At 35.1% G+C, this 144,179-nt stretch overlaps 1 protein-coding gene and 1 pseudogene across 1 annotated transcript; both read left to right on the top strand.

Moving 5' to 3' along the window:
• Nucleotides 1-572: 572 nt before the first annotated feature.
• Nucleotides 573-1,793, top strand: LOC149531515 (uncharacterized; annotated as a pseudogene).
• A 72,230-nt stretch (nt 1,794-74,023) lies between these two features.
• HINT4 (histidine triad nucleotide-binding 4) lies at nt 74,024-116,658 on the top strand. The gene is made up of 6 exons (XM_089810370.1): nt 74,024-74,351; nt 74,454-74,500; nt 88,189-88,265; nt 88,402-88,468; nt 116,099-116,176; nt 116,356-116,658. Exons 1-6 carry the CDS (start codon nt 74,292-74,294, stop codon nt 116,453-116,455), a joined length of 429 nt encoding a protein of 142 aa, XP_089666496.1. The 5' UTR covers nt 74,024-74,291; the 3' UTR covers nt 116,456-116,658.
• The last annotated feature ends 27,521 nt before the right edge of the window (nt 116,659-144,179 follow it).

Below are 144,179 nucleotides of genomic sequence, written 5' to 3'. Positions count from 1 at the left end.
AAACAAATTGGATGAGAATGGTGAAGTAACAAGGAATAAGGAAAGATTAGTCTGCAAAGGATATGCACAAGAAGAGGGAATTAACTATGGAGAAACATTTTCCCCAGTTGCAAGATTGGAAGGAGTAAGAACTCTGGTTTCTTATTCTGCCTATAAAGGATTCAAATTTTATCAAATGGACGTTAAGTCAACATTTCTTAATGGTATACTAGAAGAGGAGGTTTACATTAAACAACCTGAAGGATTTGTTGATCCAAACAATAAGAATGTGGTGTGTAGATTGCACAAAGCTTTATATGGTTTAAAGCAAGCTCCCAAAGCATGGTATGAAAGATTACATAACTATCTTGTGAAGATTGGTTTTAAGAAGATCGATGACAACAATAATTTGTACTTGAAGATAGAAGGAGGTAAAGGAATTTTACTATCTAAAATATTTGTTGATGATATCATAGTTGGAGGAAAAAATGCATTGTGTAACACATTTGCAAATGAAATGATGAAAGAATTTGAGTTGTTAATGTTTGGAGAAATAAAGTTCTTTGTTGGATTACAAGTTTATTAGATGAAATATGGTATTTACATCACACGATCCAAGTATGTAAAGTAAATCTTGAAAACTTTTGGTATGGAAGATTCAAGACCAGTTAGTACTCCTATGGTGATAGGATATAAACTATCCAAAACTAATGATTTTGTTGAAGTAAATCAAACATTGTACAAGTCTATGATTGGCAAATTGAAATATGTCACTACTACATTTAACCTCATTTTTCTACCAAAATTTTTGACCATCGACTAAATAAGTTTAGATTGGTTGGAAATGTTAAGGAAAAAATTTATTTATTTTACATGTAAGCCCCGCATTGGTCAAAATTTCGACCAACATGGGGCTTATACATCAAAAAAAGAAGAAAAAATAGTTCACTTTATGTTTCACGTGCACAGGTTTCCTTGTGGAGACTAAATTAGTTGTTGAAGGGTTCTACAATATCACCATAATAGATTGGGTGATGCCACTTATCAAGTAGAATAATATTCTTGCACTCTATGATCCAAGGCTGAGTCCACCCAAAAATCTAGAATCAGTAAAACAAATGGCTTTCATTATAGCATGATGTATCCGATCCACCAAGGAGAGGAGACCTTCCATGAAAGAGGTAATGGAGGGGCTGAAAGTAGTGAGTAAGAGTATCCCCCTTCATATTTGGGATGGTCTCTTGAGGTGAAAGAGGAAGCCAAGTGTTAGACAAGAAAAGCGTCATTTAACACAAGGTAATGATAAGCCCCACATGATAATAGAAATGAAACCCTCTATGAGTTAGATGCCCAAGCCTGTGAAATCACTTGTGAGAGCATCATCAAGGAGCAGAGTTCCAGATGAGGAAGCCAATCTCAATGTTAGCAAAGAATTTCAAAAATCTAGCAATATTTTGAGGCGAGGAAGTGGAAGAAATCTGGTAGATTTTTTTAGTAAAATAGTAGAAACTTTAGAATCTAAACTAGTAGATTGGAAGGCTCTTGCAAAGGTGAGGAACCCATCAATGAGGGTGCCTAATGGTGGAGTCTTATTGAGGGAGGTGATTCTTATTAGTAGATCGCCTGCCTCGCCAGTCATCAGGTCAGGTCCTTCACCAATTTTTGGTGATATCCATAAGAATGCTTTGAGCCAAGCTGTAAGAATTCCTTCTGTTGGATGTGTAAGGAAAACACCTATTTGCATAGATCCTACTTTGCATTACAAGCAGATACCTCAAGTTTCAAAATTCAAGGTTGTGGAGCGAATCGGCTAAGTAGGCTTAAAACTATATGGGCCTTCGAGAAGATGCTTCAATTGAGGTTTAGGTTTGGTAAGGTGTAACAAAATTTATCATGCTTGCAAATTTTTCCTTTTACTCAGTTAATCTGCATTGCAATGATCCTACACATTCATTTTTTTGACAAAAGCTTATAAAAATATTAAGCTTAGATCTTCTTCTATCATTTTGTATGTTCTTTGTTTTAATTATCTGACTTGTTGGTTGCTACATTACCAGTCATTTCTCATGATTGGATGTTGCATGTTTTTTCCCATCATGACTATGAGTGCAATAAAGCTTGTATATTACAATGAAATTAGCTTACTCAAGTTTTTATAGTCATTAGTATTTTAATATTTATATTATTTGATCGAGGAATAGTAAATTTTCCTCAGTTTGGAGAAAAAGTTAAGAATTGGGTTACTCTGCCTCTATTAATGATGTAATCTTTCTAGAGTGACATAGCAAATTGTAGCCCCATTTCCCTTACTTTATTTTATTTTATTATTTTTATTGAGTATTTTTTAAGGTACATGCAAAGGAGGTCCCTTCTCTACATAAGCATTTTACTTTTTAATTGAAGTATTTTGACTATCTCTTTTTGGAGGGAGAGGAGTCTTCGTTGTAAGTTTATGTGTTATGTTGCATGAAGAGTGGAAGCAAATTTACCAAGACTTTAATTTAAATTTCTCTTCCTCTTCATTGGCTACCTCAACTTGATTTGAGGGCAATGTCTAGTTAATAGTATTGACATTGGAGGCCCTATAATTTTTGAGGAAACCTAAACACCAATGGGCCTTGTTAGGCTGGCTGCCCACATTCCCACCCACTGCTTCAATTAGGAACAATGTTAATGTATCATTATAGATGGGGTGGAAAGCATACCAAGCCCTATATTTACTTTAAAAACCAAGCCACACAGTTGAAGCTTCAGAACAAATTTTTAGTTTCACATCCCATTTGAGTTTGATAAGGGCTTCGATAACTCTCTTCACAGTGTCATTAGTTTCTCCTAAATTCAGCATGACTATCACAAACTAAGTGGCAAATATAGAATTAACTCAAAGTTGTTCTACTTTCATAAATGCTTTTCCTAGCACAATCTTTTCATTTCTAGAATCCCTGAGGAGTTAATTTAAGTATTTTCTCTTACACAGCTCTGAGATTGTTCAAGGCAACCTGCCACACTTCGGGTAAGTTCACTGTTGGATTTGTGAATGCAGCATGAAAAATCTTTATATTTTTGCATAGGACTCTAGTAGTGTTTAGCGCATTTCACAACACCCATTGAGTTTTTGAGTGATTCAAAATTACCATTGTTGGCAAACAAGCTTAACTTTTCTTGTAGATTCCATTTGGAAAATACATTTATGCTTTCAAAGACTTGATTAAAAAACACACATCTTGCCTCATATTTTGGTTAGTACATTGATTTTGTTGATAATTTGTTGCCCTTGAACATTCTTAATGAGGGCTTATAGAGGTAATTGAGTACTCTAGCTTGATTCTTTTGGCTTTCAAAGAAAGTCGCTGATAATAGACAAAGTTAATGATCTTAATCTTCAATAACTCTTCTCAAATACCCTTTTCCTAACAAAGGTGACCCTACAATAATTCCAGTATGATTACTTTCAAGAGTGTAATGAACATATTCTCTTGTGTGTTTCAACAAGGTAAATATCAATGGTGATTTTCTATTCTCTAGAGTGTTGTGCTACCTAGGTAAGAGTGGTTGCAATTATAGATTAAAATGTTGTTTCTTTGTGGTTTTATGTTTGTTTCTTCCATGTATTTTTGTGTCATATGAGCTTTATTAATTGATGAGGTTTTCTTTGTCATTAAGGATTGAGCCATCTCCCAAAGTAGTTTGTACAATTTTATTTACGTTCCAACAGATAATTGAAATCCTCAATAGATTTTTGTGACAAATGTTATCCACTGTATCCATGAAAAGATGGATGAGATTATTGTGAATTTAGTAATGTTTTTACATATAATTTTTTTTTGTAATGCAAACCTTTATTGTAGAACAAAATAAAAATGGAAAACATACAAAAGAAAATATATACATTAAAAACTTGTATGTGCATGTGCTAACAAAACAGTATGCAATTTTTGAGTCTAATATAGTAGATATGAATCTATGGGTTTCTATATAGATGTTTTTACCAAGTTTCACATTATTCAAAGGTTTTAAAAAGGTCTAGCTCATTTGAGATCAGGTTCATGCTCCCATCCAATAATTCTAAAGCTAGTATTAAGGAGAACAAGTAACAAAAGAGAAGATTATATTGTTGGGAGACAATATGAGGTCAGAAAATAGCAGTTCAGGAATGCAATTCTTGTCATCAACCTATTGGAAAGTACTAAAAAGTATGCAACAAGTCTTCTTAAACAAGGGCCATGAAGCATCCTTGATATGAATTCAATTCACAAGTCACCATTAGAGAATACAACAGTCTTGCATGTTAGCAGTCATGATCCATCAAGGCACATGACAATGAAAGCAACTAATATACCACGAGTCACATGACATGAAAGCACTAGCATCCACACATCATACATTATTAGGGGTAATGGTACTCCAGAAGGAAGATAAAAATGAAAGCACTAGCCATATGTTACCTAGATTTTTCACTCGTATGTCCTCATTCCTCATTAAGGCATAGAAAGACTAAGGTCATCGACATAATCAAGTTGTAACACTAATATATTCAACTAGTTCCAACAATGTACCCATAAGAGGCATTAACTCTTAACCACAAAAACCTTTGGGAAAGTAGAACCCCCAGTTTAAATTTTCCTCCACTGTGCTTTGAGAGCTCACCATTTTATTATCCCACCACCAATTCTGTGATTGCTTAAATAGGTTGAAAGCTAAAACTTGAACTTAGTTGTTGTCCCATGGATAATTCTATGATTTCTTTAAAAGGCTTGAAAGCTTAAAGTTGAACTTATCAAAGTAGATCTTAGCGAAATGATTATGGGAGTGATCTGGATAAGTGGTTGGAGAATGATATGTCAACAATGACTGGTTAGTTTTTAACAAATATACTCAAGATGTTTGTAGTTCTCCAGTGAATACAATACTTATAAAAGGTGGTTGATACAATCCACTTGCATGGGAATTCTATGTATATCTAAAAAACATGATGAGTCAAGCCCAACAGGTTTTTGATAATTGATTAGTGTAATTATTTTTACTTGCAAAAAAGAAATGTGTGCAGGCCAAAACCCTTCATTAAATCTGCAACCATCTAAATTATACCCTTCAATTAATCTACAGCCATCTAAATTGCATGATGCAATTAATCAGGGCTAGCCATGAAACTAGATTCCTTGTAATCTAAAGTTCATTTCAATGATCTTCAATATCAAACCAATTTTTCGGATGAACTTTGGCTAAAATTTTTAGATTAGTTATTAGTCCTTTCTCTTTTAGCTGTCTTTTTTTTGTGATAAAACCATTCTATCATATTTGAGGTACAAATATCCATGAATGGACTTTACAAAGACAATGTTCATTTACTATTTGAAGGGTTAAAGGTCTTGATTATTTGGGAAAAGATTTTGGAGATATGTGTTTATCTTGTAAACTTATTTTATAATATACAACACACTAGTGTCAAGAATAGGTGATGTGGTTACTTGCTTATTTTATTCATTTTCCCTGATTGTAAATAATTATGTCTGCAATCAAGCTACACTTTTGTTTTCATGGCAATCATTTTGGCTTCAATGTTTGACTATGAATGCCTTTTTTTGAAATCTTTCAGGGCTTTGTTGAAGATCAATTTGGCCTTGGTCTTATTGCAAGGGTTGCTAAAGAAGGAATAACATCTATAAGGCCAATGGGTAGAATGATATTTAACATTGGAGGTCATCCAAGGCAAGCTGTTTGTGAGCATTTTTTTGAAAGAAGAGGCTATTTCAAGGAAATTACTAGTTCGAAGGAAATCTTAAAATGATTAGGAATCCTACCAATCAATTCAGGCTATTTATAGAATGCAAGTCTTTGTAGTTTGTAATGAAGTCCTAAAAAAGGACTAATAAACACGAGTGGATGTAATTGTCTAGTGGGGTTGTCACTTGGAAAAGGGAAATAAAGGTGAAAAGCATGTTCAAAATCCTTTGGACACAACATAATATTAATAGAAATTAGTTCTTAAGTGCCTATATATGAAGGATAATAAATCTCCACAATTTAAAAAAATGTTATCTGTTAAAATATTTTTATTAATAGTTCCTTCTATAGATTCTTTCCACTGATGTGTTGTTCTCCATTGGAATCTTAAAACTAAATTTTTCATAAAGTTGTTGTTTAGTTGGAAACTTAGTAGATATTCATTGTCTTTTTTGTGCTGACTAGCTGCATTGGTGTCTTTGTCAGGCTGCTGATACAAACATTTCTGCACTTGTTGAAATTGAAAAAAGTAGTCGTCATTGATTTGAGTTCTTCATGGGTCTTGTAAGTGATGAGCCTATTTGCACTCAGATAGCTTGGGCTTATGCAAAATCTGGAGGGCAAATTTCACATGCTTTATCAATTTACAACTGCGAGCTATGATAGCCAAATCATGTATGCCAATTTTATTTTTTCATATCCTGTCAAGGAAATAGTTGTTTTGTGTAGTGATTTTTTCCCCAGATTTTGACTCTCTATAGTTGCAAACAATAGGTCAAAACCATTTTCAACTTCTTAAAAAAGGGTTTCCATGAAGCTAGCAGTGCTTTGGATTTTTCTTTCAAAGATGATTCAGTAGCAGATGAGAAGATTCCATTTTAAAGTTACCTTGCAAAAGTCTTGGAAGAGCATTCATTTTTTCCCTATGAACCGCCAACAAGCAGTACGAGATTCTATAATCTAATTGTGCATTTCATGCGTATCTATCATCATCTTCCTTTAATGCCAGATGTGAGTTATTTCTTCTTTCCATTTGTACATATTTGTTATTTTATATTTCCAATCAACCTGTTATGTTTTATCCTTAATCACATAGACATGCACATTTTCTTAAAAAAATTTAATTAGTTTTAATCACGTGAGTATGGAATTCTTGGCTATTGTATTGTAAATGTAGTATGCAATGGGTTCTTGATGGTTTTTAGTTTGCAATATATGAAAATGAAGAGGATATATTTCACTAAAGAAAATATGCCGCAGCAAAAGGTGTTTTTGCATGAATGAGAACGTACTTGTCATTTTACCAAAAGGGGAATGGAAAATTATTTAAAAATAAAAGAATCGTAATACTTGTCTACCTGAATACATAAGGAGAATGTATGTCATATGAATGTCTCATTACAAGAACTTTGTGAAAAAGAGAAGAAAATAGTACAGATTAAGTTATTGATTCTTGTGGGAGGTAGAGAAATGGGAAATAGCTCTTATTGATGGTCCTCATTATGCACATTTAGAAAATATTACCTTACATCAACTTAGAATATATGAAAAATAATTCTTAAAAGAATTCAAGATTAAACATTGTTTGTAATACCTGTAACTTGCATTTTTTCCAAACTATTCAATTTTCTCCACAGTTAAAGCTATAGTTATGATAGGTATGCCACTACAATATTCATGTATAATATCTACAAACTAGTGATGATAGGTATGTCATTACATATATATTTTCTATTTTCTAGTGATTGAACTTTTATAGGATCAGAATTGTAACAAGGAACTATATGTAGACTGGATTTGTGGTCAATGTGAAGCATAGTGCCAATGAATACCATTCTTAAAATTCTTAATTATATATGTGATATGCTTGTTGATGGGTATTAATTTGTGTGCCTGGGTACATAGCAAATGTACACTCTATATATTGTGTGGTCATAGGGTCTTCCATATGTTCTAATTACAATGGGTGAGTTAAGAAGTTTGTAGATCATGAATCATGTTCAACCTTTGAAGTATGCCTCTGTTGACTACAATCAAGGATATGATTTCAATCATTATATGATGGAAAAGCCTGTAGATGTGAATGTTGTGTCTTTCTTGAGTTATGATAGCCGCTGAAGATAGAGTTGACAATTGATTGTAGAGTGCACAATATGACATGATAGTTGTCTTCACAAATACAAGGACTAGAAAGGATCTCTCTTGATTGATCAGCACACAATTTTTCATGAATGAAAAATAATTCCCCTATTGTCTTCGTCAATTATATACTACTCCATTTCATACAATGATCCTTGTTCGTTGACTATAGGGAAATTTATATGCTGATGGGATGAGCCATTGATTGGATTATCATTTCTTATTGTATTCATAGCTCTATTGGCTATAATGTATTCCTCTAACCTATCTGTTGTCAGATTCCTCAGTAAATTATCATTGTTTCTTCTTTTTAAATTTTTACCTTCCCCCCCCACCACCCCTCCTATTTGATGACTTCTTCTGTATATGTGTGCGAAGGGATAAGGAAGTCGAGCCTTTCTTATTTGTTATTTAGTGATTCAGTATAATAAATATTTAATATTGATATTTTGTAATGACCAACACATGCACCTATAAGGTGCAACAATGATGTCGATAGTTAGATATGTTGTGTGGTATATATTGATCAAGTTAGATATCTTTATATCTCTCTTACATTAATCTTATTGTCTATAGATTTTTGAGGATACATAGGATCAAGGAGTAAGTTCAACTTTTTATTTCTTCTATTGATACCTATAATCATATTGGATTTAAATTGTGGTAGGGTAGGAATGATAACTTTGTATCTCTCTTCCATCAATCTTATTGTCTATAGATTTTTGATGATACATAGGATTAAGGAGTAAGTTCAACTTTTTATTTCTTATATTATACCTATAATCATATTGGATTTAATTTGTGGTTTTAAATTAATATGATATATCTATATTAGTTATTATGTTGTGAATGTCCCAATATGCTTCTGTGCAAAAAAAAAATTCTTTGTATTTCAAAGTTATGATAGCCTATAATTAGCTTCAGAGAAGAATTTCATGAGTGTTCTAGAATGTGACATTAGAAAAAAATCAATACCAATGATTGATAGAAGTGAGGAGGTCATAGATTCTTGATGTTAAATGTTTACTTGAAAAACATCAACTTGATTTTTGGATTATGATCTGAACATCAGAGAAACAATTTTGTTTCATTTATAACTGATTTGAAATTCTCAATCATTGATGTCAAGTATTTAAGATAAAGTTTGCTGAGTCTTGATGAACTTTTTTTATATTGATCAAATTTGATAACAAGGTGATAACATTAGGCAATTAAACTGTTTTATTGTGTGTCCTCCAAGGCACCATCCTCAGCTCACCCAATATGTTTCATGGTTTCCAGGGCTTAATCTCTACCATTCTTATATCTGTACTATCCATTTTAAGCACCCAAAAACAAACTAAGAGTTGGGTAAAGAAGTTTAACAACACATAAAAACTAGCAGTGTTATACCATGACCACACTTTGTTTTTGAATTCTGTCAAAAAATTCACATGCCTTGTCTATGCTTCCATTTTTCAAACATGTCTACCATGGAAATTCTGACTATACATCTGACAAAAATTCTTTATGCTTTGATGCATGTTCATAGCTTATTCCAAAGCTCTTGTTTTGGTACAGGCATCAATAATGCTAGCAAAGGTTGTGTGATTTAGTTTTATACCTGCCAATTGGATTTGCTTGAATATAAACACACATGTTATATATGTGTTTAAACATATATAAACACACATGTTATATATGTGTTTAAACATATATAAACACACATTTTTCTTGGCAAATTGAAAAGCTTTCGTTCTTATTTTTAATGGTGTGAGCTCTTTCTTTGCCTCTTGGTCTATGGACTGTAGAACTTTGAGCTCAATGGGAAGCTCATGACAATCCCAACCAGGCACATAGTGCACCTTATACCCTTCCAGTAGCATATATATGTTGATAAAATCTTTCAATATCTTGTTCAAGGCATGCCCAATATGCAAATCTCCTGGCATAGATCCTACTCATGATTATGAAGGCACATATCCTACACATGACGAAGGCCCTGATGTGCATCACAGTGATAGAGGTACATATTCAAATTTTATTGAAAATTAATTATGTAATTAGTAATAAAATTTGGCATCTTCAATTGCAATTGGTGTAACCTTTATGTGATAATTTTTGAGTATGGAGAATGTCATAGTAATGGAGTCAAGCATGATGTTAGTATTGAGCATGTTGAAGTTGGGGCTGAACAAAATGTGAAGCAACATCATTTTTGTTGGATGTTTTGAAGCCTAATTTTCCAGAACATGCACATCTTCAAACTAAGGCAAGTTGTTAATATGATCATGAATCAACTAGCTTTTAAACCTAGTTTAAAAGTACACTAATGTGCAAAGTCTGGAAAGAGTGAAAATGTAACTATTTATACATTGTTGATTGTAGAAATTACTGTGGTTTTGTCTTTTCTAATTTTATTTTCCTTGCAGGTTGTAGAGATTAATTTGGTCACTTTCCCTAATGTTGTTGATGCTATCTTGGCAAATGAAATTTTTTGTCACTATGACCATCCTTGTATAGCACAGTTGTGTGAGAAAGTCGGTTTATATATGTGTGCACTTCAGGTAGGTGATTCATTGGGAGTACACTTGAGCTTTAATATAGATTGAATATATTATATGAAATATTGTCTATATGAATTTTTGTGGAAATCTTTTTTAGGTTTACTCCATTTTTCCTTATGTCAAATGGTTTCTTAGGAAATATTTATGCATCACTAATATTGTAAGTTTGGTTACAACACTATACAGAGTTGCTTGATATCAAACGTGATATCAAAAGTTTGTTTATTAACTATTGTAAAGTGCATCTGAAGCTGATGAGGAGTTAAGAGAATATAGCTTGCACGTGTTAAAAGAGTTTGGTTATAGAGAAATTATGTATTTTCATCTCACACTATTTGTTAACATTAGTGGTTCCATTTTAGAAGTTCATATAATCTATATTGAAAGTATATGTATGTTTTGGTGAAATGCATCTTCAGATTTCATTCTTCAAATAGAAAATCCTAATTATTCAAAAATCTGTAAATAATCACCTTGAAGATGCAATTTGCATGCATTGGAGAGTTTTTTCCTATGTTGTACCAAATATGTGGCTATTTATTGTGATACAATTTTGGAACTTTATCTAGAGTACATAAGCTATGATCCAAACTACACTAATAATATGGAAGAAGATACAACAGAGAGTAATGGAGAGGAGGAGGATGAGTATGTTAAAATTGCTTAAGAGAATTATTTTCTTGAGAAAATTTATTTTTTGCACAATGGTGTCTTTTATTTTCATGTAATTATGAATTTTATTACCAACATGTGAATACTATTCTGTTGATGTAGAGAGAGTGCTAATGAATATAGTGATGATGAGGATATTAGCTAGAAGGTTCAAAGAGTAGCAGCTAAGTGTTTATCTGCTATGATAACATCTTGTCCAGAAATGCTATTAAAGCTGTATGAGGAGGCATGTGCTTTGAACCTTTCTCAATTGTTGCTGGGAGATATTTATCATTTTCATAAAAGTTGACTCTATTTGTCCTATACATTTGCCATGTTTTTTGACCTTTGTGTGCCCAATAATTTTGGCTTACTGTCTCTTTAGAGTTTATGGTTTACCTCCAAAGAGTGACAAGAATGGCCCTTTGTCTTTCTTAGAGTCAAGAGGATACATAAATTCAATTCTCTTGGATTAACACTAACCTACTAATGTTATGCACAAATAGGAATAAATTGAGTTTGAAATGATATATATTAGTTGTTATCTCATTTCAAAATGTGGTTAGCTTTAAGAATTCTTTTATAAGATGTTATATGAAATGATTGCTACCTAACACCTGCCAAGGAAACATAACTTGCTTCTTCCCACACTGAATTCTGCTCAAGGTTTTGGCATTGTGAAGTGTAGCCTAGTTCTTTATGTGCCATTGGCAATACTAAGAATGCTAAGAGATGGCATGGTTACTCTCATTGATGTTATTTCTTTGTTGATAAATATATCTATTGCATTTTCCTTGGTTTTTTAAATGGGAAGTAATCTAAGGGGAGAACACTTTGTTATTTTTCCCAATAAGTGTTTTTATAAATATAAAATGATAGCATTATTTAGACTTGCACAATACACCAAATTTTTCTTTGCTTCAATTATTGAACACAACAATTTTGTGATATCCCTATGAATATGTTAACAGTATTGAGATGAATCTTTTTCCTTCATTAATTTCTCAGAGAGATTAATAGTCTCATTTGGCATTCGAATGAGTTCTAAGGTTGCATGGAATCTATTTTGCAAGCTTGCCCAAGGCTGATACAGAGGTTCAAAGAGAGAGAAGAAAATGTTAAAGTATTAACATTTTTCTTTCATTTTATTTCAGGTGAATGATACCATTATTTTGCACTTTATGATTTCAACCTCTTGTTAATATTGCTACAGATGGATGTGTTCAATTCCTTCATCGAGTTGCTACGCTAGACTGGGAATGTGACTAAAGGATCAGGGGATGCCCGACATTCAAGGCAAGTAGTTAATGAAATATGTAGCTAGGATGTTTTGTAATGCTGCAGATTTTTTTGAGATGGTATCCTATTAAATGTTTGTTGGCTGCCTTGTGCATGGTAGTTTGACTTCCAACTATGTTATTTTAAAGACAAACGTACTGTTTACTGAGAAATGTCTGTTGACGCTATCTCTAATTTTATGTTGTTAGTTATCCAGGCCTTTGTAAGTTGTGGAGAACATTAGATGAAATGACCAAGAATTAATGACATTATTAATCTTTGTATAATCTTGATAAAGTTGATACTTTGGTTACCTTTTCGAAAGCTCTAACAAGAAATAATGACATCAGCTCATTGGGATTATATACAAAAGGGAATGAAAGGAGGAAACCCCTATCTTTCTATATTAACATCAAAATAACCATTTGCATTAACTTACATGTTATAGAAAGTTCATAGCCATCTCAATACAAGAGGAATAATACAAAATCAAGACAATCCTTAAAATCTCTAGAAGAATAAGGTGAATACAATTTATAAAGCTCTAATAAGATCTATAAATTGGTAATATAGATTTCTCTGTAGCTTAGTTAGTTCCCTCTTTCTTAAAAAATGGGATAATTATTAATATGTAACTAATGGGAGAAAACCCTAAACTAACTTAGATAAATTTTCAATTTATGATTTGATATCATCCACAAAGAACTTTTAGCTTCTTGATATGGGAGCAAGAGCCCTTTAGGCTGAAACCTCTCTGGCTAAGAGCAAAGGGTTGATGGCTATCCAGTCCATTAAAGTTGTTAGAGGTGTGAGCCCAGTCTCATCCATTGTGATGTTCGGGATTTGTACTTAGTGAGACTTGATCCCTGGCAGGCTCATTTAGAACAATTTAGACTTAAAAAATATTATTGAAACCTTGAAAGAATGAAAATTTACTTGCTTGCGATGGCTAATTTATCCTTCTACAATGATTCATAACTATAAGCCTTTGGTGTGTGTCTTACTCTTCTGTAGCCTTCACCTTTAAGAAAAATGCAGCAACTTTCAAAATTGGTTTGGAGAAAAAAAATGGTGGTATGCAAGTTTTTTATGGAGAAATGAGGTGAAATGACCACAATAAGGAAGGCAGGTTGAAATCAGGGTTGGGGAGGGCCTTTAGAAGTTATATATTGTTTTTTTTTCCTTGTAGTGTGGGGCCATTTTTTGAATGCCTACGACATTGGGTAAGCCTGCATTTGCCAGGGTCTAGCATAACACCTCAGTCACCTGAATATATTTGTGACTTACATGCATTTCACTCTACCAGATATATTCTCTCATGTCGTATCTTCAATTTATCTCACAATCTCTTTTTGAGAATTCTATGTCAATTGGGATTTAATTTATAGCTATTTTCATGGGCATTTGTGGTGATTCTGATAGGAGTAAGATATAGAAGATATTCATTTGAAATTGTATTCTTTTATCTTAATTTACTAGATGATATTATCATTATTAAGTATAGGATATGAGCTTGAGGGAATTGGGCCTAATTTACATCTCTTTTTTAGTCTCAACTGATCTATTTTCTTTTTGCAGTCATTTCAACTGCCCTTGAAAGCATGAATAGAAGAAATAAAATCAAGAAAGTGTGGAATGCAGGCAAGTTTATGTACAATGCAACATGGGGAATCATAGCTATTTGGTTAGTTCTTAAATTATCTCTCAGAAATTAGTCAAATATCAATATACATTTTTTTACCGATTTTGTTAAGTCAACATCTTTATTTGTATAGTATAGCTAACCTTGATTTATTTATGATGTGTGTTGCATTTTGAATTTTGATTATGCTTATTTTTGCAATTGTTTTTATTCCTTTTATTTTCAATTCCTAGTTATGTTCTTGTCTACATAGGTGAATTCTGTCTAAAGAATTAAAGGAGCGCTCAAATACAAATTGGGTCAGTGTCTTTAATCATATATACCACAACTTCATAAATACTGAATAGCTATTTTCATCCTTAGATATGAAAATGATCTAAATAACATAATTATGTTAGTTAAATGCTAGAAGCGACATCATTGTACGTACTTAAAAGTAAGTAATACTATCTGTAAATATGAGATTCATTGTTACTTGACTCCTCTACAGTTTTCAATAACCACTGGGATACTAAGAGCATATCTTCTTGGAATGTTGGTACCATGACGCGAACTTGCTATTATAGGTAATGTGCTTTACATGTTTTCATCAAATAAAATATCACAATAAACAGTAAATGGTCTCCATCCAAGTTGACATCTAGTAAAAATTATCGCATTGAGATTGTTATTTTGCATTTGAGGAAACTCAACATTGGTCCACTTATATGTGTCATGAATGATATTTGCAGGAAGTTCTCTTCTTTATTCTAGAGTCCCCCAAGTGGTTATTGAATAGCCTTTTTTCCTAATAATTTCCTCATGGTCAGTGATTTATGTGAGTTGTTAGTACTTTTAGAATCAAAATTTTAATTTATATAGCTTATGCCTAGTGCAAGAAACCAGATTTTGGATATGTTACATGCTTATTAGCTGGCAACACCATACTAGATTTATGTAGGTACTTAATAGAGTGAGTGAAGCTATGAGAAACTCAATCCATGATTCCAAAGCACAATTCTACTTAGTGGTTTTAGTTTAGATAATCCATTTTACAATCCCAATTGATTATATAATTCACTTGCAGGCAAAGGTTGGACAAGAGAAAGAGTTTAGAGCAGCTTTGCAAACCCTTTGAGGAAAAGATTTTGATGTTTCTGCTGAGGCAGCTGAAATCAAGGTCTTTGTTAATTTTTTTGTAATATATATGTAATTATAAGTTAGTTATGCTATAGAGATAGTTTAAATTTTAAGTTTTGTGTTAATTATCTCATCTATTAGAAAATAGAGATAAGCTTTGTCAATAAAAAGCCTATCCACTATTTTAAATTGAATGGTTTGTAAAAAGAAGTTGTTTGAATTGGCTACCTGTTGAAGGTCCCTGATCTGAGACCACTTCATCTATAGATGTTGAATTAGAGCATATTGTTGAAGATGCTCTTGATAAAGTTTCTCAAGACATATCTATTTTTGTTGCATATCATCTTTGTATAATGAAAGTTGTAGACGATTGGCTAAGCTCCACCTCCCAGTAGTTGCACAGGTATTAAGATTCATATTTCATTATAGTTGCGAGGATTTTTATTCTCAGAAATAAATAAATTTTTTTATGTCAATATAGATAAAAAATAACACAATAATTGATTTAAGCTTTCTTCTTTTCATTTTCATTTCTAGATTTTTTAGGGAGTCTTTTAGATCATTGTGAATGTATCTATTATAGAAAAGAAGACATAATAAGGCAATTAGTTTTATATGATAGAAGATAGATAGATGTATTATGATCATAAAGTAAAATAATAGTCTCTATCTTGTTATAGAGGGCCAAAATAAGAGTTCTAACCAAACACAAGTTTTCTTTTATGGGGTGTATAATATGTGCTACAGCTTATGTTCATTGCCCAGTTTGTGTATATCCAACAACCATGGCTTTTGATGACCACATTACATTCAGGCATCCTGTCAAATAGTTCACATGACTTATCTATGCTTCCATTTTGCAAGCATGTCTCCCAAGGAAAATGCTAGTACTTCATCTACATCGTCTAACAAAATCCTTTATGCTTTGATGAATGCCTATAGCTTATCCCAAAGCTCTCATTCAGTACTAGCATTTTCCTTGGGATACATGCTTGCAAAATGGAAGCATAGATAAGTCAAGTGAACTGTTTGACAGGATGCATGAACGTAATGTGGTCATCAAAAGCCATGGTTTCTAGATATGCACAAATTGGACAATGAACATAAGCTATAGCCTCAAAAACAAATTGACCAAGCATTGGTTGAAATTTTGACCAATGCTTGGCAGTTTTCTACCAAGAATTGGTCAAAATTTTGACCAATGCCTGGCAAAAAATGTCACAAATTTTGATGACGGTTGGTCTTTTTCCATTGAAGTTTTGGCTTCATCATCAAAAAATTCAAGGGGTGTTGATTGAAATTTTGACCAACAATGGATGCAAATGAGGAAATAAGAGTTTAGGCTAGACTAAGAAAATCGACGAAGCTCTCGTCGGCAAGTCGACCTTTTTAAAGTCAAAATTTCAATGAATAATGACTGTGACAAAAAATCGACGAAAATAGATCGACGACAATTTTAGTCATCTATTCGACCAACTATGGTCAAAATATTGACCTTTTCTCGTCAAAATTTAGGGCTAAATTTACTAGTGTGTAGTTCATAGTAGACCTAACATTGCATTAGCTATTGGGATTGTTGCAAGATTTTTTGCAAATCCTAAGGAGAATCACTTAATGGTTGTTAAAAGGATTATGAGATACCTAAAAGGTACATAAGACTATGGCCTATACTATTAAAAAAAATGACAAGTTTGAATTGAAAGCCTATATATATGTTGATTGTGATGGAAACATTGATGATAGAAAAAGAAAAAGTGAAGGAACATTTTTTTTAGGAAAAAGATTGATTACTTGGACTAGCAAGAAACAAAATTGTATTTCACAATCTACTGCTAAAGCTGAATATGTGGTTGTTGTAGTGAATTGCACAAATGTAGTGTGGATCAAATGGTTACTCAAAGGAATGAATGAAGAAATTATGAACCTGTGGTCATTTACTGTGACAATACAAGTGATATAAATGTTGTAAGCATGAATGTTGATGATATTCCTATAGGGGAGTATTACAAAAACATGATTAGTTCATTATCATGATGATATGTTACATTCATGACTATGTTTTTTGTTGAATTCAACATAGCATTTTTATGTGGTATCTGATAGAAGAACAACGGAAAGATCAAGTTAGTACAGACAGATCATTGAGTACTTTTAGTAGCGAGGTTAAAGGGAGATTATACTATGTTTCTAGTACACGTAGCTAACCTCAGAAGCATAAGATATTAGGTCTAGAAGAAGTTATGCAAGTTTTGGTGAAGACTGTTCTATTGTAGAGTTTACAGAGGCATGTTTTGGTAAACTTTTTATATCTCTTAGCAGAGTTGTTATTTTGAGAAGTCAAATTTAAATATGTGAAGAAGACATGTTGGTGATGATGTGTCCAAGCTTTCTCACCATAATGATACATGTATGGAAATTTATTTAAGTTGCAAGGTGAAAGATTAATGTTATCACTAAGTGTAACGTGTTCTTAATGTGGTCCTATAATAATTAATTGAGAAGGTGTAATAGCCAACTTAGGGAATTGTTTTATGGTTTTGGTATAAAGGAAGGACATTTTCCTTTATCATGTTTAATGGATGTATGAGATGTATGAATGATTATAAGCAACATGAAGAGTGGAATGTGAAGTTAAGCAGAACAGATCAAAGGTGAAGGAAACTTCGTTGCTGAGGTTTTATTTTGTGATCCGAATTTGAATACTTGGATTCAAGGTTTGTGACTAGTCTATAGAGTAAAGAAGTTAAAGTATAGTACATACAATTATTTTGCAAGGAATAGTTGAGAGATCAATTGGAGAGTGAGTTCAGTGGTCTTGCCCTAGAAGTTGTTTTGATAGTGGGTCCTTCTGTCTTCTACAACTCCTAATAGGTTTGGAATCTTGTAACAAGGATTCAAAGTCTCCTAAAAAGGACTCATATGTACTAAATGTTTATAGACTCCTAACAGGTTCCATCCTCTAACAAGGAATATTTATATTAGTACATCATCTTGTGGGCATCATCCTCACCAGGGTTTTCCCTCTGATCAAGGCTTTCCCTAGTTAATATATCTTGTGTAATTGTCTATGTGCATCTTGTTATGGTTGTTGTTTACTTTGGTTGAATGGATAAGATTGTTTTACGATGATAAATGTTTCAATTATTGGATAACTTATTTACACACCCACCCCCCCCCCCCGCGTGTTATCTTGGTGGACTATTATTTCTAACAATAAACATATCAAAGAACCTTGTGATGCACACAAAGACAAATCACATTGCAATCAAGTATCATTACTTGACAGAGTTGATTCAAGACAAAGAAGTGAGAGTGGAATATGTGAACACAAAGGAACATATAGTTGATATATTTACAAAGGCTTTATGTAAGGATGCACATAAATATCTTAGAGGTAAACTAGAGGTGATAACCCTATCCAAAGCTACTTAAGAAGCAAGAGTAGTGTCGTACATCAACTGAGTTGAATGACATATTTTAAAACTTGATGCATTGGATCTTACTTTAGGACCCACTTGAAGTAAGGAAAGAGCTAAAACAAAAGATTTATAGGCACATGCAAGGTGACATAGGAAGAACCTGAATTACTAATATTTGCATGAGAAGATGACAAGTCTTTGAAATTGTTGTCAAAGAGGGAGAGTTTGCTACAAGTTACTACAAGTATGAGGGAGTTAGTACCAAAAAAGAGAGAAATTAGAAAGAGGGAGAATGAGATCAGAAAGAAGAAGAGTTATACTGAATATCTAAAAAAGAAGAAGAAAGATTATAGCCTATACAGAAGAAGGATAGATATTGATAGAGGGAGAGATTTCAATATAAAGTATTAAGTATCTTTTTGGTATCGTTGTTGGTATTGGGTTGCCATTAATGCCAAAGAGGGAGCTTGTTGAAGAAGATTGTTGAAGTATAGAAATGAGGAAGATTGATGAAACCTATCATGGAACAATCATTATTTTGTCACTGATGTCAAACATACTACTTGTTGGTGATACAACTGCTAATTTGGTGTAAATGCTATCATTTGATTGATTGATGAAGAGGATTTGAAAAGAAAGGATAACAAGAGTACCTAGAGAAAGTTTGAGTTATATGGTGTATAAAAGAACACTAAGACCAAATAAGACTTTGATGATTGTAGGTGCACTTTCAATACACCATTTAAAAACTTTTAAAGTTGCCTCATGTAAAGAATTTCCCAAAATTGTTCCCAGTATGCTTAACAAAGTTTCTATGAAGGATTGAATTGTTTCTAAGTCCAAATATACAAATGTGAAAGCAAATGGAAGTCAAAGTTCTTTTTTTCGCCATGGAGAAGCACTTCTTGAATTTTTTGCAATGGAGTAGTCAACTTGGAATTTTCCACCAAAAAAAAATGTAGTGGAAAACTCATTTTCCACTGTGCCTTTCGTAGTCATTTTCAGATTTTCCATGGGAGAAGAAAATATTTCATTTTCCACCAAAAGGAAAAATGCGTAGTGGAAAATTCATTTTTCACTATGAATTTCACAGTCATTTTCAATTTTTTCATGGGAGAAGCAAATATTTCATTTTCCACCAAAAGGAAAAATGCTTAGCAGAAAATTCATTTTTCGCTACGACATTCGCAGGCAAAGTCCAATTTTCCACATGATGAGAGAAAAGGAAAATCTCAATCCATAATAAAGGTATATGGGGTCTAGCATCAAGATCATTCCAGAAAAATAATTTATGAATCAATCTACATCAAAATTGTGTCCACTAATGGAAATGAAAAATTGAAGATTGAGTGAGCTTTTCGCACTCAAAAATGGAATTTCCACCAAGCATCAAATCCACAATAGAGAGATGGAAAATAGATTTTAATTGATTAAACAAGTAATGATAATCTCACAATGATTTATTGCTTGAAGATTTGAACATCAACGTGGCATTAAATGTGAAATAGAAAATTCATTTTCCATTGCACCTTTTGCAGTCAAAGTTCAATTTTCCACAAAAGGAAGAAGGCAAAAATCAAATTTCCACTATAAGCATTCCAGAGAATTTCTCCCAAATTTCAGCAGAGAATTAACATCATAAGCATGGAAGATAACATTCTTTCAAATTGAAGACATATGGATTATAGAGCATTGAAAGAAGAGTGGCCAAAATTTTTACTTTATCAATTCTGATTTTGCAATAGTCATATAGACCAGCATTCAATAGCTCATATATTTTGACTCATTGATTTTTTTTTTGATCGCTTTGGTCAAAATTCAGAAAACTAAGTTTGGAAGAACATATCCAAAAATGAGCTCAATCCAACGGTGGAATAAAAATATATGCCCCATGAAAAATGACCATTTTTACTTGGCAGGAGTATTTATTTTGTTGTCCGCTCAACGAAGGAAAGATTTTGGATATTGATTTAACATATTTAAATGTCAATTGTTAAATTATAAATTTTAATATGTTAATGTATATCATTATTAACTTTAAACATTAATAAGCATATCAATTTTCAAAAGGAAAGAATGAGAAGTCAAAGAGACAAGATCAATTACAGAACTGAAAAGTCACCAAAAGAAACCAAATGATTGCTGGAGAATGTATTTATTGTAAAACCTTTTCATTTGCAAAGGGTTCTTCTTTTCTACAAGAGACAAAGAGCTGGAGTAGGGGGAAGGAACTTAGTTTAGTATTTTGCATTTTCATTATGCATGTTAAGAGTTCGAGTTTTTGTAATAGATTTACCATAAGTTGTGAGCAAATAAAATTTGAGTATTCTTATTTGTGATGTTCAAGGCAACAGTGGTTTTATTCTGAACTAGAGCATTTAGTTATTTTTCCTTTGATTATAATCAATCAGAGTATTGTTATTTTCAGTTTTGGGCATCATCTTGCATCTTGTGTTGAATAATGAATGGGTTGTAGATAAGAGTATTTGCAGACGTTCCTATTACAAGAATTGGGATTATTTAACACTCTTTCATTTCATTTTCCACCACATTTCCATACATAGCATTCACATTGCATTACCAATGTCAGGGAGTCATAGGAGGTGTAGAACTGAATTCTCTGCCTGAGTTAGTTCTGTCTAGGGCTGGCTTGGTTTTCCTCTTCCGTTCTCAAGTTAAGAATGTACCCAATTAATTTAGGAACAAACAAATTCATTGAATATCATTGATAAGGGAGTTGTACCTTTCAATTCAAAGGAAATATATCAACCTCATGATAGATTATCCAACTATTGGTATCAAATTGTTTCTCACAGGTTCGGGCATGTAAGAGTTACATTGGAAAGGACAATCTGTTTACCAACAAATTTTTGGTGACTCTATTGGGGAAGCAAAAAAGAAGATTAGTGTTTACTTCCTCAGTTTATTATTATCTCTGCTGCTTGGAGATTGGTGACTCTGTTTTAAATTCTCAAAATTTGTGGTCAAGCAATTCATTACTTTCATTTTCAGAATTTGAGGTACCTCCCCCAGGATGGAGGTTGGCAGCACTGTTGAAGAATATTTCTTGAAATATTTAGAAATTTTAAAAGATTGGATGCCAGCGAGAGATGAAGATGTTTCAGACATCTTTATTTTTATCCTAGGATTCAAAAACCCAATTGAAGAAGTTACTTAAGATACGACGAGAAGTGTGAATTGGTTGAAGGCTACATATGGCTCTTTTCTCATCAAGAAGAAACCTCTTGTGCAGGAACCCAAAGAACAAGAGCATGCATGTGAAAATCTTTAGCAAGCTAAAAATGAGGAGGTTGACATCATTGCATTGCATATGTTGCATGAACAGGAAGAAGAACAACATGTACATGATGACCTTCAAGTAAGTGATGATGGGTATTCTCATAATTTACATTTTCAACCTAATTTTTCAAATAACGAAAAGGTCAATTATTTTGATAATAAATGAAGTTTCAGTTTGACATTTGATCCTATGTTAATAGAAAGCAATATTCAAGATGTATTGGTTCCAGCAGTATGCTATGATAAAATTCCATCATGTCAAATGGTTGAAGGATCATTGTTTTTTGATTCTTCCTTTGAGTTTCAAGATGAAAGTATGGTTGAAGTTGAAGAAGTTAAAAAGTTACCGTAGCTGATAGCATCCATGATTTCAACAAACACATTATCTTGCAAGGAAGAGGTTATCTCTCAACCCTTACCAATTGTTGAAGAATGGGATGCTCCTCCAATAGTTTCAGGTATCGATTCATCATCCTATGCCACTATTTTGGATAGAAGATTTTCAAATTTAATTTGTGAAGAGGATAAGGAAATTATTTCAGTCAAGGTTTATCCTAAAATTGGAGAGGCATGTTCAAAATTTGAAGCTGTTAAGTATGCTAAAAGTCCTCTGAATTATGATAGCCCAAGAGTTTAAATGATAAAGATAACGAAATGTTTTCTTTGGAGATATTTGAGAAATGTTCTTTTCAATTTGAGTTTGGGAATGGTTTTGAATCTTCCATGCAAAAGGTTAGAGAAATGCTAGAATTCTATTATGAAGCATGGCTCTTTGGATATAATACTTTGCCTACAAGATTTCTTCATTATATTGGGTTGATTTTCAGTATTGAGGAGATCATTAAATTATAGCTGAGACAGATTACTCCATTGGGACACCATGCATTGTTCCAAAATGGCTCCTTCTTTTCTCAGCCGATTAATGGCCATGTATGAGTTTCATTATACTCCTCCTCCTTTTAGTGAGGTTTCCTCACCTACTTGTAAATATGTTTTTCTTTCCAAATTTTGTCTTGCCTAGTTTAGTTTTTTCCTTGCATTGTTGTGTTTATGTCCACTTTCCTAGTTTTGGTTTTGCCTTGCTCCCCTCCACCCTTCCAGCAAGTAGCTCTATATTTTCCCTCTTTTTGGCCCAACTCTATAGCCCAATGGATAAGACCTACTCTGCGAAACCTAAGATTCTGGATTCTTTATGTACTTTGCAGCACATAATCCCCATTTAGAGCTAGCTATAGGTGGACTTTCAGTAAACCATTTTAAAAAATTTTAAAGTTGCCTCATGTAAATAATTTCCTAAAATTGTTCCCAGTATGCTTAACAAAGTTTCTATGAAGGATTGAAGTGTTTTTGAGTCCAAATATACAAATGTGAGAGCAAATGGAAGTCAAACTTCCTTTTTTCGCCCTGCAGAAGCACTTGTTGAATTTTTTGCAATGGAGTAGTCAACTTGGGATTTTCCACCAAAAGAAAAAAAAAGTAGTGGAAAACTCATTTTCCACTGCGCCTTTCGCAGTCATTTTTAAATTTTCCATGGGGGAAGCAAATATTTCATTTTCCATCAAAAGGAAAAATTCATTTTTCGCTACGACTTTCGCAGTCATTTGCAAATTTTTCATGGGAGAAGAAAATATTTCATTTTCCACCAAAAGGAAAAATGTGTAGCGAAAAATTCATTTTTTGCTACGACTTTCGCAGGCAAAGTCCAATTTTCCACATGAGGAGAGAAAAGAAAAATCTCAATCCACAATGAAGGTATGTGGGGTCTAGCATCAAGATCAAGATCACTTCAGAAAAATAATTTGTGAATCAATCTACATCAAAATTGTGCCCACTACATGGAAATGGAAAATTGAAGATTGGGTGCACTTTTCACACTCAAAAATGGAATTTCCACCAAGCATCAAATCCACAATAGAGAGATGGAAAAGAGCTTTTAATTGATTAAAAAAGTAATGATAATCTCACAATGATTTATTGCTGAAGATTTGAACATCAACGTGGCATTAAATGTGAAATGGAAAATTTATTTTCCACTGCGCCTTTCACAGTCAAAGTTCAATTTTCCACAAAAGGGATAAGACAAAAATCAGATTTTCGCTATAAGCATTCCAGAGAATTTCTCCCAAATTTCAACAGAGAATTAGCATCATAAGCATGGAAGATAACATTCTTGCAGATTGAAGACATATGAATTATGGAGCATTGAAAGAAGAGTGGCTAGAAATTTTATTTTATCAATTTTGATTTTGTAATCGTCATATAAACCAGCATTCAGTAGCTCTTATCTTTTGACTCAGTGATTATTTTTTCGATCGCTTTGGTCAAAATGAAAAAAACTAAGTTTGGAAGAACATATCTAGAAATGAGCTCGATCCAAAAATGGAATAAAAAGATACGAAAAATAACCATTTTTACCTGGCAGGAGTATCTATTTTGTTGTCCACTCAACGAAGGAAAGATTTTAAATATTGATTTAACATATTTAAATGCCAATTGTTAAAATATAATTTAAATATGTTAATGTATATCATTATTAACTTTAAAAGTTAATAAGAATGTCAATTTTCAAATGGAAAGAATGAGAAGTCAAAGAGACAAGACTAGTTACAGAACTGAAAAGTCACCAGAAGAAACCAAACGATTGCTGGAGAATGTATTTATTATAAAACCTTTTCATTTGCAAAGGGTTCTTCTTTTTTGCAAGAGACAGAGAGTTGGAGTAGGGGGAAGGAACTTAGTTTAGTTTTTTGCATTTTCATTATGCATGTTCAAAATTTGAGTTTTTGTAATAGATTTACCATAAGTTGTGAGCAAATAAAATCTGAGTATTCTTATTTGTGATGTTCAAGGCAACAGGGGTTTTATTCTGAATCAGAGCATTTAGTTATTTTTCCTTTGATTATAATCAATCAAAGTATTGTTATTTTTAGTTTTGGGCATCATCTTGCATCTTGTGTTGATTAATGAATGGGTTGTAGATCAGAGTATTTGTAGATGTTCCTATTATAAGAATTGGGATTATTTAACACTCTCTTTCATTTCATTTTCCACTACATTTGCATACATAGCATTCACATTGCATTACCAATGTTAGGGAGTCATGGGAAGTGTGAATTCCTAGGGTTAGATAGGTGTACAATTGAATTCTCTACCTGAGTTAGTTATGTCTAGGGTTGGTGTGGTTTTCCTCTTTCGTTCTTAGGTTAAGAACGCACCCAATTAGTTTAGGAACAAACAAATTCATTGAATATCATTGATAAGGGAGCTATACCTTTCAATTCAAAGGAAATCTATCAACCTCATGATAGATCATCCAATTGTTGGTATCAAATTGTTTCTCATAGGTTTGGGCATGTATTGGAAAGAACAATCTATTTACCAACAATGATATAGTGTATTGTTTATCTAATTAAGGCTATAATGAAAGGATACTTGAGTGAAGACTTGAAGAAGACTAAGCAAGGAAATTAGTGTCTGCCAAGATTGACCAAGCAAATATTGGAAGCTAACCAAGTCAGTGCAAGCCGAGTAGAAAGTTAGTTGAAGCCGAGCAAAGTAATTTTAGTCTGTGTCAAGCAAAGAGAAATCTGGTAGGAGTCAAGTGAAGGAAATTTAGTGTATGTAGAGCACCAGTAAAGACTTAGTGTATTCCAAGAAACCTAGTTTTGACTAAGCATCAGAAGACAATGATTTTTGAGAAAACATGTTATTGTTGAGGGCCAGTAAAATGAGTTTGACCAAAGATTTGAGGAATTTGAGCCAAAAAAGTTAATTTCTTGAATTGTGTGAAGCGTGTGGAAGATAAGTATGATCAAATGGTGAAACAAAATTTAAGATAAATCTTTTGAAGATGAATTCTAAGAGGATTGTAAGAGAAGTTTCTAGAAGGGAATAAAATGGAAAAGAGGGTAGATTCAATGAATCTAACCTAACCCTAAGATGGATAATTGTGGTTAAGCAAAAAAAGATCTAAATTATTCACTTAAGGAGATAGAAGGCTAGAAGAAAAGTGTCATAGTGCGAACTAGAGAGAGACAAGGAGTCTTGTGGTGTTACTTCATTTGGTGGCCAATGGGATGAATCTACAGTTGGCATACTAAGCAAGAAGGTTTAAGGAGATGAAGGCTTGAAGGGTGAACAAGATGTCAGAGTGAAGGAGATTGAATGCCAAGAAAAATGGAGGACTGAATAAGTGATCTGTAATTTGCAAGTGAGTTGTTTTGTTATTAGATCAAGTCCTATTGTTACTCTCTAACAACTATATCAGTCTGGAGAAATTCTTTGGATTAAGGTTGACCTAATAGTCATGAGTAAATCCTTTAACAGAGTGACAATCTAATGGAATGTTCTAAAATCCTCTAACAAGGCTCACTCCAAACAAGGTGATTGAAATCCTTTAGTCAAGGTCACATTTAACAATGTGCATTGTAACCTTTAACAGGGTTGGCTCCTTATAGAGCTCACTTCAGAAGAGTGAAAATTGGTAGCATGTTACTGGTGGTTTTTCCCAAATTGGGTTTCCACGTAAAATCCTTGTGCCAAAATGTGTGAATGATTTTGTGGTATTTCATGTTGACATTTTTGCAAAGTTCATTTGACCTCAGACACTAATATACTATACTTTGAGATATTAAATGATCAATGCATGCACAAGTATTTGTTAAGTATTGAAAAGTTCTATATGTAAATTTGGACCTTGGATAACTGATTCACCCCCCTCTTAGTTATTCTAAAGCATTACAATAGATTCTTTAGTCACAGATCTGATGGAAAAGAGTGGAGTTCTGGAAGAAAACCTAAGTGAAGCTCGAAAGGAACTTGAAAGTCAAGTCCTAAGGATGACTGAAATACTTGGAAAAATGACAACTACGAAGGAAGCAAATGAAAGCCTTAAAGTCAATAAAAGAAATCTAGGAAAAATGACCAAAGACAAAGATGATATCATTCTTTGGAAACAATAAGAAAACAACACATTAAATAGAAATGTGAATGAGATAAATGAGGAAAATAGGAAGATACTCACCAAAAATGAATATCTAAGAAAGGAAGTTAAGAACTTGAAGAACAATCTAAAAATTGAAAAGGAAGTATATGAAAGACTCATTTAGGATGACCTTAGTATGCAGAAGATTGATGAATAATTGAAAATCCAACAAAGATTAAGAGACACAATTGGTCTTTGATACACTAGTATCATCCAACTTAAAATTAGTGAACCATCAAAATTAGTAGCAGAAGATCAAATGAAGAAATCGAAGGAATTAGACATCATGCAACATAAGAAATCTATGAAATCCACTTGTTATAAATGTGGAAAGCTTGGTCATACATCAAATATTTATGAAAGTAGATTGATGAATATCCCAAGGAACACACCTTTTAATGGTTATTGTTACAATTGTAATAAGTATGGTCATAAGGCAAAAGAGTGCAGATCATGAACAAATAATATTTTACCAAAGGGAATTTTTGCATAATATTGTTATAAATGCAATCAATTGGGTCACAAAGTTGAATATTGTAAATCAAGAGCCCCACTGACAAGAACTCAAAGTAAATTGATAAGAACCATGTGCAAAAATTGTGGACACTTTGGACATACAATGATGAGTTATAGATTCAAAAATTCAAGAGGATGCATGACGATGAAAATCAATAGGAATTGTATGCTTTATTTTTCATAAGTATGGACATACAACACATAATTGTGGGTATCAAAAAGTTAACAATGAGGATAGTAAAGGAAAATAAATAGTGAATAAAGAACAAATAAGAAATGATATGAAGAAGATTTGGGTCAAGAAGGAAGAGAAGAAAACATCTATGAACAACCCTTCAAACTCAAGTCAAAATGATGTTGAATTCATAGGTGGGAAGATTTACTTCTGAGAGGGGGGGGGGGGAGGTTCCTGTGGTGGGGTGAATTAGAAGTAACTAACTTTAACCTTTTCAAAACTTTTTAACTGAAAACATTCACATGCATTTAATTTATCCAATAAACATGAAAGTAAAGACATGCATGAAAAAAGATTACACAAGATTTGGTAACCCAAAAACCCTCCAAAATGAGAAGGTAAACCTAGGGTGGGGATGACACCCACAAAATATCACTACAGAAATGTGTAACTATTCAAGGTTACAATGTTTGACCAATTCCAATGGTCTGCCCTGTGAAAGGCCTATCCTGTTATTACACCCTGTTAAAAGTGACCTGGTTAAAGGATTTAACTACCTTGCTAAAAGTAGGCCTAGTTGAAGAACTTTAGTACATTCACTTGGAATGCCACCCTATTAAAGGATTTACAAATGGCTTATAAGCCAACCTAAGTCCATAGGATTTTCATTCGTAATACAATTCTTAGAAAGTATTGGAAAGTCTTGACTTGATGACTTGCAATCCTCAATTCCTGATTCCAAATCCTTGTTTAGCTCTTTCTGCTCTGATCCTTACTCGATCTAATGTCTCTTCTTAAAATTTTGATACTCTATTATGATCAACTGAATGTTGCAATTTTGCTCTTCCTTCTAAGTCTTTAAACACCCCTACGAATTTTTCTATAGTTTACCCATACACTTCTCACTCGCACACATACAATGGGATTTCATCCTCTTTTTAAAGATTTCAAAGACTTAGGATTAGGTATGAATCTACGATCAATATTTACTCTTCATTTCCCACTCAATTCATGCACTTTTCCTATTGGTTGCATGCTGATTACATATGTAAATTATCTTCAAGATCCTTTGAGATTCATCCTATGTCAGCTCCAAAAATGGTTTACATCTGAGTTTGTGAAGATACAAACTCATATGTTGATTCTATGTTACTCGGCACTTACTAGTTACTGATGCTCGACACATATAGGAAAGCTAGCTCACTCGGCTCCTATAGTAATTATGTTTCACTCGACATCTATAGTGACTCGACATCTATACTTTGCTTGACACTTGAACTTCACTTGGCACCAAAAGATCACTCGGCACCTGAAGTTCACTTGACACCTATTGAATTCTCTAGCTCAGCACTCACTGTAACTTGGTTTCTATACTATACTCATCATCATCTTGAGAATTGGTTAAGTGTATTGGCACTCAAATGTCAAAACCAATCCGAGACTAACAATCTCCCCCATTGACATGAGTGGAAAAAACACTTAACTAAACATTATGCATTTGATCTCAATGAGTACAGTACATATTATGTTTGACATATGTACAAGACTTCAAAAATTTGTTCAAAATTTTGTATACCTCAAAATCTTGTAACTCCATCTGAGTTGATATGCCATTTCCATTCATGTAACCAAAACTCTTGTGCTGAATGTGTCTCATGCTAATGTATCTAATACTCTTTGCCTTGTCTACCTTTGTTTCTATATCTATACATCTTGTTTCTGCTTCTTGTACTCTATATCTATGAATGTGAATATCTCCCCCTTTGAATATTCATTACTTCCATCAAAGAATGTATTATTTCCCATTCTTATTCACATCTCCCCCAAAACATTATATCTCCACCTTTTTGACACTTATGTCAAAGGCTTCTAAGGATGAATAGAATAATTAGCCAAAAAGGTTTTATTTACTTCCATAATCATCTTGAGAGAAGCTTTCCAATTATCTAAAGCAATTTCCAATGACTTGTGCTGGATGGTTGTCTCTGCTACAAGATGAACAAGGGCTTCTAGTGTAGAAAGATTAGGGTCTTTCTTTAGAACATTTTCTGCACAGGCTTGTTCCTTATGGAGTACTTCCAAATGTGGGGTAATGGAAGATTGAATTTGCATCAATTTGGCCTTGATATTGGCCTCTTCTTCTATCAATATAGCTAACTCTTTTTGTGTGTGAAGTGTAGCTGCAAAATGCTTATCACTTTGAGTTAGATCTTTAGGTAGTTGAGTGCTAGAAATCTTGAGATTTCATTCCAAGCTCATTATCCTTTGGCTAGTTTCTTCTGTGAAGTAAGATGAATCACATAACTTGGTGTACAATGAGAATACATTCTCAAGTACTTTCTACACTTTTTCAATCTTCTTAGCCAATTCTACTTGGGAAAGTGCTATTTCACTTGATATTTTCTCATTCACTTTCATCTGAAACTTATTTTTTGACCATTCTAATAATTTAACATTAGTGTCAAGGTCCTCATTCTGTACCTAGTCCACTATGTTGGACAATTGCTCTATGATGGGTTGGGTTTCATCAGGTATTTGCACGCTGAAAGCATCAAGAAATATTTCTTTAATTTCCACCACTGTTTGCTTTTGCCTATACTCATTTATGATTATCTCTTGTCTCTTCCTTCTCTCAAGTGCCTCTTGCACTTTATTTATTTGTGCTAAATTCATAGTCCTTGAGTCATAACTAAGTATGACTATTTCTTCATCAAGTGCAAGGTCTCCATAGTGAAGTACCCTTGCAACCTTGGTCAAGCTTGAGCCTGGTGCTGAAATCTGTAATGATACTACATTAGTGCTCAACTTCTTAGTAGGTGTCCCCGAGGTAGGCAAGTTTACCAATGTTTGTATTACCTCCTGCTCCTTAGGGTTTTTCTCATCTTCTTTCTTTGAGCTTCTCTACTACCTTGGTAAATAATGACAATTTCAGGAGGTGCACCTTGACTTTGTGTAGTAGGAACATCTTGCCCTATTTGTTCCTTTGCTGACTCCTCGACAATTGTTATGATTGTAACTATATTATCAACCTTAGCAATTTTGTCCTATTCTTCTTGCTCTTTGAGTTGACCTATTGTAGCTATGGGAGGTTGTGTAGGTGGTACTTGAGTGTTTTCCATCTCCCTTTTTATCTCTGCTATAGCCTTCTACAATTCATCCACACTCACCAAAACTAGATTTATACAAAGCTGTGATTGTAGTGTAGTTTGGTGAAGGATCTTTTTGAGATCCTTTGCAGTGAGTGGATTGATGTTCTGACCCAAGGTGTTAGGAACATCTTTAAAAATTATTTTTTCTATAGTTGTTGTATGTGGAGGTATTGGTGGTGACAGTTGGGTGTCTTGGTCATTCTGTTCAGTCTGCTACTCTTTAGTTGTTGCCTCTTCACCATGTGTCTTCTCCACTGTCTCTTTTTCTCTATCTTTCTCTTCTTCATCTTTTTCTTTCTCTCTTTCTTCCTCTTTCTCATTCTCTTCTTCTTCTCCATCATTTCTGCCCTCAATTGGGTCTTCCTGTCCTTCCTTCATAGTTGTCAAACCATATATTAATTTCCACATTTGTGTGAACTTTTGTACAACATCTTCTATTTGGTTCTGCAAAATTCTGAAGGCTCTATATTTAGGTGCAAATTTTCTCCCATGCTTTTTGCTAGCCTTAGTTATTTTACCTTTAGTAAGGTCTAGAATTACATGAGCCAATGTAGACTCCCTTATTTCATTTTCCATCTTAAGATAGTAATGTCATTTATTTTCAACTAATGAGCTTAGCTCCTTAAGCATTGAGTTATCCAGTTCAAGTGGGGTGGTCTTGAACTTAGCCATCATAGTGTAGATGGACTCTTCCACTATGTTTTTTTTGTTCCTTTGACAACTTATTGAAATCAATGGTCTTTAGACTAGTTAAATCTACATTATCTCTAATATTATTGCAAACATTTTCCAAATTAGATGTGGTAGAACGACTTACCTATTTGAATTGATCTTTATTAGGCTCTATCCTTTCCTCGTCTAATTCAGGAGGTGCAACATACTTTCTTCTCTTCTTTGGTTATGTAGGCCCTCCTTGTTCTGTTGCCTTTTTCTTCTCCTATTCTTTTTCCACTTGAGTTGTAGCCCTGGTGTTAGCCCTAGTGTCAGTCCTTGTAGTTGGCTTGGCTGCGCTTGGCTTTGTATCCTTCTTCTTTCCTTTTGGCTAGGCAACTAGCTATTTTTGACCTTTTCTTTTCTTTGTCTCAACCTTGGGTGCTTCTTGCTTAACACCTTCCTCCTCTTCAACATCCTCTCCCATACCTTGGGTTAAGGCAAGTGGCCCCTGATCTTGTTCTTCTTCATCACCCTCAGCATCTTCACCTTCTTCTTCTACTTCTTCTTTAGTGCCTTCCCCAAATTCAGCTTTCAGCTTCTTAACAAACTTATCCTTCTTTTTCAAGGTGGAGGTAGTTTTCAAATTCATATCCACTTTTTATCTCACCACATCATAAGTCCTGAAATGTGGTGCATCCTTGTCTATTTCCTCTACCAATAATGTAGTTATTGTTGTTGATGATTCATCTATGTCAATTTCATAACCAAGAGTGTTAGAAATGCTTTAGAATAACTTGGGGGGGGTTGAAATCAATTATTCAAGGTCTAGATGTCCTATTCAAACTTTTCACTAGGTATAGTGGATCCATTCAACTATTCATTCATCTAGGCTTTAACTTATCTAATCAGCAAGTTACTATAAATCAACATGCAAGCATAACACATAAGAAATCAACACATGACATAGTGATTTACATGGAAACCCAATTTGGGATAAACCACCAATAACATGCTACTCAACTCTCACTCTTCTGAAGTGATGTCCTATTAAAGGCTTACAACACACTATTAAATGTGACCTTGTTAGAGGATTTAACCACCCTGTTAGAAGTGGGTCTGGTTAGAGGACTTTAGAACATTCACTTGGAATGCCACCCTGTTAAAGGATTTACAAATGGTTATTAGGCCAACCTAGGTCCATAGGATTTTTAGATCTAATACAATTGCTAGAGAGTATTAGAAAATCTTGACCTGACTACAACATACAACTTATCTTGCAGATCTTAGATCACTTCTTAGCTCATACCCTTGTCTGGCCTTCAATCTTTGCAACTCTTGATAGCTTGCCCTTCTTTCAAGCTTTGTCTCCTTGAGTCTCCACACTCAATGTACTAGTGCAATCATCTCTTCATGACCACTCATAGAAGTAGAGCCTCTGTGCTCTTCCTTCTCCTAGATGTCTCCTCCTTGACACCCTTCTAACCACTTCACAGATTTGGCTCTTCAGCAGCAATAGTATCAGTAGCTCTTTGCTTCTTGGTCTATGACTTCTTAAATAGAAGTCTTGGAGTACCTTTTCTTGCTCAATTCTTCCATTTTTCAATTTCAATTCGCATGGATTAGGTAGGATTCATTGCATCTAACCCATATTCTATTTCCTCTAGAAACTTCTTGAATAATCCTTTAGAATTTGTCCAAAAATGGTTTACATTGGATTCTATGCCACCAACTCGTCATCCTAATCTTCCAACTCATTCACAAAATTCAATATAACCACTATGTCAGCTTAGATTTGGTGAATCTTCATCTTTTAGAATAATTCAGTAGCTCGACACTATTGAAATATTGGTGCTCAGCACATACTGTGTTACTCGGCATCAACTGTGTTTTTCTTGATGCTCGGCACCTGAAGATCACTTGGCACTAACTGGAAATTTTTTGATGCTCGACACCTGATCTTCACTCGGCACATGAAGATCACTCGACACACACTAGAAATTTCTATTACTTGGCTTCAACTAACTTGCTTGGCACCCACTAATGATCTTAGTTCAAGCTTTGCTGTCAACCTTGTTACAAATTCTTCCTCCAATAATTCTAAGTGTGACCAACCTTTGTATCTTTGAGTATGTCATCAATACATTACTTAACCATTGTCTTCACTGATCCTTGCACTTCACTACAACATCATAACTCAACCTTTCCCTTAGGTGCTCTTGTTACATCTTGTTGATCAAATCCTCTTCATCAATCAACTAAGTGATAGTACTTGGATCTTATAAGCAAATATCATCCCTTCAAATAACAAGTTTTACATCAATGACAAACAATGATTGAAAAAATTCTTTTACAACAATCTCCCTCTTTGATCTTCAACAATAATGAGCTTTTCAATTAGATTTCTAACAATCTCCCTCTTTGGCATTAATGGCAAACCAAACTGATCAACCATCAGACTAAACTATTCAACCAAATGCTAGCCAGGTTAGAATAGTGACTCAAATGCCAAAAAGTAAATTGTAACATCACATCTCCTTCTACTATTCTAATTGCTTCATTTCAGCTTCTCCCTCTTTGTTGTTGTATCCTTGTTCGTTGTCTTTCTCAACTTCTGTTGTTCTGATCAACATCTTACAACTTCTCCTTCTATCTTCTTTGATTAGTTTTAAATATCTTCTTCCTCTTCTCTGATTCTTTATCTTCAATAGTTGTTGATTAGTTGTCTACTTCTCCCTCTTTGACAACAATGTCAAAGACATATTAGCATCTTTAATATGCAAGTGCAACTTATATATATTTATTCAATGTCTCCCTCTATCACCTTGCTTGTGACTGATTTGAAATTTCAACATTTCTACTACTTTAGGCATGGATCCCAAAGTAAATATCCTCTACATCAATGTATAAAATCTTCAACATTTGGCTTATTTTATGCAGGGCATGCTTTCTTTTGTTTTAAGTAGCCTTGGCTAGGGGTACACCCCTAACTTACCTCTAAGATACTCAAAAGCATCTTTTGGTAGTGCTTTTGTGAAGATATCATCAATTTGTTCCTTTGAGCTAACATATTCCATCTTCACTTGTTTGTCTTCCACCAGCTCTCTTACATAGTGATACTTGATTGCAATATGCTTAGTTTTAGCATGCATTACTGAATTCTTTGATATATTGATAGCACTTGTAGTATCATAATAAAGTATCATAGGTTCAATTACCTCTTCCTTCATACCTTGCAACAAATGTTTGATCCATACAATATTGGTGCAGTTTATAGTAGTTGCCACATATTCAGCTTTAGCAATAGACTGTGAGCTGCAGCTTTGCTTTTTGGTAGTCCAAGTAATCAACCTTTTTCCTAAGAAAAGTACTCCTCCATTGGTTCTTTTTCTATCATCAATATTACCTCCCCAATTTACATCAGTGTAAGCTTTCAATTCAAACTTCTCATTTCTCTTGTAGTATAAACCAAAGTCATCAGTTCCTTTCAAGTATCTTAGTATTCTCTTTACTACCATTAACTGATTTTCTCTTAGATTTGCAAAAAATCTTGCTACTATTCCAACAGCTAATGCAATGTCTAGTCTACTATGTAAAACATATTGTAGCTTTCCAATCATTGACCTATACAATTTCTTATTTACTTCAGCAGACTCATCATTCTTGGATAGCTTATGGCCTGTTACCATTGGTGTGCTGATTGGTTTTGAGTCTTCTAACCCAAATATTTTGAGTACTTCCTTGATGTATTTGGATTGGGTTATAAATATGTCATGCTTCAATAGATGTACTTGTAATCTAACAAAGAATTTGATTTCTCCAAACATTGACATCTCAAATTCATGCCTCATTTGATCAGCAAAATCTTTGCATAAAACATCTTTTCCTCCAAATATTATATTATCAATAAAGATTTCTGATATCAAAATGTCTTTACCTTCTTCAACTTTGATGTACAAGTTGTTGTTGTCATCTATTCTCTCAAATCCTATCTTCACAAGATATTTGTGTAACCTCTCATACCATGCTCTAGGTGCTTGTTTCAATCCATAAAGTGCTTTGTGTAGCTTGCAGACCATGTCCTTGTTCTTTTCATCAAAAAATCCCTCTGGTTGTTCTATATAAACTTCCTCTTCCAGTATACCATTCAAAAAAGCATACTTCACATCCATCTAGTAGACTTTGAAACCTTTATATGCAGCATATGCAAGTAATGTTCTTACTCCTTCCATTCTTGCAATAGGGGCAAATGTATCTCCATAATCCAATCCTTCTTCTTGTGCATAGCCTTTGCAAACTAGTCTGGCTTTGTTTCTTGTTATCTCACCATTCTCATCAAGTTTGTTTCTAAACACACATTTTGTACCAATCGCATTCTTATCAGCTGGTCTAGGAACTAGAGACCATGTTTTGTTTTTCTCAATCTAATCTATCTCTTCTTCCATGGCTTTATAATGGTCATCATCTTGTAGTGCATCTTTCACTATTTTGGGTTCAACCTTTCTCAGCAGACATGATTCACTTCTGAGCCTATTCCTTGTCATTAGTCTGGTATCCTTGTCACCAATGATTTGATATGCAGGGTGATGTCTTCTTACATACTTGGCTGATCTCGATTCAGTCCTTCTTTCCATGTTTGATCCTTTAGCTTCAAAGTCATTTCGTTCTTCTTCATCTGGAATTTCATTATTCCTTTCTTGCATACTATTTTTAGAATCAAAATGTGCATTTTCTATATTCTACAGCTCAGCTTTTGACTGCAGCTTGGCATTCATAGGTTGAGACTCGGTAGATATTGAAGTTTGTTGCTAATTCCCAACTTGATTTGCAACATTGTCTTGAATTGTCATTCTTTCATAGAAGTATACAAAGGATCTATAATCCTTTGTTTACTTTGACTCATCAACCTGAACTTCTGCATGCTCATCAAAATTTACATTTTCATTCTCTACAACTTTGTTAGTGTTAGTATTCAAACACTTATATGCCTTACTTCTAGTGGAGTATCCAAGGAATATGCCTTCATCACTTTTTGCATCAAACTTTCCATTTCTTGTATCTTTTAGAATATAGCATTTACAACCAAATACTTTGAAATGTTTAACATTAGGTGAATGACCATACCATAATTCAAAAGGTGTTACATTTGTACCTTTCTTGACTTGAACTCTATTTAGTGTGTAGGTTGCAGTACTTACAACGTCTCTCAAGTACTTTAGTGCAACATTTTTCTCCATCATCAAGGTTCTAGCACAGTCAATTACTAACCTATTGCTCCTTTCAGCAATACCATTCTGTGGTCAAGTTCTTGGTGTTGATGTTTTCCTTTTGATACCTTTGTCATTGAAAAATATTTCAAACTCTCTTGATGTGAAGTCACCTCCTCTGTCTGACCTTAGGCATTTCAAGTTCTTTCCTATTTCCTTCTCAACTCTAGCCAAATACCACTTAAACATTTGGAATGCATCATATTTTTTCTTTAAGAACATAGCAATCATCATCCTGGAATAATCATCTACAAGTAGCATTATGTATCTATCTCCTAGGTAGCTTTGCACTTCTATTGGGCCACATAAGTCTATATGGACTAACTCTAGTACTTCATTGGAAGTGTATGTTTTGCTTTTGAAACTAGACTTAGCGATCTTCCCTAGTTGACATTATTTGCACATTGTGCTTTTAGGTTTCTTCAACTTGGGCAATCCTTTGACTTTCTTTTTCTTGTTGATGCTAATCAGATTATCAAAGTTAACATGACACAACCTTTTATGCCATAACCACACATCATCAAGTCTAACAACAAGACATGTTGCATTTTCCATATCTAGGTAAAATAGATTACTCCTAGTTTGTTCACCCTTTCCTATCAGATTTCCATCAATATCATAGATCTTGGCAATTTTGTTCCCAAATTCAACTTTACAACCTACATTGCCTACCTGTGATACACTCAACAAGTTGTAGTTCAATCCTTCAACAAAGTATACATTATCACATGAAATTTTCTCTATAAGTTTTATAGAGCCTTTTCCTTTGATTTGACATGGGGCATCAATACCAAATCTAACACTATTTCCATCATATTGAATAAAGGTAATGAACTTACTTTTATCTCTTGTCATGTGATGTGAGCATCCACTGTCTATGATCCACTTTTCATTCTTGTTCACATAGGTAACCAATGTTGTTGCTTCATCTTCATCTTTGTCTGATTCATCCTTCATGGCTACATAGACTACTTCATCATCATTTTCATTAGAGTCTTCTTCAACAATGTAGCATCTCTTGCCTTTTTCTTTACTGTCATCTTCTCTTTTTTTCCTGAGCTTGTTTCCTTCTTTGTAGTTCTTCTTCTATGGACATCTTCCAACTATATGACCTACTTCATTGCAATTAAAACATATGATAGGGAGCTTATCTTTGAATTTTCCTTTACCTCTATGGAATCTCCTAGCTAGTAGTGCTTCTAACTGTTCCACATCTTCCTCATTTGTGTTGCTATCACTGGATGCATGTTTTCCTTTTCTTCTTTTCTTGCTTGATGTGTCCTCCTTAGTATCTTTTATTGTCATCTTGGCCTTGAAAGCAGATTCAAGGTTCTCAGGTCTATAGTTGTCAAAATTGGATAGCTCAAATGCAGTAAGTCTTCCAACTCTTCCTTCAAAGATTAGTGTGTTCCCTTGTACACACCTCAGCTCTTGGATGGCTGAAACTCTAATAGCATAGATAGGAAGTAGAGTTCTTAAGTATTTTCTAATAGTTAATTCTTCTTCCAATTTTCCACCTAGACTTCTTATTACATTCACCACTTCTTTCAATCTTGTAGCGTACTGAGCAACATTTTCACCTTCCTCCATCTTCATGTCATAAAACTATTCTCTTAAGCTTTCTCTCTTTGCTCTCTAGACATTTTGATCTCCTCCATAGATTTCTGACAAGGTTTTCCATATTTCGAATGCAGTGTCACAATCTTTGATGTCATCATATTCTGCATAGTTAAGTGCAGAGGCAATCTCCAACATTGCTTGGTTATGCTCCTTTTTTTTGTTCAAATTATCTGCAGTGAGAGGTTCTATTGGAGTTACATGTTCTGTTCCAATTGAGGTTTGTGCATAGTCACCTATTGATCCAAGGTGCAATTTCATCAAACTTTGACATGCAACAAAGTTGTCTTTGTTGAGCTTGGGAACTTCTCTCATGGACATCTTGGTCTTTCTACTTCTAGTACCTTGAAACTAAATCAACAGATGGCTCTAATACCAATTGTTAGAAATTCTTTACAATAACTGGGGGGGGGGGGGGGGTGAATTAGTAATTCAAGGTCCAGATGTCCTATTCAAACTTTTCACTAGGTATAGTGGATCCATTCAACTATTCATTCATCCAAGCTTTAACTTATCTAATCAACAAGTTAATGTAAATCAACATGCAAGCATAACACATAAGAAATCAACACATGACACAATGATTTATGTGGAAACCCAATTTGGGAAAACTACCAGTAACATGCTACTCAATTCTCACTCTTCTGAAGTGATGCCCTATCAAAAGCCTGCTCTATTAAAGGCTTACAACACAATGTTAAATGTGACCTTGTTAGAGGATTTAACCACCCTGTTAGAAGTGGGCCTGGTTAGAGGACTTTAGAACATTCACTTGGCCGAATGCCACCTTGTTGAAGGATTTACAAATGGTTGTTAGGCCAATCTAAGTCCATAGGATTTTCAGACCTAATACAATTGCTAGAGAGTATTAGAAAATCTTGACCTGACTACAACATACAACTTATCTTGCAGATCTCATATCACTTCTTAGCTCATACCCTTGCCTGGCCTTCAATCTCTGCAACTCTTGACAGCTTGCCCTTCTTTCAAGCTTTATCCCCTTGACTCTCTACACTTAATGTACCAATGCAATCATCTCTTCATGAGCACTCATAGAAGCAGAGCCTCTATACTCTTCCTTCTCCTAGATGTTTTCTCCTTGACACCCTTCTAACCACTTCACAGATTTGGCTCTTCAAAAGCAACAGTATCAGTAGCTCTTTGCTTCTTGGTCTATGACTTCTTAAATAGAAGTCTTGGAGTACCTTTTCTCACTCGATTCTTCCATTTTTTAATTTCAGTTCACATGGATTAGGTAGGATTCATTACATATAACCCATATTTTGTTTCCTCTAGAAACTTCTTGAATAATCCTTTAGAATTTTCCCAAAAATGGTTTACATAGGATTTTGTGCCACCAACTCGTCATTCTTATCTTCCAACTCATTCACAAAATTCAATGTAACCACTATGTCAGCTTAGATTTGGTGAATCTTCATCTTTTGAAATAATGTAGTAGCTTGGCACTATTGAAATACTGGTGCTCGGCACATACTGTGTTACTCGACATCAACTGTGTTTTTCCTAACGCTCGGCACCTGAATATCACTCAACACCAACTAAATTTTTTTTGATGCTCGGCACCTGATCTTCACTCAGCACATGAAGATCACTCGGAACACACTAGAAATTTCTATTTCTCGGCTTCAACTAACTTGCTCGGCACTCACTAATGATCTTAGTTCAAGCTTTGCAGTCAACCTTGTTACAACTTCTTCCTCCAATAATTCTAAGCATGACCAACCTCTGTATCTTTGAGTATGTCATCAATACATTACTTAACCATTGTCTTAACTGATCCTTGCACTTCATTACAACATCATAACTCAACCTTTCCCTTAGGTGCTCTTGTTACATCTTGTTGATCAAATCCTCTTCATCAATCAACTAAGTGATAGTACTTGGATCTTATAAGAAAATATCATCCCTACAAATAGCAAGTTTGACATCAATGACAAAACAATGATTGAAAACATTCTTTTACAACAATCTCCCTCTTTGATCTTCAACAACAATGAGCTTGTCAATCAGATTTCCAACAAAGAGGTCTTAGCCATCTCACTCTTGGTATGGCAGCTTGAATGTATGTATAATCTATATCTACAAGAAAACATACATCATTTACATGTTTCTCCACTAATAACACTAGAATCCTTAGCCTTTGCTTCATTGTCTTCTTAAAGTCCTCAAAATAGTTGGTCATTAGGGTCTCAAAATTAGCTCCCATCTGCTCTATGTGTTCATTGACTTGAGCTATAATAGACCTATTGGTTTTCCATGCCACTTTACCAAAAGAAGGAAATTCATTATGAACATAAAAGAATATACATATCAAAATAGCACCAAATTTACATTGGGCTCCCTTAGTTCTTCTAATTGCTGCTAGATTCTCATTAATCTGTTGCAGTTGCAGTTTTGCAAGATCATAGGTATGATCTTTCTTCACCAATTTGTATCCTACATCTACTACAATGAAAGGCACACTGTTGAGTCTACTAGATTGGTAGAATTTGTGTGCTATAACCCTAACAACAAAATAAACAAGAGGGTCTTGGATGGTATCAATCATCATCCCTCTCTTATTCTACCTTGCACTAGTATTCTTCTCAATTGCCTCCTTAGAATCACTCCTAAGGGTCTTTGGCTGATCTAGGGTTGGGTACCCTGTCACTCTATGCATAATTCTTTTGGTGATTTTTATTGGAGCATCCTCCAACCACAAGCTTCCATCATGTACTCAGCTTAGCACTAGTCTGATCCATTCAGTCTTGAATACTGTAGAAAATTCTAGGGCACATGTTAAACCCTTATTTTCAACAATTTTGTACTCTTCCCTCAACACTCCATTTTTAGATATTTTTCATATGCTTCCCTCATTTCCATGTCTCCTATAGCTCCAATCTTGCAATTATAGCATGTCCTTATATCTTGAATCATTACAACTTTAGGGGGTATGATGGATAGGGCTCCAACTAGGTCATTCTTGTATGCAACCTCTAGTATTGGATAGAAATCGAGTTGTTTGACCTCATTGGACACTAGCTAGACTTCAAAAACCATTTCTATAATCTAGAGTTTTTGCACAAAGAAAATACGAAACTATGTAACTCAGCATAGACGTAAATACCTTAAGATTGATGAAATTATGCTAGAATGCTATTGAATTCTACTTAATCACTAAAATCTTTTCTTTAAAATCGCTCTGTGCTCTTTCTTGTCTTTTCTCTTTTTTCACGATGAGAAAAATGATTGAAAATATGATAATATACCCTATTTTTACTAAATTTAATGCTTAGTGCGGTTACAGTTGTCCACTTGTCTTTTGAAGGATTTATGCATTACTCAACATCCATTGTCTTTCCACCACTCAGCTTCCATAGGAGTATCCTTTACTCAGCCTCAACTAAATTTTCCTCTTTACTCAACTTCCTCTACCAACTTGGTATCTACTAATTATTCGGCTTCCACTGTCTTGATAGTCAACTTGGCATGTATTGGATTTTTACTCGGCATCTGAGGACAACTCGGCAACACTTGTGAAATCTTTTAACTTTGCATCTTTGATCATGCTAATCTCTTCCTTTCAATATTTGCTTGTGCTATACCCATCTTTCTTCTTCCATGTCTTATGCATTTCTCCTTTGATGTGTTCAACATCTACCTTCTCTTTACCTTTGTCATTCTTTGAGTTGGGTGCCTTTGACCTTGTTGGGAAATTTTTGCTGATATGACCAGTCTTAAAGAAATTGAAACATGTGGTTTGACTCAACCATCTACTGTAGTTTCCTCTGAAATGTGTTCTTATTCAATTTTTACGAATGTGTCCATATTTCTGATAGTAATGACAACTATACCTAGTGTTGTAGTCCCAATTGTAATGATGTCCATGATTACCTTCCCTTGTTGCCTGATTTGGTGTGCACATAGGTTTTGATCTGCACTCAAAAGCTCTATATCCATACTTATTGCAGTTGTAGTAGTGACCTTCAAATCTTGGTGTCCTGATAGTCCTATTCCTGCAATTATGTGCTTGATGTCCTTGCTTTTTGCACTTATGACAATAACTTGCATTCTTAGGCTTGTCATGCTGATGGGCATTCTTAATCCAACACACATTAGAAGTATGTCCCTTTTTACCATAGAAATGACAAGTAGGTTTAGTGTTCTTACCTTTGTTACTCCTTTCTTCTGTAGTCTTGGATGACTCTTCTTGTTCAGTGCTGGTGTATCCTAGTCCTGAAGTATCATTACTAGCACTTGATGGTTTCTGTAGCTTCTCAAAGTACTTGATGGCCTCATTAGGTTTATTGAAGCTTTCTACAATCTCCTTTTCTCTATTTAGGTCATTTTGTAGTTGTTCATTTTGCATCTTCAGTGTAGAGATCTCAATGTCCTTGACATTCAATTCATGATGGCATTCATCATTTGGCTTAGGGTGTTTAGCTACATGTTTGAGATTCTTGCTAGCTCAATTGATTTTTCTTCTAATTTGTTGGCAAGGTTTCTCTTGTCTACTTCTAGCATAGCCTTGTCTTCAATGGCTCTTTTCTTCTATTCAGTCACCTCACAAAGCATTATGGCTTGTGACTCTTGCTCAATCTTGAGTGTTCTAATTTCTTCGGCTTGAGCTCTATTCTTCTCCATCAAGTCTTCTATTGCTACATCAAACTCTTTGGAATCTCCATTTGAAAATAGATTTGAGGTGTCAATCTCCGTGTACTGTGTGTCATTCTTAGCTATGCCAATCTCTCTTCTTCTCTTTAAGGATTTTCTCAGTTCCTCTCTAGCTTCTTCCAATGCATGTAAAGCAAGTTGTATATCAATTGCCTGATTCTCTACGATCTTCCCAAGTTTGTAGACTTCCATTTCTAGATCTTTTCTCCAAGCTGTAAGGCTCCTTCTTATGAGAACTTGGCTCTGATACCAATTGTTAAATTCACAGGTGGGAAGATTTAATTCTGAGAAGGGGGGGGGGGGTGAATCAAAAGTAACTAACTTTAACCTTTTCAAAACCTTTTAACTGAAAACATTCACATGCATTTAATCCATCCAATAAACATGGAAGTAAAGACATGCATGAAAATAGATAACACAAGATTTGGTAACCTAGAAACCCTCCAAAATGAGAAGGTAAAAATGGGGTGGGGATGACACCCACAAAATATCACTACAGCAATGTGTAACTGTTCAAGGTTACAATGTTTGACCACTTCCAATGGTCTACCCTGTGAAAGGCCTATCATGTTAAAGACTTTACACCCAATTAGTGATCTGGTTAAAGGATTTAACTGCCTTGCTAAAAGTAGGCCTAGTTGAAGGACTTTAGTACATTCACTTGGAATGCCACCCTGTTAAAGGATTTACAAATGGCTGCTAAGCCAACCTAAGTCCATAGGATTTTCATTCGTAATACAATTGCTAGAAAGTATTGGAAAGTCTTGACCTGATGACTTGCAATCCTCAATTGCTGATTCCAGATCCTTGTTCAACTCTTTCTGCTCTGACCCTTGCTTGATCTGATGTCTCTTCTTGAAATTTTGTTACTCTGTTATGATCAACTGAATGGTGCAATGCTGCTCTTCCTTCTAAGTCTTTAAACACCCCTCTAAATTTTTCTTTAGTTTACCCATACACTTCTCACTTGCACACATACAATGGGGTTTCGTCCTCCTTTTAAAGATTTCAAAGACTTAGGATTCGGTATGAATCTACGATCAATATTTACTCTTCATTTCCTGCTTAATTCATGCACTTTTCCTATTGGTTGCATGTTGATTACATAGGTAATGCAAAAGATTAAATCTTATCTTCAAGATCCTTCAAGATTCATCCTATGTCGGCTCCAAAAATGGTTTACATCTGAGTTTGTGAAGATACAAACTCATATGTTGATTCTATGTTACTCGGCACTTACTAGTTGCTGATGCTTGACACATATAGGAAAACTAGCTCACTCAGCTCCTATAGTAATTTTGTTTCACCCGACATCTATAGTGACTTGGCATCTATACTTTGCTCGGCACTTGAACTTCACTTGGCACCAAAAGATCACTAGGGACCTGAAGTTCACTCGGCACCTATTGAATTCTCTAGCTTAGCACTCACTGTAACTCAGCTTCTATATTATACTCAGCATCATCTTGAGAATTGGTTTAGTGTGTTGGCACTTAAATGTCAAAACTGATCTGAGACTGACAGATGATTCATCATTAAACTAAGAAAATATTTCTTAGAGACCTATGAAGAATTGTTAAATTTAATTGTCCCTTATAACTCATACTAAATACAACACATGAAAGAAAGTTAGCATTAGACACTATTGTTTTACAATTTTGAAGTATATATCTTCTAGTGAAGAGAATGAAGAAGAACATGTGATGAAGATAGAAAGAGGGAAAGCATTCAAGAAGAAAGTAAAAAGCACCAATAGTGAATTGAATAATCACAATAAGTAATGTAACGCCCCACCAAGGAACCCAAAAGAAATTAACCTAAATTTTACTAAGTTTGCCAAGCATTTTTTTTTAAAGATTAAAACAACAAGAGATAACATAACGAAAGCAATAACTCACATACATACATACAAATAAAAAACATATTACATCTCTTAAGGGTCCCATGATGTTGAATCACATATATAAGTTTTATTAAGATTAAATCTAATACATAACAAATCCACATCATAGAATAATCGCAAGTATGAATCCAATAAAATAATATATAATTACATAAGATTCCACATGGCATAACTAGAATGCATGATCGTCCACTGCACAATTCATAAGGTATGAAAATATCAAAGAATATACATTATAAATAAATATATCATCTCATAAGATCTCTGAAAATAAAGAATGGTACAATAGAATATAACATTCCATCAAAAACACAAGATCAAAATGAAAGGAACAACTGCACAAGTACATCTAGCTATGATGTCTAGTTGTTGAATCTCAATGGTATAAGAAACCATACCACCTGACCTCGTGGAACCTAAATGGCCCACTCCCACCATGCTGAGGAGATAATCTCAAGTTCCATACAAATATCAATCCAAAAGTCATAACCAACATCTAGGTCAAGGAAATCATGATAGCAATCTATCTCAAAGGTACCAAGACACAAATAACATCTAAACCAAGAGGAAAAAAACACACATAGGAAATCTACTATGTAAGTGGCAAGTGTCATCGCATGAGCCAACTCTAAGGTTACCTTGGCAACCTCTCTAGACTTCAACCCCCTAGTGTCTCTATGCGGCATCAGTAACCTTTCGTATAGACAAGGTATACTAACAAAGCAAGGTTGCAACCAAACATCCTCTCTACTCCCATCCTACCCTATACTAGCACTCAAGGCATGGGCGAGGAAAAATATTGAATCTTATTAATTCATTTTAAACCCATTTAATGAAATGTTATCACTTATTAAAACAACTTATAATGGGTTACCAAGGTAGCCTCTTTAGGGCTCTAGCCTCCATTGCAAGCCACTTCCCAATGTATATATAGACTACCTACCCTAAGCATATGAAAAGTACAACCCATAAAATCACAATTTTCACCTCAATCCTATACAAGCAACTGGAAAACACCTAAAGATAAAAAAACAATATTCACCTCATTCCTATACAAGTGACTGGAAAACACCAAAAGATAACTGATTGAAACTCAAGGGTTATAACAAGAAAATCACAATAACCACCTCAGTCCTATATGAGAAACTGGAAAGCATCAAAAGATAACTGATCAAATCTCAAAGGTTACACCAAGAAATCACACCATTCACTTCATTTCTATATAAGCAACTAGAAAGCATCAAACTCATCATAGAAATACGTGAATACATCACAATGGTCAGGTATAAAATATCATGACTAAATAATAACCATAACATCATCATAGAACAAAACCCCAAAGCCTCTGGTAAACATCCTGACTAGTCAATAGACTAAGTCAAAGCCGAAATTGACACTTGTAAACCAAACATTACATCAAGTATATAACAAGTATTTTTCATAGTTCATTTAGTTTTCAAAACACAAAGGTTTGATATACAAACATGGTTTCAATTTTCATTTCCAAAGTGTCATAATTACTAAGGTTTTCAGATTTACCAAAGAAATAAAATTTTCCTAGTATGAAATCATTTACATATAAACTGAACCATATAACCGAATTCGAGCTTATTAAAAAAACCATTCATTCTCCCTATCAATTTATGATTTTTAATTTACTTTATAATTATATTTAAATAATAAAGTAATTAATAAAATTTTCAAATAATTATTATTTAAAATTTCAATAATAAGTATTAAATTATTAATAAAATAATTATTATTATTATTTTTGGCTGGTAATTGACTGAAGCCTAGATTAATTATTAGTATTTGTTGTAATTAACTATTTTTATGTGTTGAGCAAGTGGAATCAAACCTAAGACCTCTTAGATGAGAGACTCACAAGTTACCGTTGTGTTGTAGGCTCTTGCCTATTAATAAAATAATAATTAATACTATTAATAAAATAACATTAATTATTAATTAGAATAATATTTATTTATTTATTAATATATATTTATACTAATTAATAATTAATACATTAACAAGTATTTATATGAAATAATATATATTAATATAATAATAATTAAAAATTAAAACAAGACTTACCTACTCCTTCATGCGGAATGCTACATGCAGCCGTGGGCTACCTTAGGCAGTTGCGGTCTGTTGTAGTAGTCATAGGCTAACAGAAACAAAAAGGAGAGGGAGGTGGGGGTGGTGGCCTGCCTCCCCCTTTTAAAGAATTTTTTTAATAAAAAAATCAAACGGCCGCCCCCCCCCCCCAAAAAAAAAAATACCAATATAAAAGATTTTCCAAGTCTTTTTTTGTGATAAAAATTATCATAGTGAATATATGTATATAAGGCAAGAGCCTACAACACAACGGTAATTTGTGAGCCTCTTATGTGGGAGGTCTTGGGTTCGAAATTGCTTAACACATAAAATAAATAATTACAACAAATAACAATAATGAATCTAGGCTTCGGCCATTTACTGATCAAATATATATATATATACAAATTTGTAAAATTTTATTTATGATAATTTCTCTCAAACAATCAAATTACGAATCCCCAAATTTATCAAACAAGGATTTCCAATCTCAAATTCTTTCACAGATGTTTTCAAGAACGAAAAATTTCAACACAAGGGTTTCAACCCGAAGTAAGTTCTAAAAACATATTCATTCAAACATGAAAAAGACAGAGAAGTTTCAAAGAGGAAATTACTGTGCAAAACTCAACAAGATCCTACCTTGATCTAATTCTAATCTATCAAATGCTCAGAGCTTGCAAGGAATTCTCATCCTTTTGAAAACCCTCTTTCTCCAAAATTTTGCTCCTCCAAACCTCTGTGTGGAGAAATGAGTTTTGATTTCTTAATAAAGAGCTTTCTCCTTTTAGAGTTTTGGTTTTACAATCACACGAGCCTTTTCCTTTATTATTTTATTTTATTTTAAATTTCATGTGCAAACTTTTTGTATTTTAATTAAAATAATTTTTTTTAATTTTATTTTCTCTCTTTTATTAAATCACAAGACGTCTTTACTAATATATTTATAAATATAACTAATAATATTATTTAGAGTTTATTATTAAAATAAAACTCCTAAATAAATTAGTATTAAATTAAATTAATATAATTATGTCAAAATTAGAACTTCAATTAGAACTTTTAAATTTAATTTTTTATTTAATTAATTAAATATAACTAAAAATTAACTTTTTCTTTATTAAATTTTTGTTAAATTAAATTATTTAATACTCTTTAATTTAATTTAATTATAATAAAAAATTACAATAGATCCACAAATCAAATCTGAAAACTCATCTGAAAGATAAAGTACTAAATCCAACTCAGGGGTCAAAATCTTGAATTCACATTAGTTGACAGATTCGGAAGGGTAAATAATTCAAGTACTTGTCCTATTTTCTAGGACAATTGGCTTAGGGTCAGGACTTGGACTCAGTAATTATCTCCCTTCTTTTACCATTGAGATACTGCAATAGGACACGCTCATCTTGGCAATTTAGGGAAGTCAATGCTTGGTACCTGCAATCTGCATAAAATCTGAGCATGTACATATACATATAATCTATACTAAACAAACAATGGTGGGGAGTGGTGCATGGTATAGATCTAGACTAGCAAGTGACTATGACTCCCTCCCTCAACCACATCAGAAACATCAAAGATAAAGTAAAACATACAAGTACACCATACACATGCAAGTATGGGGTAAGTAACCATAGAAATTTCATATAAATCATCCATCTAACTATCATCATGAAATAATTGAAATCTTTGTATACTAGCATCGTCATTGAAAGAATAAACATAAACACCTAAAATAACTGAGTATCAAATAGCTCATGAAATATATCAACTGAGTATGAAATAACATCCAAATTAAATTGGTTAACCAAGTACCACTAATCATAAAACATAACCATAAAGCCAGCCTAAAAGAATTTGACAATATAACATGAAAAGTAAACTAGGGGTAGGCACTACATCCACCCCCCATACATAGGCTTACTCTTGGAAGCCTACAAGAAAGATCAAAACTCTAACACTCACTATGCGAGTCCCATTGGAACCTTTCCCCTTGTAGGAGGATAAGAATCCACTAAAAACACCCTCTAAGATCTACCCATATCTCCAACAACATCCAATCAAGAACCACAAAGATGCTCACAAAGTCAACAAAGGCATGCTACCTTAAAGCACAATCATAAGAAAATATGTTTGAAATCCAACTCAAGAGTCATTCAAGTTTTTCCTTTTCTATGTTCAAGAAATCGAGTTTGAAGTTCAAAGTGTTCAAGTTGTAATAGATACATAAAACTATTTAAGTTTCATTTCAATTTACCTAATTATCCTCTAGTGGCGTTCCAATATACCTAGAGCTCCCAATGTAGAAACTCGTACTCTTATACCAGATGTAATGCCCCACTAGGGAACCCAAATGAAATTAACCTAAAGTTTCACTAAGTTTGCCAAACATTTTTTTTAAAGATTAAAACAACAAGAGATAACATAGTAGAAGCAATAACTCACATACATGCATAGACACTAAAAAGAGATTACATCTCTTAAGGGTCCCATGACATTGAATCACATATATAAGTTTCAATAAGATCAAATCTAATACATAAAAATCCAAGTCATAGAATAATCACAAGCATGAATCCAATAAAATAATATACAATTACATAAGATGTCACATGACATAACTAGAATGCATGATCATCTATTGTACAAGTCATAGGGTATGAAAAGCTCAAAGAATATCAATCATAAATAAACACATCATCTCATAAGATCTCTTTTAATCAAGAACAGTACAATAGAATATAACCATCCATCAGAAAACAAGATCAGAATGAAAGGAACAACTGCACAAGTACATCCAACAATAATACACAGTTGTCAGATCTCCATGGTATAAGAAACACTACTACCCAACCTCATGTAGCCTAAATGACCTACTCCCACCATACTAAGGAGATAATCTCAAGTCCTAGACATATATCAATCCACAAGTCATAACCAACATTTAGGTCAAGAAAATTCTAATAGCAATCTATCTCAAAGGTACCAAGACACAAATAATGTCTAAACCTAGAGGCAACAAAGACACAATGGAAATCTACTATGCAAGTGGCAAGTGTCATCACATGAGCCAACTCTAAGGTTACCCTGGCAGCCTCTCTAGACTCTAACCCCCTAGTGTCTCTATGCGACATCACTATCCTTTCGTGCAGACAAGGCATACTAACAAAGCAAGGTTGCAACCAAACATCCTCTCTACTCACATCCTAGCCTGTACTAGCACTCAAGGCATGGGCGAGAAAAAACACTGACTCTTATTAATTCATTTTAAACTCATTTAATGAAATGTTGTCACTTATTAAAAAAGTTATAATGGGCTACTAAGGCAGCCTCTTTAGGTCTCCGGCCTCCATTGCAAGCCACTTCCCAAAATACACATAGATTACCTACCCTAAACACATGAAAAGTACAACCCATAAAATCATAATTTTCACCTCAGTCCTATACAAGCAATTAGAAATCACCAAAAGATAATTGATCGAAACTCAAGGGTTACAACAAGAAAATCACAATAACCACTTCAGTCCTATATGAGCAACTAGAAAGCATCAAAAGATAACAAATCAAATCTCAAAGGTTACACCAAGAAATCACACCATTCACCTCAGTTCTGTACAAGCAACTGGAAAGCATCAAACTAATCAGAGAAATACGTGAATACATCACAATGGTTAGGTATAAAAGATCATGACCAAATAATAACCATAAAGTCATCATAGAACAAAACCCCCAAGCATCTAGTAAATATTCTGACTTGTCAATGTACTAAGTCAAACTCAAAACCAACACCAGTAAACCATACATCACATCAAGTATATAACAAGTGTTTTTCATAGTTCATTTGGTTTTCAAAACATAAAGGTTCGATATACAAACAGGGTTTCAATTTTCATTTCCAAAGTGTCATAATTACTAAAGTTTTTGAATTTACCAAAGAAATAAAATTTCCCTAGTATGAAATCATTTACATATGAATTTAACCATATAACCAATTATGAGCTTATTAAAAAACCATTAAGTCTCCTAATCAATTTATGATTTCAATTTACTTTATAATTATATTTTAAATAATAAGGTAATTAATAAAATTTCTAAATAAATAATATTTAAAATTTTAACAAGTATTAAATTATTAATGATAATAATAATTATTAATTATTAATAAAATAATTATTAATACTATTAATAAATTAACATTAATCATTAGTTAAAATAATATTTATTTATTTTAGTATATATTTATACTAATTAATATTTAATATATTAACAAGTATTTATATGAAATAATATTAATATATTAATTTAAAAATTTAAAAATTAAAAAAAAAACATTAATCTTCTACTAAACATGCGAAAAAAGCAGAGCAAGTATTTGGCACTCAAAATAAAAAAGCATACCCTAAAATGAAGCATAACGCAGATAGCAGGAATAATTCTAAGGTGAAATATTGCTACAGATAGTCTTTCATAGGCAACCAAGTTTTATCATACTCAGAATATGCGGTGAAGACTGCTGATAAATTTTCCATTTTCAAAAATTTGGAGGAAAAAGAGAAACAAAGCCAGCATCTCCATGAAGGAATTCCACAGCAAGATGCGTTAAATGGAAAGATTGCCTTGCCAAAGATTTCTTGGGCTAAACCCCCTCACATTGCATCAGGATTGATAGGTAGCTTTCATCCTCAATCAATTTTCTCTAGAGATACTCTAGATAATCAATTTAGGGTTTTCAACCTTACCAAGTATGCCCACCCCAACTTCCATAAGCCTTCTCAACATCCATTAGAGGTGGATAGGATAGCGTCCTCTGCTTCATTTCACTCCAATTGGTCAAGATCTGTTGTGTCCCATGTCAATTCTTCGTCCTCTTATATTCCTCTGCATCGGCAATCTACGACTATGGCTCATACGAATTCATCAAACCCTAAGGGAAATCTAGGTTCTAAGGCACCTCCAATTTGTGAAGATAATTCCATCTATATTCACAATGAGGAATTTGAAGTCGCATGGTGCGAATGCCAAATAGTTGGAATCTTTGTGGTATGGAATGGCCCTAAAGAAGATTTGCTCTTTCTCTCAAATTGGTTAGAAGAAAACTACAATGATCAAGTAAGTAATTCTTACTTTTCAAATAAAACCTTATATTTGCATTGTATGGATGAATCTATTAAAAAAGAATTTATAGGAGTATCTGAATGCTTTTTCAATGGTCACGCTATTAAATTTGTAGAATGGAGTTTGAATTTTAGAGTAGAGGGGTTAGATTTTATGTGTCCAATTTGGTTCAATATTCAGTCTTTACCGCTTGAGTTGAACTAGATAGAGATACTTAGATCATTAGGGTTTTCTTTGGGAGATCTCATAGGGATAGATGCCTCCTTTTAGTATTACAATAACGTGAAATTGCTTATTAGAACAAAGATTAATCATCCAATTCATATGCAAAGAAAAGTGACAAAAAAAGAGCATCTTATGATTTAAATCTACAAACATTTGAAGAGGAAATATCCGAAATTATAAAATTAGATGAGAACAGGAAAATTGGTATTAAAACCTTACCTCTCACTATAGACTTTTAGAGCATGTTTCCTAGGATAAGAACCCAGAAAAAGAGATTGAGGAAAAGATACTTAGATTTGATCACATCTTCACAATTTCATGGAAAGAGTGAGATTCAAACTGATCAGCGAGGTACTGAAAGGATTTCCTATGAAAAAAATAAGAATAGTGCAGAAGCTAATGTAAGAATCAAATCTATCATAGTGGTTGATTAAAAGAAGAGTTCAGAATTGATACGAGATAACGATGTAACAATAAAATGGAGATCTAAAAGAAAGCAAAAACTCTCAAAGATCATTTTAGGGCAGAGTATGTCATTAGATGAAGGTAAAGATATGGTAAACAGTGAGACTAAGTCACAACAGGCTCAAGAATAGTCAGCTACCAGTGTAAGGGGATTAAATTTATCTAGCTCCATTGACACTAAACAGTAGGACCTAAATACTACTCTCAGCGGAGCTTCTTTAGATAATCATATAAATCTTACAGGTGAGGAAGACCTAGTCAAAGAGGTATCAGCATCATTACAGAACAAGGCATCAAGGGATACTAAAAAAGACAATATAGAGGAGTTGGAAAATTCCTTACTATTTGAATCAAATACAAATAGAGGTGGAATTCACAAATTTACGGAGGAAGAAATCCAAATGGAACAGTGTCAGTTGCAGGTCACAAAAGACAGAAATACAACCCCTAGCAAAGAGGTTTTTATTAGACCATCCAAGTTTTGGTAGACTCCATCAGCTTCTAGAAGTTCACCTTTTACTTCAATTGGTAATAAAAAAGATGAGGATTGCAATGCAAAGAGGACAAATAGTTCCTTGTCAAAAGAAGTACAAAAGTTCCTGAATAGGGATATCATTATGGATCCAGTATTGGAAACCTTGAAATCAAAATATGAGTCTTGATCAATTAACTAAGGAATTAGTCTAGGCATTCTGATTTGAGAATATTGAAAATAGTATAGAGACTCAGAAGGAAGATTTAATTTAGATAATCCTTGAATTAAGTGGTAGCAATTACACAGCCGAAGACTTAAGAAGAGATTTACTAAACATAGAGGTTGAGGACAATATCAAGTGTCAAATTCAAATATGTGAAAATGCAATGGTGACAGAGAAAAAAGATAAAGGGTTTGGTAAAGATAATATGAAAGGTCTAGATTTAGAAGGTGGAGATTAGCCAAGCATAATAAACTAGATCATAAGAGAATTCGAAACTAAAAATATGAAAGGAAAGGTTGGCAATAAGATTTCTATTGTTCAGAATGACTTAGAGCACCTCGGGATCTAGATGAATCAAGAAGGTCTGAGTTCACCTAAATATGGCAAAGTGAAAGGTAAAAGATGCAAAAGATCATTGAAGGAACTTAGGGAAGGGGAAGTGCCTTCCCAATGAGTCATGAAGATCACTACATGGAATGCTAGGGGCTTAAATGCCCCTAGCAAAAAAAGGTTAATAAAGCAAAATCTTAAAGCTTTTGAGTCAGAAATCATTTTAGTACAGGAAACAAAGTTAAATAAGGCAGAAGAAATGAAATTAGATAAGATGCTAGGTCTATGGGGCTCTATCTTTCAAGATTCAGTAGGTGCGTCAGGGGGTCTAGGAATATTTTGGAACCCTAGGAAGGTATCCATAGATTGTCTAAAGTGTAGAAACAATTGGATTAGTGTTAGTGTCTAGAGTCTAAAATCAAATTTGCAGTTCATTTTAATTAATGTGTATGGTCTGATTAGTCACATGTGGAAAAAAGTTGTCTGGGATGAAATCAACACTTTTATAAATAACTTTAAGGACAAATCATTCTTGGTAGGAGGAGATTTTAATACTATTCTAAATCTAGAAGAAAAAGTAGGTGGTATTCAACATCTCTTGCAATCGTCTTTGGATTTTAAAGTATGGTTTGATAAGCATAACATGATTGAAATTCCAATCAATAATGGGAATTTCACATGGAATAATAGAAGAAAATATTTTGCATTCATTGCTGAAAAATTAGATAGGTTTTTTATCATAGGCGATTTAGATGATTATAATTTAAATTTTCAATCTTCCATTCTGCCAATTGCTGGGTTTGATCACTACCCAGTCCGATTTGAATTTATAGAACCAACAAAACCTGCTAGGAATTCATTTAAATGTAAAATATGTGGTTCCTAGATTCTAATTTTATTAAAAATATTAAAGAATGGTGGGAGCAAGGTAATTTTGAAGGTTCCAAGATGTTTATTTTTGTTTCCAAAATGAAAATGCTAAAAGAAAGGATCCTGAGATGGAATAAAGAACACTTCAACAATATCTTTAAAGAAAAAATAGATATAGAAGATAAACTAAGAAATCTAAACCTAGAGATTATTAAGAAAGGTATGAATAATGAAAGCTTTCTATTAGAAAAAGAATTACTCGCTAGACATGAGGACATATTATCCATACAAGAATTTTTTTGGAGGCAGAAATCAAGAGAAAAATGGTTAGATGAGGAAGATCAGAATACAATTTTTTTCACAATTCCACCCTATATAATAGATCAAAGAGTAATATAAGTAGTATCAAAAACCACTTGGGTATACGAACTAAGAAACCAAGTGAAATTGTGGATATCTTTGTAGCACATTTCCAGGATATATTAAATAATTACGAAGGGTCAAATAGAGAGGTGCAAGCTAAGTTTCTCAAATTTATCACAAAATTAATTACATCCGAGGATAATAAAGTCTTAAACAAATCAATTACTTTGGAAGAGGTGAGATCGGTAGTTTTTAATATGAATCTGGATAAATATCCAGGTCCTAATGGCTTTTAGGCCTTCTTCTTTTAGAAATGTTGGGATATTATCGATGAAGATCTTTGGAAAGCCATTGAAGCTTTGAGGAATGGTGGAGCTTTGCTTTCGAAAATCAATTATTCCTTTCTTACTCAAATTTCCAAAAAGAATGAGCCTGAGATGGCTGGAGATTTTCGACCCATTGCTCTTTGCAACATAGTTTATAAGATCTCCAAGATTATAGCTAATAGGCTTAAGGGTTTTCTTTTGAAGTTAATTTCTAAGGAACAAATAGGTTTTGTCCCTGGTAGATCTATTTTTGATGGAATTCTTACAATTCAAGAAACTATTCATTCTACTTGTAAAAGCAAAGAGGCATGCATGTTCATGAAACTAGATATATAAAAAGCCTATGATATGGTTGATTGGTGATTCCTCTATAAGGTTCTTGAAGCTTTTGGATTCTCTCATCAATGGATAAATCTCGTATTTAAATTCATTTCTACTCCTAAAATTTCCATACTTATCAATGGGATGCCTGAAGGCTTTTTTGAAATATCAAGGGGTATCTGACAAGGAGATCTGTTATCTCCTTCCCTCTTTATCATTATGGTGGAAGCCTTTGGAAGTGTTGTATCAGATGCCTATCATAATTAGAAAATCTTTGGTATTACTATTTCTAGAAACATGCCCAATATCACGCATCAACAATATGCAAATGATACAATTCTGCCTGGCAAGAGTACAATTTTAGAGGCACTAGGTCTAAAAGCCATCATTAAATCATATATGGATGCATCTAGTAAAAAAGTTAATGAGCTCAAATTGGAGATCTATTTATTAAATACTAAAAAAGAAATGGAAGACTAGATTTGTAAGATTGTGGGTTATAAAAAAGGTCAGTTTCCTTGCAAATATCTGGGTATTGCTTTAGAGAAGGGTTCAAAATCTTGCAAGGTTTGGCATAATACTTTCGAAAAGTTGGACGCCAGGATTGGAAGTTGGAAAGATAAATGGCTCTCAAAGGTAGGAAAGATTACAAAAATTAGATCAGTTTTATCTATCGTTCCTACTTTTCCTCTTTCCTATCTTTCTCTCTCCAAGAGTTCTCTTCTGAAATTCGAAGCCAAACTTAGGAATTTTCTTGGGAAAGATTGTGAAGAGGATAAAAAACTGGCACTTATCAAATGGGAGAATATTTGTAAATCTAAGGATATGGGGGGGTTGGGTATTAAGAATCTTCAATGGCAAAATGAAGCTTTGGGTGCAAAATTAATTTGGAGCCTTTGTAAAGAAAGAGACCACAAATGGGCTAAGATATTTTACAATAAATATCTTAATCTGGATGATCCTCTGTCGATTTTTAGAATGAAAAATCTTCCTAGAGGGTCTAAAAGCTGGAATTTTATGACTAATTGTCATAATTTAGTTTGCAAGTATCTAACCTAAGATGTTGGTCTGGGTGATGAAGCCTTATTTTGGGAAGACTCCTGGGATGGAAACCCTCCTATTTTTTATAAACCCTTTCCTAAGGATCTCAAAGATAAATTGGTCTCTTTGGGGTGTCGAAGTTAGTAACTATAAGACAAAAAATTCTTCAGAAGGTACTAATCGATGGGTTTGGAAATCTTTGGAAGGGTTGGGGGTAGACCCTTTGATTATTAAGGCTTCTGATAAGATTTTGTTAGATAGGAAAATTAAGCAATCTAAAAGAAAAGACAAACTTATTTGGGCAGCATCAAACGACGGAAAGTATAGTGTGAGAAATGGATACAAAGCTGGGAAAAAGTTGAAATTCCTCTCAATCTCTGTTGGGATGTTGCTTGTCTTCCCAAGGCATGATTCTTTTTATGGCTAACATTCCAGAATAGAATCTTGACAGCCGATAGATTATCCAAATTTGGCATTCAAGGTCCGTCCTGGTGTGTGTTATGTAAACATAATAGCGAGGATTCATATCATCTTTTGTAAAGTTGTCCTTTTTCCCAAGCCTATTGGGAATGGCTTAGGCTTAAGTTAGGGTGGTCAACACCTTTGCCGAAATCTTTCCTTGAATTCCTTTAAGGATGACCCACAAACATGGTTAAGGGTATTTACAATAAACTGTGGAACATATGCCCTTCTATTGTGTCATGGGAAATATGGAAGGAGAGGAATAGACGCATTTTTTGTGAGACCAAAAAGAAACTAGAATTTTTTAAATTAAAATTTGAGTCTTGTATAGTGGAAGCAACTAATTCCCATCTCAAAAACTCCATGAAAGAGGAAGGATCCTTCTCTACCTGGGATGGTCTCATGAAGAAGAATTGGATCAACTTGATTAATCCACCTCTTGTATACCCCAAGAAAAAAAAGGAAGCTAGGGATAGATGCAAATGGGCTCCTTCCCCTAATGGATGGTATAAACTCAATTTTGACAGAGCACCTAGAGGCAATCCTAGCATGACAGGAATAGGTTGTATCATTAATGATGATACTGGCAAATGGATAGCAAAGAAAGCCATGTCTATTCTGCCTACCTTAATAATCTGGTAGAACTAGAAGCCTTGGACAAAGGTCTTCATTTATGTCATGAGTTAGGATTGACAAGGGTCATCATAGAAGGTGACTCTCAGATCATCCTAAATGTGGTCAGGAAGCGTGCTACCCCCAATTGGGTCCTTAACTCTAAATTAGGCGATGTTCTCAATCTTCTAGACCGGTTCGTTGATATTCGGATATGTCACATATTCTAAGAAGGTAATCAGAAGGCAGACTATTTAGCAAATAAAGGAGCTGATGGGGTTAATTTTCAGGTTTATAACAATGTATAGTTCATATTTTATATTAATTTTCACCCTCCTTGGTCTTTTCATCCTCTTCCTTTAGGTTTGTTTTGTTATCTGATATTTTGATTTTATTTTCCATTTAGAATAGTGTTATTTTGTTTGGTCATATCTTGGGGTGGTGACCTTAGTGTTGTTTATGACTGCCTTCTATGTCGGTGATATTTGTTTTTAAGTATGACCCATTGATTACCCTTATTCCGCTTATCATTAGGGTAGGTGGCATCTTTTGCCTCTCTTTTATCATTACCATTAGTGTCGTGGTTTTTTGGAGTTCAACCTTTTCATTATGGCATTTGTTTCCCGTGTTTAGGTCTAATGTTTTCATCATTGCATGAGGACATGACAACCTAGACTTCTAGAGGGTTCATCTAATTATGTCTTTATCTTTAAAGTCATTTTTTCTGCTCTATGTTTTTTTTCAATTTCTTTGAAAATGGATTTGAATGTTTATGTCTTCCACTCTTCAGAATCTCGCACCATGGTATTTCATGGCAATGTCAAACTTGAATGCTAGAGCCAAATTCTGAAACCTGTGGACGACATGACAAGGATAGCTATGAGCAGATCTATTGACGCAGGCAAGGGGATGAACAACTAGGGCCAAAGGCTCACCCAGCTATCCTAACCACCCTGCAAGAGTTAACACAACAGAAGCAAACACAAGGAACAACAACCAAAGGAGAGAGAAGAGCAAATACTTCTATTGATTCATCAAAATATCTTCATACATGCCCAGCTGTGAGGCCTTCCAGGTTAGGACCAATTATAAATACATTCACATTCAAAGATCCAACTGCAAATTCACACTTTCAGTTATGCTCTCTAATCTGTTCTCTCTGGAACTTGCCTAATTTTAAGCCTGAACATTCTATTTATACTTGCCAAAATGGCTTACAGATCACTCTAGAATTATTACATAAGAGGAAGGCCGACCCAACAATGGTATGGACTCATCCCAAGAAAAGATCTTAACATAAATGTCGCGAATGAAATAAATCTCGCAAGTTGGCTCACAAAATTATGTCCAAATACTGACACTTGGCATACACTGGGTAACTCGGAACATGAAGAAACACTCAGCATGCACTAAGTAACTCTTGGCACATGAAGAAACACTCGGCATACACTGGGTAACTCAGCACATGAAGAAACACTTAGCATACACTGAGTAACTTGGCACATGAAGAAACACTCGGCATACATTGAGTAACTTGCCACATGAAGAATCACTCAACATACACTGGGTAACTTGACACATGAAGGAATGCTACAGTAACTCGGCCCATGAAGAAAATAGGGTTACTAGGCACGTGAAGAAAACATGATTGCTAGGCACATGAAGGAATTTCTAGGCACATGAAGAACTGCTAGGCACATGAAGGAACTACTAGGCACATGAAGGAACTACTAGGTGAATAAAATGAGTAGGATAACAAGGCAACCCAGGATGCTCCTGCATTAGACAACTGGGGTTGAAAGAAATGATTCTCTTGAATCATTGAGATGTCCCAACCTGAGCTGAATCCAACTCAAATTGAGAAATCCATGAAGTATCTTCAATAGGTTTGTTCTTCCACTTCACCAAATATTCATAGTAATCTTTTCCTCTTGTACTCTTGCCAACTCTCTGATCCAATATATGTTCAACTTCCTTAATCTGTTTCTTAGGCTAATCATCTGGTATAACAACTTCATCCTTTGACTCCTGATACTTATACAAATCAGTAATATTAAATATAGTAGATATATCCATGTCATCAAGTAACTCAACTTCATAAGCATTACCACTGTCAAACTTCTTCGGGATCTTACAAGGTCCAAATTTCTTCATCTTCAGCTTGCTATATGTTCCAACTAGGAATCTTCCTTTCTTTAGATGAACCATCACCTCATCACCAACTTGAAAATCATGGTGTCTTCTAGACTTATCAGCATTCTCCTTATACTACTAATTTCTTTGTTCCAACCTCAACTTCACTTCCTTATGCAAGGACTCCATAAAATCAGCAAATTCTTCTCCTGCAACACTTTTCTTTTCTTCACCAACAACATCTCTCAAATCTGATATACCTCTAGGATGCATTCTGGTAACAATCTCAAAAGGTGTCTTCCTTGTACTCCTATTCATAGAATTATTATATGAAAATTTAGCATGTGCCAATACCATCTCCCAATTACTCGGCTTATTCCCAACTAAACATCTCAACAAATTTCCCAAGCTTCTATTCACAAACTTTGTCTATCCATCTGTTTGTGGATGGAATGTAGAATTGAACTTCAGCTCAGTACCCATCTTTTTCCACAAAGTCTTCCAAAAATAACCAACAAAATTACTATCTCTGTCTAAAATAATGCTTCTTGGTAATCCATGCAATCTCACAATTGCTTTAAAGAAAAGTTCAGCAACATGCTCAGCATCTGATGTCTTCTTACTTGGTATAAAATGAGCCATCTTAGAAAATCTGTCCACTACAACAAATATAGAATCACACCCTTTCACTGTTTTAGGCAATCCAAGAACAAAATCCATGCTAGTGTCAGTCCAAGGTTTCTCAGGAACAGTAATAGGTGTATACAAACTAGTATTTTGACTCACTCCTTTTGCAACTTGACAAACTCCACAACTCTTTACAATTTTCTAAACATCCTTATACATTTGTGGCCAATAACATTTCTCTTTCAGAAAACTCAATGTCTTATCAATTCCAAAATGTCTAGCTAATCCACCACTATGCTTTTCCTTAATCAAATTCAACCTCATAGGACTTCTAGGAATACACAACTGAATACCTTTGAATAACATACCTTCTTGAATGAAATACTTATCATACTTAATTATGTGATCTATTAGATTTGATGCTCTGCACTCTCTCCATGCCTCAGAAAAATCAGGATCAACATCATATAAATCTTTCATCTCATTAAAACCAAGAACTTCAACCTTCATTTTAGTCAACAAAGAACGTCTTCTACTCAATACATTAGCAACTTTTTTAGTAACTCCACTCTTATGCTTGATCACAAATGTAAAACTCTGCAAATACTCAACCCACTTCATATGTCTTTGATTCAATTTATGTTGACTTCCCAAGTATTGTAAAGCTTTATGATCAGTATACAACACAAACTCCTTAGGCATCAAATAATGTGTCCACTTCTTCAATGCTTGAACAATAGCATAAAACTTTTGATCATACACATAATATTTCCTTTTAGCATCATTCAATTTTTCACTAAAGAAAGCAATAGGCTTACCTTCTTGACTTAATATAGCTCCTATTGCATTACCACTTGCATCATATTCAACTTGAAATACTTTGTTGAAATTAGGTAAAGCCAATACAAGTAATTCAACAACCTTTTGTTTCAAAGTCTCAAAACTCTTATCAGCTCCATGTGTCCACTTGAATTCCTTTCTATCTCCCATCATTGTTTCAGTCATAGCATTACAAATAGCACTAAAATTATTTATAAACTTTTTGTAAAAACTACCCAAACCATGAAATGATCTTACCTCACCTGCATTCTCAGGTGTAGGCCATTCCAAAATTGCTTTAACCTTCTCAGGATCCATCCTCAATCCATCAGCTGAAATCACAAATCCCAAATACACAATCTCCTCTTGCATAAAAGAACACTTTTTCAGATTAATTAGCAACTTTTCCTTTTTCAACCTCTACAATACTTGTCTAATATGCTCAAGATGTTCTTCCTTAGTCTTGTTGAATATCAGAATATCATCCAAATAAACAATCACAAACTTACCCAAGAATCTTTTCAGAACTTCATTCATCAACCTCATGAAAGTACTAGGTGCATTAGTCAGACCAAAAGGCATAACGAACCATTCATACAAACCATCTTTTGTCTTGAAAGCAGTCTTCCATTCATCACCTTCTCTGATTCTGATCTGATGATAGCAACTCTTCAAATCAATCTTAGTAAAATACTTTGCTCCACTCAAACAATTCATTATGTCATCCATCCTTGGCATAGGAAACCTATATTTCACTGTTATCTTGTTAATGGCTCTGGAATCAGTACACATTCTCCATTCTCCATTCTTTTTAGGTGCTAATACAGTTAGTACAGCACATGGACTCAAGCTTTCTCTAATCAAACCTTTCTGCAACAACTCATGCACTTGTTTGTTAAGTTCTTCATTCTCTGCAGGTGTCAATCTATATGGTGCTTTGTTTGGAAAACTAGCTCCAGGGATCAGATCCATACAATGAATTATACTTCTTACTGGAGGTAAACCATCAGGAATTTCATCAGCAATAATTTCTTTATACTCATTTAGCAACTCCACAATTTCTCCTGGCACTTTGGTCAATACTACAATCTGTCACTCGGTCACCACTAACTAGTACTCAGTTAACATTATTTTCTGGCACTCGGTCTTCCTTGAAAAAACTCAGTTTTCTTGGAATTATAGCAAAACAAACCTGATTCTTCTTCACTTCCTTTTCAAATTGTTTCCCATTAACCATGTAAATTTTTATAGTAGTACAATTAACCTCATCTGGACTTTCGATCAAAGGCAACAATGTTTGTTTCTTCCCATTTACCCAAAGAGTATATTGATTCAATCTTCCATCATGTATAGCATATCTATCATATTGCCAAGGTCTACCCAACAAAATATGACAACAATCCATGGGCATAATATCACACAAAACTTTATCAAAGTAATGTCCAATTTTGAACTTCACAAGGCATTGCTCACTTACCAATATCTTATGCTCATCTTTGATCCATGAAACATGATAAGGTTTGGGATGTTTCAGCCTTTGCAACTACAATTTTGTAACTAGCTCTTCTGATGCTAGATTTGTAGAACTTCCACTGTCAATGATCACTTTACAACATTTTCCAGCCATCTTACATCTTGTCATGAAAAGACTTCTCCTTAAAATAGGTTCCTCATCACCTCCCTTATTACATAAGGTTCTTCTCACCATCAAATTTTCTCCAGCCTCAGGTCCACTTGGTGAACTCTCAATGTCTTCTTGAATCATAGCATTTCTATTATTCTGCCCACCTTCAGAAGATCTACATTCAAAGGATCTATGGCCTTCTTTGCCACATCTAAAACAATTACTATGAAATCCACCTCTAGAATAAGAATTACCTCTTCCTCGGTAAGAATTACCACTTTTCCATTTAGTCTTGCCTTTTTCATCATTCTTCCATTTAGATTTGCCTTTATCCTACACAGAACTTTCAAATCGACCACGTTCACCATAAGCTCTACTTCTACCTCTACCTCTCTAGAATTTGCCACTTCTACCTCTCTGTCTTTGTTCATGCTTCTTTATCAAGATCTCCTCAACTTTCAAGGCATATTGATATGCTTCTTCTAGACTTTCCAGAACTTTCAGATCGACCACCTTCACCATAAGCTCTACCTCTACCTCTACCTATCTGGAATCTGCCACTTCTACCTCTTTGTCTTTGTTCATGCTTCTTTGTCAAGATCTCCTCAGCTTTCAAGGCATATTTATATGCTTCTTCTACACTTTCCGGCTTCACAAAACTTATTTCATCTTGTATTCTAGATCTCAATCCATTAATGTACCTTGCAATTTTCTCAATATCATCGTCCACATGTCCAAATCTGATGTCTAATCTATAGAATTCCTCGATATATTCTTTTACAGTCATGTCCTTTTGTTTCAAATTTTGCATCTTTCTCAACAAGCTAACTTGGTAATCAATAGGAAGGAATTTGTTCTTTACCTTGTTCACCATCTTTGGCCAAGTTCTGATCTTCTCCTTTCCTCTCCTTTGTCTATCAGTTTGTAAGTGCTCCCACCATAGTGATGCATGACCTTTCAACCTAGTGACTGCAATCTTTACCTTTCTATTATCAGGAGTGTTTTCATACTCAAAGAACTTCTCCATATTAGAGATCCAATCCAACACAACATCGATGTCCAATTTTCCATCATAAGGAACAACTTCTACAACATGCTTTGAATTCGCTCTAGAAAATACTCTCAGCAATCTTTCCTCATCTTGATCTTCTTCAAGTTCTAGATTATGGTTTGGTGTTGCTGCTTCATCATCACTTACATCATCAAGATGTGCTCCTCTCCTTTGGGCTGTCTCCACAACATCTAATCTGGCTAAAAAATTTCTCAACTGATCCAATATAGCATTATCAATATTATTTCCTCTACTACGAACCATCTTTACAAATCAGGTTCCTGCAAGATCGTAACCCTCTACAAGTTATAGGTCAAATCCGCAGATCTGCCACCCTAAAACCAAATCCAAATCAGGGTTCTACATGATCCAATCTCCACAAGGATGAACCTCAAGCTTTGATACCAATTGACGTAGGCAAGAGGACGAATAACTAGGGCCAAAGGCTCACCCAGCTATCCTAACCACCCTGCAAGAGTTAACACAACGGAAGCAAACACAAGGAACAACAACCAAAGGAGAGAGAAGAGAAAATACTTCTATATATTCATCAAAATATCTTCATACATGCCCAGCTATGAGGCCTTCTAGGTTACGACCAATTATAAATACATTCACATTCAAAGATCCAACTACAAATTCACACTTTTAGTTATGCTCTCTAATATGCTCTCTCTGAAACTTGCCTAATTCTAAGCTTGAACATTCTATTTATACTTGCCAAAACAGCTTACAAATCATTCTAGAATCATTACATAAGAGGAATGCCGACCCAACAACGGTCTAGACTCATCCCAAGAAAAGATCTTAACATAAATGTCGCGAATGAAATAAAAACCGCAAGTCGGCTCGCAAAATCACATCCAAATACTAACACTTGGCATACACAGGGTAACTTGGCACATCAAGAAACACTTGACATGCACTTTAAGTAACTTGACACATGAAGAAACACTCGGCATACATTGGGTAACTCAGCACATGAAGAAACACTCGGCATACACTGAGTAACTCGGCACATGAAGAAACACTCAGCATACACTGCATAACTCGACACATGAAGAATCACTTGGCATACACTGGGTAACTCAGCACATGAAGGAATGCTACAGTAACTCGGTCCATGAAGAAAATAGGGTTACTAGGCACATGAAGAAAACAAGATTGCTAGGCACATGAAGGAATTGCTAGGCACATGAAGACCTGCTAGGCACATGAAGGAATTGCTAGGCACATGAAGGATTGCTAGGCACATGAAGGAATTGCTAGGCACATGAAGGACTGCTAGGAACATGAAGGAACTGCTAGGCACATGAAGGACTGCTAGGCACATGAAGTAACTACTAGGTGAACAAAATGAGTAGGATAACAAGGTAACCCAGGATGCTCCTGCATTAGCTATTGTTGAGGGAGTCTTTGATTACAAATTTACGTGGAGAACAAATAGCGACATAATAGGATCCTTCATTGGATGTATGGTGAGAGCTAGGGTGGAGTCTAATGCTATCATCTGTCTTTGCTAATATTTTTTACCCTACTTGGAGGAAGGGGATTGAACAAGCTGTCCATAGCATTGATGAGAAGTTGCAGATTCCTCTTCCAGAGAAATATATGGATCTTCCACTAGGGTTGCCAAAGTTGGAAGTTGCTTTTCATCATCCTTCCCTTATTATTTGTGAGAATTTTCCCTTCTACAGAGAATGGCCTAGGATGGAGGCTAGCGTCTAATTCCTTCTCCGCTAGAGGGGCATTGTGGAGGAGGAGAGCAAAGATTGGCTATCCATTTACCTGAACGCTTTCAATGCATACATTCAGCCTGGGGTTAATTTTGATGATCTTGAAGCCCTAAAATTCTGCACTCCAAATGCGGAGAAGACAAGTAGGGCCAAGTTTGATTTTAAATTTCCTCCTAATTTTCATGTAGAGAATCCAAATGACATCTCGGATGTCATTATGGTATATTGGAAATAAGGATTTTGTAGACTCAATCGATAATATGTTTGTATTTGTGATCGTATTAGACTGATATGGAATTAGGGTAGGTCATTTTCTTTAGTAAACATTAACTCTATTATGGTTTTTGTACTGGATTGTATATTACATCTGGGTATTTTGTAGTTATTCCATGTTAGGGTTGTTTGTAATACAAATACAGTTGTATGGAGAATTTACTAACTCCTTTATTTTGTAATGGGCTAATTTGTGATGATAATAATAATCGCCATATGGTTCATATTGACAGCTCTGGTTTTTATAGTGTTATGGCTTGTGTGTTTCCTTTTCCTATTTGGTTTAATCATAGTCGAGATATTTTATACGTAGGGTGTATTGGTAGTCAATTATGGTTGAATTCTTGCTTTTACTATTGTTTATCGATTCTCATGGATACTGTATTCTTTCTATTAGATAGTCTGGTTGCAAATATTTAATCTCATAAAGAATATTATTTGAATGCCATGATCCAACCCGGTTGGAATTTATGATGCCATACGGATCGGGCTCCCTGTTCTTTTCCCCTAAAATTCATAGGGCTTTGTATCTGACAAGTCTATTCGTTTGTTAGTTGTCTATCATAAACAATATTATGTAGATGTATTATGTTTTTATAAAATCTTAGATCTTTTATGTTTTTATGTGGCTCTTTCAATCAGATTTAGTACTTGCCTTCTATTTCATTTAATTCCTCTTTAGCTTTTAGGTTGCATGTATTATATTTTTTGGGCCTCGTTTTGATTTGGATTGATCTAGATTAGCATTATCGGTGATTAATCTTTCTGTTTGTATTTCTCAACGATGATCACTATTTAAGTTGATTTAGTTTTTTAGATATGGGCATTTTATTATTCTCTGATTTTATATTACTGGGCCAGAGTTAGTTGCTTTGTAGTTTGCTCTCAGTTTTTAGGCCTCCCAGTAGGATGGATTGGGTTTAAATTTAGATACTCTATCAGTTTTATAATAGAGGCTAAGTCTGATGGCCTATGGTATTGGGTTTAGTTGAGGTGTTTTCTTGTCAAGCAACAATTAAATTTTAATTGATATATGGTGCTTCGGTTGAAGAATAAGTAATGGAATTTTATCTTCTGACATAGTGTGATTCTTGATTTGCATGTATTATCTCTGTCTACTGGCAAATTATGATTTTTTATAATTAGTCTGATTATCTTAATTCTAGTGGCATATATTTTATGATTAGATTACTTTCTAGTTCGTTTGATGTAGGCTCTGTTTTAAGAATTGACAATCACAATTTGGCTTTTAATCGGCTAGTAGAACTATTTTGATATTAATGATATTGGTTGATATAAAGATCAAGATCTTTTGGTGACTTTGAATGGCTGCCTTTAATTAATATAGATGTTAAGAATTTTCACTAACCATGTTGATTGATAAGACAAAAAGGAGGGAGGTATGCTTTAACCAATTTGGGAAGATTTTTTAGTGCAAGGCAATTTTTGTATCTATTTTAAGCAGGCATATTAGCTCTTGACAAGAGCATGGATTAGATGTAATTTATCTAGGGTATCCCTCTTATATGATGTAATTAAATATGATGTGATTTGACAGGGGTATGCCCCTTTTAAGCTATAGTAATAAAGGATGTTTGTCCTGTGCTAGACTGGAGGTTTTCTTCTCCGTTCTTTCCTACTAGTGCCCGCTTGAACGAAGAAACCTATTGTATTTTACTAATTTAATTAATAAAATTATCAAGGCCTTGGCCATTTACCAAGCAAAAAAAAAAAAAACACAACAACAACAACAAGACTTACCTACTCCTTGCGGGCTGCTACATGTAGCTGCGGTCTACCTTACATAGTTGCAGTCTGCTGTAGCAGCCGCAGGTCACCAGTTACAAAAAGGAGGGCAAGGGGGAGGTGGGGGCGGTGGCCTACCTCCCATTAAAAAAAAATGAGCGTGCCCCCCCCACCCTGCCCCCCACAAAAAAAAGTACCAATATAAAAGATTTTCCAAGTTTGTTTTGTAATAAACATTATCACAGTAAATAATTATTGTGGTAATGTATATTACAAATTTTCCAATATAGATCTAATAGGAAAACAAATACAAACTATCAAATTTGTAAAATTTTATTTCTAATATTTTCTCCCAAACAATCAAATTACGAATCCCCAAATTTATCAAACAAGGGTTTCGAATCTCAAATTCTTTCATAGATGTTTTCAAGAATGATAAATTTCAACACAAGGATTTCAACCCGAAATAAGTTCTAAAAATAGGTCCATTCAAACATAGAGAAGACAGAGAGATTTCAAAGAGGAAATTACTGCGTAAAACTCAACAAGATCCTACCTTGATCTGATGCTAATCAATCAGATGCTCATAGCTTGCAAGCAATTCCTGTCCTTTCAAAAACCCTCTTTCTCCAAAATTTTGCTCCTCCAAACCTCTATGTGGAGAAATGAACTCTGATTTCTTAATAAAGAGCCTTCTCTCTTTAGAGTTTTGGTTTTACAATCATGCGAACCCTTTTCTTTTATTATTTTATTTTATTTTTAATTTCATGTGCAAACGTTTTGCGTTTTAATTAAAATAAAATTTATTAAATTTATTTTCTCTCTTTTATTAAATCACAAGATGACCTTAATAATATATTTATTAATTTAACTAATAATATTATTTAGAGTTTATTATTAAAATAAAACTCCTAAATAAATTATTATTAAATTAAATAAATACAATTATGCCAAAATTAGAACTTTAATTATAACTTTTATATTTAATTCTTTTATTTAATTAATTTCTCAATTAATTAAATATAATTAAAAATTGACATTTTCTTTATAAAATTTTCATTAAATTAAATCATTTAATACTCTTTTAATTTGATTTAATTATAATAAAAAATCACAACAGACCCACAATCTAAATTCGAAAACTCATCTGAAAGACAAAGTACTAAATCAAATTTAGGGATCAAAATATTGAATTTACATTAGATGACAAATTTGAAAGGGTAAATAACTCAAATACTTGTCCTATTTTCTAAGACAATTGGCTTAGGGTTAGGATTTGGTCTCAAGAATTATCTCCCCTCTTTTATCATTGAGATATTGCGATAAGGCACACTTATCTTAGCAATTCAGGGAAGTCAATGCTCGGTACTTGTAATCTGCATAAAATTTGAGCATGTACATACACATATAATCCAAACTAAATAGTCAATGGTAGGTAGTGGTGCATCATGTAGATCCGACTAGTAGGTGACTATGACTCCCTCCGTCAACCACATCAGAGACGTTAAACATAAAGTAAAACATATAAGTACACCATACACATGCAAGTATGGGATAAGTAACCATAGAAAATGCATATAAATCATCCATCTAACTATCATCATGAAATAATTGTCACTGTATACTAGCATCATCATCGAAAGAATAAACATAAACACTTGAAATAACCGAGTATCAAGTAGCTCATCAAATATATCAACTGAGTATGAAATAACATCCAAATCAAATCGGGTAACCAAGTACCACTAATCATAAAACATAACCATAAAGCTGACCTATAAGTATTCAACAATATAACATGAAAAGTAAACTAGGGGTAGGCACTACAAGTAAAACAAGGACTCCACCAGCTACAAGTAAACAATTGGGAGAAGAAGGCACACAATCTAAATGAGAAGTTGGGACACTGGGTAGAAAGTCTAGACATAAATTATATAAATTACCTATAGACCACCAGGAAATGACATAGTCTATAGTTGAAACTGGATTAGTTGGGAAGAATAATCTCATTGCCTTTGAAAAATTATTTGAAGAAGACAAGAAGTTGATAGAGGATACAATCATCAAATATTTTAGAGAGCACAATAAATACCCTAGAGATATTATAAATAATATGTCGAAAAAGATCTATGAAACACTTGTAACAAGATGGAACTCTGCATATCACAAAGTAGAGGAGATCAAGAGTTTTTTTTTGAAAAATCTAGTGCCTCAATTATCTGAATATGATATTGAAATTTTTTTTGAGAAACATAAGAAATCATTTAAGATCGAGTCATTGACATCAATGGTATTAGTTGAAGAAGAGCATATACTGGAGGAAGATCTCACAAATTTATGGAGAGAGTTACTACATGAAGAACAAACTCAAGACTATTAAGAGGCAAGTCCATCTAATGTTGATGATACTTTGACTGCGAGAGAATTGATCGACAATGCACCTAATAAGCCATCAAGTAAGGACATAGTAATTATTGAAGATATCATAGGAAAACTTGAAGAATTGACTAAAGAAATGAAACAACAAGAATCTCCTTTACAAATCGAGGTAGAGAAGGAAGTTGAGAAAGTTGACACTTCTGTCAATATTTCTATAGAGCAAGGAAAGGAAATAATAGAGAAGAATGTCTAAGAACCATTACGTAATGACTCAGTTAGTACAATCACTATGCAAATTGTTGAATTGCCTAGTCATACTTTATTGGCAAAACAAAACAAGTATTAAATACAATGAAAAAATAAGATGAAGTCTTAAGAACACAAGAGAAGAACTGTATATTCACTAAGAAAGAACACTTGCCCCCTATTTAACTAACAAATACTAATAAGGAAGACCAATGGAGAAGCAAGAGGATGTTGGAGATACCGACAATCAATCACAAGATACATGTGATATAGATAAAAGCAATCAATCATCACAATACCTAGAAGATCTAAGAAAATGAGAATCTAATAAGGGAAATGAAGACAAAGAACATAAAGTTGATGATAAGAAAGAGGAAGATAATGATAGAGATAAAGAGGTCGATAAAGAGAAACAAAAAGCTAAAGATATGAGGAAGCATAACATTGAAGAAGGAGAAGAAGAAGAAGAAGAAGAAGAAGAAAATGATGATCTTGACGATGATGATCCATAGTTTGAGATACTCAAAACTAGATCCCAGAAAAATGATGAAGAAAATAGATAGAGATGAATTCACCAAAGTTTTGACTATAAAGACAGAAATTGACAAACAAAAATCTAAGAATCTCAGAAGGAAAGTTTTGAAAAGAAATTGAATTTATTCGAAGACTTAATGCCAGAAGTTAGTAGATGAAGAGGATTCATTAGAAAAATAGTTGAAGGTTCATATTGACCAAATAAATATATCCAGAGCATACCTCAAGGAACAATTTGCACGAGATGCTGAAAAGACGATTGAAGATCAAATAGTGCACACATTATCTATAAAGATAGCAGTTTTGAAAGTAGAACTTTTACAGGTTATTGATAGTTTGAAGGAAATTTTAAATAATGATACAACCATGTATAGTACATTATGCAATTTTGAAGTATTTTTCAGGTGATATAGATACAAGGATTATCAACATACATATTAATAACTCGTATAAAAAACCTAGAGCCAATAACATCAAATTTTATGGAGCATTTAGTGAAACTACACGAACTGGTATGTAAAGAACAAGAGCTTACGACAGAAAATGAATGATTAATTATGACGATTCTGGAGCTACAAGATCCGATCACACCTCATATAGATGTAATAAAATCTAATAATGCCGAATCTGAGAAAGTTGTACAGTCACCAGAGTTTAGTACTATGGATCGACTTGAAGAGCTAGCGTCTGACCAACATAGACATATTATTAGTTTGAAAGCCCTAAAGGAATCTTGGGACATAGTTTGGTAGAATATAGAAGGACGTCATAAGTCTATCATAGGAAAACTATAGAAGCCACTCAATAAGAACTCTGTGTATATCTCTTGGCACTGAGTGCTAAAATAAATGGGGAGAAGATGACAGAAGGAGAAGACGACAAAAGGAGAAGAAGATGTTAGAAGAGAGAGGAGTTGACAAAACCGACGAGAAGATGACAAAGATGGAGAATATAAAGATAACTGAATGAATAATATACAATTTTGAAAAAGATTTTGCAAAAACAATTCAATAGTTAAGGTGATATTAGATTTTTTTACCATTGGCCATTATTATTGGCAATCAATAAAGTTTTGTCATTGATGTTAAATATCAGAAGAGCCTATAAAATTTATAGTTATACACTATCAAAGTATAGATAACTAAGATGACAAAGATGGAGAATATAAAGATAATTGAATGAATAATATATAATTTTGAAAAAGATTTTGCAAAAACAATTCAATAGCTAAGGTGATATTAGATTTTTTTACCATTGGCCATAATAATTGGCAATCAATAAAGTTTTGTCATTGATGTTAAATATCAGAAGAGCCTATAAGATTTATAGTTATACACTATCAAAGTATAGATAACAAAGATGACAAAGATGCAGAATATAAAGATAACTGAATGAATAATATATAATTTTGAAAAAGATTTTGCAAAAACAATTCAATAGCGAAGGTGATATTAGATTTTTTTACCATTGGCCATAATAATTGGCAATCAATAAAGTTTTGTCATTGATGTTAAATATCAGAAGAGCCTATAAGATTTATAGTTATACACTATCAAAGTATAGAGGAGTTATCAGAAAGAAGGCAACATTATTAGAGTACAAAGGTTAGCTATAATAGAAGTGGACAACTATCAATAACACAAAAGGTTTGTAAATTAGTCGACAACACATTAAAGTGCAAGAACCATAGAATCCAAGGTCTCTATTGTACATGATCAATGATCAAGGATAAGATATAGGATAAAATGATTAAGGTTATAAAGAGAAAGAGTTACAAGGACTTAACAATTGGTGAGCATAAGAGATCTGACAAGCTTTGGAGGAAAGAAAAAATAGGTCAATAATCTTGTAAGAAATCTTAAGTAGTTTTCTACAAAGTATTCTAAATCCTTTAACATGGTAGTATCTAACATGACTATCGAGTTCATTGTAAGAACTTATTTAAATCCTTTAACAGGGTGAATGCCATATAAGAAGGATAAAATCTCCTAACAAAGTGGTCCCAATAAGATGGTAGATACAACATTGTATCAATCGCTCCTTATCGGGCGAGTCACTAAGAAGGTGACATATTGTAAGCCTTAAACAACAACATTTTTCTACTGCAATGAAGAAGTTGTAGGTACAATCCCCACCACAATGTTTCATTATAATCTAGGGTTTATGCAAGACCAAAAATCTATTTGCTATGGGCATGTGAATCTTTGTCTTACGTGTTATCTACTTTACATCTTTATTTCAACATATTGGTAATAATGAACACACCATCAACAAATTGTGAAGTAACATTATATAGTCAAAAGTATAAAAATATACAAATATGTAGGTACAATTGTGTAACCATGGTTTACTTCCTTGCATATTGATATCTTTTTTTGTGCTTTGTAGTTATGTAATGCACTTATGTATATGATGCATGTTCCATGTCATTTTTTTTTGTTTAGTACATGTTTAACCCTATGTATGCAAGGGTACCTTGGCGGAGCATTAGATATAACCATAACTTAAACCTATCCTTAACCCCTGTTAAACCTTAATAAATCTACAAATATTAAATCAACCACCTATAATGAATTGACACTAGGATCTGTTTAACAACTAGAGAAACATTTTTTGACCATTTATGAGTTGAGTTTCTCTTTACAATTATGTTCACACAATGTCTCCTTTGATTACTCACACATGAGCAATTTTCACAATTGACACAAAATTACACCATTACCTAAGAGCATTAGAGTATAATAGCTTCCATCATTATTCTCACCATTTATAATTATGCCAACACATTAAAAATTGATACAAATACCTCACATTCTCATAATTAGTTTGTCACTTCAAAACATTTTGTTTTATCTATTTAGAAGTGCTTTTTTTGGGTGCGTATGTAATTTAATACTTTAACTAATAAAAAACTATTCATTAAAAAAACATTTCTTTTTATGCAAATAGACTCCTTCAATCCTTATTGCATCTCTTCACATAATTAATTCAACATCATTGTTTATTAATTTTTAATTGGCAAATAAGTTTGAAAAATTAGGAATTTAAAAATCTCAAGAGCAGACTCTTGACATTTGAATGAATGAATGAACGATTTTAATAACGTCCACGAGACAGCCTATAGAACCAGCCTGCTAACAACTAGCCTAATAGCTAATCTAGCTATTAGTATTTGAGAAGTAAACTTCTATCTCAAATTCAACGGAATCCAACGGCAATTTATTTTCATAGGAACGTGGCAGTTACGTGGCACTACGCTTCTTTTCACTTAGGGTCGACAGCCTCCACAGCTCCCCTCCCGAACTTACGGCAAACTATATTGTGAAAGGTATTTAAAAATATTTTATAACTTAAACGTGCTCGGAATGCATGGGAAGATGCAGATACATACGCCATAAGTTCGTTGAGCAGGGAGGGGAAACGATGCAGGCATTCAAAATCGTGTAAGAAAGGGAGGATACGATGGCACACTGTATCTTTTGCCCCCCTGCTGTTTTCTCCGTGGCAAAGGTCTTACATCAGGTGTGCATTTGTTTATGTCAATTGTCTTTGTTTAAGCAATACTGGAATACAAATTCATGAGTACGAGCTTCACGGTTTTGTTTCCAATTGTCTCGAATGTAGGACGATAAGGTTTATGCAATCGAGGACATCAAACCCGCAGCACTAAGGTAATCTCTGTGATCTCGGTTTAGCTCAGGATGCTACATTTCTTCTTTCTGGGGTGACAAAAACCACACGATTTTGTCAAAATTTTGCTTGGAATCTATGTTTATTAGTTTTTGTCTAACTGATGGGTTGGGTATTCGATTTCTTGCACCACAATTTTACAAGTTCGCCTAATCCTTTCCAGGCTTTTGGTCTAGTTGGTGTATAGTTTTTAGTTCTTCTTCGCTCTCATATGTATTTCAGATTAGCTTGTGCATTGTGCTAGTTGAGACAGAGACTGACAATTCCTTTTAGCAGATTTATTTTAATCAATCTCCACATGGATGTCACCGTCTGCAATCTCTACGTTATTCAGGACTATATTTGGCTTTGAGCTTCCTTGACCCATGTCTATTAGCTTTAGGACGTCTGACTTGAAGGTTTAGTTGTGGAAAAATTCTACACCCTGGTTCCCAAGGTACGGAAATTCTAGTGGCCAGGGATTACACGCAGTTGTTGGAGGAATCATCCGGCACTGCAAATGTTAAAATGTTCAATGATCTTTTCTTTTCTGCTGGGAAGAGGGTTTTTTGTACCAAATCGAGAGGCTCAATAGGGACAATCGCGACCGCAACAAATACCCAATTAGCCATTAGCATTTACCCTGCTCAATTGGCATTAGAACGGAGAACCTAATGAGTCCAGCTAATACATTTAGAGCCTTAGCTGTTCAATTTCAAATTAATTTTTTTTCCTCTATTAAAGATTTTGGTTTAGCTTGGTTCCGGTAGGTGTTCTAAGAAAATGATCTGTTATTGTCTTCAGTTTGTTTTGATTTTAACTCCTTTTGGATTCAACCATTACAAAATTTTGCATTGTTATTAGGCAACCTCTATTAAGCCATTATAGAACATGGAACCTTCTAAATACGGGTCATATAGTGTAGAGGTTGTTCAATATCAAAATAAAAGATTTTCATCTATTAGAGATTTTGGTTTACCTGGATTCTTATTAGATTTTCTTAGGAGGTGATTTCTAATTTGTTTTTAAGTGCTTTTAGATTGCCAAAGATTGCTCATATTTGAATCTCAAAGCATTTGAAATCAATTCCATCGACTGTATATTCTCGATGTATTTAGGGTCCCATGCTGAAAATTGTACACAGTTGAATATAAAAATAGTCAAACTCAAATTCATAGACTGTGAAGAACTCATATCTATTATTGTGTTTCAGTATTTTAGTATCTTTACCAACCTTTTCTAGACTTCTTAATTCATCACATCTTCAATATTGACAAATTGTTTAGGGTCCCCTACAAAATATGAAACCTAGGTTCCTGATAATAGTAACTTTACATGTGGGTGAGAACTGAGTCCAATCTCAATTTCGTACAGAACTAAAGGGATTCAGCGAAAAAATGCCAGAAGTACTTTAGGTACAGGAAAACATTCTGTAAAATATATATTCTTAAAAACTATAATAGTTAATAATAAATTAATCAAGAATTTAAAATTTTACATACTACATTGCTGAGGTTTTTCACATTTTCTGAGCTGAAAACTTTTTGCTTTAATGCCAGGTGCATGCTTATCCATAACATGGGAAGTTCAGGGCCTGAAAAGAATAAAGGGAATGTCCAATCCCTAGTATTTAGGCTGTGGAGAAAGCCATGTGAAAAAAAATCCAGAAATCAATATTGTCATCTAATTATAAGTGAAAATACAAGTAAAGCTCTGTCATAAAAGCATCTGTTGTCATTATGGCTTAATATAAGTCACAGGGAGGAAAAAGCTAATTACACATGTATAACTACAAATATGTACTCTGTCAATGGGTGTCCGTTTATCAGACTGTGCACAGATGAGAAAAGGGGTCAAAAGTGAAAACCGAAGGTAAAATCATATGCCTTCATGCTAGATGATCTCACAGTCAATAATTTCAATTTTAATATTATAATAACCGAGTATGATTTAGTTTGTTGGTTTTTTTATGATTTGCTCCCTATATTCAACTGCAAGCTAGCATCACTTGATATCGTTTCTGAAGCAAGGATAAATTTATTGGCCATTTTTTCACCATTTGGTTAGCTGTATTAACATTTATTTTCCAAAACTAAGCTCTACAAATATCACCCAAAAATTCAGATTTTCATATATTTAAAAATATACATGCACTTTTTCCTTTACATTATTCTTTCCTAGTTGTATTTCATACATAATTAAAGACAGAAGGATCTGTCAATCATTATAATGTATATTCTTCTTGAAATTCTTTTCTGGTCTCCAGTCCTTTTGCAGTTTGTGAATAGCATAAACTTACAATCTCATGTGCTGAATGCTCATCTGCATTGATGAGTAATAATTGCATGCCTTCTTATCTATATTTATTGAATTGTGTCATTCAGTTGACTAAAATTGTCACTGAATTAATAGAGTTATTCAAAGAAAATAACTCTGGGAAAGCTGTTGTGATTTTCTCACAAGAATAACATTTTACATGCTTGTAGTTATCTTATAGTCAGGTGCACTTACCTATTTGATACAAAGCATGTATGAGGGTCTGTTAGTGGGCACAAAAATGTTCTGGTTAGTAAAGGGTCCTAAATTTTCATTAGCCTTCCTCTTCAAACTGGGGCCTCTTTACCATTGTCCTTGGGCTACACTTTCCTGTCCTCATGTTGCTTTGGGGATTTGAATTGAACTGCTAATATCCATCTAGAGGTGTCATCTATCTCTTCAATTTATTGAACATGCCCATGGTCTTGGGAAATGTTTTTCATATCAGATTCTAGCTTGCAAAATGTGTCTTCATGCCAATTCTTGATATTTTGGTGTTGTAACTTGTGATTGCTCTTCTTGGTGCTTCATTCTTGCCGACGTTCTTACATTTTTATTCCTCATCTTAGGTGATATCTTTAGTTGCAGATGCTGCATTTGTCTGTAATCCATTCCTTTCCTTTTCCAGTTTAATGGCATAAACTTAATTATTTAGACACAGTTCAAGGAAACTAAGTTCTGATAATAATAGCATCTGCAGTTGCTTTCAATTTCAATGGACTATTTGTCAATCTAGGTCCTATATCTTAACATAGATTTCAAGAACTATGCAAAATAGTGCAGGAAATTGATGCTTGCCCATATGATTGATGGAAACTCCAATATGAAAATTAGGCATGCTTCTAGTTTCTCAGTGCAACTCTGCATCAGCAATGTGAATTATAAAGAGTGGTTTTCAAAAAGGGCAATTTGACCATTATGAACTCCCAACACTCCCAACATTCAACTACTCTGTTCTTCAAATACAAACTATGATGATATTGTGACTTTTTGGAATTCTCATACAACTGTGGTAAAATCCTCGAGGTGATCACATTTGGATGTAGCACATGGATTTTTAAGTCCCAAGAGGCTGAAATATTAACAATTTGCCTTTGCCATGCAATGGAAGACAAAGGATACTGAATTGATGAGGTGCCACTGTGTCTACTGTATCCTAGGAGTTGAAGAGTCTTGTTTGGAGAATTTTTAAACTTCTTGCATATATCTCCAGACAGTTTTAACAGGTACAGAATGTGCACATATGGAGTCAGTGGGGATCTGAACCTTTCTGGGACAGGTTCGGCATTGACTAGTTTGACAGTTTGCATCCAGATGGAAGTAACCCAGGGAAAGCTGTTGTGATTTTCTCACATGAATAACATTTTTACATGCCTGTGGTATGTGAGAGTCAGGTGCACTTTATTCATTTGATATAAAGCATGTATGAGGGTCTCTTAGTGGGCTCAAAGCAGGTTCTGGTTGGTGAAGTGTCCTAAATTTTCTCCAGTCTGGGGCCTCTTTGCCATTGTCCTTGGGCTACTGTTTCCTGTCCTCATCATGTTTCTTTGGGCATTTGAAGTGAACTGCTAACTTGCATTTAGAGGGGTCATCTATCTCTTCAATCTATCAAACATGCCCATGGTCTTTGGAAATGTTTTCCATATCAGATTCTAGCTTGAGAGATGTGACTTCATGCCAATTCTTCATATTTTGGTGTTGTAACTCGTGATCACTCTTCCTGGTGTTCCATTTCTGCTGATGTTCTTATGTTTTTATTCCTTATCTAGGTGACATCTTTAGATTCAGATGCTACATTTGTCTGCTATTCATTCCTTTCCTTTGCTTGTTTAATGGCACAAACATAATTATTTAATTTTGTACACAGTGGAAGGAAACTAAGCTCTGATAATAATAGCATCTGCAATTGCTTTACATTTCATTGGACAATTTATCAACTTAGATCTTGACATAGATTTCAAGAACTATGCAAAACTGTGCAAAATTAAGGCTTGGCTATATGATTGATGGAGAGTCCAATATGAAAATGAGCTGTGCTTGTAGTTTCTCAGTGCAACTCTGCATCAACAAAGTGAATCACAAAGAGTGGTTCCCAGAAAGGGCAATTTGACCATTATGAACATGAACTCTCATCACCCCCAACATTCCACTACTCTGTTCTTCACACTCAAACTATGATGATTACGTGACTTTTTGGAATTCTCCCACAACCATGGAAAAATCCTCTAGGTGATCACATCTGGATGTAACACACGAATCTTTAAGTCCCAGGAGGCTGAAATATTTACAATTTGCCTTAGACATGCCATGGAAGACAAAAAGATACTGATTAGATGAGGTGCCACTCTTTCTACCACATCTTAGGAGTAGTCTTGTCTGAAGAATTTTTTTATACTTCTTGCACATATCTTTGGATAGTTTTGACAGGTTATGAATGTGCACATATGGAGTTAGTGGAGATCTAAATCTTTCTGGGACAGGTCTGGCATTATGGACTAGTTTGACAGTTTGCATTTGTGATGGATTGGGCATGGGAAAGTCCTTCATGTTTGATTTTTTATCTTCCCTGCAATTGTTTACATGTCTAATGACCTACAAGACATCAGTACTTCCCTACGTAGTTTTTCTTAGTGGCACATGTAAGTCCCTTTTTTGGGATTGCCCTAAATTTTGCCCCAATGTCACAAATTTCATTCAAATAAGAAATGTAAGATAGATATAGGTATAACTTTACCTTTTAAAATACGAACACATTTTAACAAGATAAACTGGAACCCTGATTAAAGTCATGCAACCATATAAAACAATATTGGATGTATATATATATATATATATATATGTATCTAATTTGTAAATCTCATTTTTTTGATTATGGTTGGTAATCACCCGTATAAGTACAAAGACATGTAATTATCACAATTCATTATCACATCTATATTCCTTTTAGTATCCAATCACAATAGAGTTTGAATGTTGGAGCATGATAGGATTAGCCTGAAGCAATCTTCTCACCAAGCTCAAGATAGGATACTCATTCTCTTGGCCCCAAGTGGTAGGCACATTGGACATCCAGCATGGGTAGTCTACCTGTGGGATGCTTGTATCTGCACTCTCTATCCATGTTTCCTTATTCAATGTCTTTTGACTGAGAGCATGATAGGTTGGCCTGAAACAATCTTCACACTAAGCCCAAGAGTGGACACTCATGCTTTTGGCCCCAAGTGGTAGGCAAATTGGACATTCAACATGGGGTAGTCTACCTAGTAGGATGCTTGTATCTGCACACCCCATCCATGTCTCCTTTGTCATCTTCTAACAATCAACCATCTTGGAAATTAGAAAGGAAATTGCAACAGGGTGCCTGAAAATCCTCCTGTTACAGCCCAAGAGTGGACACTCACCCTTTATATTCTTCCTTCACCTTGACATGAGCACTTGCCAAGTTAATGTTCTAAACTATGCATTTTACATTGTTATCATCTATGGCACACACATAACGAACTGCATGTTAGATAATATCTTTATAAAACATACAATAAGCATTCATCTTATGTTTACCACAATTAGATAACAGTGCAAACGACTGTAATATAGTGATTCCTGATTTGATCTGTAATGCCCCGCCCGGAGATCCTTGGAACAAGGATAAATAAAAGCCAATACACATTTTTTTTAAAGTAATAAGCATGGATTCAAGCAACATCAACATGCAATCGATAAAAAGATCTCAATGGAAGACTTAACCAAGCAATCCAGACATCCAACGAATCTCCAAGCATCACTATTAACCAACGCGTCCAAAACCAACTATGAAAGTTTACTCAAACAAGGAACCAATAATCTCTGACCTGTTGGGACCTAGGAAGGGGCGCAACCCAAGAGGGTACCCAAAACACCCTTTGAAACTCAACCAACAAGTCCGGAGTTACATGCTGTTTGCTCGAGCAGGTTTTTGCATAAAATTCAAGCGATTTTTTTTCCAGTATCGCATGATACTGTACAATACTACTGGGCGATACTTCTTATAACTACTGTGCGATACTTTCTAGTATCACACGATATAACTTACTACTACTGTGCGATACTTTACCAATGTCGCACGATAGAACTTACTATTGCCGTGTGATACTTTCCAGTATTGCACGATATTTCTCTCTAAGGCGTGCGATACTTTTCTAGTATCGCCCAATGCTAAACTTCTGTCGCCCAAGATTGCAAATAAACAACCCGACAAACAATCAGAAGGGAAAAAGAGTTAGAACCTCCGCACCGGGGAGTATTGGATACACAATAATCAAGGAGTAAACACTCGAAGGCATAAGGAAGATCGCATAAAACTAACATCTCAACCATACATCTAATCCAAGCATCTAGGGTAATCATGCGGAAAGCAACATCGCAGTGAACATACATGTGCATACATCAACTATCTCTATGAGTTGAAATAACATAAATCACATGGAAACATACTCCAAAAGATACAGAGAACCATGTAAGCATCCAGCTCCAAAATTGAACATGGAGGAAGGCCAACTCTGTATGTCGGTCCTTAGCAGTGGTAAAGGTAGCTATGCCTCCCAACCACATGGAACCCGTAGGCCCACTACTGCCGTGCTGATGGAGATAGTGATCCAACCTCACACACACAATACAATCATCCATGGCTAACACTCACGCCTAAATAGTATGAGGACTGAAACCAAGATTATGAGACAATGCAATATAACAAGTCCTAGTCAGACACTCTATGGGTCTACTATGTAGGGAATCTAGTGGGGAGTAGATCGCTTGGCATTGCGGAGTGCAAGCTAAACGCCCAATGGAAACACTCCCTTGGGAGGCCATAGTGCTATATTGTCGGATGAATTGTGCAGACATTAGGCCCTTGAATAAACTGACGAGTACATACCTTTAAATGAGTTGTACAAGTACGTAATATTTTCTTATCTTAGTTAATTACCCATGAATTTATTTAGTTATCACTTATTAGAAACTTCTTCACATATACCTTGCCAGGAACACAACCTGGGGTTACGAGAGAAGCCCCTCCACCAGTCTACCCTACATACCCATGCTTATCACACGATGAGTGCCCGAAGACAATGTAGTTTCCCAACCCAACCCCAATGAATATAACTCAATCGACAAGCAATTGGGAGCTCGGGACTCGCAAGACCCCGACAAGTGCACGCTCATGTGCTTGTGTGTGGGCACATCCAACAACACAATGATCATAAACAACAAGGGTTGGATGAGAAACAAATAAAACACAAGTATAACAAATCACTCAACCTACCTATGTCCCAGAGTACGGATTCGACATGAATCCCAATGCAATAAAATACATCTAGGGTCGGATAGATATCCTTACAGATAATTTGAATCCAATACCAACTATAGTGCCAAGAAAACCCGAGAAAGCCAGGGAACACACAAATTGAGGCGAAAATAAAAAATGTCCAAAAACTTCAAAATTAAAACCCATTATGTTGTTGGGTACAAAAGTCACAAATATCAAATAAAATTTGGGTTCGGAGCCCGTATGCAAAAACGGCCAACATAACGGCACAAAACCCCAAACCCCCAAATTGAAAAAGCTAGAAACCCTCATACCCATCCAACCGAGTTGAGCTAGCATGCAGAAATGGAGGGGAACACTAGTTCTCAGCCTCCAAAAAGTTTATTTCCAGAAACAGACTCCAAAACAGAGCGAAAACAATAAAACGGGAGAGCCTTACCTCACAGCAAAAAGGGCTAAAACAGTAATGCACACAATGGAATAATCGCACCATATTCACCGCTGAAAGTCTCAATAAATGAAGGTCTCCCTAAGCTGGATCCAATGAGCTCAACCTTGCGACGATCCCACGCCCCTAGCTCCTACAATGAATAAAATGGAAAATCCTTCAGAGAGGGTTTTGGAATTTATTCTCCAAATTCCTATTTTGCAAGTGAGAAGTGAGGAAATAATTCCTATTTGGGATATATATTCACTTTTAAAAGTGGAATATAATATTAGGAAATTAACTGGCCCACTAAACCAACCCTTTCTCCACTTAGACAAAATTGGGTAATTTCAATTAAATGGAATTCAACTACAGCAAAGCTCTCAGGAATAGAAATAATTAAATCAAGTATAAAATTCTCAAAAACTATTAATTCACAATATTCCTTAATAACTTTCACAACAAATGCGTACCTCTAAATGAACAGACATGCTCACGGGTCTAATCACATAATGCAAGTGAGTCCGGATTTAATAAATCATTGGAGGGTTTGATTAATCAATTACATAGGACACGTCGACCATACAAGGACGACATTGGCTACGTAAGAACAACCGAATCACTAACTCGATGTGCCACTGCCAGGGATATAAATCCTGCACACTACACAACATGATCAAGTGCAATTGCATATAATAATATAGCCAAAGTGATAAATGCATTAAATTACATTAATAACCATTTATTTAATCACATTAAAATAATCTATTTAAATCACTCACTACATCATAAAACATCCCAAAGCAAGAATGAAGTAAATAACCATAGCATCAAATCAAAGTATCCAGAATCCAATAAGTCCGTCATATAATCAATAATCATAAACAGAGTATATGTCCAAATACAAAATAACCAGGTATCATCATAAAGCATCATGTCACACCAATAAGCATCATCATGCAGATATGATCAAACTGAACAGCATAGCATCTAACATCAATGATACTGGTAAATCAAAATATAGTATCTGACCATTAGGGCATCTCAAATGTCCTCAAACATGAGTATCAAAGTACCTCTCGAAACCAAAATATAACAAGGTACAAAATGCAAACACAGGGGGCACTACATGATCTATATGCTTGATTGCTTGGGATTGTTTTATTCTCTTATGTTGCTACCTTGATGTGTTTTTCCGTTGGAAGTCTGATCTTTTTATTGGATTGCTGGATGTTTTTTCACTCTTTGTATAAGGATCAATGCATCTTGAGATGTCTACTTGATGGTTGGATCCTCTTGTCCAATCAAAGTCTTCTTTTATATCCCTCTTTTATTGCTGAAAGGTTATGTCCTACTCCTTGTGGGTGGCCATCTGCTCTTGAAGTGTGGCGTCTCTTCTAAACTACATCTTTTTCAAAACTTAAATTCTGCTTTGTTTTAATTATTAATTAAATCTCTGTTTATTGAGTGATCACTGCCTATAATTATTGATACTTGGATTGCTGTGCAACAAACGATGAACTTAATTTGTTTCTCATCTCTAGATGGGGTTATGACAGCACAGTTGTAAGTTCCAGCATGAGGTCTTTTCCTTATGTCCTTTTCCATGTCTGGATTAAGTTCATTTGATGCTTACCTGTTGTTTTCACAGCTCTACTTGTTATGTGTTTGTTATAAGTTGTTTTAACAGTTTCCAAATTCTAGATTAATGTAGAATTGTACAGGACAAACTTCCGGAAATTTCTTCCTATATAGATGTATTATTCCAAATGATTTATATAGTGATCACAAAACTGTGATTATTTTTGTGCTGGCAATGAAGTATCGGTCAGGATTATATGTAGTCTGCGCAAGTACACTGCTTTAAATTTGGATAAACTTGTTGTTGATGTGCTGATCATGGGATCCCTAGTGGAAGTCTTCTGGGTTTGCTGTAGTCAAAAAAAGGAGGCAACAATGCACTTGCTCACCAGCCTCTCATTGATTTGATTTGATTCAATATGTATGTAAAAGGTTATTTTTTGATATTGAAGCATCTCCATTGCTGTCTTATTTATTCCATTCTTGGTAAGTATCACTAACAAACCTAACATAGTGGAATATTGGGGGATTTTGTTGGTAAACCCAAAGTCATTGTGTTTGGCAATTAGCTGCGGCAATCTGAATGAATAGTAAAGGGTGGATCTTACGTATGCTAAGAGAGCAAGCTATTTTGATATTTATTATCAATTCATAACGTAGTAAAAAATATTTGTACAAGCACATATAGAATCTATTCTGTAGTGCCTAGCCATGCACACAGCAGTACATAATGTTGGGGTGGTGTGAGACAAACTAACAAACCAAAGGATTGAACAAGTTGGTTTGAATGGCACACCTTCCTCATTCGTTGGATTGAGTCTTGCAGGCAATTATCAACCTGCTATCACAACCGTGTTTCTATTTCCAGTCTTTGAGGGGCAAGTGGAAAGAGTGACATCATTTTCTAATAGTTTTTGTGGCACTTGTGTGTGCACAACAATGTGGCTATTTTTCTGATTCAGTCCGTTGCTAAATCTAACATTCTTGGACTTTTTCTATGACCATTTTTTTAACAGCTCCCTAATTCTAGAATAAGGTAGAAGTAAAACAATATGTGGGAAATTTCATAAAGATTTCTTTCTCTATAAATGTATTATTCCAAATGATTTGTATGCTGAATACAAATTATGATTATCTGTGCGCTGTTCTGAAAGTTAATAGTTTTGTGCACTATAGTCCTCCCAAAAATCACAGATTTCTGCAAAGAAACTATTCTCTGCCATTTCTCTGACTGTATATTTGAAATGGGAAGAAACGTTACAACTGTTGAGGCAGAACCCCATAACAGTAATGAAATAGGCATGCCCATTATGGAATTGCCAATCCATGAAAATGATGAAAACTGCCATAGTAGATGCATAATGAACACAATCTCAGCATTCCTGCCTTATTTCTAGATGCTTATGATTAAAGTCCTTGTTGTCTGATGAAGTGAACTTGTTTGTTGGTCTTTTTGTGTTTGTATTGAACTATTAAGCTAATAGGACATAACAAGAAAACTCCTTTATTTGAAGACACTAAAGAATGATGATCTGCAAGCATATTTCATTTAGACATGATATTTTGAAGCAAAGGAAATAGGAAGGTAGATATGAATTTACAGCAACAGACTCCCTCAGGACATCAAGAAGAATGCATAACTTATGATTCACTAGGATGCCTATCATATGAAATTTCAATTCAAGTGAATGACAGCAATGATTTTTCAAAAGGTATCCAACAAATTTCGTTTTCATGTAGACGTGGATATAAGGACCACAATGATCATAGCTGCCTATGGCATTAGACAACCTCAATGGGTTTCAGACAATCAGAGATAGACATTGAGGAGGTATTGTTTTAACTTTTTTATGGTCAAGCTGAGAAGTCAGCAAAGTATGCATATATCATAGTTGAAGCTGCTAAAGATGCCATATCAGGAAACTGGGTAAAAATTAGAAAAACAGAACTATTTAAGATCCATCAAGAGACAATTAATGTTGGTAGAGGTGGCAATAGGGTTGGCTATATTGTTAAAATGTATACTTCAATATGAGACTAATTAATGTCTTTATTATATGAGAGAAACAAAGGCGATCTGTAGATTCGGCTGGAAGAATGACTGAGCTGGAGATTCGGGCTGTGGAAATCCTCAGAGAAATTGCCTGAGCCTTTCTCCTGGCTTTTTGGGTCTGTCCTGATTTTTTGCTCTACTTCCCTTTTTATTTATGTTTTTTTCTTGTTTTGCTGTGGGAGGCTGTTGTTTCTGTCAGTGGCTTTTATGCTGATGATACTTTAAGCGCTTTATCTATGTTTTCCTTCTACTATTGTAGGGTATCATGGCCCCATTAAAACCTGTTTTCCTTAATAAAAAACAAAGGTGATCTGTAGTTTTGGCTTTTAGGATAAAAAGCTAGAAAAATATGTTATTATTGTAGACAAAGATCATATAACAAACATATACATCTAGATATTGAGAAACACCATAAAATGCTATATTCATGGGCCTATATAATGCATAAATTCTAAAAAGAAAACTTTCTTAAATTTTGAGATCTTGATTCCCATCACAACATCTCATCAGTCAAGAGTAATATTATAATTACATGGAAAACTGAAGTATAAATGGAATTCAATCACATGAGTTTTACAAGAACAACAGCATTGCAAATTAGAAAATGCTAAAATACTTGTACAGCGTTTTGGAGGGGTATATAAGGAAATACCCGAGGTATTTTAATTCGTGCATGTTTAACTCTTTCAAATTTGACCTTTTTAGTTAGTTTGATCAGGCCTTGCTTGTGGCATTAACCATGTTTTTTGGCTGAACCTGGCTCGCCAGCTTTGACTCGTATGGGAAACTTTTTGGATGCCTCGTGGTTTATGGGACATCAGTTAGTGAGCTGTTCTAAGTAAGGGACACATTATAAACTAAGACAATTGGAGTTGACCCTACAAATTTCAAAGGAGACTGGATTCCTTTGCAGTTAAAACTACTTTATCCAATCTAGGTTGGAGTTAACAATCAACATTTAATGCTGGACGAGAAACAAAAAATCAGTTTTTATTACATTTGAATTTTGTCATTTTTAGCTCTCACATTTTAGTTAATGAGAACTTCAAGGATGCCTATAGAAGAGGTGACAAGTAAATGTTGCTGACAGAAAAGGGAATTTAGCACAGACAAGGTGGTGAAAAGATCATATAGAAAAACAAAAAAAAGCACAGTATAGCTTAAACTAATTACAAAGTATCTTTTTGTTAGTCAGCTTACCAAATACAGTCTAACAGGACAAACAAGGCTAGCTGAGAATCTATTACATCAATATCAGATGTGTGTTTATTGCATGCGCATGATCACATGGTCTTTATTTGGCAATTTGCAATCACAGCATTCGTTGGTTTGTAAAGTATGATAACCAAGTATAAACAGCGCAAGTTAGTTGCAGATTGTTTAATGATTTGAAATCATTTTGCGTGTACTGCTAGACTGCACCATTTGAAAAATGTGAAATTGAAGTTGAGATTGTATTATGGAGGGGATTTGTGGCTGCCACTCATATCTTGTGAGTTTTATTCAATTAGTATAAAATCCAGCATAGTGCTTAGTGACTAACTGCAAAGCTGTGCATTGCCCTGCAATTCAAAGATACCGATCCCTTAAATCAAATAAATAAATTTTTATCTGCACTCTGGCTTCTTAGAGTCTATAAATCTTTTCCATATCACTTATTATGGTCCTGCATATGTCATCATATAGAAATCAATATTGAAGCATATAGAGTTTAGTTTGAGGTGATGACATTCAAATATGAAGGAGATGAGTAATGCTTATTTTATACCATCATTTGGTTGCTTTTAAAGTGTGTTCTACAACTTATGTTCACTATTGTTCATCTTATAACTTATGAAGCTTAAGATTTTCCAAGAGTTCAGGTGGAAATAGCTATCACTCTTTATTTAGTCACAGAAGTTCTCAACCATCTCATAGGAATTGTTCATCTGATTTTAGTGTATGCATCCTTTCCTGTGCTCATCTGTTCGACTTTTATCTACTCAAGTACTTTAAATGTATTTTTTTTGTACAGACATTACTTGGTAATTCCCGTGGATCATATAGCAACAGTCAGGAACCTTCAGAGAAGCAAAGAAGATTATGCTTTAGGCAAGGGTCTATGTGCTTATTGAATTTATCTGATGGGAGTCTACTAAGGAAAATAACTTCTCATGTTTTCATATATTGATTTTTTTCCACCACATTTTTCAACATTTTAAATATACTTACTGTCTCTTTGTTACAGTGGAACACATGCTAAAAATTGGGCAGTCATTATTGCAGAGAGATGTTCCTGGAGCGCTTGGATACAGGTTATTTTTCTTATTCAATTGACATCCACTTCTTATGCATTGAAAGAAATAATGGTAATGTTTCAATTATCGACCAGAAGTCTACAACAGATCAAGCATAGCAGCATGTTCCTAAAGCAAGAGTTACCTACAATAGAAATAAACAAGTTTACAAAAAAGTGAACTGTAGAAATAATAGATGTCTTGCATAAGTTATAGAATAAAGAAGAGGATCAAAGGCTCCAGGTGCAAACAGTGCTTTATTGAGGTCTCAGTTTTAAATTTAAAGTCTTTGCAACAAATCATAATAAATGATAACAGTAGCCTATGCATGAGACTATCCGAAGTGTCTTTGATTGTTAAAATTTTGTTTTTGGGTGATTTTTCAGCATTTACAGGTTGAGAGTATTTTGGTAACAACCATGTAACTTTGTTAGAGTTTAATGTATCTACATTCAGTTGGATGAAGTGTTCATCTCTATGCGGACTAAATAGGAAATGCTTAACTTCAAGGTTTACAACTTTACATGGCCCAAAGGGGGAATGAATAATTTATATTTTAGCTTAAGTCACAAGCTCTGAGTTCAGTAGCTTTTATTTTTCCTATGAAATCTAAAAGCATCAACCCTTTCAATAATTAGTGCTAGCGAGAAATGCCACGAGTCTTGAACTTGTCATTCAAACTTTTGCAAATTTCATCATACTAATTCAACAAGGGAAATTAGGCTGTTTTCAACCCAGATTATTGAACAATAGTCCTGTTGATGGGTGTTTTACGACCACACCGACACAGAAGTGTCAAAGGACACTATCCTCTCTTGAACAAAGACTGTGTATGCTAAGATTGCAGAGAAGATCATAGAGGCGATTCCAACGTCACGACTATGTACTTGTGACTTGTTAACTTTGTTTGCAATTGATATGGCAATGAAGTACTTGATCCTATTTTAAGACATCTTTGAAATAAATCGCAAATAGGTTAAGGCTTTAGAAGCCCTATTCTTATCCTAGAGGCTAGAATGCTAGAGACAATAATGTTGGTCCCAATTGATGCTGAGAGGGGTGGGGTAGGGGGAGTGGATCAGTATCAGTCTTTAAAACTGGTTCTCTCTCGGTCTTCCTACTAACCTTAGCACGATCCTTTTTGCACTTTAAACATAAGTTAAATGCATTACGATAAAACAAGTTAACTCACATACACAAAAGCATTCATCAAGTGACACAGGTATTTTGTACGTGGAAACCCTCGATGAGAGGACGAAAACCATGTTGGGGATAATATACCTACTAGCCCTTATAATGCATGTAAAGGGGTGCCCGATTAAGAGCTACAAATGCTTCTTCTGGAAGCACATCATGTAAGGAATGCGTGTAACCTAGTAGGGTTACTAAAGCTTTGTTATAGCTACCTGGTTAGAGGATTTACAAATCTCTTTTTGAGAGACACCTTGTTAGAGGATTTTACAACAAGCTTCTAAATAAAGCTGGCCCTATTAGGAGCTTACAAAGAAATGCAATGATAAGAGAGTGTACTAAGCATTTGAAGATGCTTTGATCTTCTTCCTTGTTTGATGAGTTATTTATTCTCACCTCTCCCATGATTGCTTACAACAATTCTTTGATTGCTATTCTTTCACTCTACTACACTTGCATTTGAAGATGCTTTGATCTTCTTCCTTGTTTGATGAGTTATTTATTCTCACCTCTCCCATGATTGCTTACAAAAATTCTTTGATTGCTATTCTTTCACTCTACTACACTTGCTTCTCCCCCTGTAGTAGTTACTCTCCTTTGATTTTTTGTTTTTCTGCAATCCCATCAACAACTCTCACATTTTGTTGCATATGTTGAGTAACATGGATCATTTTCTGCAAATGTACTAACATTGCCAATTTGATTGATGATTTCTGGAAGCACATCATGTAAGGAATGCGTGTAACCTAGTAGGGTTACTAAAGCTTTGTTATAGCTACCTGGTTAGAGGATTTACAAATCTCTTTTTGAGAGACACCTTGTTAGAGGATTTTACAACAAGCTTCTAAATAAAGCTGGCCCTGTTAGGAGCTTACAAAGAAATGCAATGATAAGAGAGTGTACTAAGCATTTGAAGATGCTTTGATCTTCTTCCTTGTTTGATGAGTTATTTATTCTCACCTCTCCCATGATTGCTTACAACAATTCTTTGATTGCTATTCTTTCACTCTACTACACTTGCTTCTCCCCCTGTAGTAGTTACTCTCCTTTGATTTTTTGTTTTTCTGCAATCCCATCAACAACTCTCACATTTTGTTGCATATGTTGAGTAACATGGATCATTTTCTGCAAATGTACTAACATTGCCAATTTGATTGATGATTTTCCAGATGCAAATTTGAAGACTCGTAAATATGAGAGGAGACATTTCTCTTCATCTCATGAAGAGACATGTCTCTATAGTTAATCATCATTAGTTAATAAATAACTATATGTATAACTCATCTTTAAGCATATATGTAATATTAATATATTAACCATATATGTAATATATTATTATATTATTATATAATAATATATAATGTCTAATATATAATATATATTATATTACATATATAATATATATTATATATATAAGATATTTATCTTAAAGATAATTTACCATCAACAAGGTATCTCATGATGAAATCAATATGACAGAAGCTACAACCTTACAAAAAAGTCATGTCCCCGTACAGACATGACTCTACGTGGCCAAAGACAGAAGCTACAACCTTACAACAAAGTCATGTCCCCGTACAGACATGACTCTACGTGGCCAAAGGCCACGTAGGGCCATGTCCCTACTTGATCACCGTTAGTGTATAAGCAAATACAATTAGTTTGCATCTCAATCAACAATCATGTGGTGTAAAACAATTACATTGAGGAACCCGATAACCTAATAGTCTCTTCTGATTATGAGAGCCCGATTAGTTAAGTAAAGTCATTTATAAATAAATAGACACACACACACACACACACACACACACATATATATATGAAGGTGATTAAGAACAACCCAAGGCGCTCCATAGCATTGAATTCAATTGAGAGTGAATAAGATCGATGAGGACGGCTGTGGTTGTCGGTCTAGACTGCATCACGAGCTAGGGCACCCGTGCCCTAGCTCTATTTCGTGTTTTCTCTGCACGCTGCGAAGGTGGGTGATTGGGGTTTGAAGGGGCAGATTTGGGTGGCTCTTCTTGTTGGGCAGTGAGCTGGGATGTGCTCTGGAGGAGGAGTTTCTTGCCACATGCGGGGAAAGTTTGACGCTTGCTTGCTGGCCTGTGTTGAGCGTGGGCAGTGGACGGTGTTGTTGGGGATTTGATATCCCACGGCTTTGCTGTGTTTTCTGTTGTGGAGGACGAGGGAGTGAAGTTGTAGCTTTGAAGCTAGAAGGGATTGGTTTAAGGGTGGAGGGTTTACCTTTTTCATTCAGTGGCTTTTGCAAATGGCTGATGCTAGGGGGGAGACAGCAATGATGAGCCCTCGCATGGATTATCGAGCGGCTCTAGGCCTTAAGTTTTCAAATCAAGGGATGACTTTTGACAACAATCTGTTTACTTTGAACTCTGAGAATGTCGATTTGGGGTTATCTAATGGCTCAAGGATTACGAAGACCAATGGATGTCTCGAGAGGTGCAAGGAGAGGCCAAAACTGGTGGTCCTGGTTGAAATGATTGCGGATGATGTTGAATATTATTCGCATCATTCCCTATATTGTAAGTTCTTAGGGATGAGGGTGTCCTTGCAATTCTTGGAGGTCTGGGCTCGGAGGACTTGGGAGCGGAAGGGGAAATGGAGATAATGCTGCTGGCGAATAGTTATTTCATGGTTACTTTCAATTGTATTGCTGATCACAATAGGGTGTTTGAGGGAGGCCCTTATTTCCACAATAAGGTTGGTTTGTTTATCAAGCCATGACATGCTGATTTCAACCCCGCAGAGGAGCTACCTAATCGTGTCCTAGTATGGGTTCGCTTACCAAGATTCCCAGTAGAATGCTGTCGAGAGGATGTGCTGCATCTTTTGGCCTCAGTGCTTGGAAAACCTGTAGGGACTTCATCACAGACCTTGGGAAAGAAGGTAATGACTTTTGCTTGCATTTGTGTTGAAATTGATCTAAGTAGACCTTTACTAGATGCAATAGAGATGTGTGCGGGTTCTTATTCTTGGGTATAGCAATTAGACTATGAAACTCTGCCTTTTCGTTGTCGCCTTTGTCGAGAATATGGTCATTTGCAGCAAAGATGCCCAAGGAATAAACCTTGGGATCCCCTTCCGTCACAGCCTGTGAGCAATCCTCCTGAGATTGATAAAGGGAAGAGAATATCTCCAGATGAGACAGGTACTTCTGATGGTTTTGTTCCGGTCAAGGCTTGGAATTGAAACAGGGGTCAAAAGAGGTCTTTTAAAGAAAGACAGGATGATACCTTTAACAAGTTTGAGGTGTTGGATGAGCTTAGCCAACAGGAGGTGAACCCGGGTTTGATCAATTTGGACCACGGGCTTGTGGACTTAGCTCAGGAGGACCCTGTCATCTATTCTACTATGGATCCCCTAGGGGATGAGTGTTGGCAATTGGTTGCTGACCAGCAAAAGGGGACTTCTAAGGTGTAGGAACCCTTGGGCATTGTTACAACAACAGGTATGGATTCTCCGGCTATTGGGCAGCACATTGGTTCAAGTTCGGCAGTGAAGATTAAGCCTCCTCCCAAATTGGGCATTCTACAAAAAGATATCAAGAAGGGTGGGGTAGAGAAACTTGTCAAATCTGGCCGAAAAAAGGATGTGGAAAAGATCAAATTAGCTGGTGAAAATTTGGTGGAGTCGGGGGCAGTTAAGCCTCTGGATTCTATTTTTTCATGTCCCTTGAAATGATTGTTCTGTCATGGAATGTGCGGGGCTTGAACAACGGCCCTAGACAAAAAGGGGTTCATGAGTTAGTCAGAAGACAAGGTCCTGATGTTCTCTTTTTGCAGGAAACTAAGTTATCTGTGGAGAGCATGCTAGGTCTGAAGCCTAGGTTGTGGAGTAGTGGGGAATGCCAATGCATTGGAGCTCATGGTGCTTCCAGGGGTTTGGCTTGTTTATGGAATCCTCGAAAAATCCAGCCTCTTTGGTGGATTTCCTCTAAATCCTCTCTGTCCATGATTGCTACTTGCCTAGTGACAGGAGAGGTCATATTATTTTCCAATATTTATGCTCCAATTGATTTCCATGGTAAACAAGTTTTGTGGTCCCACATCAAAATGATTCGTAGCATGTTGCCCTTTCATCCTTGGATCTTAGCTGGAGATTTCAATGCGATTTGTGAGCTGGCTAAGAAGCGGGGTGGTACTAGAAGATTGGAGCCTTCTGCAGTGATGCTTCAAGACAGTATCAATAGCCTGAACCTTATGGATATTAAACCTAGCAATGGATAGTTCACCTAGAACAACCGTCTGAGTGGAGAGTTTTGTATAGCAAAAAGGTTAGATCGGTTCCTGGTTTCTTGTTACTAGATTGGAGGGATGTGGTCATCTTGCACTAAGATCTTGGATTGGAGGGATGTGGTCATCTTGCACTGAGGTCTTGGATTGGAGAGGATCAGACCATTGGCCTATTAAACTGTCTGCAGAGTCAACTTGGGTACTTTGGAAGCCTTCCTTTAGGTTCCAACTTATGTGGCTTCGAGACTCATCCTTGTATGATTTGGTCTCCGAGTGGTGGAAGAAAGGTAGACCAACCTATGGCACTTCAATTTATATTTTTGCTAAGCTTCTTCAATATGTTAAATTTGAGCTCAAACAATGGAATCGTTTCCACTATGGAAATGTCTTCCTTGAGAAGGCAGGGGCCTAGGCAGATTTGGATGATATCAGAAGAAGGATAAGAGAGGAGGGAGTTACAGATGTATTGCTTCAAGATGAGGCTTGGGCTATAAAATTGCTTGACGAATGGGAACTGCGAGAGGAAATGTATTGGAAACAGAAGGTGCGAATTGAGTGGCTTCAAGAGGGGGACAAAAATACAGCTTTCTTCTTCAACTCTGTGAAAGCCAGGAAACATGGTAACTCTATCTTGGGGTTGGTGAATGATAGGGGAGAGCATCTTTCCTCCTTTCCAGAAATGTTTAGGGAGGCAATACAGTACTTTGAATCTCTCTTTAGAGAGGACTCGCAAGGTGGGTCTCTTGAGGAAGCGCAAGTTCTTTCATGTATCCTCTTGTGACTGAAGATATGAATCAGCAGCTCATGAGGGATATCTTGCTTGAGGAGCTTGAAGGGGTTGTTTTTGATATGAAGAAAGGGAAGGCATCAGGTCCTGATGGTTTCCCAATTGAGTTTTTTCAAGAGTTCTGGGATATCATTAAATTTGATTAACTTACATGGTTGCCCCTGGGTACAGTAGATTGATGTCTCATAAGATGGTTTTGCCTGAAGTGCAGTGGTGTAAGAAGGTCTGGAACAAGATATCTTGGCCAAAATGTAACTGTTTTATTTGGATGTTGGCTTGGAATAAGTGTTTGACTTGGGATAATATTCGAAAGAGAGGATTCCATGGCCCTTCTGTTTGTGTTATGTGTGGAGCTAATGAGGAAGATTCTTCCCATCTGTTCTTTCGTTGCTCTTTCACCCTACAGCTTTGGCATTTTTGGTGGGGAGTTTGGACAGCTCCTTGTGTCCGTGCCTCCTTGATTTAGTTTTGGCAGGGGATGGGTCGTCCCCCTTCTATGGCCCCTTTTCTGCAGGAGGTGTGGTTTGTGGGGCCTATCTTCTTATTATGGCAGATTTGGCTGGAGCGCAATCGAAGGATTTTTTGTGGAGAGCAGAGAGTGCAACAAATTTGGCAAAGGTTATTGGGCATGATTCAAGAGACAGTGGAGGCTAAGTGTGAAGTGGAATTACCTTTGGGTAAACGAGATACAGAGTTGGTGGAGAGATTGGGGACTTTGGGGTCTTCTTTGGCGTTAACCAGGGCTAAGAGAAGGCGTCATGAGAAGTAAAGAATTGACAGGGTTGGTAAATGGCAGCTCCCCTCCTATGGGGTCTTGAAGATCAATGCTGATGGGTCTTCAAGTGGTAATCTGGGTCCGTCTGGGATTGGCGGGATTGGTAGAGATGCTATGGGCTCAGTGATTTTTATCTTTTCGATCTACGATGGGATTCAGACCATTAACCTGGTGGAAGGGTTGGCTATTCTTGCTGCTCTTGAGAAAACTCATGCTTTAGGGTGGAGAAGAATAGCTTGTGAATCTGATTCCCAAGTTTTGATCAACATGCTTATTGAACAAAAAGTGGCCAATGTTAATTGGCAATTGGCTAGGATTGTGCAACAAATTTTGCAAATTAGTTCTTTGATGGAAATGGTGACTTTTGCCCATATTCCAAGGGAGTGGAATAGGGCAACTGATTGTTTGGCAAAATGGGCTTCCGAGCATGCTGAGGGATGGAGAATTGAGGAATGGGAGTTGGTTCCTCAAGAGCTCCGTCTCGACTTAAGGAGCGTTCTTGATAAGGATAGGGTTGAGAATGATGTCAAATGATGGTGTTGGCTGTTTTATCTCTGTTTGGGGCTGTACTTCTGTTTCTTCTCGGGACCTTAGGTCCTTGATTTCTTTGTATTAGTGCTTTCTGATATTTAATAAAGTTTTTACCCCTTTATTTCAAATATATTTTAACCATTATAAGATAATGATCTTATAAATGGTAGACTTGTTATCATGACAGACTTCATTAAATTGTTGTACCAGAGTGCTAGAAATCATGATAATGAACAGACAAAAGGTAATCTTTGTAAGGTGACGATCTTGCAAATGATAGGCCTGTTATTATGACAATTTTGTTCCGGATACGCTGGAAGTCATTGATAATGAAAGCATTATGATTACTCCAGATATTGTTTTGGACAATTAGAGATCATAATATATGTTATATTAGTGTTCATAACATTGCGATTGTAGTTATTTGACAAGTCACTATTTCAGAGTGTTAAAGTTAGATAATATGTTGTGTATAGATATCCTTGATACTAATATCTCATAAAAAAATTGTCACTTCTCTCTTGCTAAGAGGGAGTGTTGAAGTATAGCATCAGTTGAAGTGATATACTCATTACATTGAGTATTTGTATTCATGATTTATATGAACATTGTTTTATGTCTTATATTATTGATAAGAATTATATATATAAGACATAAAACAATGTTCATATAAATCATGAATACAAATACTCAATGTAATGAGTATATCACTTCAACTGATGCTATACTTCAACACTCCCTCTTAGCAAGAGAGAAGTGACAATTTTTTTATGAGATATTAGTATCAAGGATATCTATACACAACATATTATCTAACTTTAACACTCTGAAATAGTGACTTGTCAAATAACTACAATCGCAATGTTATGAACACTAATATAACATATATTATGATCTCTAATTGTCCAAAACAATATCTGGAGTAATCATAATGCTTTCATTATCAATGACTTCCAGCGTATCCGGAACAAAATTGTCATAATAACAGGCCTATCATTTGCAAGATCGTCACCTTACAAAGATTACCTTTTGTCTGTTCATTATCATGATTTCTAGCACTCTGGTACAACAATTTAATGAAGTCTGTCATGATAACAAGTCTACCATTTATAAGATCATTATCTTATAATGGTTAACTTTTGTTTATATATGTCAACGAAAGATTGTCACCTTTCATTACATATCATATGTGAAATAGTAACCACCATGAACCCAGTCAGAGGGTGGTACAAAGGCTTTCACCTCAATTCTCTCTCACAATGAAGAATGCATTTCAAGGAATTTTACTTAGAACTTCTTCTCATAGAGAAGATATCATTCACAAAGGAGTGCATTTCAAAATTTCTCCCTCTGAACATTGATCCTGGGAAGTCGGGTCCTCTAGTTACTTCCTCAGAAATTATTTTCACCCAAGGATGCTTGTTGAACTCACTCTGAATCAATTGGTTGATTTTTTGGTGATAATTCATCACTTCCTCATGATATACATAGGAGTAGGCTCATCACATCATGTAGTCACTCACATGTATTTCTAGACTCCCTTTGAGTATCAATCTTCTAAGCTCCTGCATTGCCTTAGAAGAAGTGTCATACTCCCTCTTAATGTAGAAGAATCTCATATTCTCAATCATCAAAAGATGTTTGCTTCAAGAGCCTCCTTTATCTATCTTGATCATCAGGATCTTTGGAGCTACTCTTATTAGATTGAGTCTGCACAATATAAGATAGCATATGTAAAGGTACCAACCTTCTTTTCTTGTAAGAATATCCTCAAACATAAAGGAAAAGATCAAGGCAAATAACCCTTATAGTATGTATAGAATTACAAATAAGAGAGACTACCAAGAGTAGATAAATGTAAAAGATAAGAATACCACTTATCTAAAAGTGGGAATGAAACATTGACTATTATTCCCCAAACAATTTAAAATTTTTACTCATTCTTATATGGTTGAACAATTTTGTATCAAGTATGACAACTCCTTTCTAAGTTCCAACTTGCTCTTTTCATCTGTTGAAGTTCCAAACATTCATTAAGCTTAATAGTAGAAGCGAACATAAACTCGTCCACAATACGCCAATATCTTGATTGAGTATGATTGTGCCACTTGAATGACTCTACAACTCATACGTCAAGTTTCATTTATCAAAGAGAGACTCGTAGATAGTTTAATTAAAGTCACAACTTTCTTATGATGTACACAAGGGATAGGCCCATTTACATAGTTGCATGAATTATAGTCCTCTTGACTGTTACAATTTATCGATCATTGAAGATTCCATCACAATATTGGTTTACTCACTCTAAATCAATATGATCGATATCACTACCAATTGACGAAACCATATCCTCTATTTGCTCCCTCTGACGGATGTGTCAAAATCCCTCTGAACATAAATCTTCTAGCCTCTAAAATAAAGTTACCTTTAACAAATTGTTCCTATCTTTGAATTTGATATTAATCCTCCTTTTCCTGCAAGAACATATTTGGAGGAAAAGATCAAGGTAAATGAATGTATAGAAAAACAAGTAAGCAGGATATTACAAAGATCAGATAAATAAAATACTCAAGGATAATAAATTCTCATTTGTACATCAATACTTCTTTTATTTGATGTTTCATTCTATTAGAGATTAATGTAAGAATGATCCCAATTATTTCAATATAATAAATATCTAATTTAAGTATATACATTAACCATATATACATATATTCCATTTTCTAAAGATACACTTTAATCGATATTTTCAACATATTATTATTTTCCTATGAAACCAATATAATATTTCCTAGCTATAACTTAGGATGTATGTATTGTCCATATACCCTTATAAATTTCGTGATTGATGTAATGACTAGCTTTATTTATATACATTTTTCATATAAAGAATTGATTATCACAAATATTCACATTTTATTTCAATCATTTATATTTGTATTCAAATATCATTAAATGAATATTGAAGACAAACATAATATAACATTACCTTAAAGTAATACCAAACAATAATCCATAACTTTGAATAATATACACATTCTAATCTATATTATTCCCATATCACTACTATATACATATTTAATAATCTTAAGTAATATAATACTCACCTCTACCTTCCACCCACACGGGTAACCTTCAATGTACAATATCCAATGTGGACAATAGACAAGCATTTGATTGGACAAGGAAGGAAAGGTTCGCAGCGCATATCGAAGCACTTGATAAGACAATAATCTTTGAAGTCCTGAGAGGGATGCTACCCTTCGCTATATAATTGTGGGTCTTAGTTATTGACTAGGGCATGTGACCTAACCATCAGATCACCTGATGCCCATAATCTTCGTCCGTAGTTTTGGCAGACTTAAGTTCAATATAGAAGTGTTCGATGTTTATATCTTCTTTGTGATTGCCAAATGAGAATGTTGCCCATCCATTCTTTTCTCCACATTAACTAATTGTTACGTATCTCGATGGTTCTGCACCAACTTGTTGACAATACTTAAACACTCCTCAAAATATCTAACTAAATATTTCCACTTCTTTTGAATAAATTGCCCTAATGATTGGCTGCTATGGTCAAGTCTATCATATTTGGTGTATTTTCCGTGACACAAAATAATATCTTAGCAAACTCTATATAGAAAACTTTAGTGGATTTTATCCAAATGTTTATCCTCGCATATTTTATAACAAATTAGACTCCGGCAGGTGTTCATTGTTCATACAAATTCGTTAGAGGAAATAATGCCAGTATAAAAGTTTCACAACCCGTAAAAGGGGCGACTCTTCACCAATAGCTATCATGTAAGAAATAATGTTGGTGACTAGCAGATGCTTATCTGAAACTTATATATTTCCATGCATGTTTTTATTAGGCTATGTGCAATTCAAATATTCCCTTCCAATCAGAACACTTCGTGGACTAGGTATCAATTGTGAGTAGAGAGTGTGTCACCCTCCACATTGATTTGTCTTTATTTGATGATTTATATTCCCCTTGTATCTATTTCATACTTCCCATACTCATTGACCTAGTGATGTCTTTGTTTATGACTGCACTTTTTCCTCCTCTCATATTGAATAGAGGTATATGCCATTCTTCAGATGTTTACTTACTATTTGATTCTTCTTGGCTAGGATTAATTGCTTATGTCATAGTATCTTCTGCATGAGCTTTCAATCTATATAGTAGTTTCATTATATCAATAATCTGAACATGCATAGGTTATTCAGTATGCACTCTGCATATTTATAATATTCTTTACAATTATGAATCACGATAATGATTTTATTTATTCTAGTCAAGATTGGTCCTCCAATACTAATCTTGTATTTTCTCACATCTACAACCTTGCTTCGATACCATGTTGAGTAGCATGGATCGTTTTCTGCAAATGTACTAACATTGCCAATTTGATTGATGATTTTCTAAATGCAGATTTGAAGACTCATAAATATGAGAGGAGACGTATCTCATGAAGAGACATGTCTCTATAGTTAATTGTCATTAGTTAATAAATAACCATATGTATGACTCATCTTTAAGCATATATGTAATATTAATATATTAACCATATATGTAATATATTATTATATAATAATATATAATGTATAATATATATAATATATATTATATTACATATATAATATATATTTTCTATATAAGATATTTATCTTAAAGATAATTTACCATCAACAAGGTATCTCATGATAAAAGCAATCCGACAGAAGCTACAACCTCAACAGCAAAGTCATGTCCTTACTTGATCATCGTCTGTGTATAAGCAAATACAATTAGTTTGCTTCTCAATTGACAATCATGCAGTGTAAAACAATTACATTCAGGAACCCGATAACATAATAGTCTCTTCTGATTATAAGAACCCGATTAGTTAAGTAAAGTCATTTATAAATAAATAGACATATATTTATGACAATTGGATTAAGACGAGACCCAGATTGATGGATTGCATGACCATTCTAGACCCTACATCGCAGGTGTCACGGGTTGCTTGTGAACCACTTAGTAGTTTGAATTCAAATTTTGAATTCACAAACTTTGAGCGGGATAATGCTCTAGGGTTTCGACACCCTTAGATAAGAAGAGACTTCACACATTCTATTGTGGGCGATAATTTTTTTTTTTGTTGAGATTCAAATGGAGAATTGGTAAATGGTGAAAAGAGAAGACTGAGAAGGAAAGAGGAAGAATAATACACTAAACTAGTAAAGAAGGAGAACCAAAATGACAAACAAAAGCCATAAAGAAAAAGATAGACACACATAGTTATATCCAACTAGAAGCAGTAGTGTGCTTTGTAGATAGGTGAACAGAGAAGTAGAAATTGAGGTGATATAACAAAATATCACTAAGTGACCTCAAGCAACAAGGAAATCATGACATCTCACAAGGTAGACAATGGTGATCTTCCAGGCAAGAGAGTGCTATACATCTTAGATCACATTTTGATTGCTTTCTAATAATAGTAATCATATTTTTAAGTTCTTAACTGAGCACACCTTCAGTAGTAAGCATTTGTTAAATCCTCTAACGAGGTGCTTCTTAGAAGGAGTGGTAAATCCTGTAACCAGGTAGTCTTAACAGGCTAACGGTAATCCTAACAGGTTACTGACATTCTTAATAGAATGAGTTCTCAGAAGGAACATGTTGTAGCTCTTTACAGGGCAACCTTTTATCTATAGTAAAAGGCTTGTAGGTATATTATACCCACCGTTGTTTTCATCCTCGCATGGAGGGTTTCCACGTACAAAATATTTGTGTCAACTTGATGAATCCTTTGTGTGTGAGTTTATTTGGTTTTGCTTTACTGCCTTCATATCTCTGTTAGTTATCAAACAACTTTTAGGTAGTGTATTTGGAGAAATAGTGAAAATAATCATTTTTATAGATGGTACTAATTCACTGCCCCTCTCAATACCTGTTGGGACCAACAATTGGTATCAGAATTTGGACCCTGACAATAGCAAGTCTCACAGCTTGAGGGAAGATCAAAAGGCAGCCATGAGGTACAAGCAATTATACAAAGAAGCTCTTGACACCATAGAAGATTTGAAAGATAAGTTGAAGGAGTCACTAGTAAAAAGAAAGAAGCTAGTAAATAAGCTTAGTAAAAGTCACGAGATTATAGAGCAAATGGAAGAGCAGAGCAGCTCAAATGGATCTGAAGAAACCATCTCTGATCTTACAATGAACAACAAGAAATTAAACAAATCAGTCTCAAAGCTGAAGAGAGAGATGGAAGAAGCATTAGATAAATTGAGGCAAGCACAAAAGGAGTAAGATAATGTTGCATAGGCACTGGAGAAAGTTGAGAAAACACTAAGTGAAGCCATGGAAGCAAAGAGAGCGGACGAAGAGCATGCCAAACAAAAGGATGGGGAGATTTTGAAGCTAATTGAGGAACTGAGAAGCACAAACGAAAAAAATGAGAGAGAGGGTTCAACAACAGCTCTGAGAAGGACCAAGGGCCCAAGTGGTCTTGGCTATGAAGGTGTCAACAAAAATGAGATTGGCTAAACATTTGAGAGCAAGACCTAGACCAAACAAGGACAAGGGAAAACATCGTCTAAAGGTAAGAAACCTAAAAAATCAATCTGTCATTGTTGTGGTAAAATAGGTCACACCTCAAACGTATGCTGGCATAAAAAGGATACATCCGATGTACAATTTACCTTCTACGGGTGTTGTAACACATGCCATCGGTATGGCCACTCCTCCCGAGAATGTAGGTCTCATACTCATGAGAAAAAGGTTTGATAGGTACTGTTATTACTGTAACGAGTACAGGCACAAGGCTGAGGTATGCAGATCAAGACAATGGGCAACTCAACAGTCTCAGAGAACTTCCAATTTTGGTTGGAAGAACATACTCAACACACCTGCATGCTAAACCTGTGAGAACAAAGGACATACTACTGAACATTGCCAAACTGAAAGCGATCGATGGAACCACTCAAGACCATGGAAAGGTATATGCATGACCTGTTACTATTGTAGCAAGATAGGGCATCTTGCTAAAGACTGCAGAATAAGGAAAGCAACCCAAGTGCACAACCTGGACCACAAAGTTGAGAGCAAAGTAGTGGACAAGGAGGAAGTTAGAAAGGACTTCAATAAGATATGGGCAAGGAAAGAAGACGAAAACAAAGAAGCCAAGTCTGAAGAGGAAGAGAACTCACTGATTGTTGGTGAGACCTCTACAACAAACAAAGATAAGTCAAGCTTAGAAGGGGTTACATGATAAAGCACATGCTACATACTGGTCCTCTATTCAAAATTGGTAGAAGAAAGCACAAAGCAAGCATAAGAAGCCTGTATCGAGGAAAGAGAATGTGACCGTTGCCACACGGATCACCCGCATTTAATGTGAAAAGATAGGTAGGTAATCATTTTGTTTGCCATTGATCACCAACATAAACCTAATGATAGCACATCAAAAAGGATAAATAAGCTAAAGAAGGGTATGATTAATTACTTGTGAACTCTAAGCTCCCAACATAAGCCAAAAAGAGAAAAACCCAGCTGAGCAATTGCGCACCATTTTTGCCATAATCGAAATTTCTCAACTTGCAAGTGCGTGAGACCCTATCTAGCAGAGATAACTGTCTTAGAAAAGCTAAGAGCATCATGGGAGGTGGTATGCCCGAAACCGAGCTTGTTAGCAATGAAGAATTTTCAGAATCAGAATATGTGGTTACCTCACTGGAGGGATACGTAAGAACCAGGGAGTTGCATTATCCTCACTTCCCAAAGACATCATACTAGTCGAAGATGTAAGTGCATACTTGAGAGCTAATATTGTGGAACTAGGAGCAGACAAGGTGTATGAAGCATTTTCTACATTTTTAGAAGATGGTATTCTGAAGAAAGGATTGCTACATCTGTTAAATACAACAATGCACTGCATAATGTAAATCCTTGATTTCATTCACGAGGACTGGGTTAGACTGGTGCTAAGAAGAGTACATGGATAATTCATGTGGCTTGACAAACCCTATGAAATCATAAAGCGAGTCATTCTTAGGGTAACAAGACTCAACGAAACAGGACCATGGCTGAATACAGAGAAAATCACACGTGAAGAAGTCGCAAGGCTGACCAGAGCAAAGGAGGTCGGGCGAGCACTGATTATTGATGAAATTCCCGATCCTGAAATGAAGTTTGTTGCAATGGAAATCGCATTCAGATTCTACTTCTCCAACAAATCCAACAGCCTACCCTGTGGGGCGGTACATGCAGCATAACAAATCATTCGTGAAGGTGCACCACTTGACCTAGGTGGGTGGCTATATGAGCAATTGATGTTGGACCTGACAAAGATTAAAGAGAATCTAAAGGTACACATGTTCAAATCTGGAGCTCTCCTGGTATGTATATTTTTCTACTTTGCACAACAATTTCCTAGACAAGGTGCTGTCGGGTTAAAGGATAAGCCTATCTGTGAATAAGTGTGTAGATCATATATTAAGTTAGGAGATAATAGGGATAATCTATTGAAAAGATACTTTGATAGTTTCGGGGACATAAAAAGGAAAAGGGAAAGAATACACTTTACTCTAGTAGAAGAGTACAAAAATGATGTAAATTTTCTAGCATGGATATACACATACATGATTCAGACCGTGAAGCCAAGAACTGACTGGCTTACTGCATTTGAATATGAGATGACAAAAGAAGAGGTAAGGATTGCTATTGGACTAATATTGTCAATGCCTATTGACAACGTGCTACTTGTTCGGGGTACCAGCTCAATGAGAAGAAGCAAAACAACTAGAATGGAAAAGGATAAGGAAGAAAATAGAAAGGAAGCTAAGAAAACAAACAAGAAGAAGACAACCGGTACTAAGGCTACAAGCCATAAGAGGCAGGAAAGTGAAGAAAGAAATATTGACTCAGGAAAAGAGACTACCTCACAAGAACCAAAGTCAAGTGAGGAAGATGATAGCAAAAAGAAGGTTGAAGTAGTAGCCAAGAAGAAACCCGCACCAATACAAAGAAGAGCAATCTCATCCACGGGTACATTATCATCAAGAATAACAAAACCTGTAAGAGAACATGGCAGTCCCACTCCTCCACTCTCCATTGAAGATATACTCAATGACATTGTTCACAATGGGAATTACATCACAATAAGATACATATATGTGCTAATGAATGACAAGGACAAAAATAGTATTATAAGTGCAGTATTGGTTAGCATGAGAACCTTTTGCAGAACATCTAGTATGGTGAAGAAGGTATTGCCAAAGGAGTTGGCAGATTTCATCAAGAAATAACAAGTTGGAGCAGCACAACTCAAAGGAATTCTTTGTGAAGCATTATCAAAGGTTTAACCAGACTACACACAAGCATAAAGGGAAACACATGTAGAGGCATATGTCTCGGAGTTTTTGATTCAAGAGGATGTTGCACAAATAATAACTGGTAAAGAGAGTTGTTCGAAAGAGCAATCAGAAATTGGATAGAAATAGAAGATCAAATGGAGCTCGTGTATGCTCTAAAGTCTCCAAGGCAAACAAAAGCTTTAACTAGAGTTGATTCGAATGGAAAAGGCGAAGTGAAGAGGATTGCATCTGTTGCACTAGTAGATCAGCAGAATACAAGGGATATGTTGAGGAGCTAGCTGAAGTACCAGTAACCTTCAATTCTCTAACTTCACTCAGGAAAGCAAAATATGCAACAGCCAGAGGAACAATGGCTACAACAAGTGTCACATCACTAGGACTAATAAACCCCCACAATACTCCAGCAACAATAGGATCCACTGATCATCCCAAAATAGATACAATGCAACCGGCAACAAAAACAAAGACATCATGTACAATCCTGCATAAAGACAGAACAGAAAAAGGCAACAGTCAACCAAGCAAATCGATGGAGACTCGATGCATGAGGGTCTCAACAGTAGAGATTGTAGAGGAAGGAGATAAAGGGCAAGGCAGTCCAACAAGGGACACTGGTAAGAAAGATGACCAACCAGTCACCCATTCAGCATTTAAGGAGACCAGAAGCTTCGTTAAGCCCGCATCTACAAAGAGAACATTGAAACTAGGAAGCACTAAGCCAAAGGAATTCAAAGATACAAGGATGGAGAAGAGAAATCGCCATCCTCATCTTCATCATCCTCAAGCTTGGAATTTGAAGGAGAATTATATGAGAGGCACACTTAGGAAGTAGAAAAACTTGAAACAATCCTGACCGAGTTAGACAAGAATGCTGGCAGTATGAAGAATCTGAATAGTGAAGAACTTGATCAACACAATCAGCTGCTAAAGAAACAACAGTAAAGAGAGCAAGTTTAAGAAAGGAACGTGCACATACCTTGATCAAAGCAAAGAGGCTAATCATAGGAATACTAGGTGATGTGCAATATGACTCTAACACTAATCTTATTGAGCAACTAAGGCATATCTTGTAGAATGCAAACATTAGTGAAGCAACAAGCTCAACTTAGCAAAAGAAAGGAAAAGGAAAAGCTGAAGCAATTGATTGGACATCATTCATAGAAACTTGAAGAAGCAAGAAACACTGTAGTAGAGTTGCTGAAGGACATTTTTCCAACACTCCATAGAATATCAGATTCACAAAACTTTCTGATCGATCTCAATGCCACCCTGACAACCGCACATGAGAAAGTGCAAGGCACTCAAACATCCTTTGACGTATCAACCAGTTCAACAACTACATACACCAATCAAATTCAAGAAAAGCTTCACCTGATCAATTGGGTTACGACAAAACATAAGAGAAACTTCACCCTCTTTGAGTTACAATGTTTCCTATTATCCCTCGTAGGAATTGTTCAAGGCCATATACGTGATGCAAATATGCTTCTATCCAGAAGCATTGCAGTCACCATTGAAGGAATGGAACAATGCCTACCGGCCATCACCAATCTAACCATGGCACTTGGCAAACTACTGGCGACCTAGCAAACAACGCTAGAAACAACAAAAGATAAATACCCTTTGTCATTGATGACAAAAAGGGGGAGAGGAACTTAAGATAATGAGGAGATGAAATAAAGATAAAGGGGACATAATAAAGATACATAGAGATAAAGATGAGAAGACAATGAAAGGGGGAGACAATAATGATAGAGAAGAGGGAGTTCAAACGCAATGATGAAAACACAGGGATGAGATGAAGAGCTAAACAAGCAAACAACAAAAAAGGCAAACAAGGAATACCGAAAGACATGCAAGTTAATAGTAAAGATAGCTGAAAACAAATAAAAGTCGAAGATAAACCAAAGGGGGAGTAAAAACAAAATGGAAGTGCAGAAAAGAGCATAAATATGGTTAAGTCTAGTCACCTATAAAGATTCTATCGGTATCCAGCCAAGCAAGGGTATATGTTTTGCCATCCTAGCCGGTCACATCGACATATGAAGTATAGTTGGCATAAGTGTGTTGTCATTGATTGGCAACTGGTCGAAGGGATACATCACCTCATACACTGGTAGAAGTTTTCACTAGTCTGCACAAGGGAATAAGACAAGGGAGAAGCCAATAAGTTAGCATAAGGAGTCATCAATATGATATGGTAGGTCAGGTTGTCAGAAATTTGAAAACGGTCAGTTGTCCCTGAAGCCACATGCCCACCTACCCTGTCAGGACAGAGGTGACTTTGAAACTCCAAAAGAGGGAAAATATTTTGAGACAAGACAAAATGGAATGAAGCCTCATTCATTTGACAAGAGAGAGACAGACAAGGAAGAAGTTCAGCAGATCAGAGTAGAGGAGAAAGGAATAATCAGAGTAGAGTTCAGAGAATAGAAGGAAGGTTCAATTTCAGAGTATGCAACATGTGTTGAATCTCCCTATCATTTTGTAAGTTCATTTTGCTTGTCCTGTGAAGCGGTGATTGCTCTAGGCGTTATTGTATGCAATCTTGAAGTACTGCAAGTTTATATTTCAAGTAGAAGTTGTAGGTTAAAGTATTTTGTTCTCTGGTTGAAGTCCTATGCTCCTAGATTTGTATTAATTGAATCAGTTTATGAATAGAAAGCAAGCAAGCAAGCATATTAGTCGATCCAGTTGTTTTGGCTCTTTGTTGTCTCATTTCTATTCATTATGCATGTTGCATTGAGTATTTGAGAAGATTAGAGTTGCAGGCTCCCTGTCTCTATTTTTCTGTGTTTTAATGGTGGAGTAGACCAAACATCAAGTTTGTTATTCACTTGCTCAGTTCACGTGTTAACTGAACTTTCTTTGTGCTCACGCGGTCAGCTTTACCTGTGCTATGCCTGCAGAGTTATAACCAAGTCCACCGAGCTCCTCTTTCGTGCATACAATGCTCATTCAGTTCCTTTGTCGACTGAGTTCACTTGGTCATAGAGTTGGTCGTGTGTCGAGTCTACCAAGCTCCACCTTCCTTTGGTGATCGAGTTCACTTGGGTCCCATTGTTGCCGAGTCACTTGGCATCCATTACTGCCGAGAAAAATCTACTCAGCTTCTTAACGTGTCGAGCTCCCTTGACACCCATTGCCTGTCACTCGGCACCTACTATTTGCCGAGCAATTTTTTTTGAGCTGTGAAGTTATATTTCTCACATGGTATCAGAGCTTTGAGGCCCTACATCCTCGTGAGTTTTGGTATTTTTTTTCTGGGTATTTGACATGGTAGGAGATGCAGGAAAGACATGGCAGCAGCCATCGTCCTTTAATGGACAAAATTATGATACATGGGCAAAGAAAATGAGAATCATCATGTTGCTAATGATTTGTGAGAATTTGTGATGAATGGGTTCAATGATGTAACCGACCCAATACAGTATGCTACTCTTACAAACCCTCAGAAGACTCAATTGAAGGAGTCGAGGAGAAAGGATGCAAAAGCCTTAAGTCTGATTGAGACAGCAATGACAGAAACTATTTTTCCCAAAATTGCAGCAGCAAATTACTGAAAAGAAAGCATGGAATATCCTTGAGACAAACTTCAAGGGGATTGATAAGGTCAGAGTAGTGAAGCCATAGATGATCAGAAGGGAGTTTGAGAACCTTCAAATGAAGGAAAATAAACCTATTGCAGAATTCAGCTCAAGAATCTCTACTTTGAGAAACCAACTCAAATCAAATGGAGAAGAGTATGAAGAGCAAAGGATAGTGGAGAAGATATTGAGGAGTCTACCTCAAAAATATGACAACCTTGTGATGACCATTGAGGAAGCAAAGGACCTCACCACATGACCATGGATGAGTTGATGGGAACTCTTCAAACCCATGACCACCAGATCAACAAATCAGCGACAACTTCCCAAGAGCGATCTTTCAAGGTTCAAGAGAATTCAAGAGGTAAGGGGAGAGGAAGAAATGGCTTTGGTAGAGGCTCAAGAAGTAGAGGTCATGGTAGAAATGGTCAAAGGAATGCTGGTGCAGAAAGCTCAAGACAAGCAAGCAACCAAGAGGGAGCAAGCACCTCTCAAAACAGATCTAGAGGAGGTAAGAAGAATTACAACTCCAATAAGAGCAATGTAGAATGCTACGACTGTCATAAGTTTGGGCATAATGCAAGTGAATGTTGGAAGAAGCAGGGTAATCAATCAAGACATAATGCAAATGTGGCTGATGTGAACATGGGAAATGCAAACAATCTCACAGCCTTCACTGTGTGTAACATTGGTGAAGAAGGCAACCCTGAGGTATGGTACTTGGACAGCGCTTGTAGCAACCACGAGTGTTAATGAAAGTTTATTTTCTTTCACTGATAGAAGTTTCAAGTCTGAAATTAAGATGGGAAATAATGGAAGCATTTCCATTGTGGGCAAAGAATCTATTATGGTCGCACCAAGCAAGGTGAGAAGGAGATACAAAATGTATATTTTGCCCTAGGTATGAAGCACAATTTGATGAGTGTTGGACAACTCATTCAAAATGGTTAGAAGGTGTTGATGGAAAATGACAAGTCTGTCATTCATGAAAAGGATGGGAGTAAGAGAATACTTGCAGTAGTCCAAATGACAAAGAATCGGATGTTCCTCTTAAAGATAGAGACATGCTTCTCTTCTCAATTCAGTGCTGCACCTCCCAAGCATGCATGTACAACAATACATCAGCAATCAGCTCTTAGGAGCATGATTGAAGACCCCTCCAAGCTATGGCATCTTAGGAAGTATGGCATCAAGATGGAGCATACAGCCAGTTATACTTTGTAGCAAAATGGAGTGGCTAAAAGGAAGAATAGAACCATTGTTGAGATGGCAAGGAGCGTGATGAAAGCAAAGGGACTCCCAACTGAATATTGGGGAGAGGTTGTAGCAACAACAAGTATACTTGATAAACAGGTGTCCTACAAAGTTAGTTCGTAACAAGATTCCTCTTGAGGCATGGTCAAGGAATAGATGGACAATTGAACACTCGACAGATGTGTAGCATATGCACATGTGCCAAAGGAACAAAGGCAAAAGCTGGATGACAAGGTGTGAAGTGTATCTTCACTAGTATAGCTCAGAATCAAAGGTTTAGAGGTTGTATGATCAAATCACCAAGAAGAACATCATTTTAAGAGATCTGGAGTTTCTTAAAAATCAGTCATGGGATGGCTCGGTAGATGAATCTTCAAGCACTTCAAGTAAAGTGCCGACCATTGAAGAAGAAGAAGATATTGGTGATTAGCAAGATGACAAAGCAGAAAACATAGACAATTGCAGACAAAGGCAAAAAGGCAAGCAACCTCAAACATGTCGAGTTTCAGCACCTAGTACTTCAAGACAACCCCAAGCTAGCATGCAAAACAGTAGTAGCAATAATACTGAAAATTCAGATCCCACTCTCGCCTCCCTATTGCCAAGAAAGACTTAAGAGTCTAAGGGAGATATACCAAGAAGAAATGATTAAGAGTTTTATGAGAGTGTCAATTTTGTATTTTTTTTCATAGTGATCCAATCTATTTTGAAGAAGCTATGAAGGAAGAGAAATGGTGCAATGCCATGGATGAGGAAATAGATGCTATTGAAAGAAATGAGACATGAGAGTTAACTACTTTGCCTCTCAAGAAACAAGTAAATGGGTTTACAAGACCAAATGCAATGCTGAAAGAAAAATAGATAGGCATAAGGCACATTTAGTGGTCAAGGGGTATAAGCAACAATATGGCAAAGATTGTGATGAGACATATGCACCGGTTGCAAGAATGGAAACTGTGCGTACTATCATAGCAATTGCAGCACAACTCAAATGGAAGGTATATCAAATGGATGTGAAGTCTGCCTTTTTGAATGGTGTATTGAAAGAAGAGGTATATGTGGAGCAACCACTTGGTTATGAAGTCCTAGGTGAAGAACACAAGGTGTATAGATTGAAGAGAGCTTAATATGGGCTCAAGCAAGCTCCATAGGCATGGTATAGCAGGATTGACTCATACTTGATGAGCAATGGCTTTAGCAAAAGTGATGGTGAGCATACTCTTTACATTAAGACAACAAATGGTAAGGATTTGATCGTTGTCTTGTAAGTAGATGACTTAATCTTCACTGGAAATGATAATTTCCTAATTGGTGAGTTCAAAGAGGCCATGGAGAATGAATTTGAAATGACAGACCTAAGTCTTTTGAGGTATTTTCTAGACATAGAAGTAAAACAAATGCATGATGGCATCTTCATCTTTCAAGAAAATTATGCGAATCAGATCTTGGAGAGATTCAAAATGTAGAACAGTAAATCAACCCCAACACCAACAACAGTAGGTTTGAAGTTGAGCAAGGAAGATTGTAGTAGAAGTGTGAATCCAACATTATGCAAGAGTATGGTTGGAAGCTTGATGTATTTGACAGCAACTAGACTTGACATGATGCTTGCAGTAAGTTTGATTTTCAGATTTATGGAAACACCAAAGGATTCCCATTGGCAAGCAGGAAAGAGGATGCTAAGGTATGTGAATGGTACCAAGAGATTTGGGATTTTGTCTGTAGATAATGATTTCAAGTTGGTTGGTTACATTGATAGTGATTGGGCTGGAAGCCTAAATGATAGGAAGAGCACTTCCGGGTACATGTTTAATATACGATCGGGTGCAATTTCATGGGCATCCAAGAAGGAACCTATTGTTGCTCAATCTACAGCAGAGGCTGAATACATAGTAGCAAATGCAATAGCATGTCAGACTATTTGGTTAAGGAGAATTTTGACAGATTCGAATGAAAGGCAAGAGGATGGAACCACAATCTTTTGTGACAACATTTCCTTAATTGCACTCTCTAAGAATCCAGTCTTCCATGGGAGAAGCAAAAACATTGAAATCAAATATCACTTCATCAGAGAGTTGGTGGAGAATGGAGACATCAAAATGGAATTTTGTAAGTTTGAGCAGCAACTAGTATACATTTTCACTAAGCCTTTGGGCATAGCAAGTTTTGTGCACCTAAGAAGGAGTCTTAGTGTAGTTTATTTGGATCAAGAGTGATCCTTGTTTGTATGGCTCGGGACAAAGAGGGAGTGTCAGAAATTTGAAAACAGTCGATTGTCCTTAGAGCCACACACCCACCTACCTATTAGGACAATTATGTCGGTAGGTGAGTTTGAAAATCCAAAAGAGAGGGAAAATATTTTGAGACAAGACAAAATGGAATGAAGTCTCATTCATTCGACAAGAGAGAGATAGACCAGGAAGAAGATCGACAGATCAGAGTAGAAGAGAAAGGAATAATCAGAGTAGAGTTCAAAGGATAGAAGGAAGGTTCAGTTTCAGAGTATGCAGCAACATGTGTTGAATCTCCCTATCATTTTGTAAGTTCATTTTGTTTGTCCTGTAAAGAAGTGATTGCTTTAGGCATTACTGTATGCAGTTTTGAAGTGCTGCAAGTTTATATTTCAAGTGGAAGTTGTAGGTTAAAGTATTTTGTTTTCTGGTTGAAGCCATATGCTCCCAGATTTGTATTCAGTTGAATCAGTTTATGAATAAAAAGCAAACAAGCGGGCATACTAGTCAATCCAGTTGTTTTGGCTCTTTGTTGTCTCCTTTCTATTCATTATGCATGTTGCATTGAGTATTTGAGAAGATTAGAGTTGCAAGCTCCCTGTCTCTATTTTTCTGTGTTTTAATGGTGGAGTAAACTAGACATCAAGTTTGCTATTCACTCGCTCGGTTCACGTGTTAACCAAGCTTTCTTTGTGCTCACTCGGTCAGCTTTACCTATACTGTGCGTGTCGAGTTATAACCAAGTCCACCGAACTCCTCTTTCATGCATACCGAGCTCATTCAGTTCCTTCGTCGACCGAGTTCACTTGGTCATAGAGTTGGTCATGTGTTGAGTCTGCCGAGCTCCACCTTCCTTTGGTGATCGAGTTCACTCGGGTCCCATTGTTGCCGAGTCACTTAGCATCCACTACTGCTGAGAAAAATTTGCTCAGCTCCTTAATGTGCCGAGCTTCCTCGACACCCATTGCCTGTCACTCAACACCTACTATTTGCCGAGTGAAACTTTTTGAGTTGTGAAGTTATATTTCTCACACATGTATGGCGGAATTCAAATTTTCCTTTTACTCTAACAGAACGACAAAGCACAGAGAGGATAACTAGATTAAGACATGATCCAGAGTGATGGACTACACCACCAGTCTAGACCCTACATCGTAGGTGTCATAGGTGGTTCCCGAACCACTTAGCAATTTGAATTCAAATTTTGAATTCATTGAGTTTGAATGGGATAATGGTCTAGGGTTTTTACACCCTTAGATAAGAAGAGACTTTACACATTCTATTGCATATGGCAAAAAAGATAAAATTGTTGAGAGTCAAACAAAGAACTAGTAAATGATGAGAAGAGAAGAGTGAGAAGGAAAGAGGAAGAATAATACACTAAACTAGTAAAGGAGAACCAAAATGACAAACGGAAGTCATTAAGAAAAAGATAGACATGCAAAGTTATATCCAACCAGAAGCAGTAGTGTGCTTTGCAGACAGGGGAGTAGAGAAGCAAAAGCCGAGGTGATACAACAAAATACCACTAGGTGACCTCAAGCAACAAGGAGATCACGACTTCTCACAAGGTAGACAATGGAGTTCTTCTAGGCAAGAGAGTGCTATACATCTTTGATCACATTTTGATTGCTTTCTAATAACTGTAATCTTTTTGTAAGCTCTTAATCGAGCATGCTTCAGTAGTAAGCATTTGTTAAATCCTCTAACAAAGTGCCTCTCAGAAGGAGTGCTAAATCCTGTAACTAGGTAGTCATAACAGGTTAATGGTAATTTTAACAAGTTATTGACATTCTTAATAGAATGAGTTCTTAGAAGGAACATGTTGGAGCTCTTAACACGACCTCTTATCTGCAGTAAAAGGCTAGTGGGTATATTATCCCCACCGTGGTTTTCATTCTCTCATCAAGGGTTTCCACTTACAAAATATTTGTCAACTTGATGAATGCCTTCGTGTGTGAGTTTATTTGGTTTTTCTTTACTGCCTTCATATCTCTGTTAGTTATCAAACGACTGTTAGTTAGTGTATTTGGAGTAGTAGTGAAAATAACCAGTTTTACAGATGGTACTGAATCACCCCCCCCTCCCAGTATTGGTTGGGACCAACAATGTGTACCCTAAGTAACTAATACGTGTGAATATGACCAAGAAGGTGAATCAGGTAGGTAACATCTCTATTCACACAAACACCTTTGAAATAGAGCATTGGTTAAATTATATTCAACATGGTTTTGGTCATTCTTTTGACTACATTTTGTTGAATGTGAGGGATTGTGAGATGTCGTTCGGTCCCATTTTTCCTGACATAATCTTCAAACGCTTTTGTCATGAATATACCACTATTATCAGTCTTAAGTGTTCCTGCTTCATTATTAACCACCATTAGTAGCCCTTAATGTTCCATATAGGATTGTGTTTCACTTTCAATCATTGTGGGAATACTTTTGGGAAGTGTTGAGAGCTTTTTATATTTGCTTAAAAAAATAGATCCAGGTGATTTTGCTGTTGATTGGTGAACAACATGAAGTAATTGTTATCAATAGGAAAAGAGAATGATATTCAACCACACAAATCAATGTGGATTAACTGTAACTTCCTTTCAACTATTTAGTTTGATTTCTGAAATAGCTCAGTTTGTTGTTTAGCCAAGATGCATGTGTCACATATATCAATTGTTTTGGGTAGAGTTGGCACACATACATCACCATTTTTTTGTATTGTTCAAATGCTGTCATAGTTGGTCTGCCCAAATCTTGTATGCCATTAAAGGCTTAATAAATTTCCACCTTTGGAAAAATGAGCAAATTTTCTTGAAATTGAAGGCTCGACTTTGAGTTTCAATAACTTTCCTTCCTTAAATCTAGTCAAGGTAATTGTATTATCACATTTTGTTTTGATTATTACCTCTCCATTATCCAATAAATGGAGTGGCCTTGTTGTTAAAGGAGCACCAGTGACATTGTGGAGAATGAATTTTGAAAGTTGAGGTGACTTGAGCAAAATTCTTCCTTTTCTTTTATTTTGCAAACTTTTGTCCTGTTTTCAGGATCACATTTTTTTTTGTGAAACTCCTTAAATAAATCCCTTGTAGAATTAGTGTTGCACAGCATTGGTGTCTAGGACACAAGCATTCTACTCATTGAGGCATAATGACATCATCAAATATGGAAAGCACATATTCACATGCAAATTGAGATAAATCTGAATATGAGATTTTTGTGTTCCCTTATTTGCATACTTTTGTTCTTCACAGCCTTTAATCTAATCATCGTGTTCTATGTTCATCAGCTTCATGTCTCTTTTCTACCACATTGTTTTCAAAACATGTCTGCCGTTTGCTTTATGGTGCTGAAACTGATGCTTTCTAACAGTCATAACTGTGTTGACTCCTGACAGTCTCAAGACTGCTGAAGAGGTTACCAAACTGCTGCTGCCTTTCTGAGACCACTGACTCTGTAAAATTGAGTTTCTATTGTGTTGAAACGATAGTATTTTTACACATTGAAAATTTGGAAAAATGCTTAATCCCTGTTCTTGACAGTTTTGGGGAATTTTTTCGTATTTTTTAGGTGTCTTAAAATTATGTTGCAATGAGAATAATCATCTCATCTATATTGATGGCATTGGTTTTTTGTAAGACAATATTTCCAATAAATTTATATAATTTCTGCAGGTTTGGATTCCATCAACCTCCATTCAATAGTGTAAACCATCTTCATCTTCATTGCTTTGCTCTTCCTTACACACCAAGGTCTGTAGCTCCATGCAAATATTTAATTGTCCATTAGTTGGTTTCAATTGGCTTTTTGATTGATAGCAGCATCTTTATTTGTTGTGTCATTAGGAAATAAAAACAACAATAAGGTGCTATATTATTGAACTTGTGACAAATACCTTATTGATATACTGATACAAGGTGTTTTTAAGCAGATGGAAGAAATTTAAATACCTGTCTTATGGTCCCGTGGGAGTTTTCGTAGAAGCCAACAAACTATTAAAGGAAATTAGACCAGTGGAAAATAATTTGTAAGGAGGTTTTATTATGGAGAGAATGTTGCAATTATTTTTTTAATTCTAATAATTGGGACATTATTTTGCATTTATTTATTTGTAGATATTCCATGCAAAGAGTTCTAATGTTGGGACATATAGCTCTTGAAAGAATTAATTCATAATTTCATTCATGTCTTATCATTTCATATTAATATTATTAATCACTTAGATTTTTATTCCTATTCTCACAGCACTTGATATCCCTATTCTTGTTCTTTTTATATATTATTATTATTTGAACAACAGTATCAAATGACAACTCGGTTGAATTGACAGTCCTTTGACAAATCAGAAAAAAATGATATTCCTATAACAAATCATGAAAAGTTTGATCAAAGAGATTTACAACATTTATATAAAAATCAACATAATTGTATTATTTTTTAATTATTAATAAATATTTCCTCTTGACCATCAAAGCAATAGAATACGGAGTATTGGATATGTATCTAGACACAAACACACATCTAATAAAATAAATTTATTATTGTATAATAACGATGCGTACTTGGGTGCATTTAATAACTAAACTACTATTTAGTCGACAGAAAATGATTATCATTACTCTTCACCAATCTAGGGGCTAAGTGTGAAAAACAATTATCCTGTTATACTTGAGCTCATCAATCTGGTTGCATCTTTTATTTATAAAAAACCCATTAATATAGTTATCCTATCATACTTGAGCTCATTAATCTAGTTGTCTCTTTATGACTTTTTATTTATCACTTAAGTGACTATCACTTTATAGTCTAATTTGATGTTGAGATTTACATTAATTTTTTAATTGAAAATATTTAAGTGAAATATCACTTTTTGAACATATTTGCACATAATATGTAAAATATATTAGTGTAAATTGTATTTGACCCCTTTAAGTGAGATTGCTTAAGAAATTTAAATAGATGTGTTAAATATTAAGTTTTAAGTGATATAAGTCAATTGCATTTTATTTATGAGTTGAAAACATGTGATTGCTCCTCCAAACCACGTATTTGGCTTGCAAACCACTAGTTTCTTAACAAAACAACTTGTTAGGTGGTTTCACCAGCATTTAAAAATATGTAAATATATCCTCAAACCTTGACTTTCCTCTTTGCATGTAAATGCATTACATGCAAAGGCTTTTTTAAACCACAATTTGTATAATCTCCTCTAGAGACCATGATTTTGGTCTCCAAGTGATTTCAAAGCATTTGCATTACATGCGTTTGAGTCTAGAGACCCCAATTTTGGTCTTCCAATGAAAAATGTGAATGTGAAGGCCCTTTTTAAACCCAATTTGCCTTGGATGTTGTAAAGAGAAAATCTTAGGAATGCATTTGCATTAAAAACATGCATGTAATGCATTCTTCTAAGCCTGAATTTGACTTGGAAATGAGTTGTACACATCTTAATTACATATTTAAAACAAGCGTTTGAGTTTGGAGAACCTAATTTTGCTCTTTTAAGGCAAAAATGTCTATGCAATATGGCATATAAGCCATGTTTTACCCAACAACTTGAAAGGAAAGGTATTTGCAACAAGTATTTTCATCATTTCATGCACATTTAATGCCATGTTCAAACCACTATTTGCTCTTGGAAAGGTATTTTCAAATATGAAAATCATTTGGAGAAATGCAAGCTAGACTTAGAAGGGCATTTTCAACATCATTTGTATCATATTGGACATGCATTGACATCTTGATACCATGATTTTCCAAAGGTTTTCACTTACATGTAAATGCAACTCACAAAAATATGTAGTGACTCCTAAATCCAATTTTGGCTTTGGTGTCCAAACGCATGTAAATGCATTGCATATTTTAAACATGCAAATGCACTCATGAAACCTGATTTTGGAGAGAAAAAGTTCATTCCAACTTCTTCCTCCAAATTTTACTCTTTTCCCTCCAAGTGTAAGATTTCATTTTTTCTTGCATTTCTTGATCAAATTACTTATTTCTTGCATTCTTTTGCTCTTTATCATCCATTTGTTTGAATGCACTCCTAGATTTTTTGGTCCAAGTTATCAATTTGTAGCAAAGCAAGAGATATGTTTTTCTTTTCTTTTCTTTTAATTTGTAAATACTTTGTGTGCTTGTTTTGGTTTAATTTTTGGTTTGTTTTTGAAGAAAATGATAAAAGTTCTCTCAAGTATCTTCCATGCCTTCATCTTTCATACTCAATCCATCTTCAAAATACATATAGACTCCATATTCCTAAATATGTAATCACACTTTCAAAACTCGATTACATATTTACACCAAGTAAAATAATGAGTTTCTTACCACATGTAAATGTATCTGTGAAACCCAATTTTGGTAGAAACTCACATTTTAAATAAAAATGCTCATCCAGCACACATCCATATGCTTTCGACTTGCATTCTTAACCATTCAAGTCAAAAGCCCCTTTTTGCCTACATGTAATCCATCTTCTTAACCATGATTTCAATCATTTCCAACCTTCCTAAGTGTTCAATATGTATCTAAATCATAGTTAGAACACTTATCCTCCATGGATCTGCTATCGTTGTCCAAATCTTGAAATCCTCATGGATTCAATCCCATTGGAGTTCTCATAATGCAACAAACTCTTCATGTCAAGATATGTTGGAATTTTTTCAAAGAATAGAGACATAATATAAAACATACATGCTTCAAATCAAAAGAAACAATAATTCATTTGTTCTCCACTTTCCCAAAGGGTGCCTTAGAACTTGAGTTCGTGTGCAAATGCGTCAAGCAGTTTGATCTAAAAAACAATAATTAGTTAAAGATGTTGTAGGGAAATTTGTTCTAAGTTTATATATGGACATCATTAAGAAGGTTTACAAAGTGTCAAAAACTCTAGAATGTGCAAATTTGACAAAGGAGAATTCACAACAACTTGGAATGAGAAAGAACTTGATTACTTTAAATTATCAAATGACAATTGACAATTCCTCAAAGAGAATTAGGAGATGCAAGAAATTGTTATCAAAGTGAATGCAGTGACATTGAATACAAGAATTTCTGATCTTGCGATCATCACCAAATTCAAAGCCTTTTATGATAATCTACAAGATCAATTCAACAATTTCAACATTTTCTTCAAGTTTGTTTAAGTGTTTTCAACTTTATAGTTTTAGAAGATAAATTGCATGTATTACACGTGCCTTCAGTCATGTTATTCAATAAATCTTCTATCCTAGTTTGACTAAGTTAAGGTGGTTGAGTTCCTCCCACATTTTTCTCCTCCTTTTTGTCACTCCTTTGCCTATATAAAGGAGTGCCCCTCATTGTCAAAATCATCCTTTATATATGCAAGAGAGCCTTGCCAAACTTGTGCAAGCATAACTATGTTTGTGTAGTGCAAAGTTGAAAGAAAAGTGAATAAAAAGAAGTAATTAGATACTAAATTTAACAAGAAGCAATTGTGGTAGAACAAATTGGAAGTTGCGACTTTAATTTTTGTCTACTATCTTTAATACATGTTATTCTTGTATGTTTGTTAGAGAAAAGTGAGTAGAAAAAATAATTGGAGCTGAAGCATTGACTATGAGCAATTGTGGTGCTATACTAGAAGCTTTGACTGTGGTCTATATGTTGAGATTGTGTGTGTTGTACATATTGCATAATATTTTTATATTGTATTATTTTATTTTATTATGTAATTTTGTACCTAGGAACACCCATATGGACGTGCAACATGGAAAAATTCTCATGAGATATACTTGATGAGTTGTATTGTAACATTGTGATAATATTTGATGTAATTATTTATTTAAAATTGAGGAAAAGAATTAAATGTCCAACATTAAATGTGGGGTCAATGGGTTAGGCAACACATGATTTATATAATACCACTTGGTGGTTTTGTGGAACTTTAGCAGTTACGCAACCATGGAATAGCAAAGCTTTCTTTCTCAGTGGAACGATCAAGTATCAAGCATCGTTAGAGTCAAAAGAGTTTCTTTTTGTGTTCTAAGTGGAGCCCTTCCTTTCCCCTTAGAATGGTAGGGGCCGATCCTTTATTGAATAAACAAATTTGCCGAGATCTTAACAAACCTAGACGAGGTAAACGGGTACTACGGATCCTCTGACTCCCAATCGGGGTTGCCTTCTGGGTTCTTAGGTGTTGCGTGCTACTATATAAGTAGCCACAAGGGTAGTTGAAGAGACAAAATGAAAAGGGAAAAAGACAAAAAGACAGGAGTTGAGCAGGACAAGGTTTGACAGGTTAGCCAAAGGAGCATTTGTGAAAGTTGGAAGTATGACATGAGATGTGTGAATTCCTTGGTTGTGGCTATGGCTTTGAAGACTTCCATGGTTGTATTGCAATGATGTTTTTGCTGAGCAATACATAGTGATGGATGCTTTTGGAGGCTGAATTTTTTCTTCAATAAAGGTTTTCTAAGGTATATCTTGTGTCACATTTTTTGTGGGTATGTTATCTATTCTCTTATATGTAGATTTCAATTGAATATTTATTTCAAATCTATTATGAGTTATGTGGAAATGGTTATATTTTTTGTTACAAGTTTTCTTATAAGTGGTAGCAAAGCTATTGTTTTGTTGGTGTAACCCTAGATTGAATCTATGAGAATTCATGAGAGAATGAAAGAACACACAAGATATATGGGTTTTGTATGTTATTATTACATATCAGAGGGTTTTGGATTTGTTATTATGATTGGATGTTGGCACATTTTGGGCATGTGAAATTGTTGGTCAATTTTTTTTTTTCGGATGTTTCATTTAAATGAGAGTTTTAGGAGGGAAATTGTAGAAATGACCTCCTGGGCAAAAATGGACCTCACCATTGGTTCTGGGTTGGTTTTTTCATAAATTTTAATATATAAAATGCCCTCATTTGGACATGTTGAGAGAAAATGAAAGAGTTCTTTTGTTTCATCCCATGACAACCGTCAAGTTTAATCTTATTAGAATTTGTGTCACATTTTTTTTTTTTTGCAGTGAAAATGGTAAAAAAAATTGTCTTGATAAAACAACCATAACTTTCGCTCAGGATATCACATTTTGAACTTTAATAGTTGTTGGAAAGCTAATCAAAGCAGTACAACTTGGTGCATGTTTGATTTTGTGATTTTGACAGTTTGTTAGGTTTTATAAGCTTGAAAGTTAGATTTTTTTAAAAAAAAATTGAGCACATGTTTGAGCATAACTTGGGCATAGGAAGTCAAATTTTTGATTGTGAATAGTGAACGAAAAGCTCTTGGAGAGCTAGACACATTGGTTCACATTTAGTGCAGGTCTGACATGGTCTATTAGGTGATATTTTGATATAAATGGTTTATGATATATATTGATTATGGTAACATTATGAGTTTATGACATTCTATATTGTAGAGATTTGACATTTGATGTCATTGTATGCTCAACTTATATTTAAAATTGGTCTCATGATGATATGGTTATCAATGTTTGGTTTGGATATATATGATGACTTGTTGGGTCTACAAGTTGTGCAATGTTGTAAGCGGTCTATACTTACAGGTTGCATTTATGGGTTGAATATGGGTTGTCTTTGCTGATTGATCTTTCATTATTGATGCATATTTAGATTGGTGGCTTGGATTTGGGTTGTTTATGCCCTTGTCACATGATTTGGTGATTTGTCTTCATGTAGAAGAGATGGGATGTTACTAGGTATAGTCATGATGGAGAATTGTAGGTGACTATTTTATGCTGACAAGTTAGACAATTTGAGAGTTAGATACTCGATTCATAGATGTGAATATGGTGCCATGGATTTTGGCATGACATGATTGGATATACAAGTACTTTGTTGGTGCTCATTGGTTTGGATTCTTGATTCGGTTATGGTAGTATATCTTTTTGGTTGAGGATCGTGATTATGTGGTTTCTTTTAAGGATCTCATGATGTACACTTTGAGTTTTTTAATTGATGGATTGGTTGATTCTCATGGTTAGAGGATAATTTTCCATCATGTTGTCATAGATAGCTTAGATACATGGTTTAGTGGGAGCTTGTGATAGTGATGAGGTGGCAAAGCAAGATTGCTTCTTAGTTCGGTTTTGGAGATCTTTGTTTCACTTGATACCAACACTTTGGTTGTGTGTGTAGACTTGGAGGATTTTCAATAGGAGATTGATTTTATTATGCCATGGGTGGCTCGGTACCACGGTTGAGTGCAAGTTGTTGGCATTGATATACTTATTGAGTGTTTGCAAATGTTGAAGGATGTCTTAGATTATATTGTTGTAGAATCTTCTTTGACATGGAGATGGTTGCATCTTGAGGACTCATGGAGTTCCTAGAAAATATGTGGTTTATACTTTATTTGACATGTTATCCTTGTTGGTAGGATGGTTTCATTATTATGTCATGGTATACTCTTGATACACATTTAGAGTTTTGACATGTTATGGTATGTTCATATGGAGCACGTTGTCTCTTTTGAGATAGTTTAGATCTTGTTGTTATGTTTATGTTCTTGAGCCCATGTTTGAAACTTTGACATTGATCTTGGTTTAGTTTTTTTTTAATACATTAATCATTTGATGAATACATTATGGCATTTCTATGTTGCATTTGACGTTAGTATGGATTGACTGGTTAGAGGTGCTAGTGGTGATGCTGATTTTTCTTGAATTAGAGAAGTATTTGTTGGGACAATTGATGGGTTCAGTAGAAAATCCGAGGGGCATTCACCTGATATGGACTTGAGAGGAGATTTTTCTTAGATTAGTCTTGGTTGGAGACTTGGATACCTTGACAAGCATTCTCATTCCCCACTCTTGGTCTACTTGACAGTTTACTACTTGAGAGGTACAGCCCATTATTTCTCTCAGGTGTATTTTTTTATACTTATCTTTTATGGATTGGATCTTGAGCTATGGTACATGAGTTAGTTTAGGAGCGTTCATTTGAGAGATGGTTTAGTATTGGTCATCTCCTTGTGCATATGTTGTAATTTTGGTTGAGTTTGGGAGATGGTTTTATATTGCGAATATTCATTGGATTAGGAATGGTTATTCATTGGTTTAGAAATGGTTTATGAGTTTGATCTTCTTATGAGAGACTTACATCCATGATTGGTTATATGGTATGGTTGGGTATCATTGTGGTTTTTTGGTTCAAGTTTTATGAAGATCTTACTTTGCATAGTTTACATCTAGAGGTGTGTGTAGAAAGACATGATATATGTTATTATTTGCATGGTTTCTCTTTGGACTTGGTTATATTCTTAGATGTTCAGTTTCACTTACATTGAATTTGGGATTGGATAGAGGTTGTGATCAATGGTTTTTATTCATGTATGTCATGTAAGAAATGACATGGTTATTTCTTTATCTCTTTCCTTTGTTGGCTATGGAGAACTTGAGAGCATTAAAGACTTGTTTTGAAAGTTGTTCATGTAAGTTATTGGTTTATATGTGTCGTGGATGTTCTTGATACTATATGGATTCACTTCTTTGAGATGCTGTGAGTGGATTGGTTACAGATTTGACATTATCTTTTACAGTGGGTGCTTCTTGGAATATATGTGGTAAGTATTGCTCTTAAGGATTGTGATTGCAGGTTATAGATTAGATATGTTGATGATGTGATATTACCTTTGGAGGTATGGATAGTTGGATGGGTTGGCTCTTGTTGTGGTTGTTATTTCAGCTATGGATTTTGACAACTGTAGATACATGTGATTACCTTTGGATTAGGTATTTTTGCTTGATTGTAAGTTGCTATAAGATTTTACGATTCTTATATGATAGGTTGGGTGACTTTCTCTTTGGATTTATGTGTATGTCTAGTGGCAGTGCCATAAATGGAGGTGGGATCATTCATGTTTGAGATGGTGTATATTTTGATTTTGCTATGGATACCAGGATAGAGAACATGGTATACTTTGATCCATGATGGTGGATGTGCTAGGAGGGATTATTTCCTTGTTCATATATGTGGCTATAGATTGACCCTAAGCAATGCATACAACAAGTGAGAGATTGTTGAGATTGTGTGTTGCACACATTGCATAATATTTTTAAATTGTATTATTTTATTTTAATATTTAACGTTGCACACATGGAGAGATTCTCATAGGATATACTGGATGAGTTGTATTGTAACATTGTGATAATATTTGATGTAATTATTTAATATTGGAGAAAAGAATTAAATATCCAATATTAAATGTGGGGTCAATGGGTCAAGTAGCACATGGTTTATGTAATACCACTTGGTGGTTTTGTGAGACTTGCTACTATATGTTGACATGTCATTTTGCACAATGTTGAACGACAGAAATCCTTTTGAACTCCTCTCTTGAAAAGCTAATCGGGGATCAACTCCAAAGTTCTAGGTGATCTTGCGACCTATTGAAATCTGCTCAATTGAAAATAAATTTGTATGTTCACAAGGAGACCTTTGTTGGTTCTGAACAATTTAAGATAATTTGTTTGATCTGTTGTATTTGAAAAAGTAACTACAAAAGAGATATTTTTTGGTGTTTTTTGTTTTATGATGAATGCAATTTATTGATGCAACTATATGAATTTGTATTTTAACCAAGTGTTTGAAAAGAAAATAACAAAGATAGGTAATAAGAGATTAAATCAAATAACTTGAAAGAGAGATTCCTAACAGCCATAAATCACGGTGACAACATGTCTGTGAATTAAATTGTTAAAAATATTGGGTAGGAAACCAATGAAATTAGGAGCAACGCTTCCTCAACTCCATTGATGCAATTGTCAATGAGAACTCAATAATAACTTAAAGATGTTTCACATTTCATCAATTCAAAAGGCCACAAAAAGTGTGCTCATGTGAGACAAGACACTATGCAAGAACAATAGGTGATCTTTTCTCCAATTCATTACGTTAGCGAAATTCGTTAACACGAAGCAAACACCAAAATTAAAAGGTTACACAATCATAATAACACAATAAAACCATTGGCTCCATTATTATTCATGAACATGCATTCACAAAAAATAACACTCTATCAAGAATAATTACACTCAGAATGAAATCACCAATAGAAAATATTATTGCATCAAAATAACGGTCTAAAGTACATATTACATCCATGTATTTATAAGAAATCATCTCCTCCCTTTGTGTTAGAAGTGAGACTTGTTAAAATGCAAACACATGCTAAAAACTAATAAACAAATCTAATTATACACAAACTGACTCTCTAAATGGTGCTAAATAGGTATCCACCCCTATTTATATTCATTAAGGAGTGCACGAGCCTTTACATGACACAAAAGAATAAAAGAATGATAAGATAAGAAAAATGTAGCTGCAAGATGATCTAGGAGTCTCTTCAAGCTCTAAAAATGGAAGCTCGACCTTCTCTATGCATTTCTAGGAGTTGAACTGCCATCAAAATGTGTTTCCGGTGCATGGAATGCTCAAAATTAGGAATTGACAGTTAACTGTTGGCGCACTTATGTGAAAAGCGCACTTGTGCACCTTGGTGACAAGTTCCAAAACTACTTCTTACTCAAAACTGTCGGTGCACCTATGTGAAAAGTGCACTTGTGCACCTTGGTGACAAGTTCCAAAAATCCAAAATTCTTCGAAGTGTCAAAACTAAATTTCTAGCATTTGAGTTTTCTTCCCCTTTAGACCAAAATGATGTCTAGATACTCTCTTGAACTTTTATATTATTTCCACCACTTGGGTAGCCTCTAGCAAATCGAGACCCTCATACTTATTCTTCACTACTTGCCAATAATTACTCACTTCAGTTCCTGCTTCTACAAAATCATCAAGTTTGGTGTCCAATTCCAACAATGCTTCTTTGATCTTGAAGGTTTGTCTAATGTCATCTTCCAATGAAGCATCTTCAAATGTACCTTTGAACTATTGAGCAATAGATTGCACTGCAAAAAGCTTGATCTTTGACTTATCCTTAAAAATCTTCAGGCTAGCGGCATTGTAGTATCTCTCCACTTCCAAAAATTGCTCTTGAGCCTTATCTTTAATCTGCTAGATTTCTACATGCAATCCCTCCATAACCTTATTGCCTGCCACTATTTTCTCTATCCAATCACCTAACTTATCAAGCTCCTCAACCGCACATACCTCCATTAATGTTCAATACCTTTGACCTTTGATTGACTTCAAAGCTTATAGGTCATTTTCCCAGATATGAACTTCATCCATTAACCCAAAATCTTGGTTCGCTATGGATACCAACTTTTCAACACTCGAATGGATGTGGTGCAACAAACCTATATTTCCCTGTATTATTTGTACACTATTTTCTTCAAAATTGTTACGCCATTGCTAACATGCTTCCAAAAATGGATCTAATTGTGTTTCCCCTATCCCTCTTCTCTCTAATGTTGCCGCAAGAGTGATCTCTGGATTCTCTAGGTCGATTGGGCCTCTTAATACCTCATTTTGTTTCCGCAATGCTATCAACTCAGACTCATCCCAGTCCATATGCCTGAACAGCTCTTTCATCCTTGTAGTGATCATCACTTTGTAGTGTCTACCGTGGGTCTCCCCAACATGACCTCCTTGATTTGATAATCTTTAGGAGTCAGTTGTTCAGTGTCAACATGTGGAGGAGGAATGACTATATGTGCAAGCATGTCAATATCTTGGTTCTTCATTATGAAGGCCACTGTTCACGCATCACCCGTAGGTGGCTCAGGCTTCTTCAATGCTTTGACCAATTCCTTCATTCCCTCCTCAACTATCAGGTCCAACTTCCTTTTTTGATGAAACATGATCTCCCTCTTTAGCCATTACGGTAAGGTGCCCATGGGAGACATGTATTTCACTGAAGAGGTTGTTTCTAATGTAGGCTCCTTCTCCTTATCAGTCCTCTCTGAAATATTTTCTCGTTAAGAAATCTCTATAGTTTAAGTCTATGTATCTGGTTGGGATAAGGTCTTTGCCTCTGTATTTTGAGGAGTTTGTTGAGGCTCTTCAAGTATTTGCCCTTACTCTGATACTTCATCGGCATGCAGCTGTTGGGGATCCCCTTCCTCTGTCACTTTTTCTTCTTGCTCTATAGCCTGAGGAAGTGGAGTCACTGATCTCTTATCCAAAAATGCCAAATCCTGAGATGGTGGCGGCTGAATGCCCAGAGGTCCTTAAGGTAGAGGCGGCATTTGATTGCCAGCCCTCTTCTAAGGGTTCACTCGTGGGAGTATCTCTTTTTTTCTCTCCTACCTTCTCAGTGCCCACTGGCATGAAGTAAAAGTCAGAGAGGTCGAAGACATCAGTTTCTTGCCCTTCCATATCATCTATCCATTATTGTTGCTCATCTTTTGATGTCGATATCTAGATAGACTCCCTTGGAGCAGATGGAGGTGTCATTGTGGAGCTTCTTCTCCTCTCTTCCTTTGTGGCCCTAGACAAGTAGGTTCATTAGCTTATGGGGACAAATTCAATTTGCTCCCCTTCTTCTTCCGCCTCCGCTTCTAGGATTGTCTTAGGCACTTGTGGAGATAGATTGTTTTTCTTCTTTAATCTCCTCCTTTGTGTTCTTGCCATAGTTGATTCAACCCTTGACTTTTTGCGAGCCGAGGGGGAGGCTTCTTCCTCTTGTGTTGCCACTATTGGTACCCTCTACTCCTCTACCTACTCTTCCTCTACATGTTTCAACTATGGAGGTGCTTGTGGCTCTTGTGCAACCTCTTGAGCTTTAGGCTTAGCTTGAGGTTCTGCTTGTTCAGGTTGTACTTGTTCTTGTTGAGGCACTTGGGCTTGAGCTGCTTGCCTAGCCTTAGAAGGTACTCTTTTCCTTTTCGTGCCCCTATCAACTCCAAAGTACTCAATCTCCCTCTCATGTCGGTGCACCTTTCTCAACCTTACTTGGGATTGAGTAGGGAAGGTTGGCACTGTGATTAATGCACATTTCCTTTGATTGGTTGTGCAGTGGCTTGTAGGGGAATAACCTGAGGAACTGGATTCATTTTGAAAAATTTCTTGATCCATTACTTTGTCAATTAGACTATGTGCCTAGCTCGATGATTTGTATCTGCATATCCCTTCCAATTTATGCATTCATTATTGGTTGATCATAGATCTTATCCCTATTGTATAAAGGATCCATAATATCTTTGGTATCCTTTTCCACAACTTTAAGAGGAATCTTCATCTTCAACATCTTTTTTGCTAGAGAAAGAGTCGTCCTACAATAATCCCTTATCTGATATCATAGTCATCTACTGCGTTCATCTAATGGTCTTCTAATGCATACTCATGTACAAATTCTTTCTCTGCCAGCTGTTGTACCATTCCAATGTTGTCAAAGCAAAGGTGAGGTGAGTTGTACTCTTCCAAGGGATATTGACCCCACTCAGAATTGAAGGTGACAATATCTTGCTTTTGGTTCACCTCAAAAGCACCAATTGTGATGGGCCAGACCCATGTCTTCTTGTGTTGTCTCCTCACTCTGTCATATGTAGAAGTGAGTTGGCCTGCAATCTCCAAAAAAATGAGCCTATCTGATGGATATCTTGGGAGCTTCTTTGGGTTTTCTAGAGTACCGAATACCCTAAGATAGGTGAATGTTTTAAACTAAATGTAGTAAGTGTCGATCTCTATGATCTTGGACGCTACTTCGATTGAAATTATTTTGGCATAATCACCCTCTATGAATCTGATGATTGTGAAAGTTGAAGCCATCATTCACCACATTGTATCCCACACTCTGCTCTGAGAGTTTCTTCTTCCCCAATTGTGCATTAGCATCTTGCATGCTTTCCTTTTTGTAAAGTCCTGGATGATTTTTGGTTTGAGCCGCTAGTAAGTACACCATGTATGATGTCATGTAGAATCATAGATCGGCTTTGATGGCTACAAGTTGCTCATCCAAGTTATCACTTAGGATGGTGGCCAACTTAATTGGCATCTTTTTCATCCTAATGGTTTCTATAAAGTGGATTATCCAGGTTTTAAGGTTTCCTACTGTAGGAAGTCCCATAGCTCTTCTCAAAAGCACAATTGCATATCTAATGTCATCCTTCATATACCCCCTTGTTATATCAACTTTGCCTACTCGGCAACCCATTGGTGTTTTGTCAATAAGGAAGGAAGATTGCACTATTTCTTGTGCGTCTTTGAGATTTTCCTTGTACCATCATTCTACTCTATCATATGTTATCTTTAAATATTGATCTGCTCCTGAGAGATGGAATACTTTCTCAATGTTCCAGGGTCGGAGCTCCAAGACTATCTCTCCCATGACACTCATGATGACCTTTCTTTCGATACATAGTGTTCAACAAGGGTCATTATGAGTTTTGAGGGATAGACTGATGTTGGGTGAGATGCTACATTCACAAGGCATGAGTGCATAAGTGATGATACCATAGCAGACCTCTCTTTAGGCTTGTTGCAAATTATGAGGAACACGTTCTAGTCTATATGCCCAACTTTTGTATCTTTGATCTCAACATGCCCAACTTGAAATCTTGACTTTCTGGGTGCCCCTTGGTACTTGAATGCTACTGCTTTTGGAGCTATATTTTTTTCCATTGAAGAAGAAGACGATGATGCCATTTGATCTGCACAAGAAAGAACAATATTAGTTCAAAAAGCTAAAATTCAACCTAAAACAAACTCTAATTTACTTTAACAATGGTCAAAATCAATTAGGATGCAACGAAAATAGTTAAATCCCCCCCCCCCAATACCTTTCTATGCACTTCAGTGCACCTAGCGCACCCTTAAAGGTGAAAAGGTGCGCTTGTTTAACCCCTATTTAGCCTTTTGTGCATAGTTGCGCACGTCTACACCTAGGTAAAGTGTGCACATGCACAGTGCATGGCAACTAGGAGAAGATTATGTTAGAGTAGGATTGTCATTACATCAAAAGACCAATCTATCAATGCCCAATACAACCACTCAACTTATAACAGGAGGCGGTTAAGCCCTTGTCACGAATCCCGAGGGGAGTGTTAAATCAATTTCCAACAATCTCCCCCTCAGCATTACCCAAGAGTCTGAGGATTTGAACCTATGACCAAGCTCTGATACCACTTATTAAAGTGGGGTTGCCATTGCACCAAAAGAAGGAATGCCCGATACAATCACTCAACTTATAGTACATAGGACATGGTTAAGCCCTTATCATGAATCCTGAGGGGAGTATTGAACAAATTTCTAACAATTAGACTTATGTTTGTGTTTTGTGAGCACAAAAGTGTGCACATGTGCACCTTGAGGAGGTACACATGTGTGCACTTCCTTAGTTCCTTTACAAATTAACATTTGTTTTGTTTTAGTTGTTTGAGTTTGTGAGGAAAGGTGCACAAATGTGCACCTTGTGGAGGTGCGCATGTGCACACCTTCATAGTACTTAAGTTAGACTTTTTGGGTTGTCTTAGGTTTGTAAAAGTTTTGGGAAGGTGTGCACATGTGCACCTTGTGGACATGTGCATGTGCACACCTTCATGTAGGTGCTAACCTTTGTTCATTGATGTGAGTGCATGAGGAAGCAAACAAGGAGCGCACAATTGGAGCTGCAGAGGTGCGCTTCTAGCCAGAGGAGAAGAACAAGTGAGAGGGGATCAATGTATTTTTTAGTGGCTAATATTTGTCAATTGGCTAATTTTAGAAAAAAATTGTTGATAATTTGACTAATAATTTAAGATTTAACGCAACCTAAATTGCCATATTTTTATAAATTTTAGCTCTAAAATATTTAAAATCACTCAATAATTTATTTTATTAAAAAAATCATATTCAAAGATTCACCATTATATTCGATATATATTAGATTTGATTCACTGAAATTATATTATATGAGAAATTAAAATTAATTCACATAATTATCATAATTATTAGTTACTTTAGGGATATATCACCAATATTTAGTTTTTACTATTGATTTAAAATATAATGTGATGATCCTCATAATATTCCATAAGTTAAAAAATATTCAATTTTTATTTGTAATATTGTATGGTTAATAATGAAATTTCTATTATTATTGAGATTCACCAATATTTTCTATAAAAAAGTTATGATTCCAAAATAATCGACAATATAAATAATATTTAACATAACAAACCAAAGATTCGTGAATAGATTTATTTATTTAATTAATGAAATATTTGCCAATATTTTGTATCTCTTTTTGGAGGGGGGTTTCTTAAAGATTACCTTGGAGGGGATAGGGGGTCTGGGATCTTATATAGACCCTGCGCCCTAGTGCGCACTTAAGCACATGAAAGTTGATAAAACCTTATCTTTTTTCCAGACTTTGACCCTCTGGACTTCCCAATCAGATGTTGGGGTTTATCCTAGACTCCTAGGGAGTCCAAAAGTGACCCAGACTTTGGACTAGGAGTTTGGTTGGCAAAAATTTACTAGGGGGTCCCCATTTCTAGAAGAAATGGGGCATGTGTTTTGAGACTACAACACTATATAAGTAGCCACAAGGGTAGTTGTAGAGACAAGACAAAGGGGAAAAAGGCGAAAAGATGAGAGTTGAGCGGGACAAGGCTTGACAAGTTAGTCAAAGGAGCATTTGTGAAGGTTGGAAGCATGCCATGATATGTGTGGATTCATGATTGTTCACATGGATTTCTTGGTTGTGGCTATGACTTTGAAGACTTTCATAGTTGTATTGCAATGGTGTTTTTGCTAAATAATACATGGTGATTGATGCTTTTGTAGGCTGGGTTTTTCCCTCAATGAGGGTTTCCTAGGGTATATCTTGTGTCTCATTTTTGTGGGTATATTGTCTATTCTCTTGCATGTGGATTTCAATTACACATTTATTTCATATCTATTATGAGTTATGTGGAAATGGTTATATTTTTCTTTGCAAGTTTCCTTACATTATATTATTGTTTTACATTCACACAATTTGTTAGAATTAAGTTACTTCCATATCTTTGAACTAAAATAACTTATAGGCTTATAGTATATAGCATAGGAACCATTTACTTCTAAAAGTTTGTGCACGCCAATGGTAGAGATTTACCTTTAAAAGAATTGTATAGAGGTCAGTGATCTTCATAGTCGTTCTTATAGATTAGAAAAATGTCATGCCCATTTTTTCTTGAACAAGACACACACATGCAATAATAATATTCAATTTTATTTCTCAGAAGCAATTTAAGAAATAATCAAACTAAAATATATATTCACAGAATTGAAAATTTTATTTCAAATATTAAAATTATAATTGGATCCTTACATCAATTTACAAATTACATGAAGATCTACTTCTGATATTTTTCAAACATAACTTTTACAAATGTTCATAATAAAACATCTTCAAATCTCCAAAAGAAAGTGAAAATCTTCCAAGCTTTGCTTCAACACATATCCATTTAGAAAATATGTACAAGACAACCCTGTAAACCATGGAGAGCTCACCTCCCAGCCTAGGTCTCTAAGAGACCACCCACCGAGCTTGGAGAACCAAGACCAACCAGGTAACAATCAAGCACACACATATAAAACAACAATATATGATACAACATTTAACACCTTTTTCGAGCTTACACAGTAGGTTGCCAGAGAAACCAATAGAATGGGTGAAGGTGTGCCTAAAACCCCAAGGAGAAGCCATATGTAGTAAACCAAATCTTCCTTCACAAGGCATACAAAATAAATACCAACTCTCACAAACTTTCTCCCTTTATCACCCCCAAAGTGCATAACAAAGTACTGACACATGTAGCCCATACTAAATGCTTATCCCTCTTCCTTCCAGGGAAGAGACTCTGCACTTAAGGGATAGGCCCAATTAACCCCTTCACCCTGAAGGCCATTTCTTCCCTCTCAAGGGTGAGTGATGTCCTTCCACACCCATAACATCACACACTCAAAAAAATCAAATGAAAATAAGGCAATAGAAATTCTTCCACACCTAGCAATACCACAAGGACAATGAACAACACACACATGCATCTGTAGCAAAATTTACACATCTTTTATTTAAAAATAAAAATAAAAATATAACACATAATTTCCAAAACATGGCAAAAGCTCCAACCTTTCTCCAAGCTATGGTAAATGACCCGATTTGAGAAGAGCCCTCTATCCTTCCTTCATCCAATCTCCAAAACCAAAAATCTCTAAAACTAGAGAGTGGGTGAATGCCCCACCTAATTTTCAATTTCCCTCTAAAAGAAGAACATTCCTAATTTTCCTCCATCATGAAAGAGAACAAACACTTTAACTCAACCTAAGTTTCCCTATTTGGTTGGAATTAACAACTCAGTAGAGATAAGGTGGGAATTTTGGGTAAGTCTTCTTCCATTTTCACAATACTTAAGATATGGGATTTTAAGAGTGCTAGAAAAGAGATTTTAACTCCAGTAAAACCAAAATTAAAGCCCTAACATGTAGGTAACTTAATTTTACTAAAAGAACGCTCTAAGACTCAAACAAAGCCCTCTAAAGTCACCATAAACTTGAAATCCAAAATTTAATTTAATTAAAAACATTCATAAGATATTTTATGCAAGGGAATGAAAACTTAAACATTTCTAACTGGTTAGGAATAAGGTTGGGTGTCTTTTGCCAATGACTCAACCTAACTTGCCACTAAACACATAACAACACAAGTGTCAAGTGACACTATAAATATACATTTAACATTACGAGTGGCAAATCAATTTTCACAAAAAAAATCTAATCTAAAACATCCATTCACATTACATTCACAAAGTAAAATACTTATTAACGAGGTTAAGATCTCTTCATTAGATCTAACCTTGGCAATCTCAATTAATACAAAGGTATAGTCTTGGTTTTTCATTTTACCATGGCTATTTCCTGCACACTCAAACCACATATCAGTAGTCCAAGATAAATAAACATATGCACATATAAATCCTCAATTAATTCTATATTCATAATTGAATCAAAACATAAGGCATTTCTCAATTGAATAACATTTTTCCAATTCTAACCATTGTGCATATATAATACTACCATTATCGAACTAAACATGATATGACTCTTTTGCAACATTTCATGATTTTCATATACATCTATATAATCTATCTAACATTTTTATTCAAACATAATTTCCTACTCATTAATAAAATAACCAACCAAGTACATGAATGTAACATCATCAAGCATCATAAATAAGTTCTAACATCATAATGAGTACCATAAAATAAAGTGTCCCATAGCATCAAATAGTCTGAGTAACAGTCCAAAATAGTCCACCATATAACAAGGTCCCAAAATATAAAGTATCTACAATGCAAAATATAAAGTATCTAAAATGCAAATAAACTACTATGATATGCTATGATAAAGTATCTAAAGTGCAAATAAACTGCTATGATATGCTATGATGGGCCAGGGTGAGGCCTCACAAAAAACTAAACATTAATCTAAGCTCGATATGCTTTCAATCAGCCTTTGAGTTGGTGTTTGATATCAATATAATTATTTCCAAATGTTAGAAGTATAGTTAAAGAGATCAAGCTTTCCCATTACCCGCTACACAACGAAGTGAATTTCTTTCTTAAAACAAGAGGAATGAATATTAGTAACACCCCTATAAATATCTCTTAACTTCTTGCTTACCTTGAGTTGATCCAAGGAAAATTGAGAAGAGTGAGCCTTCCCTTTAAGGTAAGAGAGACTTTGTCTCACACGTTGTGGTGGGCTTGTGTCCCCTGATCTCGTCTAGGACCCTAAGACTACCATTGCTTGGGCTTAGATTCCCTATATCCCTATGATGACCTCTATCTATTATCTTGCTATGGTTGTGAAGCTCTAAAGTTTCCTCCCGACTAATTTTGTTTCCCTTTCCAAGGGGGCCTTTGATGTCTTGAAGACTGACCCGAGTTGTTCTAGTTTTGAAACTGATTTTGTCCTTTCTTATGGGCATCCTTTGCAACTAGGGTTGTCTCAACTACCTCTTTGAAAGTAGTAGGGAAAGCTAATCAGACTGAATCCTCAAGAGGTGCATTAAGACCCTTAGCAAAATGATGAATACACAATTTCTCTACCATTAAGGACACTAAGACAAATTTTGTTGTGACGGTCAATGTGTCATGCCTAGAATTTGAACAAGATATACATGATACATACTAACTAAATTTTCTTAATAATTTAAAGAATTCATATTGAATTCAGTTTCATATTTTTTTCTATAATCTCAAAATATTTTTAAGGATTTTCAATTACCATTTGAATACAAGTATTTTTTTTTAAAAAATATTTTAAGTCATTTTTCAAGAAAATATTAAGAGTGAAATGCATATACAACAGTAAATTTTACTTCTACTATTACAATTTCTTTTTGAAACATCTCATCGAATCACACTTACAACAATAAGGATCAACATATGATCTTTTACAACCCAATATCTTTATAAGGAATCCTTATGTTTCATCTTGAAAACTCCAACGTAGAATGCGATCTTCTAAAAAAAAATTGTAATGCCCCATCTGGAGATCCTTGGAACAAGGATAAATAAAAGTCAAGATATTTTTTTAAACAAGTATGGATGTACACAACACTCAGCATATGAGGATCACAAAGATTACAACATAAGACTTAACCACAATCCAAACAACCAATAAATCTCCAAATACCACTACTAAACTAACACACACAAACAGAGAAACAAAACCAAAGACGAAAACAGAACAAATAATCTCAGATCTTTTGAAGCATGGAAAATTAAGCAAACCCAAAGGGTACTTAAAACACCAAATTGTGTTCCATAAAAACCAATGGAGATATCCCCTATTTTTTGCGCGAGGAAACACAACTGACAGATTTTTGTGCGAGGAAGCACTACTTTGTGTGAGAAAGTACACCAATCCATGTGAGGAAACACCATCCCGCATGAGGAAATGCTTCACCCAGCAACCAAAACACCCAAAACTAGTGTAGAGTTTCGTGAGAGGAAACATTATGAGTTGTGCGAGGTAACTTAGTACACCACGCAAACTTTTGCACTCTCGTGCAAAAAGGTATAATTTTGTGCGAGGATACAAATTAGCAAGCCAAAAATCATTAAGGTAAAAATCTAGGAAATGAATTTTCTCCACACTAGGGAGTACCAGATCCACAAATTGAGGCATAAACACTCGAACACTATAACTGGAAGATGAAAACTACATCTAACCATCTGAAACATAGCAGTAAAAGAACATACTATAAGCAACGTCACAATGTAGAGAAGCAACATCACAATGTACAAGAACAACAAAACTCATGCACGATTCCTCCCAACCATAATAACATCATGAGACCTCAACGGTCCTAGCCATCCCCTGCACATAACATCCCAAACTACCGACCAAATCATGGGAGATGTCTTATGAGGACATTACAACTAAAACATAATAATAAACATAAGAACAAGGAAATTTAAATGCTAAAAAGTAAAGCATTAGATATTCCAACTAATCAAACTCATCATCTAATCATATGTTAAACATCATAATACAATAATGCGTCAAATAAACTAACATCATCTAAATATGATATCCAAACATTCCAATGAAAGCATAAATCACAAGATAACATTATCCGGAACTCGAATTACCAAGTGAAACGACGAGCAACAATTGCACTGGGATAATAGATAGTCTTTGTACACCGGTCTCCAACAATGGTGAAGGTAGTTGCACCTCCCAACCATGTGGAATCTGTAGGTCCACTCCCGTCGTGCTGATGGAGATAATGATAAAACCACAAACACACACAAAGAAAACATCCATGGCTATCACTCATACTAGACAATAATGATGACTGAACCCAAGAACATGAGACAATGCAAGTACAACAGGTCTTGGTCAAACACTCTATGGGTAACTATTTAGGGACTCTAGTGGAGAGTTGGCAAACATGCTAACAAACCGTTCCCCTTGGTACTCCCTCGAGAGGCTGATATGTTGTGTCCTCGACTAAACTACAAGGACTAAGAATCATTGGCCATTCCCCTCGGCACCACCCTTGGGAGGCTGACTTTACATTTCTTATCTTGTTTAATTTTCTATCAATTAATTAAGTTATCACTTATTAGAAACTTCTACACGTACACCATGTCAAGATCATCGTAAGGTTCCGAGAGAAGCCCCTCCACCACCTTACCCTACATACCCATGCTCATCACATGATGAGTGCCCATAGGCATGCATATTCCCAACCCAAACCCCAAGTGAACATAACTCCACCAAAATACAAATGGGAGATCGAGCCTTGCAAGTCACCCGACAAATGCACACACATGTGCTTGTGTATGGTGCACCACCATCACGAAGATCAAACACAAGGGCTGGATGAGAACACAAGCTGAAATAACACTCAAAAAAAAATAAGCTTGGGAGGATTGATGCAACACACATCCCAATGCAACATAAAAGTGTAACAATGATCTAATTGACATCCTACGGATGATCCAAGTCCATGATCAACAACATGCCAAGAAAACCCAAGAAAATTGAATGACACAAATCAAGGTGAAAACTCCAAAACTTGAAAACATACAAAATAAAACCCATTTGGTCTTGGGGCACAAAAGCCAAAAAATTCAATAAAATTTAGGTTCAAATATTGTATGTGGAAACAACTAGCATAACGGTGCGAAATTTCAAACCCTCATGCACCAAAAATAGGGAAAACGTTCATATCCAACCAACTGGGTAGAACCAACAAACATAAATAGAGGGAAACACTAGTTCTCAGCCTCCTAACAAACAACTACTAGAAATATAACCAAAAACTAAGTTGAAATGAGAAAACGAGAGTTCCCTACCTGACAACAAAAGGGCTGAAATAGGAAACAACATAATAAAATAAATAACCCAAAGAAGCTGCCAAAAATTACGACACAACAAGGTCTCCCCGAGCTGGATCTAATGAGACTGACCTCGCGAAGATCCCAGGCCTGTAGCTCTCAGAACGAATAAAAACATAATCCTCCAGAAGAGGATTTTGGAAAAAGCTCTCAAATTCTCAATTTCCAAAAGTAAGAAGTGAGGAATTAATTTCCTTTTTCAATACTTATTCACTTTTCGAGTGAATAGTTGATTAGGGTAAATAACCAGTTAAACTAATTAGACCTTGAATCAACCCAAACAAAAACAGGCTATTCTAAGTAATTGAAATTCATCTATGGAAAAACTGTCAAAAATTAAATTCAATAAAATTTAAGGCCCAAAAACACAAAATCATAGAAATTCCCTTAACAACTTTCGCGACAATGCGAATATATAAATGCACAAACACACTCACAGGTTTAGTCACATAATGCAAATGATTTTGGATTTAACCAAATGACTGGAAGGTTTAATTAAACAATTAAATGAGATATGTTGACCATACAGGGACGACAATAATAATAATGAACAGTTGAATCACTAATTCCATGTGCCACTGCTAGAGATATAATTCCTACACACTAAAACACATGATCAAGTGCAATTGCATATAATAACATAACCAAAATGATAAATGCATTAAATGCCTAATTTAATCATTTATTCAAATATACTGAAATAATCCATTTATGTCACTCACATTCCCATAAAGCATAATGAAGCAAGAATGAAGTAAATAACCATAGTATTAAATCCACCACATAACATAATCAGAGATATGTCCAAATACTAGATAACCAAATATTATTATAAAACATACTAGCATCTCAAAATGACATCAACATGTAAATATGATCTACTGAACAACATAGTAATCTAACATCTATGATATTGGAAATCAAAGTATAATATCTGACCCTCAGGTCATCTTGAATGCTGAAATAATAACATGAGAACAAGTATCTCTCGAATCAAAATAAAATAAGGTATAGACTACAAACACGAGAGGCACTACATCCTCCCCCACTACCATAGGCTTACTCCTAGAAGCCAACAAAAAGATAGGGGTTCAATCCTCTCAATCATGTAGCATCTTCCCAAGTAGCAAAGGTCTCATCGCTCAAGTCCTACTAGACCCTTACTTGCTCTATGTCTCAACCTCTCAAAGTTAGTCTCTGATGTTGAAGGATGTGAATAGGCTCCAAAGAAAGTTACCCATCCTCCACCTATAAAGCATCCTAATCAAGAGCATGGGTCACATCAGGAATATACGGCCTCAAAATAAAAACATGGAAATTATCATAGATGCACGATAAACAAGGTGGCAATGCTAGTCGATAAGCAACAAGATAAATCCTCTCGAGGATTTCAAATGGTCTGACAAAACGTGGTGCCAACTTAGAGGCTTTACCACAACGGATGGGGCTCTTCCTCAGATGCACTCTCAATAACACCCTATCACCAATAGAAAACTAAAGATCTAACCTATGGGCATCTGCATACTTCTTCTACTTGTCTTGAGCAGTAACCAAATTCTCTCTAATACGAACAACCTGCTACTCCATATCTTGAAGCATCTTTGGACCTAGAAGCACACGGTCCTCCAAACGATCCCAACTCAAAGGGGTACGATACGGTCTACGTATAAGGCCTAAAAAGGTGACATGCCAAGAGAACTGTGATACCCATTTTTATATGCAAAATCAACAAGGTATAAGTAATCCTCCCACTTCACCTACTGGTCCATAACATACATGTAAAGCATGTCTTTTAGAACTTGGTTAACTCTCTTTGTTCGACCATCAGTCTTTAGGTGATAAGCCAAACTAAAATTGGTTGTGCACCCAAAGCATGTTAGAGAGATGTCCACAGTGGTAAAGTAAACACTAGATTTCTATCTGAAATAATCGTACGAGGGATCCCATGCAAACAAACAATATCCTCTAAGAAAACATCTGCTACAGAAGAAGCTTTGTAGGATGTTCTCATGGGTGAAAAATGTGTTACCTTGGACAACTTGTCCACTGTTACCATGATACAATCATGTTGTCATGATGGCATAGGCAACCCAGTGATAAAATCAATAGATATAGTATCCCATTTGCACTCTGGGATAACATGCAACTGCAAAAGACCTGTCGGATGCTAATGCTCTACCTTCATCCTCTGGCACTTAAGACATTGAGCAACAAAATCAGCAACATTGCACCTCATTCCTACCCAAAATTAAATGGATGGAGATTATAGTAAAAATTTCTAATTTTTCCAATCAAAAGTTTTTTTTAAATAATTTTTTTATTATTATTCATTAAAAAAATCATTTATCACCTAAAGTATGAAATTTTGATCAAGAATTTTTATTGCAGGTTTGGGACACTATCAGAAGCTCACAATAAAAAATTAGATTTTTTCGTTCCAAATTCTATTTTTAATCTTTTTGAATGTATTTTCATAAAAAATATTAACTCATGTTGCAAATCTCTAAGTTTTAATCAAAAACATTTATTGTAGGTTTGTGGAAAGTGGCAAGGGAGTAGACATAGGAGGACTTTAAATTAGAAAGGAATGAACTTGAATGATTAATCATTTTTCTATGAATGAATGTTGCAATTAAATTCAAAATCCAAACACACTCTTGAATGCCTTCAAACTTAAAACAATCAAATATAATCTTGAGTGTCTTAATAAACAGACAAATCTTGAATTCCATGAACTAAAATATAAATTTTTCATTGGTATGCATGCTAAAACACAATCTTGAATGCTTAAAAGCAATTTACATGTTTTCATTGGAATGAACCTTTAACAGTCAAGTTTGGTGCTTAAAAAGAATACTCATTCAATCTTTAATGCATAAAAGAATTGGCTTGTTTTCCTATTGATTTCTTATGTTGATGACGCTCGATTTACTTTTGTTGACAAACTCTTGATTTATTATGTTGACGACGTTTTAAGTTGGAAATAAATTTGCATGCTAAACACAAGTGTCTTCAAGAGTATATTACAAAATCTAAATATTCATTGGAAAAGAACAAGTGTCTTTTAAGCCTAAGGTCACTTACATATTCACTCTTCTCGCACCTTCAGGTGATCTTGAGTGCACAAAAAATAAGTGGATTTGTTTTTTTTTAGGAGGACTGCTCGTTGATTTCATCACCCCTTAGGATGACCTCAACTCTCATGTTCTAGTGGAGAATAAATATTGGGAGGTGAATTGAAAGACATCTCTCTTGGAAGTATAATCTTGTCACTCTTGGCTAAGCCCTAAATAATTTTATACCTTTGGAAAGTGAAGATGGAGATTTAGGTTACCATCTCATCCCGACTATGTGGCATTATTTTTTTTCATCTACAGATTTGGGCCTCATGTACCTTGTGTATATTGAGGACACCCTATAGTTGATCTTTGTATGTCCTAGTTGAAAGCCTTGCTAAGATTGTTGTTGTGTTTGGTGTGCTTGAGTAGTCAAAGTCCGAAATCTTCATAAACATCAACTAGTTAAAACTAGTGAAATGGTGAGTTAAACATCTGATGAGAAACTATTTGAAAATGATTAACTCTACTATCTTCATGAATCTTCACTAGTCTATGTTAAGAAAACGACATGCACAACTCTATTTGCAACTATTTGAAACTAAACTATCTCGATTGAATACTTGTGACCCATATCTAAACTAGTCTCTTTGATGTACTATTCTACTTGTTCTATTGTGTTGTTATCCATTGTTGTCACAATAGTCAATCTCTTGGTTGTTCTAGCCACTCTTTCAACTATTCATATCTTGGAAAACATCATCCTTCTTGTAAATTACACCTACTTTGAGACAACATTTTAAGTATGGTCTTAGTTTAAACCTATCAAACATTTTTGTCTGGTTGTTCACATAAACCTAGGACATCACAATGGCTAACAACAAATGCACCAAATCTAATATTCCTAGTGAGGAAGAAGAGATACCTATTGCAAACATGAAGAAACAAATCCAATCAATGAGTGCTCAACTTCAAAGAATGGAGGAGGAAGATGACACATCATCGAACAAATTCTCCTTGTGAGATTATTTACCTTCCTATAATGTTGAGTCCAAGCCATCTCAAAATAATCTGCAAACATCCAAGAAATCTAGAAATATCTTTGAAGAAAAAACTTGGGAACCTAAACCAAAGTGTGATTTCACCCCTTTGGGAAGATCTTATGAATCAACTTTGGAAGAACTTCTTCAAAAGAAACTCATTGTTTTACCTAAAGTCACTTTGGCTGGAGTCTTCTTTATGAGTAATTATTGTGCCTATCATAGACATAATCTGCATGAAACTTCACATTGCATGGATTTGAAAAATAAAATCCAAGATCTATTTGATGTTGGCATAATTCAAAAAATTAAGAACTTATCTATTAAAGATGCTACTCTCAAGCTTTATCAACATCATGAAACCATGTCTAGCAATGATTCAATGGAGATTCTATTTCTTCCAACATGCTATCACCTTCTAAAGCATCTAACATTTTCAACATACCTCCACCAAACAAAGCACCTAATGCTTTTTCTATTGACTATGTGTACCTTCAAGGGTTACCTCTAAGAGAAACCCAAGCTAATCTTGACTTAGCTGCAAACGTCTCATGTACTACTCAAACTAAATATCCAAAACCTTAATGCGCTACTACTCCTATTATTCCCACTCCAGCTAGATCTTCACTATCTCTTCAAGAGCCTACGATGCAAACTCCACATTCTACCTTGTCCTTAGAAGTGGATCCATGTTAAGAGGATTTTAAAAATTCTAAAGATCAAGATCAAGAACTCTTTCATATCCCTCAAGATTGAAGGATTTGAGCAAATACAAAAAACAAATCCAAAAAGCCCTTGAATACCTACATGTAAAAACCTTTCATAGAGAAAAAATAGACAAGAAGAGATAAGGGTTTTCTCTGAAAATATACAAATTGTATTCTCAAAAAAAAAAATATACAAGATACTTACAAACGATCTATCCTTATAGTAGGAGATCAAAACTCGAAAAAGGTAACCTAAAAGGTAAAATTCATTAAATAATTACTATTTAATTATCAAATGTGAATGAAAAAGTGCATAAAGAAAAATATTAAGAAGGGAGAAAAGGTAATTTAATTAATGAAATTAAATTAACCTTTTTCTCTAACACCCCCCTTAAGATGAGCAACAATGCAGTTACAAAAAATGCAAAAAGAGCAAGAAAATTACAATGTAATGTTGAAAGCAAACTTGGGTCCTAGCAACAAGGCTTGATAAGGTATCCAATCACAACCAAATCTCTATGACACAAAGAAAATAGAGAAAACCCAATGGAAAAAACTCTACTCCAAAAGGAGATAGTTGAAAATCTAGTGAAGAACTGTAGAAGCCTCCAATCAGAGGAATGTTCCAGAAAATAGGAACAAAGAGAGATCATGAAGAAACAACATTAAAGCATGAAGAAGTCACAAACTCTATCAAAAAGAAACTACAGATCTATAGAACCTCCTCTGAAATAGAACCTGACCAGGTAGAGAAGACTATAATCTGCATCGAATCAAGAGGCACACAAGGGCAAACAATTGAACTCGAAGATACAAATGGCATAAAACACCAAAGCCTGAAGAGTTGATCAATCAAACCAAGGAAGCATGAGAAATAATAGAAGAACTCCCCCTCATGCAAACAAGGGTGAGATGATAGGCAACTGAGAAAGTGGGCTAATAATTTCTGCAAAATAGAAAGAACTAAGAACATCGAGAGTGAAGAAGAGGTACATACACCTATAAAGACACACATCATAGGGTACATGTCATGGAAGGGACACTCACTTGACAAAGAAAGAGGACACTAAAAGGCAAACAATTATCCCCCATAACACTTTATAATGTAGTGCAAGTACAATAAGTTACAATGATGAGAAAGATCCCAAAAATGCAAGGAGTGGCACTTTATCTCAC

The sequence above is a fragment of the Cupressus sempervirens genome, chromosome 11 (genome assembly GCF_028749045.1).
Source record: "Cupressus sempervirens isolate cs-2001-9-10 chromosome 11, ASM2874904v1, whole genome shotgun sequence".
Lineage (NCBI taxonomy): Eukaryota > Viridiplantae > Streptophyta > Pinopsida > Cupressales > Cupressaceae > Cupressus > Cupressus sempervirens.
Note: the sequence above shows the minus strand (reverse complement) of the source record. Positions and strands in the feature narration are given on the sequence as shown.

Excerpts from the sequence above, each read along its gene's own strand:
- HINT4 (XM_089810370.1), top strand. The coding sequence starts at position 74,292 with ATGGCACACTGTATCTTTTGCCCCCCTGCTGTTTTCTCCGTGGCAAAG. Across the intron at positions 74,352-74,453 it reads TGGCAAAGGTCTTACATCAG|GACGATAAGGTTTATGCAAT; the intron begins GTGTGCATTTGT and ends TCTCGAATGTAG. Across the intron at positions 88,266-88,401 it reads CAAAGAAGATTATGCTTTAG|TGGAACACATGCTAAAAATT; the intron begins GCAAGGGTCTAT and ends TCTTTGTTACAG.